Source organism: Colletotrichum acutatum (genome assembly GCF_030867785.1).
Source record: "Colletotrichum acutatum strain CBS 112980 chromosome Unknown BDZ83scaffold_25, whole genome shotgun sequence".
Classification (NCBI taxonomy): Eukaryota; Fungi; Ascomycota; class Sordariomycetes; order Glomerellales; family Glomerellaceae; genus Colletotrichum; species Colletotrichum acutatum.
Genome location: NW_026849019.1, coordinates 156,624 through 289,752, shown reverse-complemented (window position 1 = coordinate 289,752; position 133,129 = coordinate 156,624). Strand labels below are relative to the sequence as shown.

At 53.0% G+C, this 133,129-nt stretch overlaps 33 protein-coding genes across 33 annotated transcripts; 17 read left to right on the top strand and 16 right to left on the bottom strand.

The window, feature by feature from the left end:
• Window positions 1-725: 725 nt before the first annotated feature.
• On the bottom strand, window positions 726-1,992 carry BDZ83DRAFT_572748 (KH domain-containing protein; the record flags this gene model as incomplete). Its single annotated transcript, XM_060504543.1, has 3 exons — window positions 726-863; window positions 918-1,528; window positions 1,584-1,992. 3 exons carry the CDS (start codon window positions 1,990-1,992, stop codon window positions 726-728), a joined length of 1,158 nt encoding a protein of 385 aa, XP_060367412.1.
• A 3,754-nt stretch (window positions 1,993-5,746) lies between these two features.
• BDZ83DRAFT_613330 (uncharacterized protein) lies at window positions 5,747-8,572 on the bottom strand. The gene has a single exon (XM_060507751.1). It carries the CDS (start codon window positions 8,146-8,148, stop codon window positions 5,932-5,934), a length of 2,217 nt encoding a protein of 738 aa, XP_060367411.1. The 5' UTR covers window positions 8,149-8,572; the 3' UTR covers window positions 5,747-5,931.
• A 151-nt stretch (window positions 8,573-8,723) lies between these two features.
• On the top strand, window positions 8,724-11,262 carry BDZ83DRAFT_613329 (DEAD/DEAH box helicase). Its single transcript, XM_060507750.1, has one exon. The coding sequence runs from the start codon at window positions 9,143-9,145 to the stop codon at window positions 10,988-10,990; it is 1,848 nt and encodes a 615-aa protein (XP_060367410.1). The 5' UTR covers window positions 8,724-9,142; the 3' UTR covers window positions 10,991-11,262.
• A 312-nt stretch (window positions 11,263-11,574) lies between these two features.
• BDZ83DRAFT_750135 (uncharacterized protein) lies at window positions 11,575-13,476 on the top strand (the record flags this gene model as incomplete). The annotated part of the gene is made up of 1 exon (XM_060513884.1): window positions 11,575-13,476. The coding sequence occupies one exon, from the start codon at window positions 11,575-11,577 to the stop codon at window positions 13,474-13,476; it is 1,902 nt and encodes a 633-aa protein (XP_060367409.1).
• Window positions 13,477-13,978: 502 nt separating this feature from the next.
• On the bottom strand, window positions 13,979-14,999 carry BDZ83DRAFT_750134 (TIP41-like family-domain-containing protein; the record flags this gene model as incomplete). Its single annotated transcript, XM_060513883.1, has 2 exons — window positions 13,979-14,101; window positions 14,226-14,999. 2 exons carry the CDS (start codon window positions 14,997-14,999, stop codon window positions 13,979-13,981), a joined length of 897 nt encoding a protein of 298 aa, XP_060367408.1.
• Window positions 15,000-16,966: 1,967 nt separating this feature from the next.
• Window positions 16,967-18,271, top strand: BDZ83DRAFT_649698 (uncharacterized protein; the record flags this gene model as incomplete). Its single annotated transcript, XM_060510304.1, has 1 exon — window positions 16,967-18,271. One exon carries the CDS (start codon window positions 16,967-16,969, stop codon window positions 18,269-18,271), a length of 1,305 nt encoding a protein of 434 aa, XP_060367407.1.
• Window positions 18,272-19,195: 924 nt separating this feature from the next.
• BDZ83DRAFT_649697 (kinase-like domain-containing protein) lies at window positions 19,196-20,499 on the top strand (the record flags this gene model as incomplete). Its single annotated transcript, XM_060510303.1, has 3 exons — window positions 19,196-19,291; window positions 19,351-20,322; window positions 20,383-20,499. 3 exons carry the CDS (start codon window positions 19,196-19,198, stop codon window positions 20,497-20,499), a joined length of 1,185 nt encoding a protein of 394 aa, XP_060367406.1.
• A 359-nt stretch (window positions 20,500-20,858) lies between these two features.
• Window positions 20,859-21,782, bottom strand: BDZ83DRAFT_750131 (peptidase M76 family protein; the record flags this gene model as incomplete). Its single annotated transcript, XM_060513882.1, has 2 exons — window positions 20,859-21,086; window positions 21,168-21,782. The coding sequence occupies 2 exons, from the start codon at window positions 21,780-21,782 to the stop codon at window positions 20,859-20,861; spliced, it is 843 nt and encodes a 280-aa protein (XP_060367405.1).
• Window positions 21,783-22,949: 1,167 nt separating this feature from the next.
• On the top strand, window positions 22,950-24,648 carry BDZ83DRAFT_717870 (glutamate 5-kinase; the record flags this gene model as incomplete). Its single annotated transcript, XM_060511996.1, has 5 exons — window positions 22,950-22,998; window positions 23,055-23,242; window positions 23,305-23,415; window positions 23,474-23,744; window positions 23,843-24,648. 5 exons carry the CDS (start codon window positions 22,950-22,952, stop codon window positions 24,646-24,648), a joined length of 1,425 nt encoding a protein of 474 aa, XP_060367404.1.
• A 243-nt stretch (window positions 24,649-24,891) lies between these two features.
• BDZ83DRAFT_572825 (CTLH/CRA C-terminal to lish motif domain-containing protein) lies at window positions 24,892-26,257 on the bottom strand (the record flags this gene model as incomplete). Its single annotated transcript, XM_060504555.1, has 3 exons — window positions 24,892-25,542; window positions 25,601-26,140; window positions 26,207-26,257. The coding sequence occupies 3 exons, from the start codon at window positions 26,255-26,257 to the stop codon at window positions 24,892-24,894; spliced, it is 1,242 nt and encodes a 413-aa protein (XP_060367403.1).
• A 2,439-nt stretch (window positions 26,258-28,696) lies between these two features.
• On the top strand, window positions 28,697-29,721 carry BDZ83DRAFT_572682 (helix-loop-helix DNA-binding domain-containing protein; the record flags this gene model as incomplete). Its single annotated transcript, XM_060504538.1, has 2 exons — window positions 28,697-29,336; window positions 29,390-29,721. 2 exons carry the CDS (start codon window positions 28,697-28,699, stop codon window positions 29,719-29,721), a joined length of 972 nt encoding a protein of 323 aa, XP_060367402.1.
• Window positions 29,722-35,600: 5,879 nt separating this feature from the next.
• BDZ83DRAFT_572785 (uncharacterized protein) lies at window positions 35,601-37,604 on the bottom strand (the record flags this gene model as incomplete). The annotated part of the gene is made up of 5 exons (XM_060504549.1): window positions 35,601-36,346; window positions 36,391-36,627; window positions 36,688-37,170; window positions 37,227-37,425; window positions 37,479-37,604. The coding sequence occupies 5 exons, from the start codon at window positions 37,602-37,604 to the stop codon at window positions 35,601-35,603; spliced, it is 1,791 nt and encodes a 596-aa protein (XP_060367401.1).
• Window positions 37,605-41,953: 4,349 nt separating this feature from the next.
• On the bottom strand, window positions 41,954-43,623 carry BDZ83DRAFT_649691 (uncharacterized protein; the record flags this gene model as incomplete). The annotated part of the gene is made up of 3 exons (XM_060510302.1): window positions 41,954-42,299; window positions 42,849-42,943; window positions 43,492-43,623. 3 exons carry the CDS (start codon window positions 43,621-43,623, stop codon window positions 41,954-41,956), a joined length of 573 nt encoding a protein of 190 aa, XP_060367400.1.
• A 10,172-nt stretch (window positions 43,624-53,795) lies between these two features.
• Window positions 53,796-59,526, bottom strand: BDZ83DRAFT_613291 (P-loop containing nucleoside triphosphate hydrolase protein). The gene is made up of 7 exons (XM_060507749.1): window positions 59,449-59,526; window positions 58,870-59,349; window positions 58,003-58,809; window positions 57,333-57,948; window positions 54,769-57,276; window positions 54,560-54,628; window positions 53,796-54,228 (listed from the first exon to the last, which is right to left on the bottom strand). The coding sequence occupies exons 2-7, from the start codon at window positions 59,179-59,181 to the stop codon at window positions 53,894-53,896; spliced, it is 4,647 nt and encodes a 1,548-aa protein (XP_060367399.1). The 5' UTR covers window positions 59,182-59,349; window positions 59,449-59,526; the 3' UTR covers window positions 53,796-53,893.
• Window positions 59,527-61,781: 2,255 nt separating this feature from the next.
• Window positions 61,782-63,866, top strand: BDZ83DRAFT_750124 (uncharacterized protein; the record flags this gene model as incomplete). The annotated part of the gene is made up of 1 exon (XM_060513881.1): window positions 61,782-63,866. One exon carries the CDS (start codon window positions 61,782-61,784, stop codon window positions 63,864-63,866), a length of 2,085 nt encoding a protein of 694 aa, XP_060367398.1.
• A 2,174-nt stretch (window positions 63,867-66,040) lies between these two features.
• On the top strand, window positions 66,041-66,639 carry BDZ83DRAFT_649687 (uncharacterized protein; the record flags this gene model as incomplete). The annotated part of the gene is made up of 4 exons (XM_060510301.1): window positions 66,041-66,121; window positions 66,156-66,216; window positions 66,290-66,465; window positions 66,523-66,639. 4 exons carry the CDS (start codon window positions 66,041-66,043, stop codon window positions 66,637-66,639), a joined length of 435 nt encoding a protein of 144 aa, XP_060367397.1.
• A 937-nt stretch (window positions 66,640-67,576) lies between these two features.
• Window positions 67,577-68,623, top strand: BDZ83DRAFT_717865 (uncharacterized protein; the record flags this gene model as incomplete). The annotated part of the gene is made up of 1 exon (XM_060511995.1): window positions 67,577-68,623. The coding sequence occupies one exon, from the start codon at window positions 67,577-67,579 to the stop codon at window positions 68,621-68,623; it is 1,047 nt and encodes a 348-aa protein (XP_060367396.1).
• Window positions 68,624-69,046: 423 nt separating this feature from the next.
• BDZ83DRAFT_212449 (uncharacterized protein) lies at window positions 69,047-70,039 on the top strand. Its single transcript, XM_060501720.1, has 2 exons — window positions 69,047-69,427; window positions 69,492-70,039. The coding sequence occupies exons 1-2, from the start codon at window positions 69,213-69,215 to the stop codon at window positions 69,907-69,909; spliced, it is 633 nt and encodes a 210-aa protein (XP_060367395.1). The 5' UTR covers window positions 69,047-69,212; the 3' UTR covers window positions 69,910-70,039.
• A 5,770-nt stretch (window positions 70,040-75,809) lies between these two features.
• BDZ83DRAFT_212353 (stress-activated map kinase-interacting protein) lies at window positions 75,810-78,860 on the bottom strand. The gene is made up of 2 exons (XM_060501719.1): window positions 78,635-78,860; window positions 75,810-78,578 (listed from the first exon to the last, which is right to left on the bottom strand). Exons 1-2 carry the CDS (start codon window positions 78,655-78,657, stop codon window positions 75,947-75,949), a joined length of 2,655 nt encoding a protein of 884 aa, XP_060367394.1. The 5' UTR covers window positions 78,658-78,860; the 3' UTR covers window positions 75,810-75,946.
• Window positions 78,861-79,062: 202 nt separating this feature from the next.
• Window positions 79,063-80,259, top strand: BDZ83DRAFT_572791 (mitotic checkpoint regulator, MAD2B-interacting-domain-containing protein; the record flags this gene model as incomplete). Its single annotated transcript, XM_060504551.1, has 1 exon — window positions 79,063-80,259. One exon carries the CDS (start codon window positions 79,063-79,065, stop codon window positions 80,257-80,259), a length of 1,197 nt encoding a protein of 398 aa, XP_060367393.1.
• A 303-nt stretch (window positions 80,260-80,562) lies between these two features.
• Window positions 80,563-82,089, bottom strand: BDZ83DRAFT_572698 (uncharacterized protein; the record flags this gene model as incomplete). The annotated part of the gene is made up of 2 exons (XM_060504540.1): window positions 80,563-81,358; window positions 81,428-82,089. The coding sequence occupies 2 exons, from the start codon at window positions 82,087-82,089 to the stop codon at window positions 80,563-80,565; spliced, it is 1,458 nt and encodes a 485-aa protein (XP_060367392.1).
• Window positions 82,090-83,675: 1,586 nt separating this feature from the next.
• Window positions 83,676-85,314, bottom strand: BDZ83DRAFT_649682 (uncharacterized protein; the record flags this gene model as incomplete). The annotated part of the gene is made up of 5 exons (XM_060510300.1): window positions 83,676-83,777; window positions 84,587-84,725; window positions 84,774-84,909; window positions 84,947-85,025; window positions 85,312-85,314. 5 exons carry the CDS (start codon window positions 85,312-85,314, stop codon window positions 83,676-83,678), a joined length of 459 nt encoding a protein of 152 aa, XP_060367391.1.
• A 3,078-nt stretch (window positions 85,315-88,392) lies between these two features.
• BDZ83DRAFT_572666 (ubiquitin carboxyl-terminal hydrolase) lies at window positions 88,393-96,605 on the bottom strand (the record flags this gene model as incomplete). The annotated part of the gene is made up of 10 exons (XM_060504535.1): window positions 88,393-88,490; window positions 88,567-88,623; window positions 88,675-91,404; window positions 91,456-91,664; window positions 91,723-91,832; window positions 91,884-92,455; window positions 92,504-92,861; window positions 92,914-95,611; window positions 95,669-95,834; window positions 95,897-96,605. The coding sequence occupies 10 exons, from the start codon at window positions 96,603-96,605 to the stop codon at window positions 88,393-88,395; spliced, it is 7,707 nt and encodes a 2,568-aa protein (XP_060367390.1).
• A 3,404-nt stretch (window positions 96,606-100,009) lies between these two features.
• On the top strand, window positions 100,010-100,869 carry BDZ83DRAFT_572625 (uncharacterized protein; the record flags this gene model as incomplete). Its single annotated transcript, XM_060504532.1, has 3 exons — window positions 100,010-100,074; window positions 100,130-100,180; window positions 100,251-100,869. 3 exons carry the CDS (start codon window positions 100,010-100,012, stop codon window positions 100,867-100,869), a joined length of 735 nt encoding a protein of 244 aa, XP_060367389.1.
• A 1,547-nt stretch (window positions 100,870-102,416) lies between these two features.
• On the top strand, window positions 102,417-104,402 carry BDZ83DRAFT_212182 (uncharacterized protein). The gene has a single exon (XM_060501718.1). It carries the CDS (start codon window positions 102,591-102,593, stop codon window positions 104,016-104,018), a length of 1,428 nt encoding a protein of 475 aa, XP_060367388.1. The 5' UTR covers window positions 102,417-102,590; the 3' UTR covers window positions 104,019-104,402.
• On the bottom strand, window positions 104,403-107,057 carry BDZ83DRAFT_212176 (nucleolar complex-associated protein). The gene has a single exon (XM_060501717.1). It carries the CDS (start codon window positions 106,886-106,888, stop codon window positions 104,786-104,788), a length of 2,103 nt encoding a protein of 700 aa, XP_060367387.1. The 5' UTR covers window positions 106,889-107,057; the 3' UTR covers window positions 104,403-104,785.
• Window positions 107,058-107,339: 282 nt separating this feature from the next.
• BDZ83DRAFT_572679 (60S ribosome subunit biogenesis protein NIP7) lies at window positions 107,340-108,097 on the top strand (the record flags this gene model as incomplete). Its single annotated transcript, XM_060504537.1, has 3 exons — window positions 107,340-107,565; window positions 107,661-107,749; window positions 107,843-108,097. 3 exons carry the CDS (start codon window positions 107,340-107,342, stop codon window positions 108,095-108,097), a joined length of 570 nt encoding a protein of 189 aa, XP_060367386.1.
• A 367-nt stretch (window positions 108,098-108,464) lies between these two features.
• On the top strand, window positions 108,465-108,993 carry BDZ83DRAFT_212137 (uncharacterized protein). Its single transcript, XM_060501715.1, has one exon. It carries the CDS (start codon window positions 108,507-108,509, stop codon window positions 108,873-108,875), a length of 369 nt encoding a protein of 122 aa, XP_060367385.1. The 5' UTR covers window positions 108,465-108,506; the 3' UTR covers window positions 108,876-108,993.
• Window positions 108,994-109,082: 89 nt separating this feature from the next.
• Window positions 109,083-112,011, bottom strand: BDZ83DRAFT_717857 (glycosyl transferase family group 2-domain-containing protein; the record flags this gene model as incomplete). Its single annotated transcript, XM_060511994.1, has 5 exons — window positions 109,083-109,441; window positions 109,502-110,145; window positions 110,201-110,943; window positions 110,997-111,542; window positions 111,595-112,011. 5 exons carry the CDS (start codon window positions 112,009-112,011, stop codon window positions 109,083-109,085), a joined length of 2,709 nt encoding a protein of 902 aa, XP_060367384.1.
• Window positions 112,012-113,210: 1,199 nt separating this feature from the next.
• On the top strand, window positions 113,211-114,190 carry BDZ83DRAFT_613248 (uncharacterized protein). Its single transcript, XM_060507748.1, has 2 exons — window positions 113,211-113,476; window positions 113,524-114,190. Exon 2 carries the CDS (start codon window positions 113,576-113,578, stop codon window positions 113,753-113,755), a length of 180 nt encoding a protein of 59 aa, XP_060367383.1. The 5' UTR covers window positions 113,211-113,476; window positions 113,524-113,575; the 3' UTR covers window positions 113,756-114,190.
• Window positions 114,191-117,441: 3,251 nt separating this feature from the next.
• Window positions 117,442-119,190, bottom strand: BDZ83DRAFT_572778 (Pro-kumamolisin; the record flags this gene model as incomplete). Its single annotated transcript, XM_060504547.1, has 1 exon — window positions 117,442-119,190. One exon carries the CDS (start codon window positions 119,188-119,190, stop codon window positions 117,442-117,444), a length of 1,749 nt encoding a protein of 582 aa, XP_060367382.1.
• Window positions 119,191-121,119: 1,929 nt separating this feature from the next.
• On the bottom strand, window positions 121,120-121,856 carry BDZ83DRAFT_613243 (uncharacterized protein). The gene is made up of 2 exons (XM_060507747.1): window positions 121,550-121,856; window positions 121,120-121,431 (listed from the first exon to the last, which is right to left on the bottom strand). The coding sequence occupies exons 1-2, from the start codon at window positions 121,728-121,730 to the stop codon at window positions 121,196-121,198; spliced, it is 417 nt and encodes a 138-aa protein (XP_060367381.1). The 5' UTR covers window positions 121,731-121,856; the 3' UTR covers window positions 121,120-121,195.
• Window positions 121,857-130,179: 8,323 nt separating this feature from the next.
• BDZ83DRAFT_572803 (uncharacterized protein) lies at window positions 130,180-133,125 on the top strand (the record flags this gene model as incomplete). Its single annotated transcript, XM_060504553.1, has 2 exons — window positions 130,180-132,013; window positions 132,062-133,125. The coding sequence occupies 2 exons, from the start codon at window positions 130,180-130,182 to the stop codon at window positions 133,123-133,125; spliced, it is 2,898 nt and encodes a 965-aa protein (XP_060367380.1).
• Between the last annotated feature and the right edge of the window lie 4 nt (window positions 133,126-133,129).

The window sequence follows — 133,129 nt, the reverse complement described above, 5'->3', positions numbered from 1 at the left end:
TGTTCACGACAAGTTTTCAAGACACATCAATGGCAACGAGACTAGAGTTGATGAGCGGCCTTGCTCAAACATGTAAATTCGCCTAGCTATGGGTCGGATGTACTATCTAGAATCCTCCTGGCATCGGAAGTCAATATCAAGAGAGTAAAGAGTTCCATAGCCCAAAAAGCGGCTGAAAAACACAGGCCGCTGGGGGAATCTTCGGTCCAGTGAGAAATCGTGGCGGGTTGGGGATGGGTAAACAGGGTCGGGTGTAGAGTTGCTGGCCGATTTTCATTACTAATGTTTTTTGAAGCAAGCAACTCTGCTTCGAAGAGGTATCCGCATGAGGTAATCATAAGTCGTGCCGTATGTTCGGTTTGGAAAGGCTGAATACAATCCCTGTCCGTAGACCTAGGGACCTCTGATGCCTGCCCAAACGTAGACCGGAGGACCATCCTCCCAAAAAGCAACTCAAAGCGTTCAAGAAGACGGAAAGTGAAAGTTATTGTGGTCCCACCCCGGCGACCATACTTGTGCGCGTGTCTGGGGATCCTTGGCCCAGATATTCGAAAGTCGAAGCAAAACAAAGCAATTGGAAAAAGCGTTTTGTCGCGTCCCAGAGATGATGTGCTGAAGTAAGACACTTCTCATCTCAGATATTGAGCCTTGCGGCCATTGTCTGCAAGTACCAGCTCCTGAGGCCGGATGACGAACTGAAAGGGGACGATTCTTAAAACGCTTTTTTACTCGGGAGAGTTGGCCGTCTGGCGGCGCATCTTCTCCGCCTCAAGGTTCTCGTAGAGCAGGAAAAGGGCAGACTCGTTAGCCTTGGCGGTACCCATGATGGTAAACATGCGTTCGCCACTCTCATCGTGGGGAGCCTATACAAATTAGTTATCTTGAGCATGGACTTGTATGGTAAAGCGGTGTCATACCTTTGCGATAGAGATGCGGGCACCGGAGGTTTTGCGAATCTCTGAGATCTTGCTTCCAGCACGGCCAATGATGCAACCGACCATGTCAGCAGGGATGCTGATGTTCTGAGTCTGGAGCTCCTCGCCATTCTCGTCGTGGGTGGGAGGGCCTCGGGAAGCAGCATCAGAGTCGGAACGACGGCCGTAAGGACGACCACCACTGCCACCACTACCGCCGTTGTTGGTAGTGGTGCTAAAGTCGGCACCGTTTCCAGTGCGCATGACGCGGGGGGCAGAGTACTCGGAGGCGCGACCGCCGCCGGAAGAGTAGCTGTTCGAAGTGCCACTGATGGTGGAGGTTGTGCCCGGCTGGGTGCGAACGACAGGATTGTAAAGAACGGTGCCGGTGCCTCTCTGCCAATCGTCGACAAGACACTTGCAGATCTCCCAAATGGCACCCTTGATGCCCTCGGGTGTGCCTTGGACCTCAACGATGCGCTCAGTTGACTGGGGCAACATCTCCTTCTGGGCGACCATGCGAACGCCCGATACATCCTGGATGTGCTTAATCTTGAGACCTTGGCGGCCGATGATGGTACCCATCTGGTTATGGGAAATCAAGAGCTTGATGGCTGAGATTACAATGTCAGTGATGTCTTCTTTGCGCGCCAGATTAGGTAGACTTACGATGAGTGCCAGTGTTGGAGACAACACCTCCCATGCCCATGGCGGGAGCGCCCTCGAGAAGAGCGCGCGCGACAATCGCATAGGCCTCAGAAATGGCCTGGCAGCCACCGGTGATGGTGAGAACACGATCGTGAACGCCCTGGACGACCTTGCTGACACCAGCCTTGACGCCAGTCTCGTCGCGAAGCTCGGCGACATTCTTGCCAGCCTTTCCAATGATGACACCGGCCTCCTTGGAGGAAACGATGGCTCTCAGAGTGAGCTGAGAGCCGGCGTACTCCTCGTCGGTGCGGGGCGCGGGCTCTCCGTCAGGGCCAAGACGGGTCTCTCCGTCGTCGAGCTTCAACTGGTCGAGGGAGCCGACGAGGTCGTTGCCGTTGGCAGCAATGTTATCCTGAGTAGCGGACATTTTGAGCAATTCGAAAAGTGCTTGGGGCAATTGATTCGAAAAGGGATTCTAAACAAAAAAGCGCAATTAGTACAATAATCCAACAAATTGCCCAAAAATTGGTGAAAAGAAAGTGGTGTAGTTGGAAGAAAGAGTGAAAGGCAAGGGAGAGTAAGAGTCCAGATTTTGTAGAAGTTGTGGTTTTCCCGATAGTCCAGGGCAAGCGCATCGACTTCCCCACCCGAGGACGCGTGAAGGTGAACAGCAAAATCGACACTACCTCCAGGCCGTGGCCGTGGCACGTAACTGTGGTAGTAGGAATTTTTTGTACCATATAGAGCGTGACTATTTTCAGGGTCACCTGTGCCTGACCCTGACCCGTCCTGAAATCGTGGACGGATTGATGCCAGGAGCTCTTGCACATACAAAGTGGGGGTAATGATGGCGCGGGGTGGTAGTTTTGTGTGGTGCAACTTACTGTGGTATTTTCCTGAACTTTTAATCAGGAAGGTACTGGCTGCAAGTGATGGCGCTGACGTAGAAGCGTGAAACTTGTAGAAATTCAGCTGTCAAGCAATTAAGCAGGACGTTAGCGAATTGAAACCGTAGAGCGGAAGCCTCGGTCTGTAGAGGTTGGTAGGTTGGAGTGCGTTGGTGCAGCTCGTTCGCGGTGACGGATGTGTAGTTGCGTAGTGGGTGGCGGGGAGGATGAGGTGGTGGATCGGGAAAGTTGAGAGATGGAGGGGTAGAGGAGTAGACGGGCGAGAGGTAGAGGCGCTCGGGTGTGGGCGAGAGGTTGAGAGTGGGAGTGGAAGAGTTGAGTAGGCGGTCGTGAGAGGAATGTTTTGGAAGAGTTGGTGAGGTGAAGAGGTGGAAGAGGTGAAGAGTTGGGGGCCGGGAGAGAAGTGAGGTTGGTCGTGGAGAAGTGAGGTGAAGGAAAAGAAGAGTGGGAGTGGAAAATGGGAGGAGAAAAAGTCGGTAGGTAAATGTGAGTGTGTGAGAGCGATGGGAGGGAAAGTGCGCCTCAGTATTTTTTTCAAACTCCTTCTTTTCTGGATGGGCTGGGAAAAGCAAAGGTAGAAGGTACTTACGATAATGTGAGTTGGAGGAGCAAGACAGGTGTACCCGGTCTGGCTATTAAAGGTCTCTGGAGGTGGTGGTTGTGTAAGGTACCTAAGCTGTGGTCGGGTGTCATGGAAGTTGTGGTGCAGGAGGTACCTTATGGATACTTGAGTGGAAGTAGGTAGGTAGGTAGGTAGGTAGGTAGGTAGGTAGGTAGGTGGTCGAGAATGGGTCATGTAAGGTAAGAAGGTAAGGTAGGTGTGCTGGGGAAAGAATTGGGGGAGCTCGTCGCTGGAAGATGGAAGGGACTGATCTGTGAGGGGCTTGAGTGGGCAGGAAGACCAGGTAGGTACGACAGTGAACAGAGGAAAGCGCATCCAGACCTCAACGCTGGCTACCCAAGACCCCACCCTGCAGCGATTGATCACGTGTACCTCATCGGCGGAAGTTGGCCGTAGCAATACATGTCGTAACGCTAGGGCCATCGTCACAGCAAGTATCCTGCCCCTCCTGCACATGCTTCCCGAGTGGTATCTGGTCTGTACATCTTGAGGTATGGAAGGTAAGGTAGGTAGGTACTTCACCTTGGACGGGACCCCTCCACGCCACATGAAGCTTACCTACCTTAGTACTTGGGCTCCTTCCTTTCGAGGGGCACTCACTCACTCAACCTTCAAGTTTCCGTCCGGGCGGGCTTCAAGAAGCTGGAATCACCCACCCCCCACCTCATTGCCATTTCCCGTCTTCCCTGTTACTCACGGATGCGACCTTGGACATGCGGCAAGATCAGGTGTGAGGTAACGACGGAAGATGGAGGAGACGAGACACCAAGCAACTGCCTTGCATCCAAGCTCTGTCCCCTCCAAAACCCCTCGACTGTCTCAATCTTTCGCCTATCGGCCACCATCACAGGCACGCCATACACCCAAGGACTGCCTCAATGGGCCTATCCATCTATGTCTTCCTCTGTCTCTCTCACACCACTTACACCTCATCAATGGTGGGGTGCAAACTTTGGCTCGGGGTCCTCGTTCAGGCGGCCTCTTGAAGTACATGTGAGTAGTACCCTTACATACTATTGTAGCTCTCCTTCGGACTGATCCCCGTCAGGGCACACACAACAGGGAAGAAGCATTCCTGACCGTCTCGAATTGTCTTCCATTCCAGGGTTGAATCTTTCAACGTAATGCGCATTGCTAGCCTACCTGGGATCTGGTGCCAGTAGTGCCTGACCCGGCCGCGTCGGACCTTTCGCTGGCGAGCTTTCAGATCGAACAAGTGTCCAATCCAACTTGGCATATGTTGCTCAACTTGCGACACGCGACATGCGACCAGACGGCTCTTGTGGCCATCACTCGTCTCGCTCGGATCGCAATCGCAGTCTGCACCTTAGTGACAGATAAGTTCCTCAGAGCTGTCGCAGGCTCGAGCCGCTGCGCATCAAGCGTCCCAAGCTCCAGGAGCTGACCAATTCCCCAAAAACCTCCTCGGCTCCTCCAGCATGGAACCTGAACGCCCCGATCAACAAGGGAACTTTGCTGCTCCACCCGTCAACACGTTGCGGCGCTGCAGTGTGCGTCAACGGTGATCCAGCGCGGGTACAGATGACTTTGATTGCTTGGCTCCCCGCCATCTTTTCCTTATTTACACGCCGAGCGAGCGGCCGGCTAGTGCGGGCGATACTTTAGCGAAACGGTACCGACAGATCCAACCTCCCACTCGTCCCGGTCTCAAAACGCCGTCCGTCTGTCAAAATGGCATGTCAGAAATCCCATTGGAGTTTGCGCCTGCGCCGCATTGACTCAGCCCATACAAAGTACATGACACCCAGCATTCGTATATCTGTCAAGTTTCTCGGCTTTCCTGCGACAGAACAGAGCTCTCTATCTGGTGTAACTCGAAGCCACACACTTTGCTACCCGGACTGCACGGGAAAAAGCAATCAAGCCCTGTTATTCGTTCAATGCCAGCCTCCCCGCTAACCGGTCACCATACGATGCCGTTGCCGATATTCGACTAGTGTCCGGCCATCCGTCGCTGCTGAGACCCTAGCTCTCAGAGCCGCGATGCCAATGGACAGTCTCTGAAGACTTTGCACCTTCAGCACTCCGGATTGGCCGACCGAGGCAGCTCAACAGCGGGGTAGATCGTACTGTCGACAAATCCAACAGCAGCCCTCTCATGCCATTCACTAAACATTACTGCATTGTACCTCTTCCTTGCTCCTTGATAAGCTACAGCTCAACTCGAGCTACCTTGCCTAGGTAGAAGCAGTATGCACGGTCGGCTCACCGACGTAGCCGCTACAGAAAACTCGGTCAGGATCCTATCCCGCAACTTCTCGCCTGGCCGTCCTCTAAGAATTAGTCCACTGCCGCAAAGATAGGTCGAGTCGATTTCGCGCCATTTCAGTTCGGGGTGTCGCTATGCCCGAAGGCCTCTGCAGTAAAGCTTCTCCTGTAGAGATGTTGAATTGCACGCGACCACAAACGACCACAAAAGCGACCGTGATACCTTGATATCAGAAAAACCTAGCAAGCGCCAGGGCGTCTACTACACTGATAGAAACGCGGAGGCCCGAGGGCGAAAGACTATGACCGGTCACGGTAGAATCAAGCAGGCCAGTATTGCTATGCTTCATCGCGTCAAACGCAGTAGGCACTTCTCAATGCGTCTGTGATAATGTTCAGCTATGCATCCACAATCAGAAAGAATCACGTTTCGCCAGTGGAGGCGACTACATCTAGATGCACTTGATATTTGGGAAAATACCTAGCCGCCCAATCCATGTAAATGAAGCACTCGAGGTATCAAGTATGTGCAGTGCAATTATATACAAGATGCGAGGTAAACCCCATCATCCGCCATTACGACAACCTCTCCCCTCTCTGTCTCCCTTCACCTCTGCCGCAGTTGCTTCTCGTGCTCAACCCAAAAGTTCTTGCAGGCCCTGTGACCCCAATGCTCAACCCACCACTCCCCAAAGCTGTCCTCGACCTCATGGTCCACCTTGCTCACCCGCTCGTCGCGCTTCAGGCCGCAGATGACGCACGGCTTGGGCGCAGTAGGGACCACCTTGGCCGTCGAGACGGGGATCGTCTCGTTGAGCTCGGGCACGCGGAGCTGGTCTCGCGGGTTCTTGGCGCCGGCGGTGGAGTTGGCCGCCGCCACGGCGGACCGGAGCCTGCCGACGTGCTCCCTCCACACGCCCACCACGTCCGCCGCCTCGCGGTCCTCGCGCGCCGATTGAGCTTTGTCCACGCCCGCGAGCTTCATGCCCTTTGCGCCGGCCGCGGAGATGGCCATGCCCTGGGACAAGAACTTGTCACGGTGCCAGCGGAGTTTGCGGCCCGCGATGACGCGGGCGGCGACGGTGGCGAGGAGGAGGTAGCCGCGGAGGAAGACTACCGTGCTCGGGTCTTCGAGGATGCGTTTCCGGATAGGCGCCGCTAGCTGGGATGTGGGCTTGAAGAGTGACGAGTTTGCGAGATCGAGTAGCTGCGGGAAGATGGAGAGGATGACGGAGGGAGGTGGAATGTTGATGGGCGGCGGGGCGTCGTCAGGTATATCTGAGGGTGCTGCTGGTGATGCTTCTTTCTTGGATTTAGGAGTTGCTTTCTTGGCGGTGCTGCTGGTGCTGGAGTTGGGAGCGGGAGCTGGAGTGGACGACTTGACGCCGTCGACAGCGTCCCAATCCCAGCTCTCCGGGGGCCTAGAAGAATCAATTGCAGAAGGCTCGTCATCGGGGAAGTCTTCAAAGTCTGGCCACTCATCCTCCTCCTGCGTCTTTTGAAGATTGGTGGTGGCAGAAGGCTTCTTAGCGGCGGGCGGCTTCGTGGGCGAGGTCTGTCCGAAAGCTGGCCAGGCAGTGACGGGCGTAGGCGACGCAGGCTTCTCGTTCTTCTTTTCCTCCTTTTTGAAGTCACCATAAGTGGGCGTGGTGAGACCGAGTCCGGGAAAGGGATTACGTTCCTGGAAGGAGGGCGACTTGGGGGCCTGGGGGTACGGCGATGTGGGCGCGTTGAGATTCAAGGAAGAGAGCTGAGGCCTCTTTTGTGGAGGCTGCGGAACCGGAGTAAAGTCGTCGTCGAGAGAAAGGAGGTCCATGGAAGGCGGTTGCTGCTGTGGGGGCTGCGACGGTGGCTGCCTTTGGGTTGGTGGCCTTGAATCCAGGGTCGGGCTCATGTCTGCGCCGGGGAAGGGAGTCTGAACAGTCTCAAAGTCTCCAAATCCATCATCGTCATCGTCATCGTTGTCTCCCTGAAGCTCAAACTCTTCCGCATCAAAAAGAATGTTGGGATCCGACTGTTTGGCTGGCTTCGGACTCGGCTTCTTCTGAGTCACGTATATATGACTAGAGAATCCAGGGCTTGGCTGCGGCTTCGCGGAGGGCGTCTGGGATGAAAACCCTGGGCTAACTGCCGGTTTGGTGCTCGCAGTCTGCCACGATAATCCGGGACTAGGTTGTCGGTTTGTCTGCTGCCATGAAGATCCTGAACCGGCCCCGGCTTGCTGGTTCGGCGACGGGAGGCCGGGACTGGGTATAGGCGACAGGCCCGAGCCATAGGGCATGTCGACGACGTTGACGAGGTTGTTGGTCATGAGATCGAACGTCGAGGCGCGCGCGATTCGGTTCCTAGGCGGCGGTGATGACCTCGCCTTGTTCGTCTGCGGGGGCATCACGAACGAGCGCTGAGTGGGTGTAGGTTCCGCAACCTCAAAGTCACCCCATCCCTCATCGTCCTCGGCGCTCTGCAGATTCTGCTTGGGCTGCTGATTTGAGGTCGACGAGGAGGTAAAGCCTGACGAAAAAGCGCCGAACTCACCCCATCCTCCGCTGCTGCTACTGCCGCCGCCGGCAGCACCACTTGGTTGCTGCGGCTCAAAGCTAGGCCATGGCACGGTTTGCTGAGCCGGGGTGGTCGCCGCCGCAAGCTTGCTGCTGACGTTGTTGCTGTTGCTGGTAAAGGAGGCAAAGTCAAAAAGGTCCGTCGACGATGCCGTTACTTGCTGCGGGCGTTGCGGCTGTACTTGGCCTTGTTGGCCCCCCGATTGGTTTTGTTGTGACGGAGGGCTCTGGTAAAAGCTGTCGAGGTCCAAGAGATCGGCACTCATTGCGTCGGCTTCGTCACCTCTGGATACACATGCTTTCTGACCCAAGTTGATGATGGGATCGTGTCTGTCCTCACAGGACTTGAGATCCGAGGATGAGAAGGAGGGGAAGAGATGCTGATGTTGAACGAGTAAGGATGAAGGAGACAAAGGAGGTTTATCCGTACGCGTAGATTGGGACGGGATAGGTGACCTCTTAGGACCAGGTTAATCAAATAGGGGATCGCCCGCTCGGTAAGAGGCACCGGTCAATGGGGCTGAGAGGCCAAGGGAGGTTCCACGGGGCCGGGATCGACTGGGCGGATGATTTGAGCTGAACTTCTGAAGTGCGGGATTGGGGGGAACATCAGAAGGCGACAGGGCCTAAAAGGCTCGGGTACTTCCTTGCAGAGCGCCACAGCCACAGCTACTACCTTACTACCAGATCCTTGGCCAAGACTTGACCAAGACATGCACGGCGAGTCCGTTCTTTGGGCCAGCCAGCCCTACAGCACGGAATGCTCTTGTTACAGAGTATGGAGAATACCTAGCTTCTCCTCTCATATAAACTTATAAGCCGTCATAAGATAGTGTCCGTAAGTGATTTGGTTGACATGGAATCGATCTCTATTCTTCAGACTTCGTTATTGGCCATAGTGCACACTAGGTGCCAAATCTTCTTATGATGGTTCTTCGACAAGAAAAACATGTGCTGATATCTATGCAACAGCTAATTCAAACATGATATTTGATTGTAATTAGCAGTTGGTTCAAATAACGAAAAGATCGATGTGAAAGCTCAAGATCAGCAGGCGACACTCTTATGACGGTCCCCCTGGCATTCGGGTGGCGCTGTCAAAGGTCGGCACGGAGCTTAGACCACGCCGATTACGTGGGGGTCTGGCGCAGAAAACTCCAACTGAGCTCCTAAAATTTCGAGGCCAGGGGTTGAGAGTGTCTGTCGGTCCTTCATCAACAAGCTTCCTACCCAGTGTCGACTCCTTTGCGATCGCCCACCATGTCTTCGCGAACGCTGGCATCGCTATGCCCCAAGTGTCATTTGACATTGCGACCGCAGTCCTTCCCTCGCTTGACGACGTCGCCATGGTATACACAAAGCGCCGGCTTCCGCTCAGCCACCAAGGGGAAGCCATCACGGATGGTCCTTTCAGACGATGTTGCACGACCCCGAAACCGAGATGCCAGACCGCCGCGACGACAAGTGGAAGGACCGTTTGGTGGTATGAACCAGACCTTTGCGAGAGTACCCGAAAAGCGCACGACACGCCCCACCAACGCGAGGGACTCGAGGGACTCGAGGGACGGGAGAGGCTCTTCAAACAGGTACAACAGAGGCGATTCCCAGACCTCTTCCGACCCGAGAAAGGCTTTGAAAATGCAACGGTCCCTGGCGGGAGTCTCGTACGGAAAGAGAAACGTTCTGAAAGACAAGATGCAAGAGTACGAATCATTCGACCAATTCAACCTCCTACCCATAATGAAGGACGGTATCAAGGACGACCTGCTGCGAGGAATGGTGGAAATCAAGCCGACGCCCATCCAGAGACTTGCTATCCCAGCCATGCTGGGTCAGGCTAGCGCTTTCAAAGTCCGCGGCGAAAAGAGGCAAGACTTTCTCCTCGCAGCCGAGACCGGTTCTGGCAAAACGTTGGCGTACATGCTGCCGGCCGTCAACGCCATGAAGATTGCCGAGGAAGCCAACCCTGAGATCCAGTCCTTCATGAAGCGCTTCCAGGAGGAGAAGGAAAGAGAACAGAAAGCCAACAAGGGGCCCAAGTCCAAGAAGATGTCTGCATTCGACGAGCCTCACCCGACCATGGCTAGACCTCGCATCATCGTTCTGGTCCCTTCTGCAGAGCTTGTGGAACAGGTTGGAAAGGTAGCCAAAACGCTGTCGCACGCTGTCAAGTTCAAGGCAGAGGTTCTATCCGCCAACCTCAAGGCCCTGACGATCCAGCGCAATCTGTACTCGCCGCGCGGTGTCGACATGGTTGTCACGACGCCTCACCTGCTAGCCTCGATTGCCGAGTCCGATCCCAATGTCCTCTCCCAAGTCACCCATCTCATTGTCGACGAGGCGGACTCGCTTTTTGACCGAAGCTTTGCCCCCGTAACCACGACCATCATCGATAGGGCGATGCCGTCCTTGAAGCAGTTTATCCTCTGCTCAGCAACAATTCCCAAAAGACTGGACAACTACCTTGCGAACAACTTCCCCAACATGACGAGAATCACGACGCCAAACCTTCATGCTATCCCCAGAAGAGTTCAACTCGGTGTCATTGATGTTGTCAAGGACCCTTACCGCAACAACAAGAACCTGGCCTGCGCTGATGCCATCTACACTATTGGCCGAGAAGCTTCCAAGCACGAGGGCCCGATCCAAGGTGAAATCGACGTCCGCCGAATCATGGTGTTTGTCAACGAACGTGAGAAGACAACCGAGGTTGCTGAATATCTTCAATCCAAGGGCATCGACGCTATTGCGTTGAACCGGGACGCAGCCGAGAGCCGCCAGTCCGAAATGCTGAAAGCCTTCACTTCCTCAGAACCCCTGCGCGCTGTGTCATCGCCAGAGGCCCCTGTACCAGGCAAACGATCGCTTCCCAACACCAAAGTCATTGTTGCCACCGACTTGGCGTCTAGAGGTATTGACACCTTGGCTGTCCGCCACGTGATTCTTTACGACGTCCCGCACACCACCATCGACTTCATCCATCGCCTGGGAAGAGCTGGTCGCATGGGACGACGTGGAAGAGGCATTGTGCTCGTTGGCAAGGACGACAAGAAGGACGTCGTTGCCGAGGTTAAGGAAAGCATGTTCATGGGCCAGGCACTTATCTAGTGACCACTCAGGACACGGACAAACATTACCATTGTACAACAATCATGTAAAACACCATGTATACCACTAAAAAAACAGATAGAGTCGAGGTAAAGGGATGGGATGATGCACAGATACCTGAGATACATTCGGCTCAGCAGACATGGCGAAGAGCGAGGTCTCAGCTCCCTAATGAAACATTTTCTACCAACCAATAGACCAGGCCATTACTAGCAACACGTCCCTTCGATAAACTTCAGATAACGTCATGCATAATGAACTGTGAGTCTGTGACAGCTTGTTGACAGTTTCTTCAAGTCAAATTGTGGCTAGTGGTGTGGCGCTAGCTCTCTGCTTTCAATTTGGGAGTGGGTCGCGAGCTTGGCCCTGCAGGGTTGGAGTTCGCGACGCGTCCTGCCTGCAGGCGTTTCCCTCCCACACCACATCAAAATATCACAGACCCTCGCCCGTCTTATCACTATAGGTCGTAGCCTGACGCCCCGGTCCAGATATTCGTGAGACAATTCTTCACGACAACTTTACACAGTATTGATTAGCTGTCACGCAAGGCTTTCTTGAGCTTCCTTCGACATCGACCGCCCACCATGCCACGACCTAAACGAGCGCGTCGCGCACCAACCCAGCCAGTCGCAGCCGTGCCCGCCGCGCCTGAAGCAAGATCGAGCCCCGCGCCCGCGTCAGGCAGCGATATCTACAGCCACAGCGATCGCGAACATTCTGTCATTAGGAAGGAGCTTGCAGAGGAAGACACATCTCTTTTCAAGGAAGGTCCGTCTACGCGTCTAAGCAGGAGTTCCAGCTTGCGCCAGAGGCAGGTGCCAGACAAGGCGGGTCATGCATGGGACGACAACGTGAGCAAGCTGGAGGACGCAGCCGAGACGGCGGCTTCCAAGGCAAAGACATCCAGCGAACAGCAAAAGTCGGATTCGTCGGTCGAAGTGGGACGGAAGACGCGTGCGACGCCAGTTCAACAGCGCAGGGATACGACGGGGTTGGATTTGGACGACGAGATGTTTACGGGACTTGACACGACGCTCGGCGACGACGACGACGATGCCGCTGCACCTCCAAGTGCGCCGCGATCCGAAGCCTCAAATTTTAGTGTGAGCCACTTTAGACGGAGGGGTCGCGCGCCGAGTATTAGTATCAACAAGGACGATGCGCCCATTAGACCAAGCAGTCGCGGAATAGGTGGAACGCCTAGTATCAGCTCGACCTTCAACATCGGTCTGTTTAAACGCCGTCAACGCGAACCGAGTATTCTGGGGACGGCGCAGAAGGAGCGCGCACAGCGGCCGATTGAGGTGTCATCCGGATCTGAGTCCGATGATGAGGAAGGTGAAGACTTTGAACCCGAGGCCGAGTCGACACCTCTTCAGAATCGCCGCAGAACACAGCCTCCTCCCGCAACCGAGCTCGAATCAGAGTCGCAGCAGGTTCTAGCGCCGGATTCTCAGCCCGCCGCGAAAGACGCTGAGCCGACAAGCGCCAGCTCACGCAAGCGAAAGAGCATAGAAAGCCACGAAGATACTGAGCGTCCGGGAAAAGCGTCACGCACTGAACCCGAGCCCGCGCCTGAATTAGATGATGATGACAGTGATTCGGCGCTCTCTGAGCTGCCTTCTCCTGTTCTGACTCCCACGAGGCCGTCTGCTTTCCCGCGGCCAGTCACTCCGAATCAAGAAGACATCATGGCACCTCCTGAGAGCAGTGACTCGGAAGATAACAATGAGGCGTGGCCCGACATTCGTACACTTGCCAAACAGCGTCGTCGCCAAGCGCCAGCCACACCAACGCGAGATGGCAACATCTCCGATGCTTCCTCGCCACCTTCTCTCACCCACTCGCCCAACTTCCCAGCGACAAAGAACAAGTCCAAGCAGAAGAAGCAGGCCAAGGCGCCCAAGGTCACGACGGCGGATTTGACGGGCATGCTGCCGCGCAGACGCTCCAAGAAGAATCGGGACCCTTATAGCGTGGGTGGCTCAGAGGATGAGGGGGGACGCAACTCCGACGCCTCCCAGGATGACGACGAGCTTTCATACGCGGATACAAGGACTCGCTCACGGCGGGCGAAGACGACACCTCTCAAACGTAGCACGGCTAATAGGCCACCATCCCGTGGTGGTCGAGCCACTGCGGCGGCCGGCAAGGCGAAACCAGCCGCACCTAGCACTCGTGCGTCAACGCGCACTTACAGCCGCAGGCTCTCGGACAAGGAGAACGAGGGCGAGGGTGAGGTTGGGGGCGAAGCAGAGGCAGAAGGGGCAGAGGCAGAGACTGGAGCGGAACCTGAAGCGGGATTCGAGGGTGACAGCTTTGCCCCCATTCGAGACGACATTCTCGAAAGCCAAGAAAGCAGCGATCCCGCGCGTAGTGCCGACGAGCTGAAGAAGGCAACGCGCAAGTTTAGGGAAGTTGACCGCTGGCAGCTCGAGTTTGAAGAAATGACAGAGGGATCATCGCCCAATCGAGATGCGCGGTAGGAAGAGAGAGGAGGGGCAAAATTGTGTTCAATATACCTTACTTTGACGGATTGCTGGGTTGGTGGAACAAAATGGAAGGCACGGTGTTTCTGAGGGACAGGGTGGGAGTTTTTTGCGCATGTTTATGTTGATGAAGCCTGCAAGGTCTTGTTCCGATTGGGTTGGGAGGTTCTCCTCCGTGGTTTAGCTGATATTGAGCTCTAGCGTATACGCTGCGTTGTTATACATACCTTGTTGACAGTATGTCGTCGATGCGATTCATTATTTACGACTCCCCAAGACGGACTGCAGCCAAGTGACAGAAACAGAGCTTAATCCACTTGTTTTTCACAAGAAGTGGTCATTTGATCTTCTCGAGGCAAATGTGATATAACTACAATGCCGTAAAACTTTTTCCTGGTTCGTCCGAAACGCCTTTCCTTGACCCAATAACGCCGGCCAGCCCCCTCGCAAGGAGGGATATTCCTATGAAGCAATACGCGAGGGATTGAGAATTCTGTCTTTACTTCTTGAGGAATACGCTCTGTACCGTCTGCTCCACAGTTGGCAACAGGTTGTAGAGTAGGTTTGGATCACGCAGCGCGATGACAATGTCGTCTGGCAACCTACCCTCCATGAATAGCGACTTTGCGGGGTTGTTCGTTAGCATTGCAGGTTCCAACTCGAGAAGGTTGCATGGCCTCGTCTCTCGCATAATAGAGAGAGAAAAGGGAAAAAGGGAGCAACACGGAAAGCAAAAAGAGACTCACCCGCTTGACGCTGTCAAAGCTATCCTCCTTGGCCGTGTACTCCCGAATGACCTCGTCCGTCTCAAAGTCGACGTACACCCTCGTGTCCCGGATCCGTACGAGTACATTGTCGAGGCGCATGAAGAGCCTGCACAGCAGCAGCATGCGCTTCTCGTGCACGCGGACTTTGACGCTGACAATCGAGATGCCGTTGTCGTCGAGCTCGCTCTCGAAGAGCACCACGTCGTCGAAGAAGAGGATCGGGTCGCGGCGCTTGAGGAGCTCGAGGGGGATCATCCTCGTCGTCGTCTCCTCAAGTTTGTTCTTGTTTCCCTGCGCATCTTCCTGTTGCACACCCGCACCCGCACCCGTCGCACTGCCTGCTGAAGGCTCCTCCAGTGTCCCCCGGTACTCGGTCGAGTAGGACCAGTCATACGGCTTCACGACCTCCTTGATGCCCGCGCTCGTCTTCTCGCGCGAGGAAGACCAGTCGCGCGCGTAGGCGACCTGCAACATCTTCTTGTCCGTCTTGTCGACGGCGTCGAGCGCGTCGTAGGCGTTGAAGGCGATGGACCAGCCCGTCGGCACGTGGGACACGGAGACGAGGTTGTCGCCAAAGATCATTTCAGGGACGGGGATGCCGAGGGAGGCCGTCATGTCGTCGATGGGGCCGGCTTTGGAGATGGGGAGCTTGCGGGAGGCGACGCGGAAGTTACGCTGGGTATGGGTTGTCGTTGCGGCGGCGAGGGCGGAGGGGGTTGGGAAGGGTTCGTTTGGGTTGGTTATGTGGTTCATCTTGGGCGACCTTCTTCTTTTCTGTCCTGCTTATTGATTTGTGAGCTTGGGAGGAACTTGAGAAGTGCGCGCGCAGGCGGGCGTTGATGGTAAGAATGAAGGACAAGTTTCGCGGAGGGTTGAGGATTGGAGGTGGTGCAGCTCGGATCGGAGGTAAAGTTGCTGGCGTGCAGTTGGAGCTCTCGTTCAGTTGGGGGAGGAGAGAGGTGGTGATGGTGGGGTTGGCGGGGAACACGAAAGAGTCTCGGGGCCCGGATCCCTGCTTGTCTCGGTGAGGGGAGGGGCCGGACGTCACTTTGCGTTACTCACCGACTTACACCGAAACTGATCGAGTATAAATCGACTTGATCAAAAATACAAAAGAGTTCACCCCCCCGGTGCCGATTGGGGGCTATATCTCTTGGTGCTCATGCTGGGATTCGAACTCGGGTACTCGCTAAGCCTGTCGTCGAGTAGGCTGCTTGGTGTAGAAATTGATTGTTGGCCATTAACCGTTCCACCACCACGCCACAGTTTGACCTGACCCTCGACCTAGAGGGCGCCTGCTGTGCTGGTGACAGGAATGGACTTGAGGGGGCATATGAGGCCTTCGCATGATCGGATGAGATCTGGGTACGTATCTCCACTATCTATAGATGCGAGCAATCCTGGGGCTTTTGGCCAAGCTACACCACCTTAACCGTGAACCTTCCCTTGAGTCAACACCCAGTGGGATACACAAAACCTAGAGTTATTGTCCTTTGTAATTTCAATGGAGGTATGATGTATTCGTTAGAAGTTCAAGGCGGACCCTGAGAAAGGAGGCCTCTTTTTACCGATATCGCTCGTTAGCTCCAAATACAACAACAATAAATATGAACTTCAGAATGTTCTACTGACCAATTGACCACCAAGGCTTCTTTACGCCGTCATTCCGTCGAGAAATATAAGAAATTGTTTCTATGGTTTCTCCACTTCGAGGCTCTTCAACCTCAAACATTCGTTTTCAACCTTTAAAATCCTGGCGGGTGAATAATAAGAGACCAATGAGGGAAGGACGGACAATGTAGCAGTATGCGTTGCTGCGTGAATACCTCGTTACTAAATCCGGCATTCTAATGTACCATCCTAGAAATTAGTGATGAACCACCCTCAGGAAATGCTAGGCCATTCACCATTGCTGGTGTAGTAGCCTCAAGCTAAAACTGTACCCAGCATGGCGCAAGTTTTCATCCCTATCTGCCGCAAACTTAACGATCATGGTGGCTTTCCTAAGTCATTTAGCGCAGCTGAAATGTACCTTATGCATGAATGTGCGGAAAGAATTGGCATCGGCTGGCAGTACTGCTTACCTTTATTAAGACAACTAATGATCAGAAATCCTATTTACGCTTGGCTTTCAACTTCAATTCTAGGAAATTATATATTCTAAAAGTTAGACACTGGAACGCAATGATGATAATGAACTCTATTGACTTGGCTCAGTAATCGGGGACGAGTGATAGCAAGCCACACAGCAACCAGGTCTTGCAGACATGATAGGCATCAGACCCCCTCAGGGGATTATAGGGTCTGACTGCCAAGCGATGAGCGCCGCCGACAATGAACCCTACTGCTTCTCTGATGGAGATAGACTTGTATGTTGCAAATTGATCCATCGCCGAAAGGACCAACAGGTCATTGGGTTGGCTCTACTAAGCCACCGGAAAAAGGTACCTGATAAATCCCAGTTAACGAACTATAGCTGTAACTCATGGGTATGGGTTCCTCCGATAGATCAATAGAGTGGTATATCAAGCGTCAAGATGCCTTTCCTAGCCACCAACATATTCGTTCATCTTTCATCTTTCTCGTATTCACGACCGATACTACATAAGGTAGACCACAGCAACTTTCTCGACAACCAAAAAGTTGAGGAATTTCACGATACTACACAAAGAAGACCACAGCAGCTTTACCGAGAACCGATCAGTTGAGGACTCTCAAATATGGCCCACTCTCAACAGCGACATTGGGGTCGACCTCTAGCTGGTCGACCTCAAGCTCCTCGACCGCGGTTCAACAGCCTCAGCCTATGTCGCAGCGCTGCTCCAACCACGAAGGCTGCCACGGCAAAGTCACCCGACAACCGTCTCTCTCCGTTGGACACGTTCCGAGCAATGATCGCGGAGTTAGGACCCAGCGCCAGCGTCAATATGCACGCCCTGTGCGACAGATGTGGACGAGTCCTCAAAGTTCTAGTACCAAAAGAATGGCTTGGAAGACTAGAAAGAAACGAATATCAATATCATCTTCCTTCAAGCCTTCAACCCCGATCCTTGGAAGCGTATCTAGGGGATATTCATCTCCGTATCTCTCCACAGGTTTGCCCTGGTAACGGCAATGGCAGCTGCCTCACCATGCGCACTCGCGAGGGTATAAAGACCTGGGAAGAACCCAAGGCGTTGCCGGAAACATCACCTGAAGTGGACCGGGCATGGCTTCAACTTGGCCTTCCGCCAGCTGTGGGATACCTGGCGGCTCCAGACTGGCAAGAAAAACTCCAATCCGCAGTGGCCGATGCTGACAGAAATGATCCTCCGGAGTCCAGGATAAGCAAATCCTGGCTCATCTACCTCCACTGGCGATGTGCCTGGCTTTTCTTCTCTCGGCGCAAAGGGGGCCTTAGGCACGAGAACGCAAAACTTGAGAGAATGTGGGGTCAAGTCGATGTGGACATACTGCTCTTGGGATTCGGCATGCTCGAAAAGGCAGATCTTGAGGCCCTATATTGTACAAGTCATTCAACTCTTGCGGGCTTGATATCTTGCAAGTGGCTATACGGGTCAGCCCTACTCAACATGTTCTTTGGGATTAGACGCGATATCGGGAAAGAACAGTTCAACCAGCTCAAGAGAGCCGTTCAGCGAGCTGATACGGCCATGGGGAAATACCTCTTGGCCTGCATCAACAAGAACGCTGTGGGGTGGCGCGTCCGACGGCAGGCTGCTTTCACTGCGTATCGGCACGTGGAGGAGCACTTGCACCATTACGCTAGTCCTTCGCAGCTGAGAGAATTCTCCAAATTGCGGCAGTCGCCACCTCCGCCCTCTGCCGAGTTGTTGGAGGAATTTTTGGCTGAGAAGGGGGGGCAAGAGCGGACTATGTATATTGGAGCTTCGGGACCTATTGAGCCCGGCAAGGGCGACAACAGATCTGATTGGATTCGCAATCGGGCCCAGCTGGTCACGTCGGTCCCCAACCGATGGCCCAGGTCGACAATTGCTGGAGTTGACAGGCTTCGTGCTTGTTAGATGTGCCCCTGAGAGCTTGGAGATGCAATACTCAGACTGAATGAGCCACAGCTGGTATGTCTTGAGCCGAAGCGGGACGTATATATATATGGAGAATCGTTGGAAGGAGAGATCGTTTCGAAGGACCACTTCATAGGTATAGAGGTGGTCTAGAGTACACGAGGTGGGGATCGCCTAGAAGTAAAGGTTCAAATACTGGTATTGGATTATAGCCAGTTGTAATTGACCTGTGTTAATTGCTCGCATTCTATTCTTTGCGGTTCAGTTGCTTTCCTTTGATATTCAGACGTCGCCCACACGTAGTCGATTGAATTCCTATGCCCAGAGGTGGTATAATCCAGTGACGTTCACTTTTAAAGCCTTGTTCAAGAAGTGCTGCCCTAGCGGTCTGAATCTTGAATAGCTATCATGGGGGAAGGAAGCTGATTTCACAGACTCCGTGCGTAAGGTAGGTTGTGTCGTCGTCGCATCTGCTCATCGCCGGCCTCCCAAAAAACAACACGGCTCAATCTAGTCGGCCGGGAGCCACGTGCACGGTGTCAAACATGAATGAAAGAAGCGAGTCAATCGAGAAGACACGGTCTAGCCAACATAGATCTTGGAACTTGTAACCATGTCAGACCAAGCTGACAGCGGCTAGCAAAGTTGAAGCGGTCGGTCGCCCAGGAAGTGGGAAGTGGGGGAGATCTGAAAGAGCGGGGCGGGTCGCTGCCCTGGTGCCGGCGCCGTTGTTCCCCTGGCAACCATCCTCACCCCCGTTGTTTAGCTTCCCACACCTAGTTCGTCCATCGTTACCCGAGAACCTTTCTTAATAACCTGACAACCAACTCTAGGTTCCTTGATTCAAAAACCCTCCAGTGCACTCTTTCTAACCAACAGGGAACATTCGACTTGCTACATCTCCATCCACTATCACATAGCAAGATGGCGACTCGGACATTGGAATCGCGCTTTGAGCGCATGTCGGTAAACGACGAAAACGAGCCTGTCGACGGCGGCAAGCTCTACTCCAAGACTCAGGTTGGTCTCGTCGGCATGTATGTACTTGCCGTGTGATATGGCTGACGATTGTCCCATAGACTTTGGTGAAGACATCACAGCTCTCCCAGAGCTCGAGTAGACCGAACCTAATCAAGGTCGCCCTCCAATCGCAGAGCACCAACGCTGTCGCCTCGGTAACGCTGCCATCACAAAACGCACAACGACAGGCCAAGAATCCGGCATCACCCGCCAGAAAACCCCTGCCGTCCAGCTCCTCAAGAACGTCCGACGAGGTTGTCGAGATCGAGCGCAAGTCCGGCGTCTCCATCGTCATCGAGCCCTCAATGCCCAAGGTCTTCCACCTCGGCATGTTTGAGATTGGCCGGCCCCTGGGCAAGGGCAAATTCGGCCGCGTGTACCTCGCGAGGGAGCGCACGAGCGGCTTCATCTGCGCTCTCAAGGTCCTGCACAAGAACGAACTCCAACAGGGCCGCGTCGAGAAGCAGGTCCGCCGCGAGATCGAGATCCAGAGTAACCTGCGACACCCCAACATCCTCCAGCTCTACGGACACTTCCACGACAGCAAGCGCGTCTTCCTGATCCTCGAGTTCGCTGGCAAGGGCGAGCTGTACAAGCACCTGCGTAAGGAGAGCAGGTTCCCCGAGTGGAAGTCGGCGCAGTACATTGCCCAGATGGCCTCGGCGCTGCGCTACCTGCACCGCAAGCACGTCATCCACCGTGACATCAAGCCCGAGAACATTCTCATGGGCATCCACGGCGAGATCAAGATTTCCGATTTCGGCTGGAGCGTCCACGCCCCCAACAACCGTCGCAACACCATGTGCGGTACCCTGGACTACCTGCCCCCGGAAATGATCAAGCCCGGTAGCTCGGACAACTACTACAACGAGAAGGTTGATCTCTGGAGTTTGGGCGTCTTGACGTACGAGTTCCTGGTTGGCGAGGCACCTTTTGAGGATACGCCCGTGATGACGCAGCGGAGGATAGCTCGGGCTGACATGACGGTTCCGTCCTTTGTCAGTCCCGAGGCCAAGGACTTGATCAAGAAGGTGAGGCGGCATTTATTCAAATTCAAGATTCACAGAAATGGATGCTAACATGATCTCTAGTTGCTTGTTCTCGACCCCGAGAAGAGAATACCCCTGGAGCAGGTCCAAACCCACCCGTGGATCGTCAAGCACTGTGTGAAGGGCGAGAGAGCCGCCAACCGTGAGAAGAGCTCCTAATTAATGACCCTTATGATTCATGCATACATACCATCAAGGCATAACGGCCCTTGTAGGATTACCGGCGTTTTCTTCTTCTTTGCGGTATTCAGGCGGGCTCTGATCTACAGCTTGGGGTTTTTCGGAGTGAGGAAGGTGTTTCCAATTGCATGTACGGGAGTTGGTGTTCTTAATGTCCGTCGTTTTCAGAGTATCAGAGTATCAAGAAACCCAAAGAAGCATAGTCATCATCCAAACATTTTGCTATATTCGCCGATGTTGGTTCCGTGAGAGTAGGAAGGAATAGTACATCAGTAAAGGGGGGTATTGTTTACACACGCTCGTTTTGTGAACGAGCCCAATTCTGTCGTCATCGTCCATCACCTGTAGACCTCGTCAAAAGGCCGCGTATCGCTGAAGCAGGACTCCCAGACCTGGTTCACCACCTTGGTCGCCTGCACATCATCCTTGCACCTAGGTCGGTTGAGGACGGACTGTATCGCTCGCTTCCGCACGCAGTCCTGGAACTGCTGAGACAGACTCCAGTTGCCTCTTGTAAAGGCTTCTCTTGTCCACCTGCACTCGCCACTGAGCATAGATGCTCGAATCTGCCGTCACGTCAGTCTAGTTTCTCCCTTTCTCTCCGGTTGTGCTCAGGATCAGCCGGCGCAGGACGCAGGAAACCTTACCTCTGTACACGCCGCATGCTTCAAATCCAGATCACCCATCCAGTCCACCTTCCACCGCAGGTGATCCCACGCGTGCACCATCTCGTGCGAGAGCGTGTCCTCCAGGTGCTTCCGGTCCCTGACCTCGTTGGCGCAGATCATGATGCCGTGGGCGGGGCTGAAGCCGCCCGACTGGCGGTGGACCTCGCCGTCCTCGGTCAGGCGCGCGGGGCATCGGCGGCACTGGATGTTGGACGCGTCGAGGGTGCCGTTGAGGCCGGCGATCTTCTCGTTGAGGAAGCGCACGGTCGGGGAGAAGGCGAGGAGCCAGTCGCGGTGCTCCTCGCAGCGCTTGCAGTCGCGCTCCTCGTTGGCGCGGTACCGGGCCTCGCGGTAGTGGAAGGCGCCCTCGGCTGTCATGCGGCCCGTGAGGATGTTGAAGTAGTTCATCCACCACTTTGTCTGCGGATCGAAACCGGTGCGGGCGGGGTCGTTGGTAAGCTCGCGCGGTGGTTGTTTCTGCTGTTGTTGCGCGGGTGGTGGTGATGATGATGATGATGCTGCTTGAGAAAGGGTCGCTGTGGAGGGGCCTGAGGGGGCCAGTGCCGCCGCTTGTTTGTCGTCGAGGATCGTCATTTTGGGCGTCGTGTGGTTGAGGTTTCAATTGTGCTTCGAGATTTGTCGCTGATTATGGGCGTTTACAACATGAGGATTGGGTGGTGGTTGGTCAAGGATGAAGGTCGTTGCTGGAAGATGGGGAATTTTTGGCCGTTATCGATAAGCCCTTCGATGTGATGGTGGTACTTGGCCAGAGGTACCACTTCATAGCGCAAAGACAATTGTTGCACTCCGTCGTCCCATGATTCCTTGCGAATCAAGAGAACGCAACATTCCTCCTATGCCATCTCAAAGCTTGTATCTTCTTTGAAGATCTCCACACAATGATCTCGCAAATGACTTCGAGTCAACCAATTGTTACCTGATCCTTTTGAACCATAAGTTCGATGTCCTAGCATCTTGCCGGTTGTCGTCACTGGCAGACCGCAGATCTACCGAGGGCGCGCCCTGTCCACTCAGCATGCAACGCAACGTGGAAATGACATGACGGGCGATTCAGCTCTATCTCTTAATCAAGACATAATGGGAACACCACGGGTGGTTTTTGGTTGGCAGGGATAATGGCAACAATGGGCCGGGCCATCAAGACCAACGGTGAAGATGCCCGGTGCACTACGGCATCCACCCCGGATTTTAGGGTCAGTATATCGCCCAATCACAGGTGCCTTTTACAGCCCAACTTCCGGGCGTTCTCCCGCCTTTCCTCTACACCGGACGATCCCGATGTCGGGCCAGTTTTTTTTTTACACTTCCACGCCGGCCCAGTCATAGGTTCAGTGAAAGGGGAAAAAAGATACACACGACCGGCAAGTCAAAAGACAACGAAAGGGCGCGGGAAATCGACCAGGGGCCTTGCACACATCACCACATCACAACCAGGCGGATCCTTTTTTTCGTCCCACAATTAACCAACTCGAAGCAACGGTCCTGGGCTCTGACTCTGGCAATGGCGGGAGCGGGTGGTCCTACGTGTAAGAAAGGGATCCAGTTATTTTTTCTCCCCTCCTACGTAATGCGCCTGGTGCCATTTGTTTGGACATCTCCTTGCGTTGATCGTAGCCGTCCCGTTCTTAACACTACCTTATTTAGACTTATTAGTTGATGTCTTCATCTCTCATCTTGGGGAACGGGCCGGATGAACATAGCGAGATTTGTGACTGACTTGAGATACTACCATCTGCAGACATGAAGCACCGTGAGGGCCGGAAACCTCTGACGGTGGTGCTGAAGCTCGGTGAGTCTTTCAAAAGTGCTGTACCCTTGATTGATCCATGCTAACTCATCCCGCAGGCACTAGCTCTATCGTGGACGAGAAGACACATCAGCCCTTGCTCTCCATCCTGAGTCTCATTGTTGAGACGGCTGTGAAGTTGAGAAAAGATGGTCATAGGGTGGTCATTGTCTCATCTGGCGCCATCGGCGTCGGTCTTCTTCGGATGGAAATGGACCGACGACCAAAGCACTTGTCAACACTACAGGTATAATCCCAGACCTACGGCCCCCGATCTCTGGCGTTGCTCAAGCTGAACAATCCTCGCAGGCGTTAGCGGCCATCGGCCAATGTAGACTCATCAGCCTATGGGACGATCTGTTCGGCCACTTCAGACAGCCCGTTGCACAGATTCTGCTCACCAGGAACGACATTGCAGATGTAGGCCTAGCCTAGAAACAGACAACTACCTAGGCAAACCACTGACATGCAACTGCAGCGGACACGGTATCTTAATGCCCAAAACACATTCAACGAGCTGCTCGATATGGGAGTCATCCCTATCGTCAACGAGAACGACACGCTAGCCGTCTCGGAAATCAAGTTTGGCGATAACGACACCCTGTCCGCCATTGCCGCGGGTATGGTCCATGCAGACATGCTGTTCCTCATGACGGACGTGGACTGCCTCTACGACAAGAACCCCAGAGCGCACCCCGACGCCCAGGCAATCGAGGTGGTTGAGGACATTTCAAGTATCCAAGCAGATGGTAAGCAAGCAGACATCCATCCCCCCCCCTCTCCATGTGGTGGAAAAGGGGGTGCCTCAGTCTCACCTAAGCTAACCCGACTTCTTCCCCAACTCCAGTCTCAACAGCAGGCTCCGCCCTCGGCACCGGTGGCATGATGACCAAGATCGTCGCCGCAAGGCTAGCAACCCAAGCAGGCGTGACAACCGTCATCACCCGCTCCTCGAACCCGGGCAACATCGTCAAGATCGTCCGCTACGTCCAAAGCCAGCAAAAGTACACCTCCTCTTCTTCCTCCCCGCACCTGGGCGCCGCCCCAGACGGCGAGGACCCCGATACACACCACGACGGCCACGACCACACCGAAGATCCGCTCGCGCAGTCGACGGCCTCCCTCCACATTGACCAAGCCGTCGAGAAACCCCCGCTGCACACCCGCTTCCTCCCCTCCGCGGACCCCATCCGCGACCGCCACTTCTGGCTCATCCACGGCCTGAAACCCCACGGCACGCTCTATATCGACGCGGGGGCCCACAGCGCCCTCCTCCGCAAAGCAGGCCTCCTTCCCGCTGGCGTCCTCGACGTCGAGGGCAACTTCGCGCAGCAGGAGGCCGTCCGCCTCGTCGTCGTGGACCGCCTACACGCGCCCAGCACCACCGGGAAGTTGTGGGGCGGCACGCCCGTCGAAGTCGGCCGCGCGCTCGTCAACTACGCCGCACCGGAGATCATGCGCATCAAGGGGCATCAGAGCTCCGATATTGGCGGTCTGCTGGGGTACGCTGACAGCGAGTACGTGGCGGAGAGGCAGCACATTCGCATCTTTGATCGGGAGAGTCGGCCGGTGACGCCGAGCATCGAAAAGGTCAAGGAGCAAGTCGTCGAAGAGGTAATTTCAGGTATCACAGGGTATGAGCAGAAGACATAGACAAAATAGTGTTCTTAGTAGACGCTCCGTTATGATCTACTTTTTTCTGTACAAGAGTTCGTGTTACCAGTGGCCGCGTATCCTTACCCTACGCAACGCCCCCAAAACTCCATAACCGTAAAACCCGCTCCAAGAATGATAACGCTTGCAATCTTTGATGGTGTATGGGACATCCCCACTAAGTAACGAACCTTTGCAAATCGCACACGTCTGATGAATCTTCGCATGCATCGATGCCGAGGCCTATGTGATGAACACTTTCTTAAGCTTGTCCATGGGGTAGACCTCGCCGGTGCGCAGATCCTTGACCTGATCTGATGGCAAACCAGACTTCTTCGCGTAATCCTCGAGGCGCTCTTTGCCATACGCCCGACTATTCGGCAGCAGCAGTAGGTCGTGCTCGACGTAGCTCTTGGTGTGGTGTGCGTAGGGGACGTTGCGGGCAAGGTCATTGAGCTCTGTTGAGCATATTGGGCAAACGGATTGCGTGCCTGCTGTGGCTGAAGCGTTCGTTGCCGTATTGGCGTCGGCAGCCACGTGCGATGAGTTTAGGGAGTGGCAGGCTGGAGTCTTGAGGGCCGAAAGCCCCGATGAGAGCGCAATGTGGAGGAGAGGATATGAAGGCAGAGCCAATAGACTGTTGTGGGTGCGGGTGAAGAGGTCGGCGAGGGTGTTCCACCGCTCTGGGCTGTAGAGGTCTGAGTACACGGCATTGGCAGCAGTTGGTGGAGAGGCTAGTAGACCAAAAGCCTTGCTAAGTTCGTCTGGATATGTCGCCTTGAAAGAAACGAGGTATTTCTTCGCGTGAGCGATGGCCTCCAGGAGCTTTGGCTGGGATTGGGTGCGGACAAGCTCGATATACTGCTGGAAGCGGAGCATGAATTCGAGATTACTCTGTTTGCACAAGGTCAGTCAACGTGCCTTGAGAGGTTGGTAATGCAGCAAGACGCACATCCATCTTCCGGAGCTCCTTCTTGTTATCCTGGCACCAAGCCAGTGCCTCAACCACACCTCCTCCCCTGAGTGATTCTTGAATTCGACTCATCTGAACGAAGGTCTCGACGTCGACCAAATCATCCATATTCCGCTCAGTTGTGAGCGCCTGCGCACTTTCGTTGTAACCATGGCGAAGCAGGTAGTCTACGAGCAAGCGGTCGAGACGGGCGCGGCTCCAAGCCTCATATTTGACGTCGTCGACGGAGTGCATGCCGTAGAGATCGCCAAGATGGGAGATGCGGGCACCGGTCTGACGGGTCAGACGAGCTTCTTCCTCGGCGTGAGCTGTGAGCTTGCGCTTAACGCCGCGCATGCGGGCGATCATGCTATCCAGGTTGCGGAGGACATCGTCGGGGGATGAGTTGCCCTTAACCGAGGCCGTGGCGGTCTCCTTCAGTAGGGTCTTGATGGCTGAAGAGTCCTTCTCGACGGTGAAGTGGGCGGAACGGAAGTTCTTTCGGAGGAGCTCGTACGGGAGTCGGAGGAGGGGTTGATCCTGTCGGTTGGAATGGAGGTTAGTGCGGGAACTGAACAGCTAGCTTCCTGTGACGCAGCGACGTACGAGGAGGAGATGGTCCTGATGCTTGATTGTGGCGTGCTCATGGTCGCCCATCTTGGCGACTTTCACGGACGAGGCAATGGACTGCCAGACCTTATTTGACGTCGTATTTCGCAGAAGAGAACTCGTATGCTGTTGTCGTCGTTATGGCTCGAAAAAGAACCCGAAGGGCGTCGGGTTCATTGGGGGCTTGTAGTTGGGAGGTCGGAGCACAGGTGCGCTGGTACGGCCGCTAGCAGCAATTGACGTTATGTCGCCGAACGTGGCGGGGCCAGCATCTTTCCGCAACGGAGCTGGTCTTTGGGGAAGCTACCTCACGATACTTAATGAGATGCCTAACCTTCCAAACTGCTTCAGATTTTCTCAGATGGCTTAGAGATTCTATTCATATGACAACAGTTAAGTTCTTAACTCCTATTCATCCGTTCTGCTGCTAAGATGCCAACCTCTTGAAGACCGACATTCCTATCCCAATGCCCATTGGATGCTTGTAGCACTCACTCTCCACTCATCAGTGACAGACCCGACATGAACGATTGTTCAGCACAGACCACCCATGTGGCTCATGTCTGCTTATGTAAAGACTCGGTCGACTTAAGTGTAAGCTCGGTCCAGCCACAACCCCGCTCTCCAAGGCCCAATCCCCAGCTCAGCTGTCACTTGCTACGACCAGCATTCGTAAGCAGATACGATGTGAGAGCTTGAGCAGAGGTAACACTGAAACGAGACAGACGGTGGCTAGCAACGGTCGAGACTATTTCGAAGCCGGTGTATCTGCTGTGCTTCTCTTCGAAGTGGAATGTCTCACAGTCCATCAGTCAAGTGATTCGTGTTGGCAGCCCACGGGAGCATCAGGTGATTGATGAGGCTCGGCATTTCGCGACGTAGACTCGTAGAGTACCTCACCCAAGTGGCAAGCGCACAGTAGATGGGTGTTCGGACTGGGTAGCTGAGGCTAAGGCAGGAGGATAAGCCCACATCTTCAGACCGGTCGAAGCTACCCCTGCAACACTCTACCTTACTCGCAGTAGCCTACCGGTCCATCGCTAACAAGGAGACAACGTGTCGAGCCGGCCAACAGTAAGAAAGTCGATAACGAGCAACAAAGGTCAACCGCATTTCCCAGGCTGGAGCGCTGTGCGGCAGGTGCCCCTCTTCGCAATGCGGATTGGCTCGGGGCAATCGGGGAAGAAGGCACCCACTTGGAAGCAACTGCCAGTGGGTGTGGATTCCCAGCCTTTGATTGGCTTTCGTCCCTTCTTGCCTCAGGAGTCAGGCGCATAACCTCCCTCTCGCTCAAGCGTATTTATCTCCAGCCTCACCCACTTTGCACGTGTTCACCCTTCTCCTTTGCCGCGTGACCAGAGCTTCCCGCCGTCGCTCCCCCCAAACCGACACGCCCAACTCAACCGGCCCCCTTCAGGTCAATACCTCCTCGGAAAATAATAAGATAAACGCAAGCCTTCGCCCAGGCTACGGCAATCCTCAAGAATCGCGATTTTGGAAAAAAAATAAAAAATTCGACGCGTTTCACTGCTCTTCCTTCAACTTTCAACCTCGACTGTTACTAACCAACTACACGGGCTCCATCCGACGAGGCCCCCCCAGCAGCCGCTGGCGCGCGATATCACGAGTTTGATCACGCCGACAACACGTGAACTCCAGCAAAACCCGTGATCTGGCTCACCGCCCAGACCACGCCGCAAAGCACATGATCTAGAGGTATGCGAGCTGTCCCATTTTTCTGACGATCTTCCCGTCTGCCCTATCGTCTCTCATCGCTATCACACTGCACTGCAACGGAAGCACGCTTCCGCATAAAGATTGCCTTTCCTCATTTGCGCTATTTTCGGAGATGCTGTCTTGTTCAAGCGCATCTCGCGATCTGTTGCCAAGCCACAATCAAGCGATTGTGATGGATGGCAATTCATCATCCGACGGCGAACATATCCTCTCATTTTCCAGGACGATTCTTTTTCCAGCAGACACGGCCTGTCAATCCATACAACCAAGTGTCGTCTCCTTGGATGAGCGTGGCGTATGCCGATTAAAACATATCCTACACCACGACAATCTCAGCGCTCATGCTGAGCCGTCAGCTGCGGTCTCGTCAATGCAAAGCTTCTCCTGCTACAAACCCTCCACGGCATCGAAGAGCAAGCGTTCCAGTATTTGCTCATGAGCAGCGGTCACTGTTTGAAGACACCACTCGGCTTCGATCAAATTCACATGCATCAGGGCTTACGGAGCGTTTGATACTCACTCATCTGCCTTGACGCGACCGTTCGCGCCTTGCTACTTCATGCTCTCAACACATGCAATTCCAAGATTCTTGATGCTAACCAAGCTTTCCTAGTCCCCGCTTCATTCAATTGAATCTAGCTTGAGTTGACGAATAGATCGTGTCTACTTTCCGCGGCTCCGCCTGTTCATTCTATTTCATTCTCACATCTGAATCCACGGTCTCCCCCAAAACTTCCAACCACAGCAACAATGGCCGACGTCATGAGCGAGCATCCTGACTTGTCAGAGTTGGCCCGCTCCCCTTCTCCTGGCCAGAAACGAAAGCGCGACGACGACTTGTCCGATTCGATGAGTCCCAGCCGAAAGCGTTCCAGTGCTGAAGGACTTTCAGATGTGGACACTGCAGCTTTCATTGAGAATGCTGTCGAGGCAGCCCATGCCGCTGCCCAGAATGGTGTCTCCGCCGCGGACTTCAGCGCCCTGCAACAAGCTGCCGCCGCTGAGCATTCCGAGGCAGCCGATCCTGCCAATGCTTCCAGCACCGCTGCTGCCGCCCTCGGATCCATGTATCCCACCCTTCATGTTCCTCCTACCACTGAGGAGCAGTTTGCTGCACAGTCGAGCAACGATCCCACCCACGGTCAAGACCATGGCTTCGGTCATGCTGACCTGAGCCCGCCGGACGGTCTCCCAGGTCTTCCTCCTGTACCTCAGCCTACGAATGGCCTCCAGTCTGTGCAACCTCAGCAATCACACCAACCCCACCAGCATCAGCAACCTCCCCCACCTCAGCACCGTTATTCGTCTGGATCAGCCGGCACTCCCGCTAAGAAACCGGACGTCGGCTCAGAGGAATGGCATAAGATGCGCAAGGATAACCACAAAGAGGGTAAGCAATGCAAAAGAAGATCAAGATGTAGTTGTTGACTAATCTAAACATAGTCGAGCGTCGTCGCCGTGAAACGATCAACGAAGGCATCAATGAGTTGGCCAAGATTGTGCCCAATTGCGAGAAGAACAAAGGCTCCATCCTTCAGCGTGCCGTCACATTCATCAATCAACTCAAGGAGAATGAGACACAAAACATCGAGAAATGGACTCTTGAGAAGCTGCTTACGGAGCAAGCTATAGCAGAGCTCAGTGCCTCCAATGATAAGCTGAAGCAAGAGTGCGAACGTCTCTACAAGGAACTAGAGACTTGGAAACGAGTTGCTCAGAATGCGGGTCTTTCATACCCCCAGGCGAACAAGGAGGAACCGACGAGTACGACCTAGAAGGTCTCAACTGAAGGCCAAACCCCTTACACTGCGGCCAACGTGGAGGCGGCGTTATCTCCTCAGCAGGCTTACACCGATCAGGTGAACCTTCAGCATGAGACTCAGCAGGACCAACACGGTGCCCTTCTGTACGGACCCTCGGCCCTCTTCGTCGATGAGGTCAGCGATGAACATGAACCTCCTCAACATCAGCATGACACTCCTCAGTATCATGCGCCCATCCCCTCAATCGATTGTGCTATCCATCAGCTTGACATCCCTCAGCACCAAGCCTCCGGCTCTTTCGACCCCCTTCGCCAGCCACGTCCGATCGCCCCTCGGGTAATCTCTCCTCATACGACTTCTCCTAGCGCGATTACTCCTCCGGTTCCCCCCGGAAGATTCCATTCGCCTCAATCTTCTGGGTCCGCTCCGTCGATCCCACGGGGCGTCTGTCAGATCGAGAACCCGGACTCCGACCCTTCTTTTTACTTTTCACCTTATACCCCCAGCCAGCAGTAAGCTGCTTTTTGTTGTTTCCTCAGATTATAAGCCACGGTAGCCGCGGTAGATAGGCTATATCATAATCAACCTTGCTCTCTAACTGTCATGTTTTCTCATACGTATATGGTTCGACCACAGCGTTGAACAAGACCTTGCGTTGGGTTTGTAGGATTTGGGTGTTTATAACAGAGGCGTTACATGGATCACCGAGCTTTTCAGCTTTAGGGCATTAATAAGACACCGGCTCTTTCCATGTGCAAGAATCCAAGTACCGTGTCGTCTGTTCGTCTGCAGCGTTTCATATCTTGCTTAAACGATGAGAAAAGTGCGTTGAAGAATCGCTGTAGACCAACGTCCAGTACCCTTTACGATTTCTAATTATTTGGAAGAACCTTACCGGTGCCTAAGGTTTGCATAAGAAATCTTCCAAACTCTTCAGGTCTGGCTGAGTGGTAAGAAACGGCGGGAGATGGCCCACTCGCTTGGCTTCCAAGGTGCGCTTGGAATATAGAAGCAGTCCATGAGTTGACTGTGTCTCAGTTGCATCACCGGGGTATGTACTCTCTTTCCTCTAAGCCTCAGGGCCCGGGTCAGAGAAGACTCGACGCGAGGCTGCAAGAAACTAGGCTCTACTCCCCAGCCATCCGTAGATGACTTTGCGACGCCGGGGACGATTCAGTCTCGTACAAAACTGACGAAGGAAAGAGCTTACTCTATCCGTACCAGGCTAAGGTTCGTCACCAAACATTCCCTTGACGTATAGCTGAGCCCGGTAGTGAGTTGAGGTTGAAACCGGACCTTACTAACAAGACAGACGCTACTCACATCCAAGGCTGATACATACATTCGTAGTGTTTTACGCTTAGCCGCAGAAACGCAGGAGAAAGTTGTACTCTAACCTCGATATTGGCTTTCGGAACCCTTTCGGTTCGATTTGGACATTTTCTCTAGATGACGCAACGCAGTAACCAAATTCCTATCCCTACCCTTTGCGCACAAAAGCAGCCACATATGGCCAAGACTAGCTGTCCTTCTTGAAGAAAAACCCTTTCCCGTCTCACCATTGCTATGATTAGAAGATGGCCAGCCTGCGTTTATATCATCTCGTTCTGACTAGGCGCTTTCCAATTTCCAAATATCACCGGTTGCGCGTAGGCGAAGCCTCAAACGGCACAGTGTTATCTGTTCTCCTCCGGCCGTAAGAAGAACACATGCAATCGGCCATCAAATGCCACGTCCTGCATAAGAAATTGCCCATTTTCTTATATGCAGTCAAGACCTTTTTTGTGGTCTCCTCCCATGTCCCGATGTCCGACTCGTAGCTGGGGAACCCGGGGCCCTCGTACTCACCCGACAAGACAACGGAACCAGTCCCAGGGCTCCGCGGTACTCGGGGAGGAGCGGGGAGGAAGAAAGGGGGAAGAGCAAAAAGTTCCCGCGGATTGGGGGCGTGCATCATGCACGATGCAACAGCACGTCCTTCCCGGCCGTAGCGGGGAGTGGGAGGAGGGAATAGCGCCCGCTGCCGTCCGGCTGCCGGATCGAGGTCCGGACCTGGGTTCAGGGGCTTTTGTGTCTCTAGGTTGGCAAGATCCTGCCAGTGTCACAACTTCCCACGCGGTATGCTGTGAGAACGCAGTTTGCCCCCGGGAGAGGGAAGACGCGGGAGAAAGGAGATGGGTGGGGGCAAAGCGAACACGACCGCTTCGGGGATATACCTCTTCGCCTCAGAGATAGTGACTGCCATGGCAGCGAAAGTGTTGACGGAGTCTGGCATGGGAAATTGGCTTCCAACTTACTGAAACTGAGGCGCGTATGATGAACGAGCTCCCGGGCCCCTTGTCTATTGTGCAGAATGACCTCGCCATGTTTCTTGGTTTACCTTGACATATCGCTCCGACTGGGCAGTCAACGTGAAGGCCGTGCCGACAGAGAGAGAAAAACTGCCCATAACACTCATGATTTCAAAGCGATTTGTGCCGAGACATTCCCCGGTGAAGATGTCTTCATGAGATGAAAATAGAAAACCTGAACAGGACTTTTTGGAGTAACCCTCGCCTTGGGCCCAGAACCTAGAATCGGTTTCGTTGGTCACCAGTGCTCGCTTTTGCTATGTATGTTCATGGATACCATCTATTCCGGCGCGCCATACTTTCGCGGATGCGCAATGAAACTCAAAATCAGTCGACGAGGTGTTTCTATTTGTAAACAAACTGCTTTCCATCCATAGCCCGCTGTCATTCCGCATGTCAAACGCCGACGTTTAATGAAAGGCCTACGAGCACATTCGCAGTGTTTGCATGGGTGTATCTGTGGGGTGAATGATCGCGAGTACGGATACCCATGCCTCAACTCAACCCTCCTCCAGGAACACACTTGGTTCTAGCTTCCTCAGCCCTGTTATCGTCCCTACCATATTCTCAGACCTCAGACTAAGTAGGTGTGTGTGCGTGCGTGTGTGTGTGCCATTGTGGAGAGATGGAGGAAGTGAACAGGCGAAGGACGGAGGGGGGGCGTGTAAGCACATTCTTCTTGGCCACGAGGTATCTGTACGAAGTACGGATGGAACTATAGAAAAAAAAAAAGGGTTCCGAAATGATTTACTCTGCAGCGGGAAGTCAAAATCCTCGGGCCGGGCCAGTAGCTTCCCATCCTACTACTCTCCTTCTCAAATCAAAACCAGCAGAAACCCCCGGAGCGGGATGGTGGGATGAAGAAAAAAGAAAAGAAAACGGACAGAAAGCATAATAATACAGGTCATCTGTCAGGATTCACAGGGGGTGAGAGAAATCAAACAGAATCGAACGATATGGGATGGAGGGGCGTGTGGTGATGATTGAAAAATAAGGTTGAAGTAGTGAGCAAGAGAACATAGCAAATAAGAGCGAGGATCAAAAACCGGCCAACAAACATTGACCCTTGGAAGAAAGCTCTCGAGGTGTGGTACGCAAAGGCCGGTGACTGGCCGCCCGGGGACTCCACTTCTTGACCGGTCAGCGGGGCACCGGTGACCGGGGTGCCACTTTTTTTTTCATTATCTCGCAAAACCTCACAGCACGCCGTTAACTTTGCGCCGGCCCTTTCAAAGGCTCAAACTCACTCCCCCCCCCCCCCCCTTCTCTTCTCTTCTCTTTTCCTACCACACCCAAAAGAAGCTCCAAATCACATTTGACATGTCAAAAATTGGATCCAAATTACCAGGATCTGAGGAAAAGTAGTGTATGTAGCGCTACGATGTTCCCTGTCTAGTGAATAATTTGTCAAATTGTCAAGTTGGCCCTCACCTTAGCGCCCGTTGTCTGTCAGATTTACTCCGTAGCTGTAGAAAAAAAAAACTGCAAGCCCGTTGTCAATCCTCCTCCCTTCCGACCCCCCGGCCCTACTATTCCTCCTTCATTTCCTTCATTCCAACCCGTCCCGTCCCGTCCGGGACACCCCACCGTTTGACACTCCCTCCGTCACAGTGACAGCTCCTTCTCACCCCCCCTGCCACCACGCCAATACCTACACTAGACTGGACCCCTGAAAACAACATCTCTCTCCCACACACACACAGTGTGGAGGACATCTGTAATATCCTCTATCTCAAGAGGTGTGATAAAATCGACATACGACGAGGCTAACCACGACATGCCACGATGTGGAAAGCTGCCGATTGGGGACCTTACTTGACTGGTGGTGGGTGGTGATGACAGATTGACAGCTCAAAACCAACAAATTTCCCCTGCATTCATAGTTCTCGCTTGACAGGGTAGGTACCTACCCAAGCTCTGTGATTTTCGCTCTGCCTCGCAATTTAGGGTTCTGACGGCGTACGAAGTGCGGATGCTTCATCTCCTGAGAAGTGAGAAAACATTCCAGGCAGATCACACTAAGAAATCACGCACTAAACCCCCTTGGATTGGTTCCACGGACCAGAACAGAGCCTCATTGACGTTGGAAGTTCCATGAGGCTGACACAGCCAAGACGACCCCAGCCGGCGCTAAGAGAGAACAAAGGGAACGGAAAGACGTTTATGGATAGACTGACGTTCAGCTACCTACCTACCTAATCTCAACGACATCTTGTACTCATCACTCATGCGTCGGGAGTGGGAAGGCGGGGGGGACCTCTTGAGCAAACTGCCGTTCCATTACTGACTATCTATAGTTGGACCACAATGTCCAAGACGGAAAGCCAAAAAAGGTCATCAAACTCTCGAGGTCGTTCAGACAACTCTTGCTCGTCTTCCTCTGCCCTATCAGACCTCCAACCAAAACAAAACACGAAAAACACAAACTCCCGTCATCACATCATGTCAAAATCTTACTTTCTCCCTCTGTTCAAGCCATTGATAGCATTTTCTTTTCTGACACCCTTTTCTCCGTCCCCCGCCCCCCGTTGCAGCCGTTTCCACGGTTTTCAATAAAACTCCCATCTCTTCTTCCAAGCGCCTCGTCTGGCATGAGATTCGAAAAATAAAATAAAATAAAAGCAAAAGAACAAACGGCCTAAGCCAGCAAAATCACATGAGTAGAGCGAGAAGAGAAGTAACAAAAGAAAACTAGTCGTCCTTCTTGTCGCAGAGGTATCTTCTCCTCCGAGTGAACCAATCCGTATATGCTGATGCTCGGGGTTGATACGAAGCTGAAGTAGAAGAAAAAAGCATTGGCAGATTTTTGGACAAAAGGAAACGTGTCTTTCTCTCATGACAGCGTGAATGCCGTGACACGAGTATCGGATAGCCAACGGGAAGATTGTGTAAAAAAAAACCCAGCCTCGACCTCGTTGCAAATCAGAAACAAAAACTCCAGCAAATCGACACGCTTCATCGCTCTATTAGACGCGACCTCGACCCGTCGTCATCGTCATCGTCGTCGAAATGACAAATGCTCCCGCCGCCCCACCTTGCTTCAGATTCTGTTGATGTGATCTGAAGACTGCTGTCGCCGGCTGCTGCGCTCCGATATGCTTCCGTTGTCAAGTGATTGCTTTTTGACCCGCAGATGATGTTACGAAAATAGAATTGCCGCTCCCTAGGAAAGTGAATACAAATGGCCGTGCCGATTAAAATCCTGGAAAGCACCATTCACGCCGTCGTTTGGTTTCTTGTTCTGATGTTCCGATGTATCCAGCCCTGTGGCATTAAGGTTGTGGTTGCTGTGTTGGTCGCGCCTAATGATTTCCTGATTTGCTTTGGAAAGTCCGGTGATCGTCAAGTCAAGAGAACACGACAAAGCCTGCCCCAAAAAGCCCGTCGGCCACCCAAAGATCGTATAGGCCGTTAATGTGTTGCCGCAATGGGCACCAGCCCTGAGCTGTGCTGTTACTTCCAGCCCCTTTTGACATGCGGAAGACTTAGTGATGCCTCGCGCTGGCCAAACCATCTGTCCAAGGTCCACTTCGTCTCGAATCAATGCATTTGTCCCCTTGCGAGTGCTTCCGCTTTCCCGCCCGACCCAGGTAATCCGCGTGTGTCGGTAGGTAGGTAATTTGGGAATCCCTGAGAGTTCTGCACCGGCGTTTGACTGGCGCTTACAGGCCGGAAAACTTGATCAAAGCCGCTCCGTGAAATGTTGTCGTACGGTGTAGGAATATACTGATTTTGGTTGAGTGGCACACTAGGGTTCGCAAAGTGTCCTTGTCCGGTTCCGGGTTGCTGTGGCGTGAACGAGTAGACGGAAGCGCCACCAGGTGCTGCTGAGCTCCCTTGCCATGGCTGTGTATACATTCCGGCATTGTTGGTAGTGGAGTACTCCGTAGGTGAAGTGTACATGGACGCGCGACGGTGCGGATCGTGTGTCGTCGGTACCAGGTCTTGAAGTGGCATGCCGGGCGGATGGATGTTGTTGGTTTCTACAAAATGGTGCTCGGGTTGAATGTTTGAGGAAAGCATCTGCGTCGAGTATTGCTGCTGGCCGCGCATCGGCATATCGTTCATGTAAGGGCCTCCGTGCAACGGCCCTGTCGGGCTATGATCGCTGGTCGAGTTGTGCAAGAGGTCGTGCGGTGCTCCTGTCTTCGATGGCGAAACGCTAGACGTAATTGAGGGATGTTCGTCCTCTTCCTTGACAAAGCCGTTGTCTTCGTTATCCGAGGGATAGTTCTCTGAGAATTTATCCTCCGACATGACAAAAACCTGAGCATCCCCATCTGAGACTTATTAGCAGCAGGTCTGTCAATGTGACAAAGTGTGCGCTTACCAACTTCACCGTTCTTGTACCTCTCCTCCATCTTGGCAACCTTGAAAATCTCATCTAGATACGGCTTCTTCTTGGCATTTGTCTTGTTCTCCTTGTCCGCAAAGAAAGCTGACATTGCTTCCGTCGTAGCTTCTTCGAGCTTTAGAATACTTAAGTTCATTTTGCGGATGGCAGGGTGCTGTTTCTCAGGTGGTTCTACGATCATTCGAAGTATGTGACACAGAAGATGGACTCGCTCTTGATTCTAACAGTTAGTAGGTATATCTAGAAAAGGCATTTGCCCAAAGGAGATCTTACCTCGCTTATAGAGATGATCAGGCTCCTTGTGTCTGACCTTTTCTTCTTTCGTAGGTCCCCACGGCTTGGGCCACCAGTCTGGGGCCTTTTCGTCTTGGCCAGTGTAGGGATGATTCGTCTGCTTCTTGGGCTCAACCACTTTGACCCAAGCCTTGGCGATGAGCTTGCAGGCTGTTTGCTGGCAGTTTTTGAATCGTTGCTCGTAGAGATTCCACAGGTCCTTCTCGTCACCAACTTTCAAGGTCTTCTTGGAGCTAGATGCAACCACAATCGCAACGTCGTCATCGTCGTTTGTAGGTCTCCGGTAGCCGCCGCCCATGCCTGCTCTGTGCCTCTTGCGCGTCTTGTAGCTTCCATCCTCGTCATAGAAATCGCCGCCAAGTCGGCGACGATCGTGTCGATTGCCATAGCTGCCGCCAAATGCTTGTTGATAGCCATCACCGTCGAGGCTGAATTCGGAATCATCATGAACAGGGGCGGCAACTGCGTTGTGGGGTTTAGTATCAATCTAGTACGGTACAGTTTGGATAAGAACCCACCAGGACGCACACCACTCCCATGGCTGACATTATTCACATGACGAACAAAATTCTTCAAGTTGAAGAACTTGCTGTAAGCATTAGGCTGTCTTTCTGGCGTGTTCATAAACATCTGAGTAGAACCATCGTCCAACACAGCTACCATGAAGAATCTCTTGGCTGGAATGTTGCAGTGGTCACGGAGGGCCTTCTCGATATCCTACTGACAGTAAGTTATCTACGCCAGACGTCAATAGCGTCGCGACTACTCACCATCGGAGGTCTGCGAGCGTCACGAGCTTCGTGGTATCTACCATCCTCGGGGGGTGGGTGGTCAATTGGAAACCTTTCTGGGGGCCATTGCCGAGGGTAAGGCTCCCGATTGTAGTCGCGGACCATGGCCACGGCACAGTTAGCCCAGAGAGCAAGCCGACAGGAAGAAAAAGTGCGTCCGCTTGTTAAGCCAGGAGAACCGAGTCGTCGTATGGGCGAGATTTAAGAGGCTATCGTAAGCGATTTTGGCGTGTGACTCTGCCGACCAAATGGAGAAGGTGATGGGGCGAATACGATGTGTAACTACGCAATGGTTAGACAACATTGAGGTGCTGATATCTGCATTCGAATATCCTACAAGATGCGGTAGAGGGTGGAACTTCTGAGATAATTGTCGTGGAACAGAAGTATGTGTGTGAGAAGGGACCATAAAAGTCAGACCTCTATGTGACCCCGGCGTGGTCAAGCCTAGCACAAGGCAAGACTGTGTTGTTTTGGGGGGGATTCAAGCCTGATGCCCACGGGATGGTGTTGGGGCTTGGCTGTGATATGTCGAGATGACTGCGCGAGGGTAGATGCAGTAGAGAATCAGACTCGTCCCGACGTTTGTTTAGCGGGTAGCTCAGTAGATATTCCAGAGTCCGGCCGAAGAACACCAGCAAGATTAGAGTCCAGCTGACCAACAGAATAGGAGCGGGATCCTGCGTCGGATCGTAAGTGTTGACTAGACAAATAGCTTCCAAGCGCGGATCTTGGTGCAGAGAGATTGCTAGATGCAGTTTCGTGGCTGAAGAGACGAAATTGACGTTCCAAGTGAAAGATACGACAAAGCAAGAGGTTTGTGATCCGTCAGGGGCGTTACGGGGTTTTGGGAGAAAAAGGTCGGCGGAGAGAGCGGGACCGGGTGGTTCAAACGAATCTACCAGTTCGCGAGACTGGGCGTCAGGGCGGACCTCAAAGTCCTCTTTGTTTTCAAGACGGCTTGAGACATCGGGGGGGGGGGGGAGCCTCTCCACTGGTTCGCGGTTTTGTCTTAGAGCGCAACTCTCCACGCAATGTCTCGGGGAGGGAAGGGTGATGTGTAGTATAGACTGTAGACCAAGAAAGAGCTGAGGAGTCGGAAGGGGGAGAGAGTAAAGCGGCCAACAAGAACGCGTTTGCGATGCTTCCAAGGTCGACACGAGGAAAGCGGATACGGCTGTCCTCGGAAGAGAATCAGAGGAGAAGGGAAGAGCCAATGACCACGAACTGGAGCAGTGGAGGGTGAGGGCCCTAGATGAGTTCAAGGCTCGCGGGCTGAGGTGGATCTTGGAGGAAGGATGAACCTGCAAGGCGGAGGCGAGTCGAGCTTGTCGACGGGTCCCGTACCTCTCGTAATGATCTGAGTTAGGGCTTTTTAGTGTATCTCGATTGTTGCCGTGGTATGTGACAGCCAGCTGAGGAGTGCGGGCGAGAAGCAGTGTCCCGCAAGCGAGGGGGGTTTGAGCAGAGAGGCCGCGCAGACGACTTGAGGTCGAGGGGCAGCGAGACCGGCATCCGCAGTTGTGGAATCATGAACGAGCAGAAAAGTAGGAAGTCAGACCAGGAGGTACCCTGGTCTAGTCAACGTGAGCTTCTACCCTCCTTCAGCTCTTGGCTGGACTGCAAGTTGAGAGAACCGGGGACTAGTGAGCCGCAGTAATATGGAATGGACGTGTCCGTCTGAGTGCCATATGAAAAGGCAAAGAAAAACGGATGGGCACACACACGCCTGAAGCAGAACAGCAAGTCTTTCCGGCGCGGGACTGACGACAGTGGAGTAAAGAAGGGGGGCGGGATAGAATAAAAAGGCTTTCTCAGGTAAGCCTTTAGGTGTGGACGTGGTGGAATGTGGTCAGGGTATCCGTACGGATACTTGTGAAGCTGTGCATGGGGAGTGAGTATGTAGGACTAGGTTGACCCTCCACTCTCTTCCCTCCCTGGTCCAAAATCCTGATAAGGTGTGGCAGGTGCCAGCCAGGAGGGAGAGTGTGCTCAAGAGTCAAGAGTTCCCCGTACGGATACACCACCATCCCATCCAATGCCGCAGCTTGACATCCCAACAGGTGTTCTGCAGGAGACCACAGTTCACACCCACCCCTCCCGAGGCAACCCCCCAAGCTCATCCATGGTGTTTGCACTACTGTGAGCAGACCAAGTCGAGCATGTACTGTACCAGACATGGCCGGTACGCATCTTCGTGCATACATGGCCTGTACCAGACCAAACACAGCCAGATGTGGTCGAACGGAGACCCTAGTCGTAGTCCTCCCGGCCAGAAACCCACCATGTGCTGTCACTGAGTGCGAGGGTTGCGGAGGGCGATCCTCGTAGCCCTGCTCATCCTCCCCAGGCACCCCCGCTGCCAACCGTCTGCAGACCTAGCAATACTGCTGCAATGGCCCGCAAGTTGAGGGCTCTGATCGGCCAGAGCCCGGAGTGTCTGGATTTGCAGATGTCTCTTCATTTCTCTGGTTTCCACTCACCTCAAATAAGTCGACGAGGTTGGCCGCTCAAGGTCTGAACTTGCGGCAGACGAAGAAAGATTGGCCACGGGAACCACAAAGCGATGAACAGATTCCATCCTGTGGCAACGGTTAGCAATTCGAACGCCTGTCTGGTGCGAGATTCGCGAGAGCGCCGGTGTTAGAATCGCCGAAGCATTGACCGTTCTATTCATCCTCAGTTGAGCTAGGTAGCCGGCTATTGCGAGAGGTAAGGACAGATAAAAATCATAATTTGTGTGAGTGCATGAAGGTGTGGGAGACAGCCCATGTCGAAGAGCAGGGGTCGAAGTGAGACAGCGGTGGGCCGGGCTGAACGGCGCATCGGTCGGCAAAAGCCTTGCCAGTTATACCGGTCTCCGTTGATTACATGGCATTGGCTGCATCTTTGAATAGCCATTGCATCATTCGAGCCCGCGCTGTTCGTCTCAGGGCTTTCTTTTCCTCTCGTGATGTTGTCGCACGCTGAATAAGCCTTGTAAGACTCCCTTGGACACCTGAATTACTTTTGAAAAGCTTCATAAAGTACTTAAATCATCAGGTTATTGATGGCACGGAGTCTGCAGGATACCCAGGTGGGGAATAATGAATGTCCACTCTGGCTTTTCGGTATGTAAAACTAGGACAGGTATCGAACACTGGGTTGTCGGATGAAGCAGAGGGCGGAAACCAATCGGTACAAGTTGTGGTGGACTCAAGACTAGAGATGCTACACGCGTACGGATATATCAATGACTGTACTGCCACATCGACTGTTCCGAGTAATGAAGGCTTTCGACTATCGTATGGCTGGCGTGCTGTCTAACTCTAGCGAGACGACAAAAGCAACTAGAGTGATAGTGGCCTTAGGGAAGCTTCATTCTGGAGATCTGTGAGTAAGGAGGGCTGTGCCATCCAAGGTCGCCGCTTGGTTACGGATCGAGTTGCCTACGTGACAATGACTGCCCAGCCCATACAACATAGATTTTGACCAAGCGCTCTCTTAGCTCAAAGCTCTCGTCAAAGGTCAATGGCACGAAGTCGGCCATACCCTACCGGTAGCAATCCTCATCGTTTTGGCATCCCAAGCTCATGTAGGAACGGAACTGACCCCCAAATAGCCATGTTGAGGGCGCCGCTAGGCTCGCCATGCCAGCGCGAGCGCGTTTTTGTGTGGCTATCAAAGTGTTATGGTGTTCGTAGCATCCATTTCTAGCGCTTAGGTTCGCCCTTGCTTCTAGACGGGGTCGAGCGGGGACCTTGGAAGGCAGAGGCTGGGTGGTGTATGACTCCGTTGCGTTGACTTGGAGCTTGACGAAAATTTTGACAGTTCAGGGCCACCTGCGGGAAGCGGTACGGCGCGGAAGTTAGTACGTTGGCATGGCAAGCAAACAAATTTTGATGGGGATTCGGTGCCCCATCGGAACATGCGGGGAATGGCTCTCATTCGTCGTTGACCGCGGTAGAATGGCAAGGTGCATGTCCATTCAGATGGTTTGTTTGCTCTTGCTAGGAGAAGGCCTCGGGCGGCAGGGAGAATGGAAGAGGGCCGAGCATGGCTGGTTGCTGGATTGCCAGCAAGAAGGCCGCTCCGCTGGCCGTGCTCAATGGGACGTCGTCAGACGGGTGGTTAGGGCATGCTGTAAGGTCGGGGCCGCAAGATGGGATGAAGCCTGCATAGAGAGCGGATCAGAACCAAGCATGGCGCGGTCGGGGATGGGTTCCGAACGGGGAGTGACCTGTTTGGCGTCCTGCCCTGGCGTCCTGTCGCATGCCAGAGGCGTCTGATCCTTGACTGGAGGTGTTTGTACGTCCGCTTGTGAGATTGTCAGCTCCGTCCGGTAGGTATTCAGGCATGCGGAAATACTGTACGGATGGTCATGATGGCCAAGAATAACGACTTGGCGTTACAATACATTTGCGACCGTACGCAGCGAACGGGGCGAAGAACTGCGATGCTATGGCCGTAGCTCGTCAAGCGCGGCTGGAAAGATGTCGACGCCAGCGAGACAACAGACAAGGACGGTTATCATTCAACGGCTCCATTCCAGGGTCCAAGACGTAGTCATCGATATGTGCTGGAGGCGGCACAGGAATGCAGTAAACGTTGAAGCCGAGAAACACATGTTTGCTCCCTCTACGAAGAGATACAGGGAAAGTGGTTGGTAGATGGGTGATTAGCAGCGGGCCTGGACCAGGCTTCGAGAGTGCGCGGAGCAGTGCGTAGTGCGTGGGACAAAGGAACGTGGGCACCGGAATGTCAGGGTGCGATGTTCCCGCACAGTACCCGTAGGCGATGGCAGGCTGAGCCGACCATGGACTGTAGGTACGGAGTACGGAGCAGACTATATTCGTAGGCCGTAGTTTGGAGCCAGAGGCGTCGGTGGGCAAGCTTCGGTTGATGTTAGAATGGGCGGGTGGCCGAAGGGGAGGGACGGCCTGGAGGAGCCAGAGTGTGAGTCGAGAAAAGAAAAGTGCTGGAGGCCGATCATGAAGTTCGGGTAAAATGGCGGGGATGAGGATTGGACCGAATTAGACTGTACTGGATTGGACTACACTAGATGGATTGCATTGCATTGCATTGGGGGAGAAAAAGCGGCGACGGAATGGTGATTGACTGACCGTCCGCCAGCCTTTGAAGTTTGGTCGTCGCGTTTTCTGGGGACAGGACAAACGGGAACGTCCAGTCAGCCCGGAAACTTAGGTTCCATGGTTAACCGGGAGGTACGTACCGTAGGAGCACGTTCCGGGTGGGGACAGGGTGCGGCCGCTCATCTTCTCCACTTGTTGAAAAAGGACAGGCGCGTCGCACGGAGCGTCGGAGCCAAATACAAAGACCCAAAGTATCTCGCAATGCACCACCACTCACCTATGGACAAGTCCACCACTACTGCCCGCTCTTGCACCGTCGTACTGTACCAAGCCGCGAGGTAGGGTAGCGTCCGTACGAACCTTGTCGCCTTGCTGGGATAAGCTATCCGCACCTCCCTCCTTCTCTCTCTCTCCTCTCTCTCCTCTCTCTCTCTCACTCTCTCTCACACACACACACACACTCACGTATTTATCGCGATTCCCTTCCGCCAGCGGGAGATATACTGAGCGTTGTGTCAGGCCCAGGGAACAGTCTGGCATGCCGCACGCCGTACGCCCCCAAGCCGAACCAGGATTAGAACTGCAAATCAAGACCAAGACCAACAGCTTCCCATATCCAAGATAATTCCTCTCGGTAGGATTATCATTCTGGGATTCGGACGGAAGTGGGGGACTCGCACGGCAGACAAACGACGTTAAGTCCGGATTTGTTGCCTACTTGCACCGTTTATCTGAGGCGTCGGGGATAACTTCGGGTGTTAGTACTGTGTCTCGACCAATCAGCAGGTTCGGACCATACATGCTGCATGTACGTACAGATAGGTACAGATTCGTGCAATCGACAATGCAGTGTGTTTAAGCTTCTCCCCCTGAGATCAGCGACGTTCCTCCCTTGAATGATGTTTGGGCGAGCCATTTACCTTGGTGATAGGCTCGAGTATCCGTACTCGCTTCCTGAAAGGTTCGAGGAACTTTTGCCAACGCCAACCATAAGCATGAAGCGTGGTACCTGCTTGGCGCGGGTGCAGACTTGGACCCTTTGGTTTCCTCATTCTTTTCGTCCATTCCTGAAAGCCTGCCCCGTACTATGTAAACTATGCACCTATGATCAGCTAGTTCTTGCTTGCTGCATTGGTGAAAACACTGGTCAATTAATGTTCCCTCCCACCGGCCTGTGGAAGTTTTCGGTCGGGGTCCACGGCATCGGTACGGGCTTGAAGTAGACTATATGCTAGGAACGGCCCGATCGTCACGCCGGTAGCACCGGCCATCGACCGTCTCTAACCTACTGTTACGGCGAGGTTTATCTTTTATACTCTAGGTCCGTCCCATGTCGACTGCGCCTTTTGACAACCTCGGCGGTCTCGGACGGATTCGTCGGACAAGAAACAAGAGTTGGTAAAGGAAAAAGAGAAAAAAACTCTGTCCTAGTTTACTCTGGCCCCGTTTTGGGGGTCATGGGGGGAACACATGGTCTGATATTTTGTCATGCCTGTTGCCGAGGGTTCGGCTCACTCACTGCCTGCATCAACGACCACGTTGAAAAGGTCCAGTCTTGCGTGACCTTCTCAGCCTCACACAGCATAGCAAATGGGTCAAAGTATGTTAGCTAGCAGGTTAGGTACCTCATGACCAACTGATGGAAGAAAACTTTGCGAACATAACATCTGTTTTTGTTTTACTTGCTGATCTTGCTCGCCTGCCAACAGTTGTGGCATGCTTGCTAGAAATGGATACGCGAGACTGAATATGGTTGGCGTATTACTAGAAGCTGGTTTTATGACCAAGTCTGGTGCTCTACTTAGTACACAACTTTGTCGACTAGGAATACGTTGGAAGGGCCCACGATGTTTCTAGGGTCCAATTTTCGGCCCAAAATTCAGACTCCCGCCCCGGCCAGGTCCTTGCAGTCCAGGCTAAGGTACGGAGTAAGTAGTGTAGGTAGGTAGGCAGGTCATGTCTCTTTTTTTCTCGGACGGTACTCCGTGGACCCTAATAAGCATGACCGACCCTGAGGTAGAAATGGAGAGGAAAGAGATGCTCCATGCCGCCTTTGATGTCCTGATTCTCTTTACCCGGATTTACTTGCCCTGAATGTCAGAAACCTTGCCTTACTAAGGTAGCTGGTTCCAGTTCAGAGGCAGAGCCGACCCAGAACTGGAAGGCACCAAGATGCACTTGTCTTTTTTCGCTTCCTAAAGGCCGCGAACTCGGTTAGACTACTGCAGGGAGGAAGGTGCTCTGCGATCAGCGTGCGTACGTGCCTTCTCTTCCATGTTCCTCGCCCTTTCCAGATTCCGACTATCACCAACGACAGTTGCCCCCTCTTTTGCTCTACAAGTTCCAAACCCAAGACGTGAACAAGACAGCGTCTTATTGGTCGTCGAGGTCTCACCTTCCTCTCCAGACAGGCCCGCCTCTTGCCAACTTCATGATCCCGCCAGTGCCACCAATGTTTCCTACCTACATCATCACGTCGCGCTCATCCTCGTCTGTCTGGCCCGCGCTACTCCTTTCTTACCCCGTCGAGATTCATCACGGGGTTCATGACGAACTTCTCTGCAACACCATCCTCTCAATCCCTCGTATGCCGCATGTCTTACGCCCTAGCGCCTCGCCCATCTACGCGTCTCCTTGAGTACCTATGAGCTCCAGCACAGCAAAGCTGGGGCGCCCTGTCCGTAACCGCCCGTCTTATTCGCCTGAAGCTACATACACTTCCGACCCAGGCACTGCGGATGCATTGAGAACCTACCGTCGCTCTTCAAGAGGGAAGTGATGATGCCGTCCATTCTTGGATATATGTGCATCTAGTCGAGTCTAGTTACACAACAGGCTGTCCACGCTCCTGTGCAGAACCAACTCCTTCCTGGAAATGGCGCTGGAAAAGCATTGCTTACGGACTTGAGGTGGTCAGCTGAGGGCCGATCCAACCACTTGAGGCGCCCACATTGGTCCATCAATGGTTCGTTCTGCTCGAACACTGCAGCAGTACTCACACCCATCGTCCGCCGACTCACCTGGAACCTACCGCCCTACATTGGAGGGCTCGCTCGGCCTACTTTGTCACATATTGCACCGGCTCGTCTCGAGCGATAGTGTAAAAGCAAGATATCGTCACATCCTATCGATCCAAAACTGCCGGCCTGGACAAACCCACGACTCCACCACGCTAGAGAAGGTCTTGCAGTGCTGCAGCTGCTGCAGCCATGCATGCTCATGCTCCGAGACCACCACCTTTCTTGCGGCCACCGTCCAGATGCTCGTACACCTGCCAGCCAACCATTAATCCCATGGCCACCATGGCCAAAGGCATGTCTGAGGCAATGTGGTTAGTGGGAAAAATCGACGTCTCGGCGTAAAACACGGAACTCCCGCCGCTACAGCCCATCATCACAAGAAAAAGCAATAAAAACAGCGACCACCTGCTGTCTTGCTTGCTTTTCCCTCTGAGACGGCACTTACTCCGCCGAAGAGCGCGCAATGATCGGGTCGTTTGTTTTTCCCGATTCAATGACCTCTGCATTCTGAACCAAGCAGCCGCTTGGGGCCGGTCGTAGGCTGCATGAGTTCGACGCTAGTTCAATTTTTTGGTAAAGACTAGTTGTGCTGCTGACGCCCCGATTTCTGGATGACAACCCCCCATTACAAACAAGCGGCGATGCGTTGATCAAGACCCGCACCACTTGGATGTGTCTCAATCGTATCCGGTTTCGGTATCCTCCAGGAGATGAGACACACCCAACATGATATTGCCCAGACGCCGCAAGTGCCCGTTCCAGTCGACGGGAAACGTTGGTTATTACTACGTCGATTGTTGCTAACGCCCAGTCACCGCTAGAGGCCATGCAGGATTCCCGGGTATTTACCAGCAGTTCGCAATGGCAAGATAGTGTGAGTGAGCGCCTCGTGGAGCAGGTATGCACGTTTCGACCTCTCTGGTCACCTTCCGCTGTTCCGTATGCACAAAGCGGCCGGCGTGAAGAAAAAAGACTATACCACTCCCTTGGGACGGTCGATAGGTCGGTGTTGGCCTGTCTGCCAGCTAGGTCTAGCAGGGAGTACCACACCAAGAGGGGTTACATCAACTATTTGCTAGCTTCATCCTCGGCTTCCCACCATGCGCCCCAGATGGAGTTTCTTGGCATCCTTCACCCGACCTGCCTTCTTAATGCTTCGCGACAAACTAAATACCCTCGGAATTGTCGCGACAACATTCGGTGAAAATCGTTGCAGACATATGGCTGAGTATAAGTCGGTCTGCCAGAGAACTCCAGGCACATCCTGACTCGACACTTCTCAGGTTGGAAATTCGGCGGCGACCGCAGCGGCCCCACGGACGAGGCGGACCTCGGAGACGAGAACGACGATGCTTTGGAGCCAGGCCCAAGCATACTTACCAAGTACACCGTAGATTACACAAGGAACATCGAAGCGGGGTTGTTCCGCCCGCCTCGGCCAACTGAATCTCTAACAGACTGTCTGTCAGGATATCATCGCTCCAAATTCCAACAGCATCCCCAATCTTGACGTCCCTATGAAGCTAGGCATGGGGTCTCGGACTTGGATCGAAGCTGTGATTCGTAAAATCTTTGACAATTCCCCTGGCTTCCGTGCCGTGATTCGTTCTCATTACAGGGATCACTGGCGTCCAATTCCGTCACCACAACCACCACGACCAACGGTCACATCACCAAGCCACGCACTCATCCAGCTGCTGTGCGGATCAGGGGATGGCCCTGGAGAGTCCCCGGAGAGCCGTTGGTATTTGCACTTTTCACACTCGAAGTCCCCGGCTGGCCTCTCCACTTATAACCGTACCTTACCTGCCATTACGGATACAGCCCGGTTCTGACAGCTCAGTTCACCTCACAATTGGAGCCATCCCCACCCCCATTCCCTCTTTTTCGTCACCTTACTCAGGACCTCGCGGACGACTTGATGAATGGGCATGGCGGTTGCATCCGATACGTCAATTGATTCTTGCCTGCCGGTGCTCAGATGTCTACGTTTCCTCCGCAACTCCCCAGCAAAGGGTTGCGGCGGCAAGGCGTTGCTTTAATTCCAAAGTTTAGCTCAATGTCCGTGTTGCCGGGTTCGTTGCCGGACGCTTTGCTTGATCCGGGAGCTGTGCACCAGCAAATTCTACGTCAACCTCACTTTCCCAGACTGACTTGACGCTTCTGTATTAGCTCTTGTTTTTTGTCGTTTTCTACGTTCAACTCTATTTCGACATCGACGATACCGTCAGCCTTCTCAATTGCCAGTCAGGTCGGGACTCAGGTTTACGGGCGCAGCAACACTTTCAGGCATGTGATTGACAGGTGTTTGCTTGCTGCGCCGTCATTTGCTACGCCGCAACCGTTGGTTTTATCTCCTGGTCATTTACTCGTTTACCAACAAAGTGGTAACGAAGACCGCAAGCCAACTGAGTTCCCCTCCATTGATGTGTACATAAGACGACCCCCCAGAACCGACCAGGTAGCCTGTCAATAGCTCACAGACCAGGAGAAAGGGGACAAGAGCCAAGATCATCCCCGAATCCCGGGCCCATCTTTGTTCTAATCTACTTTTGTCGTCACTCTCCGTGCCAGGCTGTCTCGGAGCCTGGAGGAAAGATCATTCAGGAGCTTATGGACTGGGGGGCTACGAGAGCGTACCAAGCTTGCTTCACGAGTTCTCGGCCTGGTTTGATGCGACCTCCGGTGTCGACGGAGTTCGTTGCCTTTCAAAGCCGCATCAGCCATGGCGTCGGAATTGACGCGTCTAACGGCAATGAGGTGTTCGTGGTAGGGGAAATGGTCGTATTAGGCCTTATCAAGCGTGTTCATTCCGATGAAATCTCCCTTGAGCACGTTGAGAACAGTCATAGGCTATAGTTTCTTAGATATTACGACGCTCGCAAGGGCTCTGCATCGTCGCACAAACTCCGACCAAATTGAGGCGAACTGAGCCAGTCATCGTCACGGTTCTGGCCGCATTACGACCGCGCTTTCTAGGGCAAGATGACATGAAATTGGCCAGCATAGAAGGAAGATGCCTTCACGAAGTCCTTAGGAATAAACCGAAGTCTTGTGGTATGGCTTAGATCACCTTGATGATAAAGACTCTTCATCTCAGGGTGAGCAACTACTGTGTCAGAAGCCCGCAACAAGCAAATGCTATCTAATTTTCTCTTTCTTTGCAGTGGCACCGCTTTTGTCTTCCGATTTCTGTTCTACACGACTACTACGTCGTCAAGGTCGATATGGTGCAGCCGTTGCAACATTAAGATATTCCATTAACCAGTCACTCAAGAAACCATGGCTGAGACTAATTTACTTACAAGGAAGCTTGGCCTATTGTCCTCCTACTCCTCCTCTCTCTCTCTCCCTCTCTCTATCACCCCAGCGACTTGTAAACAGCGGTCGAATCCAACCCGCATACTCGTCTGGCGTTACACAGCACCGGCGGTGACACAACAGCTTAAGCAGCTACCATACTTTCCTCTTCGTAGGTAGGTGCTCACCCCTTGCCCCTTCACTCGATTGTAGGAAGGCAAAAAACGCAACAGTAGCACAGTTCCGGCCGTTGGGTGCTCGATTACGGAAGTACACACCCACACCACTACGCCTAGGTGGTATTGGGAGGTGAAGAAGAGGCTCACCACCGAACCAGGCCCCTACGTTTAGGCTCTCCTGCGAAAGAGGTCGGTGATTCGTCGTTTTTCCACCTGGCTTGACCTCCTACCTCCCACACCGTTTACCCACCCCAGCTCTTAAACGGCGTATTAAGATCCGGCGCTCGAGGGAAGAGAAGTGTTGCCTGAGCGCTGGCGTTCAGGTTTGTTTTCCATTGGATCGCTGCTTTGAATCATGAAACGTATCTTTGTGTTTAGTCGTATCATGGCACGGGTCTCTTCTCTCCCGTGCTTTGCGACTTTTTGCTATGTTTCGAGGTGTCGAGAATGTGTATGCAGCGATCTGAGTATGTCACCCACGAGCCCTTTTGCTGCGCTCTTGCTGTGACTTATTCCATCCATGTGCGGTGGTGAGAATGCAACAAATAGGCAGAGTATTTTTCCAATAAGGGAACAGACACCATTTCCGTGGAAGATGCAAGCCAAGCTGATGGATGATAACCAAAAATGGGGTGGGCAGGTTTGCTGATCTCCTTGGACACAGCCTAATCAAGCAGAGTGCGTAATCTATATTGGGTCAGGCTGTAATAATCAAGCATCTATGGCGAAATAGCGGGAACGGGGGATGGATGGGATGTGGCTGACATTTTGACCTAATATGGACGGAAATGCTGTGCATAAACACACCAGTCCTCTATGAGGCCCGCTTGGCATTGTATTCTTTTCCTTTGCGCTCGCTTTCGGTGAAGAATGTCTCTTCCCGATGCAATCAATTCACATGAACGCCAGAACTTGTCTTCTGCAGATTGATGATTGTTTGCTGGTTCTCTGTTAGTGATCCGGGTCAGCCTACTGCTGCTGGTCGCTGAGAGGAGGGCGCACGCGCGCGCGCGTGGGTATCTGAGATGAAGCCCCAGGTCTAGGGGCGAGAAATGGAAACACGAATCGCGGCGGCCACCCGAGAATCAAGTCATGACGGGTACATTGAGAAGTTGATCCAGTCTAAGACATATGGAGTTGAGAGGGTGTGTACATTGACGGTGCCTGCTCTCGTGAAAGTGCAGACACTTGATACCCTGATACTCCTCCTCGACTCCTAGCCGCGCGTGAGATCATCGCATGCGTTTCTCTTGCCAACCCACTGAAGAGTATGAAGAAAATCCCTTTCAATCCATGCGTATCTATGTCGCAATGGCTACATGTTTATCATACGAGGCCACGGAATTCGCCTGTTTTGTATGTTAAGTAGTAGTAGAGAAGTTCGATTCCATGTGCCACTTCACCGGGCCGGACTCCGGTGCGCCAATTCTAAGGACCTGTGTTGTTCGAGGAGGGGCTCTCCAAAAGATAGATTGCAGTACTATTCTTCAATTGTGAGGAGAGAAACAAATGCCACCAGCTGGCGATGTTTTGCCGTAGCAGCTTATTTATTCTCTTGTGCTCGAAGGATATTCACTCTTTATTGGAAGAAGGATTGTACTCTGATGCCATAATCATCAGACAAAATACTCGCTCTGCTTCTATCCCGATTATATGCCCTGGTCAAGTCCTCTCGTTCCTCGGCTCGACTCTCCATCTTGTTTATTCTCACGGCTATCGTCGAAACACCATCTCCCTCTAAAAATCCCGTAGACAGGTCTCTTCCACACGACGACCCGGGGCAGCTACGGCTGTGAACCAACCCTTGGTATTGGGCAGTACAGTTCATTCCAGAGGCTCTCCTTTCTACTAAGCTAACTTTCCAACGTAGGTCTGAAGCAAGCAGATTGTCCGAGGCTGTTTACAGGTCACATCCTCTTTCCGATTCTCCTGTATGCGGTCCTCTCACTCCAGGAGAGCAGGAAACTAACAGAATACCCGCCTTGAATCCATCGTATCACCACGTTCGATGGGTCCGGTATCTTGAAGTAAGACAATGACCAAGGATTGTCTGGTTATCAATAATTCGACGAGGCTCCTCTCATACAGGGTCCCTTTCCTCCACCGACTTCATTCCGTCGATAGTACTCGTCCCATTCTTCGGCATGTCAATACCCACCGATGCTCTGCTCTCAAATACCCTTCGTGCTGGACTCAGGTGGCTCTATCGTCGGGGTATGGGACTGCATCGGGATCTGAACATGCAACGCAGCGAGCCGCTCGGCCGCAATCTATTAGAAGAGAAGAGGAGAGGGACAGCAATTTTTTCGGGCGCCGGCAGATGATGGCATGTCGTTTGTGTTCCGAGTCACGACGCGTGTGTCCCGTCGATGACGGGTAAATACCCCGGCGGTGTATAGAGGTAGGAGGAGCGGGTATGGCCTGTTTACGATTCGGACTCGGGGTTCTTTCTCGTCGAGAAGATGACAGGGAAAGGGGTTTCTTTGGGTCGGGTTTCTAGAGTGTTGATGATGGACTCTGGAGATATCGACTGAGCTCAGCAGTACTTCTCTTCTTCTAAAGAATTGAATTCATGAGACCGTCGATTCAAAGAAAGGGGGAAACGAACGAGGTCATGAAGGCTCCATTCCTTTTGTCCTATTGCCTTGTATACGAAGTTGTACTTTCGGACATGCCCCAATTTGCCGTCAACCTTTACCAAGAGGCCTGTATGGTGGCTAGACGAACTACTCAGGGACAGATCTTCAAAAATAAATAATATATGCAAACTTTTGAGTGAGGAAACATCATATTAGCCTTACAAGCTGTCTGAAGAGCCTAGACATAGGAGAGAAGTACTGGGTCAAGACGAGGTGAAGGAATCATCCCAGTACAACACAAATATCCACGGTCCTGTCAAGATGTGTGCGACAGTCTACTCAGTATATGAAATGAAGCTGTCTAAATTTGAGGTCATTAGAGGCACAAATCAGAGCCCAACGGTGGTGGAAGAGGCGGGGAGGATGTGATGAGGTTTGTAAAACATCTAAACAAAAAAGACCCGATTCTGTGATGCTCATATATCACTATCTTTGCTAGGATTGCTGACGCCTTAATTCTAATAAACTTACCTCACTTATTCAAGAATAGAGCCGATGAGACAATCCCTTATGTTACGGCATTCATCATCGAAATGGCCGTGTTGGCGGGAATCGACAAGGATAATCGCAGCTTTCGTTCCCTCGAGAGATGAATTACAACATCGCCAAACCAACATATCTGGGTCAGCCAGTACAACTTTGGGTTAGATATTCGGTGTCTCCTCTATGAGATTTAACTCAGACGACAGGTGTTAATCGTTCTACAGTCGTGGTCACTCCTACTTGTATGCGGCTTGTCGCTCCGTCGTGACAAAAAAGGCTTTTGAAGAACCATCTTGCCCGAAGCGTTCAACACAGCCTCTCATCACATTAATGAAAGCAGCTCACCGTTAAATTTCTAGCCAGAGACGCAGGCATACCTATGATCAGATGAATACCTCACTCATTACTCCGTGAGCCTCATGGGGTGGTTAGCTTGCCGGCGCAGAAGTAGAGTAGCCTGCTCTTCTTGCCTGATCCTCACATACGTCGCCTGGAGCGAAGACACCCATGATGACGCAGGCGCAATACCAGTGATGCCAATGATACGGGATGGCGATTGGCATATTTTCGCACCTAAAGCATGCTCGAAGAAACGGGAATTGACGAAAAGTCAAGACAGCTAGCACTCTCTTCTAGAAGGTGCTCGTCTCATCCGGCAACCACCTCCCACGACGCCATCACAAGACCAAGAGGAGATAGAATAAAGCAGGCCAAACACAGATCAATTCAAAATCATTGACCAGCGTTTTGCCACATCTGATCATCGCGATCCATCCTACGAGTACCTAGATGTCTTCACCGAAGAGCGACAAGCCCATCCAATGCCGTTACGTTCCGCAACCTCCACCTTAACACCCCTCATCAACCCATCCATCTACCCATCCTCAATCGTTCCACAACACTGTTGCCTCTCGCCCTCCCCTTCCCCAGATCCATTCGGCTTCCCTTCGCCGACCGCCGTCACCACCAACCAGGCAGCTCACCCAATCATCGCCCAAGCCCTTTCTTGAGACCGTTGAGCCATCAATTGCCGCGTCTGCCCATCTCACGTTACACAAAAAGAAAGAGACAAAAAACATCCCGCCTTCCCCTCTCCCTCTCCAATTGTTATCTCCGCCAAGGAAATTCGTCGATGGAGGCGCGCGACCAGGGGGGGTGAGAAAAAGAGGGTGGGCAACTCCAACACCCGACAACCTGCCTCTCGGGTTGCGACGAAGAAGTGAGGCAAAGAGATGTCCTTGGTGCGGCGGTCTGCCGAGTGAGTGAGTGAGTGATTGATTGAGGGAGACAGCAGGCAGGGTAACGCGACCGGGAAGGGAACAAGACACGCAACGGTCTACTATCGGTGTCGGACAATAGCGACCTCGTCCAATGCAACCGCTGCAAGTGTCACATTGTACTATCGCGGTATAGTTCAAGTAGATGCAAGGTCTTTTCGAGTAAATCTACAGATGCCGATAATGCATTCCAATCCACGCTACCGCCCGCTCTCACTCCTCGCCCCGGGCTTTGCCCTATACATTTTAGTTCAAAGAGGGAAAACAACTCGGTGTAGTTACACAATAGACTACACGGTCTTTTTCTCTTGCCTCCTCCTCCGCCGCCGCCGCCGCCGCCGCCGCCGCCGTCACCATTTTTCCATTCGCCGAAATTCTCTTACATTGTCACACAAGCTGCTGTCCCCCGTCTTCGTTCTCTCTTCTACGAAGACTCCGAGGTGTCGAGACCGGCCTGCTTCACCAATCCGTAAAAGACGCCCTGCTTCTTGATGAGTGCCTGCGGTGTGTCAAACTCCACCACCTCGCCCTTGTCTAGTACGACAACGCGGTCGCTGTCGAGGATGGTGTTGATGCGGTGAGCGACGGTGATGATGGTACGGTTGGCAAACATTGGCGAACGCAGAGTAGTCTGCAGCATGGCGTCTGTCTCGACGTCGACAGCCGCGGTTGCCTCGTCCAGCACGAGGATGTTGGAAGGCGTCAGCATTGCGCGGGCGAGCGACACGAGCTGCCGCTGACCCTGTGAGAGGTTGGAACCTAAGCACGAATGAGTCAGCATCACCATTCAAGTATGCGGCTTATCAATAGTCAAAGTCGGCAAAGCAACGAGAAACATGGTAGGCAGAGTGAGAGGGGCCAGCACGAGACTTTGACTGCATGCGTGGGAGATCATGCAGGGGACTCTTAACAAAGCGATGTATGCATGTGAAAGATGACGGTGCTGCTGGATGCTTTGAGTCCGACGTAGCAACGCGACATACGCCAAAGTCCCGTTGTACACAAGTGCAAAAAGCCGCGAGAATTGATGTTGGATGGCCCGAGACTAGAGCCGACAGAAAGCGAAAGTGAACTATAAGCTGTGACTTACCTCCTTCGTTGACCTTTGCGTCTAGGCCGCCTTCCATGCTCGTTACGTGGTCCTTGAGTCGGGCGTGTTCTGTGATAGCGCAGCGCATTAGCTTCACTCTATGAAGGTGGAGGGTCAGGAGCACCCTCTCCTGAAGGCGTGGGCCGGGGATAGGTGGCAAAAGGGTCGGTGAGAGGGGAGTTGGGTGCCCGTCCACTTGTATTACTTACCCAGTACGCTCCATAGCTCAGTGTCATCATGCACGTTGGCGGGATCCAAGTTATCCCGGATGGTGCCCTCGAACAGCGCCGCATCCTGTGGAATAATGGCCAGTCTTCTACGCAGGTCTAGCAATCCGATGGAAGATGTGTTGATCTGGTCAATGCTGATGTGGCCAGCAGTCGGCTCGATGATGCGGAAAAGAGCAAGGGTCAACGAAGACTTGCCAGCTCCGGTCCGCCCAACTACACCGATCTTTTCGTGAGTCTTGATGTCCAAGTTAATGTTCTTCAGCACGTTGTCCAGGCCCTCGCGGTACCGGGTACTGTAGTTCTTGAACTCAAGAGAGCCCTTGGCCGGCCAGGCGACGGGTGGGCGATTGCTCTTGATGATTTCGGGGGCTTCGCTTGGCAGGCGCGCGTATTCAAGAACACGCTCAACTGACACAATGTTCGTCTCAACCTCAACGGTCTGGCGCACGATCCAGTTGAGCGAAGTTGTGATCTGCAGAGCATAAGACATGGCCAGACCGACAAGACCAGGGCTCAATGGGACGTGGTTCGCGACTGTGACAACGGCAAATCCGGCAGCCGCAAGAATAACGACACCACCAATGAACTCGAGACGGACCGCAAGCCAACGATTCGCGCTGATAGATGGAAAGTAGGCTTTGAGGTTGGCATCGACACGCCACTCGTTCTCCAGCTCAAACCTCTGCTGCTGGCGGTACGCTCGGATCGTCGAAATTCCTCCGAGTGATTCCTGGAAGTGGGCGTATACGGGACTTCGGGTAACGCTGTCAAGTCTCTTGAGTTCACGAGAAGTGCGCAAGTAGTACCGCTGGATCCAGTAGTAGATCAGAGTAATTGGGATGATGAGCGCGGCGAACGGAGGAGTCGTGATGGAAATGACAGCCAAAGTGAAGCCTGACCGAGCAGCATTGACGAAGAGCATGTTGAAGGTCCTGGCGAGAACCTCATCGACTCTGTAAATGTCACTGGAGAATCTGTTGAGAATGCGACCAGTGGGAGTAGTGTCGAAGAAGGACATAGGTGATCTGAAAATGGCGTTGGCCATCCGTTCATGCAGCTTCCTCGACGCCTCAATCGAGCAGAAAATCCACAGAATGAGAGTCTGGATGACAGTCAAAAGGGAAGAGCCGATGCCGAAGGCGAAGTAAATCCCGATGTAGTAGCCCACGTGGTCGTTGGTGTGTGATTTTGCGTTTTGCTCTGACCACGTCTTGAGCCATACGGAGCCACCAATGTTGGCTGTTTGAGAAGCCAGCAGGGCACCCATGTAGATGGCGACAGCAATAATGTTGCTGTTCTTGGCATATTCAATGTAGACGTTCCATTTGACCTTTCCTTGCTCAATATGCTCCTTGGTCTGCTTCGACTTGCTGCCAGCGACTTCCTCATCAGTGAGCTTGCCCCGAGGTCCCCGGAAGCTGGCGGTACTAGCGCGGCGCAGCGTTGCCATGCTCGAAGATCGCTTCTTGTTCTTCACTGAAACGCCGGTCTTGATAGGTTCCATCTCAGGAAGCTGCTCCTGGGCCTCTTCCAGCTCGGCCTTTTCTTGGCTGCTGCCCTCGGCTTCGATAATGGTGGACGTTTCGCTACTGGAGCCGCTCGAGTTGGCCGAAGAAGAAGGGCCTGAATCTTGACCGGCAGTCTTGATGAGATCGTTAACCATACCCTTCATTGCCACGAGTTGCTTGTACGTTCCGCGCTCGGTAATCTCGCCATCCCTGATCATTGTGATGTAGCTGGCCTCCGCGAGCACGGCAATGGCGTTTGTGGCGAGGATTCTGGTCTTGGTGTTCAAAAGACCTCTGGGACCGAGGACATTCTCGATGATATGTCTTCCAACATGGGAGTCTACGGCTGACAGGACATCATCTAGAAGGTAGATGTCCGCTCTGGCGTAGACGGCGCGAGCCAAGGCCACACGCGCCTTTTGTCCACCACTCAGGGATATGCCTCTTTCACCTACAACCGTTTCGTCGCCATCGGGAAGCTGGGCAAAGTCGTCAACGAGAGCGCATGCCTTGATCGTCTTTTCATAGAAATCCGGGTCGTATCTGTAGCCAAAAATGATGTTCTCCTTCACAGTCGCGTTGAGAATCCAAGCTCCCTGTGCGACATAGGCCGTGGTTCCGTGGACTTCAACTTGGCCTCTGATTTTCCAAAGATCGCCCAGGATGCTCTGCAAGAATGACGACTTGCCAGCGCCAACTCTGCCGACAACGCAAGAGAGTTCTCCCTTGTAGGCGGTGAAGTCAATATCCTTGAGTGCCTCCTTGTCTTCATGACGGTTCCAGGAGAAGGTTCCATTCCGGACGATGACTGTCTCCTCTCCCATCTCTTCCGGCGCGGGCTTGATCGTAATCGCATCAGGCTGGATCTCTTCAGCAGTAAGGAATGAGGTCAAACGACCGACAGCAACACTAGCTTCCACGATAGAGGTAATGACCATGGGCAGAACCGCCAAGGGGAATGTGAGCAGGTTGAACAGAGCTAAGCCACAAGAGTCAGCGCTTAGCACTTAAGAGTAGGTCAACCGTATAACTTACCGAGCGCAGGGAAGACAATTTCAGTGGTCAGCGGCTTATCCTGCGTCATGACAAACACGGCAAAGGTGGAACAAGACACAAAAAATGGAGCGGTACTCCAAGTGAAGTTGGCGAAAGCTTGGGTTGCTCCAATCTTGCGAAGATTCTTGAGCTCGAGATCATTGCGAACGAAGTTCAGCTTGTTCATGAACGCAGCACCCCAAGCGTAAAGCTTGATGCTCTTCATGTTGTTAATGATCTCGTTGATCAGACGACTTCTCTTGTCCTTGTTCTTCATTTGCTCCTTTTGCAAGTTTCTCATGATTCTGGCAATGAAACCATGCGCAGGCATCATGATAATCATGACACCGATACCAGCAAGCATTGACCAGCCAACAAGTTGGTACAATGACACCATGCAGATAATGATCTGGAAGGGAGCAGACCAGACCTGCTGAGCAAATTGGGTCAGATCTTGTAGACGCTGGGCATCGACGGCCATGTAGTTCACGATATCGCCGGTCGACTTGGATGCGCGTCCCTCATTGGACAATCTCATGGACTTCTTGTAGATGGCCGATGCCAGACCACCCTTGATCCGCATACCGGTGACGAAAGCTAGCTGGAAATATTGATGCTGGCGCGTGTTAGTGGAGCTGCATCTTGCTAGCTTTTACAATGTGGAACTCACGATCATGGAGGTTTGCAAAACAGCGCACGCAAACATTGCCAAGGCGATGGAAGCACCCTTGATCGGAGGCTGCTCCTTCTCATCATTCTCAGTGTCGTAGGAAGCTATAAATGCAATAAGATACTTCAGAAGTTGTGGCTGAAGATACTGTGTGACATCGTTAACAGCCTTGAAGAGCGCAGCTATGGCGTATGGACCACCGTAGGCACGGAACATGGCCAGCCACAGAGACGGGTTCTTGTGGTGCTTGAGTTCGTACTCCCAAGCTTTGTTGAAAGCGTCACCAGTGTTCTTGGTCTGGTCTTTTTGAGCGAGCCCCCAAAGATCATCTTCAGTCAAGTATTGCTTGTATCCGTAGCGCATCAGAGGAGTCATCCAGGAGAATGTCAACTGGGAGAATACGGTGGCATATTCAATGGGACATTCCTCCTCATCGATCAGAGCCTCGTATGCACTGACCTTCCTTGGCCATAACCACTCGACCAGGAATTCGGCTACAGAGAGGCCGAAGCCAACGGTGTAAGTGATGAAGTAGGCCGGGCTAGTCTCGTAGAGCTGCTGAGAGATCAAGGATCGGAGCTTGACTGAGTATGCAATCAAGAGAAAGAGCCAGTAGAAGAGGACGACGCCATTGGGGTTACGCAGGCGCGCATGCTCAAGCCATTGAATGGCAAAGATGACGCCCAGAGATAGGATTGTCGCAGCCGTCGTCCAAAATCGGAAGTCGCCAAACCAAACATCGGGGTAACTGACGATTTGCAAAGCGAGTTGTACTGTCACGTCGGCAATAATCAATCCGAGGAGTGTCTGAAAGGGGCGGCTGGTTAGCTGTGGTTTAGATAAGAGAGCATTTGATAGAGCACTTGCCTGCTTGACCCAAAAATGCCAGTCTTTAGGGGCATCGGAAGGTTTCCTGCGCTGGATGAGCCATACAATGGCCAGAGATCCAAAGACGAGACCAAATGCTGCCACGGAGGCAATCCAGACGTCGATGAAGCAGGGCGTAAAGTCATATCGGATAGGGCTCAGCGGACCCCAACCCTCTTCGTTACCGCATAGCGGCTGCTTGATCTCTGCAGTCGCAGAGAGATAGTTGCTACCGAGCTGTCCCAGGCGATGGAATCCAGTGAACGAGCCTGTGTGCAGAATGCGCTGCGGCGAGTAATCGGAGTAGTCCATGGCGATTGCTCTTCTGCGGTTTCCCCCAACCCGCCTGTTTAACGCATGCTAGACGGAAGTACTATTCGGAAGGGAAGTTGTCGGTCGGTCGGTCGTTCGTGGGGCCTCTCGTAGTAGGGGTGAACTTGACTGATCGGAACAGTCGAGCAGTGCAATTAGACGTATACACTGGAAGAGATATCAGGAAATCGTCAAGGGGCGACGTTGGCGTCGTGGGAAAAGTTTTGAGGGCAGACGACCGAGTCGGAGTAAACGCATGCGACGTACCGTGAAGTGGACGGAGTAGGTGCCCTGTGGTGGAGAGCCAGTTCGGTGCCCGTTGCTCTTGTGGTTCCAGAGTGCGAGTGACGCTGCTGCCCTCCCACTTCCGCTGCATGGTTTGTCAGCTTTGTGGACGCTGGGCACTGGGCACTGGGGAAAGAAGCACCTGGCACCTCCCCGTCGCAGTCAGACTCAGTGGTGACTGGTCCATGTCTCACACATTCGGGTTCGGAGAGCCAACCCGCAGCTTACCCAACCACAGGGCTCACCGCAGTTTAGCTCACGGAAAGGTGGGGAGCTATGACGACCTGCATTGCAGCCTTGTCCCGCATTCGGCTTTTTCGCGATACATTTCCGGTACCTCCGATGCATGCACAACTCAGTACTCGCAGAGCTACCACTCGCTACTGTCGTGGGGTAGGGGACATGTTCCCTGTAAACGAGGATCGCGCGTGTCAGCGTCTTGCATCTCAGTCTTTTCAGATAAGACGCTCGGATAATTCAGTCCGGCATCAGGTGCCGCGTATTGCCGTATTTTGCGTGCACCGCTTACCGCATTTTGCCTCCTCACCTAGGTTCCTTCGTCAGCAAAGGAAGCGATAACGGAGGGACGATGGGTACATCACACAGGTACCTACCTATCCTACGGACCACATTGAAAAATCGATGAGATGTACGACCTGAAGCACAGACGCCTTTTACCATAGTTCACCGTACCGTAGCTCCGGTAGTCTTCCTTACATAAGCAAGTACTGCCAAGCTACCTTAAGGTGTCACAACTCACAAGCCTTGTTTCCCCGGATGGCCAAGATAGAAACACATTGCGGGACGTTGCATGCAACATTGCTTTTCTTATTTCCCCGATCTGTGACATTCAGAGTTCGGTGAAATCCTTGACTCTGTAGATAGCACCTTCGCGTTTATCGCGATGCGATCGTCGGGAGTTTCAACTGCCTTTGTTTCCCGCGACTCATGTTCAACCATGAAACATTGAGACCGACATGGTTATCATGGCCTCTGGCTGCTCAACAGGTGCTCCCATCTGCCTAGCCCGTCAGAGAGCCACATTCCGACGCCACCAAATGCTCCTTCTCCAGGCAGCTAATCTGTCTCCTGTCGTGAAGTCTCCCCAGTCTCGTTATGGTGACTTTAGAGTCACAAGGTCAACGTAAATTGAATTGCAGCCTTGGAAACGGCGAACCCAAGAAGTAAAATACCATCTAGATGGTCTCAGCTTCGATTTTGATCCAGTCAAAGACTGGTTCCAAAGCGGCAATGGAATCTAGACCCCGATGCGGATCAAACATGTCTTACCCGTTTCGCGGCGTTTTCGCGGGGTATTTCTTCACCATCCGCAACCAGGAGTGTCAGGCTCTTACTCAATCTTGAGAAAGAGAGTTATCTCCGTACTACGACTGGCCACACCTTACTGTCCGCTACCGCAATGTATAGGGCATTACCTATCCCGTCGAGCCCCTGAAGAAGCTTTTGAGGTTCCGCGGCTCTCCAGAGCACTTCACTGCTGAGTCAACTTTACAACTATCGGCGCTGTGACCGATGCTCGTCGACATTAAATCTGATATTACTGGTAGTCGTGGGACGGGTTCACTGCCCTGACTGTCACGACTGATTACCCCTAGAGTGGTGGGACTCATGGTTCTGAAAGCGCGCAAAGTAGAAAACGGGTCTACGATCTAGCAAATGTCCAAACATCGCCCTCAGAAATAGCCCCACATGACAGCCATAGACTTGAAGATGGAGTGTGTCTGGCTCCTACCAAGGACGAAGTCCGAACAAGTGTCTTGAGCCAAGATCTCGTCGCCCGAGCCGCGCCTCACAGGTACACATTCATTATCGTGAAGAACATTGGCCTGTGCGCCTTGACAACAAGATTTGAACAAGGCTCGACTGACCGAGAATAATGCTACAAATGACTGCTTTAGACGATATTGAAAGCTCATCGCTTACAATGACTTTGTTTGATTCTCACATCTTTCTTTCGCGGCCTTGGTTTTCCTCGTCTTGGTGTTCTTTGAACACATCTCGGAAACCCATCTGCAAGAGAGAACCAACTCATCGAGAATCTATGGATGATGCCCATTTAAAGTTACTTGTTCTCCTGTTTACCAATCGTTCATTATTCCTCGAGCAGGTACTACCGTCAATATTTGGCGTCAACGAAGAAATTTCAGGGTTTCTCCTGTTCGCCTTTCAACAACCCGACTTACATTTGACTATGACCAAGAACCCAAGGACCTAAGAACCCAAGGACCCAAGAACCCGACAACCATCTTCATCAACTTCAACGAGTACGACAAATATCTCAAGCAACAACGAAAATGGATTTCCTCTCGCAAGAAGAATTACTGAAATACCGTACGCTCACCCAAATTCTGTCATTGACAAATGACTTGCCCATCGTGTCTCCGTCCAATCTAGGCCTCATCAGGGGCAGAAGGGGGACCTTGTCTTCCGACGCCTTCCCTTACTTGTTCGCCTTCGCTCAACTCGTCACATACAAGAACCAGGTCGCGACTACTATTTTCAATCTTGGAGACCGTACGAAGCCCCCTCGCGTTGTCGTCGTGGGCAACGCTTCCGCATCGGCAGCGGCTTCCCAAACTGCATCCAGGGATACTCGCCAGAGCCAACTGGTGTGTAAAAAGACACAACTTACGGGAACATCGTTTCCGGCCGGTACAAAGGCAGCGGCACAGTATTACGTTGACATGATCGACAAGACGACTGAAGATGGAAAGCTGCAGTCGAGGATAACGTTTGCCGTACATGAGAACAACCTCGTCGGCATGCTGAGGCAAACTCGCATAGCCCAGACTGACGATGAACTGGATATCGCTGGCGAGAACCTGATGGACTACCTTGCTATCATAAGCTGTGAAAAGACCCATAATCGATTGTTTCAGAGCGGCCCAGTCCATTGTGTAAAGGGAACAGAGACTCTAGAAGCCACAACGGAGGCTGCTAAGCACACTTTGACTAGGACATTCTACGATATTCTCACCATGGATGTCTCCAATTGTGAATGGGCCTATACGAGCCGTTCTCTTCCTCCGGTGGTACCTCTCACATGGCATCAAAACCAGGTTTATAGATGTGTTGTAAAGTTCCTCCAGCTACATCGCCAAGATCAAGTGCTGGACCATTATCCAAGACCAGATGCATCATGGTATAATGCTACCGGAAGAGTAGTCTTCCATCACATCATCACGCGCCTTCTCGAGGGATTAGCTAGAGCAGTCGAAAAATTACTGATGCAAAAGTGGGAGTGCCACCGCAGAAAGACCGACATCCTTCTGGGCATTGGGTCCAGAGAGCCCGACGTCTCTAGTCTCCAGCGAGCCGCTGAACAGTTATCAGATTGGGCACATCATCTGTCCGAGCTTCGCTTGGGGTTCAGCAAGATACTGCCTCATCATTTCAAGTGGCTGAAACGTGAACTTCGTCGGAACAACTCCGACCTATTGAAGCAGAAGAATGCACCTTCAGACGCCGAATTTAGCTCCTCGAACGACACCGTCGAAGACTTCTCGGGGATCTTGGTGGCCGAGGAAAGACTCGACACCGGAAATCCAGAATACTCCCCAGACTTCGCCAAATTGTCTGAACTTTCACACGATGATTGGGCAAATGGTGCCATCAATTACCTGCGTTTTATTCTCCGGGATATTTCTACACACGTCGAACTTGATAGACTGGAGATCTGCGAGGAGCCAAACTGGAGGGAGTACTTCTCGAACATCGTGAAGAAGGGCGAATTCCATCTGATAGAAGTCAATACAGAGCACAACGATCACAAGATGATGTCCATCAGGAAAGTCTTGGAGGAGGAATTGGGGTCTGGGGGTGAAGAGGACCCAGAACACCCCGATCCCCTGGGAGAGATCTTACACTGGATCAACTCGGAAAACAACGGCACAAACCTCATGATCGGCGAGTACGATTTTGACAGTACCTACTTCAGTGGCGGATACCGCTGCGAAAGCACGATGCTCTGCTTGCAGCTCCTCGCCAGAGAAAGAGACAACCTCAGTCCAGCGTCGATCAACAGCGGCATGGTCCTCCCAGAGAAAGAAGTCACAGATCTCTTCCAGGACGACATCGTCATCATGCCTTCGAGCAGGCTATGTTGCCCTTCCTGTATGCACCTGGTCCAATACTTCTACTACCACCACCGTCGCCGTACTCAGGCCATCTGGGGAAGCGATGTCCACAAAGACTGGGTCCCTTGTTCACTGCCGCCGTGGATCCCCAGGAAAGCAGGAGAATGGATGTTGGCTCAAGCCAGCAATTCGCTGAAGCAGCGGCTGGAAGGTATCATTGACGCCATGGAGGTTTCTAGACCAGATGATGCCGCTACAGCTTTGCAGGAATTGCACCCTACCCCCGAACTTGATATGGATTAGTTGACGAGGTAGAACACGGCCCCTTTCGATTGCGCCTGGAAAGATACCAGCAAGGGAGGGGAAAGTGAGGTTGAATGTGTAGGAAGAGAGCGCGATGGCAGGCACCAGCTAGTCTTTAGGATGATACCAGGGGTTATTGTCACGGCAGGATATGATTGCATTGCCAACCTCCATAGACTCGAATGTCGTCAATGAACAATAAACACTCTCAAGATCCCTCCATCTAAAGACATCGACTTTACCTATATACTAAATGCCATTGCAGACTTTAAACGCAGTAAGCTGATACCCCTTACCCCTATAGATAGATGAAGTACTTGGAGTGACTATGTGAACCTATCAATCGTTCCTAGACATGTAGTCACCGCTGGAGTATATTGGATCTTCCAGAGAATTGCATGTTTCTCGATACTTTTGGGCGGCCTGAGAATGATCCGAAGACTGTGAAAGACGGCCGTCCATGAAAGTAGCAAACGGTAAATGGCGATATTTTGCCGACTTCGCCGGTATTGCCTGTAGGATGTCGCAAATGCGATCTGCCAGTTCATGCATGATGGCTTCAAAACTGGCCGTTATCATACTTGACTCTGCCTCATAGATAGCCATTACCATGGAGTATCTCTAGGCATCCCGCAAAAGGTCTCCGTGGTCGCGAACACCGCGTGACGTCTTGAGCAGCTGTTCTGTTGCAGCAACGTATAATTCAGGATGCCTCGATTCGCACTCGAAGCCCTCCTTCGCGATTATCGTGAATACTTGAAATACTTCCTTTGGACATCCCACAAGGTCAAACAGGTTATCTTCCATATAATCTCGATTCATCTCGTACCAGATCAAGAAAGGCTGTCATTTATCTGGTTGCCGAGTACAGAAGGCATGAAACAAAGATCCATAAAATGGATGCGGGCATCAGTCATTCTCATAATTAACTCGCCACATAAGTCGTCTGGTGTGAAGAAGAATCGAACGCACCTTACATGGACTTATTTGATTCATAGACCAACTCTACTCTGGAATGACCTAGTGAACTTAAGTTCAAGATATGGGTGAGAATCAAGACCAATCATTTACCTCGGAACGCGGCTGTTCTACGATGCTGCTTACAACAGAACCTGTGATCAATACGCAAACTTCGACACCACCAAAGAAACCACGCGCCGCACAGAAGCGCGCAGAATATTACGCCGCTATTGCCATCGAGGGGTGCATCGACTGAACTGCTCCTCTACCCAAAGACACGAAAGTTTTTCTTCGTTTCTCTAGACTTTTGACCGCGAAAGTGCTTGCTTGTATGGAAATTGAAGATGTCTAAGTCTTGCTTGAGCAGATCGCGACTCGAAAGCTGAGCGCAGTCCAAGTCCTCAAGGCATTCGCGAAGTGGGCAGTCATAGCCCAGCAGCTAGTGAAATGCTGCACGGAGCTCATATTCGAAGAGGTTCTCGAGCGAGCTAGGGCTCTAGATGAACATCTGGAGCGGACAGGCTCCGTGATTGGGGATTTGCATGGCCTTCCGGGATCCCTCGAGGACATGTTCGATATTAAAGGGTTTGACTCCACTATTGGTAAGCCGCCGGGTGCAGGATGCCTGTGTGATACTGATACCGCAAAGGCTGGGTTGGGCTTATCAAGAAGCTGGTGAAAGAAAGCAGCGTCTTGACAGACGTTCAAATAGCTCAAGGCACCGTACGTTTTGTCAAGACGAATGTTGCACAGGCTCTAATGGTAAAAACCTCCACCAATGCCTACTTGCAAGACCGTAGTCTGACATAGACCGTTGGCTTTCGGACTCCTCCAATCATGTTTTCAAACAATTTTTAAACTCACTCAACCACGCGCTGATTTCTGGCGGCAGCTCAGGTGGTGAAGCGGTACTCATAGTTTGTCACGGTAGCTTGGTCGGGGTTGGAACAGACACCGGCGGCTCAGTCCGTATCCCGGCAGCTCTGCCGGGACTGTACGGGCTGGAAACCAATTGTTGGGCGACGACCATTCGACGAGTCGAGGCAAGTTGCTTCCTCCTAACGTTTGGTGGCTTTGTTGTCTTGAAGCATCATTAATTCACAAGAGTGGTGCGGCAGCAAATGGGAATTAATCGCACCGCCAGTAGCTAGTCCTCTAGCCTCCAGCTTCTCGGCAATAGAAACCTTAATGGATGGCATCTTGTCTTGTGAACCATGGCAAACAGATGCGACGTTGCTTCCCATCCCGTGGCGCAAGAAGCTCGCGGCCAAGCCCGACAGGCCTCTCAAGATTGGGTATTACATAAATGACACGCTTGTCCGTATACAGCCGCCTATTGAAAGGGCGGGATGGGCTGTTATTGATTGCCTCACGGCTGCAGGACATACTTGTAGGTGCTATCCATTGCTTGGTCTAAAGTCTTGGCTCCAGCTGTGCGTGTGTGCTAATACATACGCATCCAGTGATCGAATGGGATCCCACCTCGCATGCTGAAGCTTATAAGGATTGGGTAGCCGCCACATTCGCCGATGACGGTGACTTCCACAGGAAACTGAGTGAGGCCAGCGGAGAGCCGCTAGTCAAAGGGCTTCTTGTTGGAACCGAAAAGGATATACTTTCAGTTGCAGAGTCTCGCGATGTAAGTGAACTCAAGCACGGATGGCACGCGCCACCTCGAATAAACGAGATTGTACAGCTGGCTGCCAAAAAACTTAGGTACGAGAAAGACTACTTCAAGCGCTGGAACGAGGCAGGCATTGACGCCCTTATCACCACGGTGGCACCCTGGTTTGGGATTAGACCCAGAGTGTAGGCCAGGTCGAAGCCTCACGTTCGATACACTTCGCACTGGAATTGGCTTGATTATGTGACTTTGACGATCCCCGTCATGTGAGCTGAAAGCAATGGTGCCTCGAGCCAGCAGTGGACAAACCATGTCCCATGGAACGAGAGCGATGAGATAAACTATCAGCTGTATGAGCATTCTTACGGCCTTGACTCTCAAAGGGCTGTATATACTAATGAAAACCTAGATGATTCTGAGCTAATTCACGGCATGCCAGTCGGTGTGCAGATTATTGGAGGAAAGTAGGGCGAGGAAAAGTGTGTCTCGGTTGCCAAAGTCGTGAAGGATGCTCTGGAGGTCGAAACCTTGAAAAGCATAAAGCACAATATCGTAGTTTGAAAGTCAGAAATGTTTTGTGATTAGTATCGCTTGAATCGAAGAAAATACTTGAGTCGAGACAACATCAGTGTAAATTTAGGTGAATGACGCTATTCAACCCTTTAAAGCGGACATCGTGAATCGAATGTTGGTGTTTTCCTCCATGAATACCTTCGTGTCTGGACAGAACGTCTGCCAGGGGTCATCAGAGTAGGTACCTTGCTTATCTGTATCTGTACAATTTAGCTCGATAAGATACCTAGACGACGTTGCAGTCTGCTGAGCCTCAAGATACGAAGAGAAAAGTACCTGCCTTCCTTGTCCGGGGGAAGCGGGTTATCGCGTGGGTTTAAGCTTATCTCGCAGTGGCAGGAATGATCCAGGCACGCGGGATGCCAAGACCCGCAAACAGGAAAACCACCACCACCGCACGAGATAAGATAAGCCAAAATCCAACGACGTCAATCCAGGACGACCCCTCCAACAACTTTCCTTCCTCCGAACCCTGTTCAACTACACACCGGCGTCAAGTATCTTTTTCGACAGATTATCTGGCCGCTGCGTGCGGGCGGGGAAAACACACGCGATGACCATGTCGCCGGCATCGCCGCGACGGCGACATATCCTTTCGTCTGTCAATCCCGGCGAGGGTCACGAGAACACACCAGAGCCTACCAAGCGCAAGCCGTCGCCCGGTCCAACAGATGCAGAAGCGCAGGCGCAAGCAGAACCAGGCGATGGCGAAAACCTGCGACCTAGATCATCCCGCATCCGATTAAAATCCAAACATTCAAAGTCGAGCCGATCACATCGTCACCGCGACCGAGACCGAGGCCACGATCCAGACACCGTCGACAATGAAGATTCCCGCTCAGAGCATCGCCACAGCCGCCGCCACCACCACAGCAGCCGCCGACAACGCAGACGATCACGATCCCCGACGCCACCGAACCCTTACGAACCCCAGGCCCTCGACCCAGATGCAGCATTCCGCGAGTCCCTCTTCGACGCGATGGCAGACGACGAGGGCGCGGCGTACTGGCAGGGCGTCTATGGACAACCGATACACGTCTACTCCAACGAGCGGCCGGGCCCAGAGGGCGAGCTAGAGCGAATGACGGACGAAGAATACTCCCAGCACGTCAGACAGAAGATGTGGGAGAAGACACACCAGGGCTTACTAGAAGAGAGGGCCCGCCGGGAAGAAGCACGGAAACGCAAAAAGGAAGAGGACACGGTGAACAGGAAGCTCCAAGAGGATATGGAGCGGAGCTTGCGACGCGGAGAGGAGCGGCGCAAGAAGAGAGCCTGGGCCCAGCTGTGGGCAGACTACACACGAGGCTGGACAGAATGGGCCAACAACGTGGACAAGATCCCCTGGCCTGTAGAAAGCAGCCGACGGAGAGACATTAACGAGAAGGAAGTCCGGCGGTTTATTGTCAACGGGCTCGGGCTGGAGGATATCGGCGAGAAGGAGTTCGCTGCGAAGCTGCGCGATGAGCGCGTGCGGTGGCATCCTGACAAGATGCAGCAGAAGCTTGGCGGACAGGTGGACGACGAGGCCATGAAGGACATTACGGCAATTTTCCAAATCATCGATAAGTTATGGGCAGATACCCGGTCGAAGGCGTAGTTGGAGCATACAGTGTATGCGGACCAAAGCCTTCGACCATCAGATCATTAACACGGCGCAATAGCATAAATAATTTCACAGGTACGAGGTGTTTTGTTTTGACTGTCTCGGGAAAGACTAGCTAGGTGCGATCGCGATCGAAAGCAACCAATCCTATGTTCCACTTTGCTTTTCACACGGTGAAACATTGGGTGAGGCAGCGTGGCGGGAACTGAAATGCACCATTGCTTGCCTTGCCTTGCCAGGGCCTGCCCCATCTGTAGGGTGGCTGGCTGCGGCGTTTGCACTAGTGGTTATGCATGGTTCGGATACGAAGTAAGGTGCAGGACAAGTGTGGCCTGCTACAACATTGTGCTGTTGGAGCAAAGCGCCATTTTATCTTAGTACCAAAAAATCCGAATGTCGATCTCATTCCCCTCGGCTGCACTACTCCTGCTACACTGTTCGCTGTATGGATCGAAGAGAGAATCGGATCAACGCGTTGTGTCACAACGTGTGAACCTCTTCGGCACATCCATCAAATCAGCCGATCAGACGGTAATGGCAGCGACGCAGTCACGGATGAGCCATTTGGTTGAATATACAATTGATGTTGATTGATGTACAATTCGTACTGGTATTACATCTTAATATCTCTGATAATCCCCAAAAAAAAGCCCAAACAATGCTGTGTAGTAGTATCCTTTACCACGCACCGGAAATTTCAATCGTTTCCGCTAAGCCATTTCGTTCCATAGATCCCATAATCATAGTTTTAGGTTCCCGATTTACAGGTTGGCAACGAGAGCAGCACCACCGAAGAGAGCACCGAGAGCAACGGCAGCAGTCTGGGCGGGGGCAGCGCCGGGAGCAGAGGTGCTCTGGGCAGAGGCGACGCTGGAGGCGGCGGAGGCGGCCTTGCTGGAGACAGAGGCAATCTTGGAAGAGATGGAGGCGGAGCCGGCGGCGTCGGTGGCGGAGGTAAGTTGCTGGCTCAAAGAGCTGGCCTCAGCACCGGCGGAGGAAGTGATGGAGGCGATAGCCGAGGAGGCGGCACCGGCGGCGGAGGAAGCACCGCTCAGGATGGAGGAGGCCTCGGAGGCGATGGCGCTGGAAGCAGAGCCGATGAGGGAGCTGACCTGAGAGGCGCCGGGGACGGCAGGGGTGGTGGAGGAGGCATCCTGGGCCTGTTGGGAGTTTTGTCAGTATGTTGTAGGAGAGAGTATATCAGGAGGTTCGGTTCAACTTACAGCGACCAGGGAGACCAGGGCGAAAACGGTGGCGGCGGAGAAACGCATTTTGGCTGATTTAAGATTGTTGGTTTTGGTGTTTAAAGGTTGAAGTTATTGAATTAATTATTGGTAGTCGAGGACTGAGTATTTGTATGAGATTGGGTTGATTGGATAGAGTGGAGGGAAGGGAGACGACAGGAGGATGGGCTGATGGACAGAGGTCTTATATATCTCTTGATGAGACCATCCAGAGAGAGTGAGAGAGCCAAGCCGAGCCGCCTGTCCCCATTCATTCTCTCACTCACCTCTCTTCCTCTCCTTACCTCACGCCCCCAATGGACCGTTCGTCATTCACATATTCATCTCACACCCCCCTCACGCCGAGAGAGGCCAGGCACCACCACAAGAATCCTCCACCAAACGCCGGGCACGCAACCAAGAATACTTGGCGCATTGGTGTGTTGTGGGAGGCAAGGGGAGGTACACCGGGTGCGATGATGGGATTCCTTTCCCCGTTTTCGCCTCCTTTTGTTTGGGCGAGAGGGCCAGCAGGCGGAACCAGGGGGTGGAGGCCAGTCCAAGGAGGCTAGGGAAGTACTTGGTTAGGTTGTTGCTAGTCTAGCGGACCGCGGGTGGCACCCCGAGACTTGCTGCTACGTACCCCGGCCATGGTCGAAGCTGGGGGAGGGGAGACCCATGTTCGGATATCCCAGACCTCCCAGAATGCGTGAGTGCCAGACTCCCAGTCGCGAAGGAGGTGTGCTCTATTCGTGGTTTGTGTCTGCCATTGTGGGCTGTGGCTCTGTAGAACCAAAGGACGAACGACAAAGATCCACTTCCTCACGTCATCCCCGCGGTAACATGCAGTTTCCCAACTGCCTCCTCGGTACTCTTTCGCACTCTATGCAATAGACTCTGGCAACTAGATCCAATCGATGGTGACTAGCTGGAGCAGCTATGCGAACGAGGCCAGGCTATGGCTGAGCTGACTGAGTTGGCACGGCTGGCCGGTGGGCATACGGTCAGGCGTGACAGGCTGCATGGTCGGCATTGGCAAAGCGGAAAGCTCTCCCTACCTGGGCCTTCTGGCAAGCCTGCATGTCTGAGACTGGGGATACCGGGGATCATGATCCCATCTTGGGAAAGATCAGGAATTCCAAGGTAGCCTGTTGTCTGCTGTGCTGAATCTGTGCCACCTCCTCTGTGTCTCCTAGTCACTGTTCTTTGAGGGAAGCTCCTTACGGCGATGATTTCACCGTGGACAGGAGAAACTAGCACCGTGAGCACTAGCACCGTGAGCACCCAGCAGGACAAAACGCTGGACTGCCACGCTTGACGCAGCTGGGCGTGCTAGGCTGTAGGTATGTTCCAGAGCATAGAAAACCGCGCAGGAACCGTCGAAGAATCCGATGCCGAGAGAGAGGCGACATTTCCAATTGGGATGGGTAATGATGTCGTCCGCCCCCAACGAAAAAACAGGCGCCATATTAGGCCGGATCTTTTAGCCAAACGGACTTGAATCTAGCCCACGTTCGAGACGTGTGGATATGTGGCTAGGCTCGAGCGGCAGCCGTAAGGTCGACGGTTACGAGGACGATGGCCGAGGAGGCGGAGGAGGACGACGACGGTGGCGTTCTGCGTGGCTAACGGTTTGGCTCTATGAAAGCATCAAGGGGTTAGCCTGGCACAACTGGTAGCTTACAGCTGTTAGGCAGCTGAAGTCCGTCAACGGCTATGCTATGCCTCCTCGGTTCCCAAAGATAGCAGCAGTGATTATGCTCGCAAGCCACGCGGGACGTACACAGCCAACAGCGTGGAGCAGCAGGATGAGGCATTGACGGGAGGATGACAATGCTATCCCGCCATATCCACAACGTCAGCCCTCGGTTCGATGCGATGCTTGGATACCCAATTGCATGTGTACATCAATACCGGAGAAACAAGTCCGCTTTTCTTGCTCACCGTCCGCTTTTCCGTTTTGTTTTCAGCCGGGAGAAGCGAGTCAATTGGCAAAATGTATTGTGGGTTCGGATGAGGCGGTGGTGGACGGGGGAAAACGAGGTTCCCCATGGCCCATGCTGTCCAAGCAAACAAATACAAAAGCGAATAGCAACATGTCATCAACAATAACAAAAAACCGGGGGGTTCCTTTTGGAGCAGTTACGGAGTACCTACTGGGGCAGACAGGCAGTGGCAGACACCAACCGGAAAGAAAGAAACATGGACATGGGTAATAAAGGTAGGTACCTTCCCGCGGATGCAATGACACCATGGGCCAAGGACTTGGGGCGCTGCGAAGGCGGCGAGGAGGAGATCGACAGGAGGTGGAGAAGAGATTGGAGGGATATGATTCGCCAAAGCTCGCTATTCCCGCGTCTAGAGGCCCTCCATCAGGCCCATACTCCGTACTGGAGAAACCGCCAGCCATTACAAAGTCCCGTCGACATCGGATACGGGTACGTACCTGCACCTCACTGCGTTACTAATGGATACCTCTCTCCAACGTGGACCAATTCAGGGAGTCACGAGACGTAAGGGAAGGGGAAATGGGCAAGGGCAAAAAGGAAGAGACGGTGACATGGGTGAGAGTCGTCCAGACAATCATACTGTTTGCCCAATGCTCTCAGTCTATTGCCTGAGGTGCCGTTCCACAGTTCCACAGTTTCACGGCAGAAGACCAGGCTTTGCTTCGATGGAAGCCTAGGAGGACGAGGAGGAGGAAGCACCATGGAACACACCAGAGACCCAGAGGATGATGCTTGTGTACACAGTATGAGCGAGAGAACGGAGCTTCGCAGCCGATTGACTGTCGGGTCCCCCGGATCGACATTTTCTTTTCGTTGGGTCTCTGTTGAGGCTGCCAGCTGGCGCAGCTGAGAAAGAGCTGAGCCAAGTACTGAACACTGCCCGCCTGTCAATCAACCAGTAAGTATGAGGTGTGTCCCATTTTTCACTCCAAGTCGGCAACAAGCCTCTGCCAGCCTGCCAGCTCAAACTCAAAACTCAAAAACAGAGGCTTCTCGTTGCGTTTCTTGACAGGCGTGGGCAAAAAGACGAGCAAACTTTCTTTCTGCGCGTGGAATCTGATCTGCCAAGGATTCTTACGCTTACCCGGAAGCTTGATGCACTGACGTGGGCAGGCACAGGTAAGGCAAGGTCAATGCAAGACGCTAGGCATCATGCTTCTTCTCACGGGCCCTTTCGAGAAATCCTCAAACAGCGCTGATCTCACATTTCTCTGCCGATTGAACCCTTCATTTCCAATTCTAATATTGCCATCTGAGAGTTTGGATTTCTCTAGCCTGTCACGTCCTGTATGGAGATGAAGTCAGAACACCACTACCTCCGGGGCCTAGAGCGAAAAGAGGACAGTGTCGCGAGCCGAACTTCGCTGTATGCGTACATGGTATGAGCCGTCATCCGCGGAAGGGTGTGGGCCTCTGTTTGATTTATTGCTATGACGTATGAATGTTCCCTCCCCCTGCCATTTGGAGGTTCCACCGACAGACCCATCATCAGCATCACATTCGGAGCCCGGAAGAATTATGCAAGATGAGACGGAGTAGAAAGATGGCAATCTCCCGTTCCTCCGATTCAGGACTGTTCACGCCGGTTCGCAACGACCTAGGAAGCTTGGTTATGAACGTATAGGCTTCGCTTGGTCTGGTGGACCATGGAGAAGACGGGGGGTTTGCGGGGAGCTCCTTGTTTGGGGTTCCGGCCGTTGGAAATTGGGAGCTCGCTACCTAGCCTCTACCGTAGCCTCTACCATAGCCTCTAGACTCTAGGCTCTAGACTCATAGAGGTCGTTGGGAGGGGCTATTATGAGTCTCGACCATTTACTGAGTGGATGAATTCGAGAAGCGTGAGAGAGGCGTGGTGGTCTCGAACGGTCGAATCTTCCCGTCGTGCCGTCTTCCCAGTCTCCAAGTTCCATGGTAGAGCCCTCGTCTTTTCCAAGTTTGGCCCTTCCCGAATCTCGACGGTGTCAAACCCTTGGCGACAGCCCGCGCCAATGCAGTCCCATGCGTAAGGGTGAGAAAATCAAATCTGAAATCCATATCAGAAGGTCGAGCAATTGCAGACGGGAGAACGAACTCTTGCGTCTGTCTTGCTGCGGCCTCATGCACACGCATCCGGTCTCGACAATTACAGCGCACAGACTGGTGAAGTCCCGTGAGCCACGAGGAGATTGGAAAGGAAGCGCATGGGAAATGAGTACCTGTTTGCAGACTCGTTAGCATGGGAGGGGGGCGTGTTCCCGAATCCAAAGCAGCAACAGCAGATTCCTAAACCCGAACTTCCATGGCTCAGAAAGGAAGAGGAAGGAGGATCAAATTGCGTCACAGGATGCCAACGTCCAAGGATGGAGGTCACTACCTACCGTTCGTTTCAAAACCACACTTCTTTTTTGGCGACGGCGCCGTCACCTCTTTCATTTGAAAGTTCGGATTAAGGTGAGGTCAATGCAGAAGGTTTTTTTCCCCCCTTCCTACTTCTCTTCTTGACCACGGCAATCAGGCTAGAAAGTCAACCTGAGAATCGGACGATGCACTCCGTGTCTTTCGTAGTGTTTTGGAGGTAGCACAAGCCCTGCGAGTTTCCAAATGTCGTGAATGTCCGCCACCTACCAACTGTGCTACCTGCCGTAGGTTTCGGGGACCAAAAGATGAACATGAATAATCCTCAAAATAGAAGAAGAAGTCTTGCTTGTGGGAATGTGAACCGACTTACAATCGTGTGGCACCACTGGTCAACGCGAACGATATTGTACGACACTACCTCACGCACCCCCTTGGAACATGTGAGACCCCGTCAAGAATGAAGACGGCTCAGAGCTCGAAGCCTCGAACGTACATTCTCAGCACTACCTACCTATACCTATGCATCTCTCCCTGCCTGCCTGTGCCTGCTTGCCCGCCGCCTCGCCAATGTCGCACCGTCTTTGCATGTGCAAGACTAGGCAAAAACTTTCGCACAGGATATCAATGAGGCTTCGCCATAGGTATCAATGGGACCGTTCCGCTGAACAAGAGTACGGGACATATCTGTACATCATAGAAAAAAACTTTGGGTCTTCTTCTCTCAGAGTTCTCTACGTCTTTCGGGTGATTGCACCCATGGATTAGGAAATAAAATGGAGCTCTGTCCGACCGTTCACTTCCCCCAAGTGGCGTAACGCAATTACACCAGGCATAACAATAAGCATATGTTGTACGCGCCTCGCCTGGGAGACTACCGCGAATTAGGATTCGGAGACTGCTGTGTCAGCCCGACATAAACGGTGTACTCCGTAGGATAGGCAGGCAGAAGATGCAGATAAGCGTGACGAGGTAGTCAGCCTTGACGCGGCCGCCTCTCTGTCGTTTCAAGTTCTCTTGAAAATACGTTTTTTTGATTGCTTAGTCTAAGGTACTTAAAGTCATAAGAGAGGCACAGAGGATAGGGCCAGAGAAGGGGAATCCTGCAGCAAGGTAGGTAGGTACCTGAGGAGGAAAAGGTGTCAGCTCATGTACCGACAATCCCCTTCCCCTTCCCCTTCACCCAATTCACTGACCTCTGATTGCCTCATCTCGCTCATCCATCGTGCCATCATCCTCTCTCCCTGGCATTGTGTCCAGACCTGAGGTGTCCCAGACTTTCCCTTCATAACCGAAATGTGCCTAGCCTTGCCGAGCCCGACCAAAGCAGGGAGCGCGACCGCGGCGCCAAGCATCCCGGCCCGCGGCTCCAATCGTATTGATCTGCATGACGCAGAAGCCAGGATGCGAACCTTAATTGGACATGTACCCCACACCCAGAAAGAGACCATCCCCAATTCCTCCATTCCTTTCCACATTTTCTACCCCAAGGGGCCCAATCCTGTTTGTCTCTCTGGCTCCTCTGGCCGTGGTACATATTACATAATTCTCGTTTCCCGGATGTGAGGAAGGCGAAGAGTCGGGCAGCAAGTTCCCCCTGCTAAAATACCGTCGGTACCTTAAGCAGCGCGAGGGTGGCCACCCACCCCCAATGGCGGTGACGCGTAATCACCGTGTCCGGCATACGGCACCAAGGGCGGATTCATCCCGACCAACCAATGCCCGTTCTAGTCAGCAATTGGAGCGGATCTTCACTCAGCCCATCCCAATGTTCGAGGCCGCTTCTTCCGCAACGTCACTGGACAGTTGGTGTGTGTGGCGGTGTATACGTGGCGTAGTGTTGTGGCATAGTGTTGTGGCGGAGGACAGGACAGCTCAGACGTGATGCAGCCCGTATTCATCAGATCATGCAAAGACGGATCGAGGTGCTCAGCCCATAACCTGTGCAACTCCCTTCTTAAGTTCGTTGACGATCTCATGCGCTTCTTCCACCGACTTGGCTTCAAAGTCATAGCGCTTGCTCTCGGTGTCCCGGTAGATGAACAGCTATAGAAGTCTCTAGTCAGCTTATGAAGTCGTGCGGCGACCGCCCAGCAATATGCGTGCCAACTCACCTTGAACTGGTTCGGGTGCTTGCTAGACACCTTGCATCCAATTACTTGAGAAATGTGTGCCGTGGTCGTTTTGGAATCTCTTGTTGTCGGTTTGATGTGCACGTACTCTCCATCGATTTCAAATCGCTTTTCGGATTGTGTTATCATCCGGACGGTGCGCAAACGCCATACGACCCAAGCCTTGTGATATGCACTGGTAAGCTCTGCCTGCTTGATGGCCTCTTGAGCCAGCGGGTGACTTCCCATGATATGCGGCTTCTTGGACTTGCGGCCAGGTTGATCCCCCACAAATGGGAGAAGCTTTGGCGAAGCACTTCCAGGGGATCCAGTCATGGCGAGTGGGCCATCTGTCGCGAAACGGCGTCGATGCAGCTCCAGATCCGACAAGCTGCCGATTGCCGCGACCTTGGTGTCAAGCAAGATGACGGGACCTCCGCCAGGCATCTTGAGGACATGATTGGCCTTGTCCAGCTGTCTCTTGCGGCAGACCATGTCCAGCACCTCAGCCATGTAGGTCTCCGTCGTAGTGTCTAGCGTAACCAGCTGGCCGGGAGCCACATCGGTCGAGTGGAGGTGTACGCGCAGAAGCTTCTGCTGACCCCGGCTCGTGTTGGGCGCTGCGGCTGGCGCCTGAGGTGCGTCGGCGAACATACTATGCTGTTGACGATATGTAGTATTCGTGACGGGGTTCGGGCGGGGCTCTGTGGCGACGGGAAGGAACGAGTTGAGATTTGGCTGCGGGGTGTTGCGTGGAGTCAAGTCCTCGTCGACTTCCTCAGCCGGCTCTTCTTCCTCTTGTGGAGTGATACTCTGGTTTTCGGCGTACTCGGATTGACTCGCTTGGACCAATCCAAAGTTATCATAAGTCTTGGAGTTGGCTCGCATTCTTCCGGCAGCTCGGTTGTTTGCTGTGGTGAAAGACGTCAAGGCCTTGTTGCGCTCAAAGGGCGGGAAGTCATCATCGACCTCTCCGTCCTCTTCCACCATCCTCAGTGTGAACCAGTTTATATTGGCTTTATCGGCAGGTATAGGTGGCTGCCGTTTCTCCTCATTGTATCTCCAGAGTGCAAGGCCAATGAGATCCGCCACAGTGACAGGCCGATCACCACCCTCGCCATGATGCACCATGCGTCTGATGGGAACTTCAAACGGTTTGGTAGGGCTTTCGGAGAAGGCTGCGTAGATGCGGACGGCAATCGGATTGTTCTCGCCCTGGCCAGAAAGTGCCGCAAATCCCTCGAAAGGCACCTTTGGCTTTGTCTTTCTAGCCCTGAGAGCCGCAGAAAGCAGACTCTTGGGCTGAATCATGCTCATGGGCCGAATTGTACTCATGGGACGAGGCGGTGGTAAAGCCTGCAGAATTCGAGGTGGCGCTTGCGACTTTCGAATAGTAGAGGTTCTCGTGAACTCTCGGGGAGGCGTTCCGACGACTTGCTTGTGCGGAGGAGGCTCTGGGTTCTCAACGGCATCCAGAATAGAGGCTGAGTCGATACTTTCGATGTAGGCGCCAGACATGTCTGATCCGTCGGAATCATCCTCTTCCTCCTCTGGTAGCAGCTGCGTGCCAGCGCGCTTGATTCCAAGACTGGGTTCCTCCAGAATCTTAGCCTGAAGCTTGACTGACTTGGCCGCAGCTCTGGCAGCTTCTCGCTGCTTGTGGAAACCGGACGCGTCAAACTCATTCTCTGATGATACCTCGCTACTGGTCACTGTATCCCTTCTTGCTCTTTCCTTGACGACTTCCAACGCAGATTGCGAGCCCCGACGTGCGCCGGGAGCTGCGCGAGGAGACATGGCTGGGGATTGCTTGATTTGCGATGACTGAATCGGACTGGAGCCGGCCCTCGATCGGACGGGCATCTTGGCGAACTTGATCTGCTGCGCCGCTCGCTGGCCGGCATCGTCGTCATCACTCTCATCGCTCAGATCGCTACTATCGTCATCTTCCAAGTTTTCCCGCCGTCTTCTTCTCCTTGTAGCAAGACCGGGACCAAGCGTATCGGTGCCTCCCCCGGTCAACATTCCAGCTTCGTCGGGCTCATCTTCAAGGGTCACTCCAGCCTGTCGTGGAGCTTGGAAATATTCGGAGGCAATCGCGGTTGGAATCGGAGGGGAGTAACATCGTTTGACAAGATCGGGGTTTGCTTGCCATGCGACGGCCTTGAAAGCTGAGGAGTTCATGAACCCCTCATTAAGGGTGATCAATCGCTCTCCTACTCCATCGGCGATCTCAGTGAGATAGCCGCAGCGTAGCTGATACGCGACTAGCCTGTTCAAGTAACAATCAGCCAAGCCTTTTGGCTGTAGAATGGAATGTCCACTGACTCTTCGTTCTGAATGACCGACATAATGGGCAGCTACCGGTCAACGGGGAATGAAAGGAAATGGTCAGTAACGGATCATCCCAAGGGCTGTCAGATCGAAAGAAGCCACGCCCGCGATCGATAAAAGAACATAATTGCGAGCTCAGCTCACAGAATGGCAAAGGAAGTCGGGTGGGAAATGTGAGGAGAAGGAAGCAAGTGGCCGCCGAGGGGTAGCCGTGAGATGCGGTCGTACCTCCCTCAGCCTTGTGAAACAGCAGTGTTGAAGATGTGGCTCGTGCACGACAATGACGCACGGTCCTGGACTAGGTGACCAGCCTTGCAGTGATGCACTTTGCACCTTGTTGACCTGCAGCACTTCACATTTGCGATCGACACATTTTCCGGCTCTAATCCATACCCACCGAAACAACCTGAAATTCAACGAAGATGGGCTTGGTCGACTACTCAGAATCATCAGGATCAGAGGACGAGGCACCTGTCAAGCCAATAGTCTCTAAGCCGACGTCCACTGCCACAGGCAAGAAGCCATTCCAGAAAGTCGTCGACCGTTCGAACCCAGGCAAGATCGTCGTTAGTCTGCCATCAACACAACCAGAAGCCTCGAAGAGCTCCCTCCCGAACGACGAACCTCCAGCGAAGCGCGCGCGTACGGGAAACGGTGGTGGTCGATTCAGCGGCTTCAACTCTTTCCTCCCAGCTCCCAAGAACGCTGCTGCAAAGGCCGCTGCTTCGGCGCAAAGCAGCGGCAGCGGCAGCGGCAGCAGCTCGTCGCGGCCAGCGTTCCAACTGAAGACAGGAGCTGAACCTGGATTTAGCAGAGAAAGAGGAGGATCAGACGCGGATGGCTTGCCAGGCTCCGGAGCCGGCGGGCTCAGTCTGCCCCCGCCCAAAAGCCAGGCGCAACCATCGATACCAGAGGGGATGAAGCCTGCGGACGAGGTTAAGCTGGTGGGAAAGCCAATGATGTTCAAGCCTCTTTCCGTGGCTAGGAAGCCCAAGAAGAAGACGGTGAACTCTATTCCACCAGGAGCTACGACATCAAAGCCCGCACCGACTGCGACTCTACAGCCGGAGGCGGCACCCGCGCCAGCACCGGCACCAGCGCCGAAGAAGGTCTCCCTGTTCTCCATTGAGACTGAAGAGACATCGACAGATACCACAACGGCAGTAGCCAGCGGCGCATACGAGCCTCTCTTCGAAACAGAACAGCCGGTCGCAGCAGACAACGGCTACGCAGACTACGCAGCACAGGCACACTTCACGGCCCCGACGACGGCGCCCAACACGTCCGACTCCCTCGATACCATCGCCAACGACCTCAACCTCTCAGCGGCAGCCAGGCGCGAGCTATTCGGCCGCCAAAAGGGCGGCAACGTCGGCGCCGCGCCACAGACAGCGTCGAGGGTCATCAACTTCAACACGGACCAGGAGTACAGACACAACGAGGAGATCCGCGCGGCAGGCCAGCAGCAGATTCACAACCCCGTGCGGGCCATTGCGCCGGGCAAGCACAGCCTGCAACAGCTCGTCAACCAGGTGCAGAACCAGCGCGAGGCTCTCGAGGACAGCTTCGCCAAGGGGAAGAGCAACAGGAAGGAGGCGTCGAGTCGCTACGGATGGTAGAGAGTGCCACGCGCACAAGTATGATACCCGAAATGATGAGAGATCTTTATGATGAGAAAGAGTTTGTGTTGTCTGAATTTTAGGGGCTATTGCCCTTTTGGCCATTTTAATGCAGGTAATGTACATGATGTCTGGCATCGCCCAGACCTGATATCCCCATAAGAAGAAACATGTACTCGTGAAGGTCGTAACACTTGAAGAGAAACAAAAACTATCTTACACACACAGAGGAATGCACCAAACCGCTCCTACATCCTTTTCACGTAATTCAAAATCCAGCAAGAAAATGAAGAAAATCGCCGCTCAGCAAGTCATGACAGGGGCAGTGCGACCGCCGCCCACACCAGCAGGTCCCATGAGGAACCCCCATTCGCCGCGGGTGATGGGCGAGATATCATCATAGCCGTTGGGCGTCATCGGGCCCGATTGGCTGCGGCGGTCCTCGTGCAACACCTCGGCGATGGAGACGGGGCTCCAGATGGACACGGGCGGCTGACGCTCCGGCCGGGCCGTGAGGTCCTCGTCCTCCTCTGCGACCTCCATCGGCGCAGCCACCATGTTCCGGACGTCAAAATTTGTCTGCAGCTTCAGGACGGGGCCCTTTGGCGGCGAAGGCGGCTTGGCGATGCGGATGAAGTCGTCCGTTGCGGCCACGGTGCCAGCCAGCGTCTCGTCGACCTCGCGCTCGAGTTCCCTCACCGTCCTCGCCACCTGCGTCGCAGCGCCGACGCCTTCGATGGCGCCTACCCTGTCCGGGCCGCCGTAGGCTCTGCGGTACATCTTGTCGACGTCCGCGAGCGCGACGTCGGTGACGCTGAGCCAGTCGTAGGAACGAAGGATGTCGGCCTTGGCGACCTTGTTGCCGGCGCGGGAGAGGACGAGACGGCGGAGCTCGTCGACGGCGTCTTCGAGGCGGAGGGGGGCGTTTGTGCGGGAGTAGCTTGAGAGGGCGGCCTTAAATGTGTAGAGGCGGTCGAGGGAGACGAGGGTGAGGCCCTCTGAGGCGAAGAGGACTTCGTTTTGGACGATGGAGCGGCGGATGAGGCTGCTCGTTAAACCGCAGGCGGAGCCGTCTACTACCGGTGGGAGCCATTCTGTTCTGAAGAGAAAAGATGTGTTAGTGGATGCTTGGCAGGAAGGGGATTGTCGTTAGAGTAAAGGAGCGTACCCAATGCGGAACTTCCTCTCTGCCCGATCAATGGTCTGGCGCAGAGTCCTCTCTTGCTTGTCTGTAAGCAGGTCGGCGTGGATGAGACGGATGCCAAAGGGGTTGGGTGACATGGGGCCGCTGGCGTCGGTGATGGTGGAAGAGGCCGTCGAGGGCGTCATGGGCGGCGGCGAGAGGGGGATGCCGGGCGGCAGGGGCCACCTCAGTCTCGGGCCATTGGTGTCCATGAGGAAGGATGGCGTGAAGACGAAGCTCTCGGGGGCGTTGCTGCCGGCCGATGAGACGGAGGAGACGGAAGAGACGCTTGAGCCAGTGTTTGTGCGGACGAGCTTCTTGAAGGAGGAGACGGGCGATTTCGTGGAGAAGTTGAAGCGGGAGGACGAAGACGAGACGGAGGAGGTGCTGGATGCCGAGCCCGGGACGGGTGACATTGTCGGCGAGGAGAGGACCGAGGAGCAGGCCGAAGAGGAGGCCGAAGAAGGGAGGAGGGTGGGGAGCTGGTATTCCCGGCGGGCGACGACGAGGGTGACGTGGAGGGCCTTTCTAGCGAGGCGCTTGGAGGCGTACTCGAGAGCCTCGTTGAGATGGGGCGGCAAGTGCTGGACATCGAGAATGGAGGTGCCGGCCTCCAGAGGCGACGAGATGCGACTCTTGAGATCCATTGCGTTGTTATGGGGGTTTGTTATAAATTTTCTTTCCGTCGTCGATGTGGAACAATGTTGTAGTAAATAGCCGAAATATGTGACGCCAGGTCGATGAAAGTTACAAGATTTAAAAGGAACTATTCGAAGAGAGTGTGATAAGGAGACACTGAGCGCCAGGCTTAGATTTGCGCGAATGTTGAGGAAACACAAACACCAAAATACTACTGTTGAACAACTTTGTACATCTTGGAGGAGAGGGGGAGGATGGATGATGTTATATCAATCAACAAAACCGGCGTGTTGGCAACCTGCAGGTATCACCCCCCCCCCCCCCCAAAAAGGGTTAAAAGGGTTTACCAAAAAAAATCTGAAACAAGACGCAGAAGAGCACACTCGTATGCAGGAGGAGCCCCTTGTCAGCCCGTCTCGTTGTTGCTGCGATGCAACTCAAAACAGCCTTATGGAAGAATGAGGTGGGCGTGTGGCCGCCGCCTCCTCCTCCTCCTTTGGTCTAAGTAATCCATAGTCCCGAAGGGGAAAGCAGCTATCTGCCGATGTACTTTGTACACGAGGTGTGGATAAGATACCTCGGACGTTGACCCCACCGACACTTACGAATAGGTACCCTGGACATGGGTCGTCTCTTTTCCTTCCCCCCCGCAGATGCCGGCTGGTGAGGTGCCTAGGAACCTTGGAAATGCACACCACAACGGTCACCACACGAGGTACCCATCGCACAGAGATGCAGTGAGAAAGGGACATGGAACGCATACAATACTACTGTACGGCGGTGACGATGATGGGAGACATGGAAGACATGGAAGAGGTAGATCGAAAAAGTGGGATAAAAAAAGGTTTGGCGTGGCGTGGCGTGGCGTATGTGACAAGGGAAACTCTACCGTCGACTACGTAAGGTGCGTGGGCTACTCATTCAGCGCCAAAGAAAGATGAAACCCGTCTCTTCTAGATGACATTGTTGGACGACGTGGGGCTCCGCGTGCGCATCGTGGCTCCGGCTTTTTTGGTCATGGTCATGGTAAAGCCCCAGGGGGGTAACCTACGGAGAAAAGCAGGGGTTCCCAAAGGGGAGGGCGGACGGCGGCGAAGAGAGTACGCAGGAAAAGGGGAGCTATGGATAGGTGGGCGAGGATTTGTTTCATGATCTTCCTCGTTTTCTCGTCTTTAGTTTACATGCCATGCACGCAGCACCACCTTTCCATCATGCCCTTCCCGTCCCCTCCACACAGGTACCCTACCTAGAACCTGGACTTGGAGTGACATCCACGCGAAGGCGACAACGAGCTTTCTGCCAAGGAATGTGGGAGACACTCACACGAGTGAGGGATGGTAACTGTGAAAGAGAAGCAGCAAGAAGAGGGGTGGGGAAAGCCTGGAAACAGCAGCCGAGAGGGCCCCCGCCTGTCATCTATCTCAGCCCGTCATCAAACGTGCCGCCAGCCATACCACGCGTTCTCGACCCTTGACCCAGCACCATAACCCGAGCTATACTAATTATTGTGAGGGCCGGCCGTTCAAGTTGAGAGAGAGACGTCGGCCGTTGTCCCCGATAGGTGAGGTGAGCTAAGCTCGAAGTACCTGATGACCTACGCATACGACTCCATGCCGTCCGGTAAAGCCTGCTTTGCTCTTACTTTGCCTGAACAATAAGACTGGGCGAGATAGTGTCTAGTTTCCTCAGTCATGTTCTAAATCAAGAGTCAAGAAGGCAAATGAGTGAGGGACGGAGTTCCCTCAAAAGAAGCTACTGCACTTCCATCACACGACATACCCGCGTCCCCGTACCTAAAAATGAAGAGGAGAAATAAGAATTCCAGAAATAAATCAGATTAGAGAGTTGAAAGAGCGAATTAACAATTCCGAATGCTGCCTTATTCTCCGGACCCAAGATACGGCCCAGATCAGATACAACGCTGCGAGCGCATGCGTTTTCCCCCTGGACAACAGTCATTTGAACTACGGGAGTTATCCTGCAAAGGAAAGAGAGAGAGAAAAAAAAAAGGCCGTCTGTCCGCCCTGCTTGTTGAGCTTCTGCTATGAGATTCATGATTTCATTCCATTTCGTCCAATCGTAGAATTTCTCCCAGCTGCATCACTGCTCTAGCCTCACCATGTCCCGTCCCTCTGGGCGGCTAGCTGCTATTTTCAGCAATCTGTCACTGGCCGCCTGCACGCAACAGACCAATCATGTGTCGTTCTAACGAAGCGCGGGGATCGACTTTTGGATCGACGTGGGTGGGCGCTGTGTGCCGGTGCAGGGGTGTACGTGCATGATGATTGTGGGGGGTTCTTCCTGTGTGCTGCTCTGCTCCTATCCCATGATTTTCCCATCCCATCTCAAGGATCCCATGGTGCCAGGTGGATCTCCTGCTTGAACCTTGCGCGGGCCCGCCGTTCTCGCCAGCGTCGCAAAAATAGATTACTGCGTGGCGTGGCATGGCGTGGCACCGCATGGCATTCTCTTTCTTTCTCTCTCCCCTGCGTCGCCTTCACTTACCTCACCCAACGCTCCGGTGAGGCCAGCCTGCTGGGTAGACACTCGAATAGGGGTGGAATTGACCGTTTCCAATGTGGGAGCCGGCTCGATGGCGAACTCGTGGGAGGCGTGGCCGCCAATAACGGCGAACTTCTTTGTTCTTTGTGGAACGCAGGAACAAAGAATGGAGGGAGGGGGGGGGCATTACCGACGTTCGTCACGGTAAACACGTAAACGAGGATCGTCAACGTCGAAAGAACATGCAACAAAGAACCACTTGAGTAAAGCGGGTTCCCTTTCTTTCGCCCAAACAATGGCACCACAATCTTCAAACTCTGGCGTAACTGCTCACCGCAAAGTATTCGTACAACCATCGCTTACTTTCTCTATCTCTCTCTTGACTTTTTCTGTAGTCCGAACGCTTCGGGATAATTGGGGGCTTGGCCAAAAGAGGGAACCGCTAGTGTGGCGGGCGGGAAGTAAATTAATTTCTTCGCCGTTATGGCTATGCCAAGATACCTTCAATGGGCGTGGGGAATGTGTTAAGCTTCACTCAATTTACTTGAAGGTTGGCCGTGACAGGACTTCAACTTGCGGTAGTGGTTGTAGGGCCACGGGAAAATAAGAGCAATCCAATTCAATCTACCCCAGGAGAACAAACCTTTTCGCGGTGACAACGTCTCGTCTCGAGATGCCGCTCGAGATAAATTGCCCTCCCCGCTCCCTTCGTTCACTCCACCTTTTACCATGTTGTCGGGCTGTGACGAAAGAAGCTTGGCAGTCGATCAATCTCATGGTCACTCATCGAGATTTGCGATGATGAAAAAAAGAAGAGACGAGTTGCATACAGATAGAGTGTTCTGTAGCCTGTTAGGAAAATAAGACAGTGGAAGAGTCATTGACGAGGGCAACTGGAAACGGGGCCAAGGAGCTTGGCGTATTGGGCTCTTCTTGTCCGTTACCGTTGGAAGCAATTCTTGTCGAGGATACATTCAATGTATGCGCACTGGACCTACCAGGTGAGGTAGGCGAGGACCAAATGAGAAACACCACCAAAATAAGACCAAGAGGCAAGAAACGGACACTATAGAATTGTAAAATCTCCGACTCGATAACAGACAGAAAAAACACAAGAAAGCCAAAGAAAGTTTCCCTCGAATCCGTCGCAAAAGCCACAACTCCTCGTCTTGGCTCTTTTTTCGAACATCTTGTGACATTGTCATCTCAACTACACACCATCATCCTATACCGTACCGCGATCGAGATCATGTGAAGACTAAGCACAAGCATCGTCATCTCTTTCTCTTTCGCCGCGGTTTGTATCTTTCTTGGCTCAAACAGCTTGCCAAGATCTTGTCAGTCAGACAACTCACACATACATAGAATCGAGAAAACGAACCTCCAACCACCTGAGCTTGCCTTAAACTTCCCTCCCATCACCACCACCACCACCCACCGGCAGCTTTCCCCGCGCCTGCGCCTCGCCTTCATCTGAAGTTCTTCGTAATCAACCACAACCAGCTTGTCTATCCTACTCAGCATACCTTACCTAAACTGTTCACCTCCTCCCAATGGTGTGGTACACCAAAACTCTGAAGCACGTCACTTAACACCTTCCCCCTCCCATCCCCTCTCCTTCAGTTCATGCACAACAGCACGGAGGTAAGGTAGTATAACCCGAGTGAGCCGAGCCTCATCCCATCATTCCGCCATTTTGATAGCAACCACACGAAACCGTCAAACAACCCGCCAAAACCTGCTTTTTCTTTCTCCTATCCCGACTACTAGCTTCGCGAGTTCCACGGTAACCCCCCTCCTTATCAGCTGTCGCCTGCGTCATCTTCCATCCATCCCTCTTCTCAGCCCCCCTCCTCCATACGAACATCACCAACTTTGTTTCGCCCAGCCAAACACCCGCCAAGGGAAGTTTTTCCTCTACCCCGCGATAAAAACCGTCGATTTCACAACTCACTAGCACTGCCATCGTCACATTTTCAGAACCCCCCCCCCTTTCCATTCATACGAAAAGCACCAGACGGATATCACGAGATGACATCACATCCATCTGCCATCCTACACCAAAACTCCCACAACATGCCGACGGTTCCGCCAAGCACCGCACCCCGAATACACACCCGTTCTTCCGTCCCGGGACTTTACAAACTCGCCGGTCCCCGATATGCACCGATACCGAACAAGCTTCAAGGTCTAGACTAGCCCATTCAACCCCCGTCCCTAAAAAACCTCGCTTTCTCATACACCGTAAAAGTCACTTGTCATCCCTTTGACAAGAATATCGGATGGACGCCTCCTCTCCATCTCCTCGCTAAACTAAGAATCCTCGTAAACCACATCATTCGCAGCCCAGCAACACCTAGGTATTCCTCCCCCATCCAAGAAAATCTCCTCATCGTACCTTACATCGCCAAGATCCCGGCACTTACCTCCCTCTCGGCATAAAATCGCAACCTTCAACATCCACATCTTTGAAAGTCCTCTTTTGCTCCGCTGGCCCGAACTGCCGCTTCCCCCTCCATCGGTGCTTCGCTTCTCACTCATCCCCCGGGGGGGGGGGGGGCGCTGACCTGCGACCTGTGACCTGCGCGGCCCTCAGCCGAACGATAAACGAGAAACAACCGCCTCGCGTCCCATGTACCTACTCCATGTCATCATCAAAATCTAAATCCGGCCCTTCAGCCGCACGTCACTAAATCACTGCCGCGGTATTGTCTAGTCTTCCCGACCTTTGGTCTAAACAACCCATAGCCAATCGCCAACCTTTGCCCGGCAATCCCCATAAACGCCGGCCTCTCGCTGTATTCCCATGCTGCGTAGACAACTCCTCCTCTATTATCAAAGGGGAGCCAGAGAATCCCCATCCCCAGACCCTGGTTTGTTCTCCTTCTTTTCCAGTCCATCTCTGTCTCCAAGGGTAATTCGTAGATCGCTCCACGTGCCCACCCGACAACCATGCTGAGCGACCCCCTGTCACTCACCAATGGAATTCAACCTAGACTTCCACTTTCTGCAAGTTGACTAACCCCCCGGTCTTGGAACTCCTCACTTTACCCCCCTTCCATGGTCCGGCGGCTACGAGGAAGCCACATTATACCAACGTGACCCAATAATCCTCCCGTCACCGTCACTTTAAGCTCCTTTAAGCCGCTTGCAAAGAACTAATATTGGAACAATCCCGTAGCATCATCACTTGATTGACCGCTCACCATCACATTGCCCGACTCCATATCCACTCACCAGCAAAAAGCCGCCGAGTGCTACTTCATCCTCTATCATCTAACCTCACCAGTCAGTGCGCAGCTCTCGGCTTTTGTTATTGACTTTACTTTTCTTCGACTAGGCAAGTGTGCCAAAAATAATTCCTAGACTTGATATCTCTCTATGAGACCCGCTGCGAGGGTCTTGCTGATAATGCTGATCTCGGCATCAAGACCCATCTCTGGCTCTATCACGCACTTCCTCGCAATCTCCTAGTCATCCGTCCAATAAAAAAAAGACACAGTTTACAGCAATTCGTCAAAGGCCATGTATGAACCGGTCCATGATACCCTGTCCCTTCGGCCGTTACTGCCCATCTCCTGGACGTGGAAAACTTTTACCCTTCCCTGGGCCCTCAAACGCCTACACGCCATGTAAATGCAAGAAGCTTCCGCCGCCCATGTATAGCGCTCTCTGCTAGTAATTTCAGAACCTGTCCCTCGTCTCCTAGACGCCTTTCGCGGTTGGTCTGTTTCCTACCACGTCGCACCAGATATGTTCGCAAGTGATGTCGCAGTCGTTCAATTCGTCAGGGTTGCCGGCGGTTGCCGTCACTGGAGATCTGCCTCTGGAAGGTCGCCAGCCGCCTGCATACTGATGTCTGCAATGCTTTCCAGCTGCTCAGAGGACCCGCACGAATTCTCCCAGTCTTGACGGCCATTCAGTCAGCCGTCACGGTTCCGAGCCGAGGGTGTCTGAATCACTGTAGAGTCCTGGAGACATACCGGAGCCCTCATCCTCCAATTCTTCAACCGTCATGCGGCGCAATGGCTCAAGGACAGCTAGCATGGGGTGTTAGCAGGAACCCCATCATCAAACACCTGATTACTTACAGTGGTAGAGGTTTTGGTATTCTGCAAAGCTAATAAGGCGATCATTTTCAAGCCCCAGGTCGACCCCAAAGAAGGGTTCACATTTGGCAATAATGGCCTGCAGGTGTTCGGTGGAATGCTTCGCCACCTGAGCACGTCGCTTGACAAAGGACTCTTGAAGGTATACCAGGCAGCTCATGGCAAGCTTCCGTGCCGTCGCGTTCATAATGACCGCCAAACTGTCGTCTTCGTCATCATTTAAGTCATGGTTTTCGAACCACATATAGAGGAGAGTTTCCGTGCCCTGTCGCACATCTGCGTCGTAGTAGCCCAACAGAGGAGGTGCCCACATAGGGATAAACTCGAAGTATTGAGGATACCGTATGACCCGAATCTCCTCTCTTTCGTTCTGCAGGTGCACAAAGGCAAGTCGGAAAAAATCCAGAAAGGCCTGCCCATCCGTATTTTGCAGTGCCCTGCACTGAAAAGCAATGGTGCGGAAGAGGGTCTGGATATTGGCAGTGTTCCTGCTCTCGTGGGAGTATATCGCAGCTGCCCTGATGTAGGGCGCGTTAGAGTACTGTACTGCGCCGCCAGTAATCGTATTTCTGAGAAGCGTGAAGACTCTGTTATCCATGTCGTGGCTCAGATTGATGATCCTTTTGATAATCGATGTTGTGTAAGTAGGCTCTTGGTCGATATCGATCAGCTTTTTGACAAAAGTACTGCCTGCGTCCTGTTTCCACTCGTGGGTCAAGACGTTGATCTCTTCTGGAGTCCATGACATTTTCGGCGCTTGATGTTCCATGTAGATGTCAAGTCGCATCTCGGCACTTTCCACGATTGTGTGAACGTCAAGGACATCCTCTAGAGCATCCATGAAGTGATCGATTAGCTGGATGATCATTTCGTACGATGTTGAGCGCGTATTGCTGATACGACGAATGACATTCGTAAGCATTCGAGCGTAGTTGCTGGGAAGGTCCATGTTGGCATCAGCAAAGACAATGCGTAGCACCCTGTAGAACCAATTTTCCGCCATGAGCACAGCAGTTTCCAAGGTGCCCAATTGCGCAAAGGCCAGAATAGTTTGGAAAACTTCAGGCCATGACCTGATATTAGCGTGAAAATTGTTCCATAGCGCCTCGAGCAGCTGAACGCACTGCATTATGACAGGGTCTTCTACCAGCTCGTCCTGTGATAGTCCCCACATTTCTGGCCTAGAAATCTTGATCTGCCGCAAGGCTGTGAGGAAGAGGCTGCCAATCGAGTATCTGATAGCAGGGTCCGGGTTTCTCTGCAAAAGTTGCCGGAATGCTTCGTGCCTCTCCTGGAAGTAATCGAAGAAGTCCGCTGCACAATTAGCGCAATTGACAATGGCATGCTCAATCTCGTCTCGATATTCTTCAAAGTCGGGGAGGTCTTTGGTTCGTGATGCAACTTGGTCAAGGTGGCCAAGGAACATGAACATCGCATGCTGCTCAACGACGTGTGTGTCAGAACATTTCCCACCGTTTCGCATCATGGCATGTTGAAACATCCGAAGAACGAATTTCGAGTGGTTTGGATCGTAAAGACAGTGTCTTCGTAAGAGCAACGTGTTCTCCCCGTTGATATGGTCGATGACTTCGAGCGGGACCTCCACCTTCAATGGGGTCGGGATAGATTGGGGCTGCAACTTCTCTTGCTCGGCTTTCAATACGGAAGATCGTTGGTAGAAGAGCATGTATGCACTGTACGTCTTGTCGTAAGCTATGCCGGTTTCCAGGGACCCATCCGTGCCACCGAAAGTCGACTCTTCCATCTTGACTGGGTCCCAAGGCGTCACAAGGTCGTCATTGAACTCGAACCAAGCCTCCGAGGAGGCCGCAGTTGGTCTTTCCCGGATGTATGAGTAGTAATGACCGGATTCTGCCGTACCAGCGTGAACGAGAACACCGACTAACTCGAACATGTCCTCTTCGCCAGGCTCCGAAGGAGAGTCAAGGTGCCCAACGGTGTATGGCCGCATGTCGATTTTGGTAGGGAACGAAAAGTAATCGTTGATCTTGCTTCTCATAAGAGTTCGCAGGTTAAAATCGAACCGTTTGAGATGGAAAATCAGATTATCCGGAATGTCCTTCAAACAAGCCCTCTTTACTGCGTCCACATGTCGGTCGCAGCTCGAGCATTTATACTTGTTGTCTCCTTCCATAATCTCCCCGTCGACGTAGGCCTGAAGACTATCTTGGAGGGTGCTTTTGCCCTTGATGTCGCACTGGATCGCCGAGAATGGCTCTAGTCGGTCAGAAACGTGTTCGCACTCCTTGGAGGCGACTTGCTGTACGAGCTGACCGCCGTAAAAGGATCTTAGTGTTTTTCTGTCCTCTGCCGTTGAAAGCTGTCCTTCCCAGCGATCAAAAAGCAGGTTGTAGAATTCATCAACATCCATTTGGTTGTGGATGTCGATGACTGTCTCTTCATATGTCTTGATAGACCCGACAAGGAGGCTGGGATCAATGAATTTTCGAGAGCTCTCCTGCATGAAAGCGAAGAGTTTGCGCGTCTCTCTGAGCAGACCGTGGGTGTTGGATTGGGCTGGGATGCGGGCGTTCATCATGAATCGACGGAAGCCTGTATTCATGAAGAGCTGTGTGAAGAGCGAGTTCAGATAGCAAGTGTTGGACAGGTTCCGGAGACCGGCGTAGCCACAAGGAGCCCTCACGGCAGACATCCTGTCGAATGAAGGTTGCAATTCGTAGAGATATGGATCTGTTTTGCATAAGCCGCGCCCCTCAGGAGTGAAGGAATGGATGAACAAACCGTTATCAAACTCATCGAACGGAACCAGGGATTCAAGGGCTTCAAGCAGAGCGAGGAACTCGAAGTCTCGATCACGCACTAGGTCGAAGACGATCTCGGCAAGAATCCCTCTAGTATTCGTCGACAGGAGAAAATTTCGGATCGAACTCAGGCTGTGCTGCCCTGGTTGTGGAAACAAGTGTCTCCAGAACAGCTTTCGGCCAAGGTCTCTGCGCTGATAGTTAATATCGATGCGGAGTATTGCACGGTACCTTTTTGTTCACTTACGCTGGAAGGCTACTTTCCAAATACACATCCGATCCCTCGTCAAGGCAACTTTGGATCAGTTTCACTAAACCGTTGGCCACGGCATCTTCGGTCCCGGCTTGCCCGAGTCGCTTGACATGGTCAGCACTTGACTTCAAACGGCCATTAGCAGCGCTGCTTACCTCGGTAGAGTCGTGCTCAAGCAGGAGCCTGCCACAATCGCTGGCCAAAACAGGAATGTCCACAACGGCCGCTTCATCGAATGCCATCTCACGTAACAGGGCAAGCGACAAGTCAAACACCTGCTGGCATTGTCTGGGAGACTCTGCTGCTCTGAGTATTAGTCGGTGCAACATTGGCCACAGGAATGCGCAGAACGAGTTGGTATTCGTGTTGGACCTGTTTGATGTGTCAGAGCTTGGAAGATGCTCTCCAGTATGCAATACGTACTCGTAGGGCATGATTACTCTTTCTTCCAATAGCTTGGCGACGTTCGCACGAATTGCATCTGAAGGTTCATCGAGGAGCAAGATTCCCATCAACTCTTCAAGATCAGGCAATGCCTTCAGAGACATCCAGAAGGTAGAGTCGACGGCTGCGCTTCGAAGAATGGCCGAAAACGTCGATGCGATGAGGGGAACTAAGCCGTTGTGGCTAGGAGCAGACACCGCTGACCGAAGAATTTCGACGAGGCGGTCTGCAGGCGCCATAGCCACCGGCTTAGGCCGTACGACGAGCTCTTCGATGTCAGGGTCTATTGTGACGTTAGATAGTCCAAGTCTAAAAGGCCTCCGCAACTCACCTCTGAAAGTCAGTCCGTAGACATTCATCAAGTTGTAAGTCAGACGATTCTGGAGAGCTCCAGAGGCACAGTCACCAAGTATTTCACGATCAGAAATTGCCGCCACAACCAGCGCTCTCACCCTGACAAGCGCGTCTAGATACGCATCAATATCTGCGTCAACGGCATCGGTAAGTGTCACCGTAGCCTCGTTCAGTCGACGGACAGCAGCTCCTATGTACTCCGTCATGGCGTATAGGGCATAGAGCGACTTGAATGGCTGGCCCGACGGGAAAACTTGTCGATATGAGGTATCTGGCGAATCAAAGGTAGCCAACATATGTGTATCGGCAGGCAACCCGGTGAGGAACGTGTGCATCTGTGACCGAATTAGCTCATTGAAAGGAGGCCTGGACAATTCAAATGCATACCTCTGTGGCAATGGCCTCTTTCATACTCAAATAGTCCCAAAGCTGCTCAAAGTGGCCCAGGATTTCTATTTCCAAGAGGGATGCACCTGGCTTGATTCTAGACGCCATGGCTGTACCGTTCTCCTCCCGTTTGACCAGGATGAGACCATCGTGGATCTTCAAGTCTTCGAGAGACTGACAAACGGTATTTTCGTTGGGTGCAAACGGGTGGCCGCGGTAGTAAATACGGTAGTTTTCGAAGCCAGTTGCTTGCCTGATACTCGCTAAAAGGGAGGCAGCTGTGTTCTGTCGTCCGACTTCGAGAGGAATGATATCTGTCTGCTTGGTCCCATCAAAGGACTGGACTTTGAGCTCAGCTGACTCTCCTTCCGCTATGCTCGGTGAGCCAGGTGTTAAGGCACGCAGGTCGGGGGCAGAGAAGTGGTCCTTGGCTTGGTGAGCTTTCATGAAGTGCCGCAGGACCGCGAGAGATCGGCTGAAAGTTCGCTCTTGTTCCAGAGTCTGCTCCTCGGTTGATATGATGGCCATAGACTTATCGTCGCTAGGCTTGCTGCCGTCGAAAGCCTCCAACCGCTTTGCAGCGTCTAGCATCTGCTCGAGGCATCGATTTACGAGACCTAGATGAACCTGGCAAGCTCTGTGATGAGGGTATGCCATGATAGACTTACTATCAACATAAATGTCACCTACGAGCGTCTGAATCGCAGCATCCACAAAGAGCAGGTCCTTGGCAACCATTACTCCATCTTCAGCGTCAAGAATCATGCGCCAAAGCTGTTCGACTCCGCTCTGTGCGAGACTCTCGACGTCGTCTAGTATGATATCGTTGATGTCATTGACACGGGGAAGAACGGCGTTTCTGACGAATTCCAATGCTCCTCCGCAGAGACAATCGCGGGGAAGATTCGGCAGGTAGTCGCTGAAGCAGACTGATAAGAAAGGGTTGCCAAATGCCGTTTTGGGGAGAGAGTTCAGAATCTTCCAGCCGTCATCCCGATCGTCTTGACCCGCTGCACCGTGCCCCACGAGCATACCCCAAAGGCGTGGTCCCAGGTCTGATGTGACTGTTGACGGCTCGTAAGCCAGGATGTTGGCAATGAGATCTCTTCGAGAATGGTTAACCGCTCCGCCGAGGGTCCTTCTGATGCCATTCTGCTTCCCTTGCTCAATCGCATGCTCAAGCTCATCAATAAGCAATGACGTCAAGTTATGGTCTGTCGTCAAGGTTCGTAGCTCGGACGCCACAGCAGGCCGCAATGCCATTGAGAGACATGACAGAGTGCCCAATGTCGTCGGTGTCTTTGCAGCGATATCTTTGATGCAGTCGAGATAGATTTCTTTCCGCACTTCGGGTTCAATGCCGTCTCTTACTAGTTCTCTGAACTTGGTCATCGCAAAGTGATGAACGTCTGGGTAAGCAACGACCGAGTCCGAAACATATATCGAGGATTCTCGCAAAAGTCGGATGCAGATGCTCAACGGCAGCACGCTCTGCGACTCACCCGCAATTTGGGTCTTGTGCTGGAGAGACTTCAGGCTCTGGTCGCAAAGTCCCCGTAAAGATGTGGTGAAATTCTCGACGGGCAAGGTTTGCATCTTTTCGCACAAATAATGTAGCTCCTCCTTGGAGAATAAGTTTGTGATTCCCGTTGTCATGCGAATCAATGCTTCTGAAACTCGTGGATCTTGAGCAGTGGTGATGGTCTGCCATAGCAGATCGGTTTGCCCGCTACGATATAGGCGAGTAACGACCAGGAACCCGACGATATTACCGCTCTCGACTGTGATTTCGGGATGGCATGTCGGTCCCAAGATGTAGTCGACTAACTTGGTTCGAAGAAGGTACTCGGCCACGTAGTTCAAAAACTGCTTGCACTCCTCATCTTCATTGTCGCTGTACCTCTTCCAGCAAGTAACCAGATCGTGGCACATGTTCGATGCTGCCAGGACACGCAACTGCATCTGACTCGATGTGATGAGCTTTCCGTATATCCCAAGTCGCCATTCCAGCGAAATGGCCTCTGGGATGAACCTGGGGGGCAACTCAGGGTGTTTTTGCTGGTACGCTTTCAGACGCTCTGTGGCCAGCCTGTGTTCCCCATTAAGGCAGATTTTGAAAACTTCCGAGAGCGAATGGATGAGATTTGTTGTCGTGTCGTTTGAGAGCTGAGTAACCTTGTTTTCGATCGTTGCGGAAAACGCGTTGGAAGCTAGGTTGTACAGCAGATGACCGTCCGCCACTCTGACTTTCGCCATCTCTAGGCTTTGGGGGGAGGCTTCTCGGTGGATACCCTGAACAACCTTTTGAAGGATGTGTGCAGCGACGCTGCATATCGGCGCGAGCACGTCCATTAAATGTTGATATCTCGGCGCATTGCTCAGGTGCATCTGAGCTAGCTTGATCAATCCTTTGATACCGCCAATTCCCGCCTGGAAAGTATTCAGCATGTCGGTGCTGAGCAGCTCTTCGTCAGGTGTTTGACCATTCTGGGCCCGGCTATGTTCTCTCTTAGCGAATGACGTCAAGGGCTGTAAAAAGCGAAATAGAAGAAATTCTGGTTGACGCCGTTCGTCGCCTGGAGACATCTGAAAAGCCTGAGCTGTGATGAAATCGAATTCGACAAAATGGGCGGTCATCCTGGCATAGGCGTGAAAAAATTGGCCAATCGTTTGCCGGGTTTCCAATGGAATCGGATGTCTGCAGAAGATGCGTGAGTAAATGATCATTAAATTAGGATAAAACCATAGTACTGACTTTCTCGTTGCCAGCGCCCAGGCGATCTCGGGAAACATGTGCCAAAAGGTGTGATAAGCTACCTGGGACTCGTAGGCGACCCTGCCACCAACAAGGCCAACGTATTTAACGTATGAGACCATCCAGGCACACAGAGACTCTAGCACAGCTTCTTCCGGGGGTGCTTCTGTACTCAGTTAGAACGGCACAAGCTTTCTTAAGCTTGAGCTTAAGCTGCATAAGACTTACGGGAACTTAGGTACTGAACTAGCTTCGTGACAGTATCAGGAAGTGACTCATGGGCCTCGTGGTATGGGAAATCGGGGGTCGGGTCGAAGGATGCAGCATCCTCGCGAATGACGCTGACATCGTCGTCGTACGGAGCATCCTGGTCGTCGTCGGTTATTGCAACGACCTCGACCTCGGGGCTCTGTGGGCTTGACGACGAAGAAGGCGGGGTATCGGTGATCTCGATAGGAGCTTGCGCCATGTCGACCTCGTCCAAGTCTTCAACGCTCTTCTTCACACCTTGTGAAGGTTCAGTCGCCTGGTCTGGTATAGTCCGGGGTGTCGGCGAGACAGGAGAGGAGGAGAGAGGGTCGGGTTGGGTGGCATTGCGTAGGTTGATCGTGACCCGGCTGGAGGAAGGTTCTGTCGGAGGCTCTCGAGCTGTCGACTGCCGTTCTGGTGTTTGCGGGGTAGAGGAATGTGTGTCTATCTTCATGGCGGAGTCTTGTGTGGCAGCTTCGTCAGGGTGGTTTGCAGCTGGTGAGCTTGAGGTATCGGTGCTCAGTTTGGTGCTGTCGACGGAGAGGCTCCGGGAGCCACCAGACATGGACGTTCGGCGTCGTTTCCTAGAAGAATCGTCGCCGTCGATGAAGGGGTTTGGCCTCGTTGAGCTAGGCTCTGAAGAGACCGCACGATCTGGTGCTTCCGAGGATCCTGTTGGTAGGTCCATCTGGTTGATGCAATGAAGTATTGCAGCGCGGGTCCTGGAGCTCCAGAGACGTCACTCGGGCGCGAGAGACGACTCGGTAGCAGCTGGTCAAAATTAGCATGTGGGTTCTTTTGTCGGCTGGTAGTGATGATTGGAACCGCGATGGAGGTATGTTGGTGCAGTGATGATAGGGGATTTTTTTTTTCTCTTGGAGAAGTGGATAAAAGATGGGTGATCAGGCTGCAGCAGCTTGATCCCTCAAAGCAAAGGCGAGAGAAGGAAAGGTGAAAAAGTCGGGGAGGTCGGCGCTAAGATGTCAAGGTGAGGGTGACAGTGACGATAGCAACGTGCAGGCTGAGGTCTAACGCAGCAGGAACGTCAAATGGAAAGCACACGGCGGCGTGTCGAAGGTGGGCTTTTTGGGGGAGGGAGCAGGGGTTGCACGTCGGTCCTTTCGGGTGCTTAAGAGAGACGCGGTGCAGACGTGGAGGACGTGAATCCACCAGAGCTAAGAGCTTTGGAGGGGGAGGGGGGACTCGTCTGTTTTGGAGACGAGCGGATTGGGGGGAAGAGAGATGAGGTAATGAGGAAGAAGGCAGAAACCTAGGTACCTGCTTTGGTGCATGATTTGTATGAGCAGGACAATTACGGCATGTACCTTACCTTTTGGTGGTGGTACTGGTCGTTGTCCGGTCGGAGTGTTGGTAGTGTGCAGCTCCCGTCTGTGAGAAATGGAAGCTTTGAGCTTCCGGTATAAGGTATCTTGGCTCGCTTTATGAGATAAGGTAAGGTACCTAGTACGATTTGTAGATACGATAGCTTGACTAAATACCCCGAGGAGCTGGGCTAAAAGTAGGTATCAGGGCGATGCGTGGGTAAAAGATGTCCAGGTGAAAAGAGCTGGGTTGAGTCTGAAGAGAGGTGTTAGATGAACATTGAATGTCTGCCTCTACAGAAATTTTCTCGTTACGTGATAGAAAAAAAAGGCATACCTCTCTGGGTCTCTCTTGCTCACCTACTTAGACAGCGCCCGCCGGTCAGAGTGGTTGAGGATGAGGTGCTGGCAGAAGCTTTTGGACGATAAGGTCCTCGAGATGATAGGTGCGGGGTGGGGTGCTGGTGCAATGCGAGGTCTTTGGTGCCCGTGTGGCTCAAGCTTGAGGAGAATACCTACCTCACGGTACCTTACGAATAGGTAGTCAGGGTACCAAGTACCTGAGGCAGCAGAGATGAAAGTGGAGACGGCCAGAGATGACGGGACCTTCCAGACGTACATAGGTACGTAGGTACCCTTCCCTTGCAAATGGCACATCAAGCTCTCGCGACACATAAAGCCGCAGCGACATGAAGCAGCTTTTTTCTCTCTCTTTTCCTTTATTAACTATCACCTCGCCTTGAAGTAAAGCACTGAAGTTATCCAAGGCATCCCAGACTTCGCTTTGGAGAATAATTACAATCTGACGTATTGGCGCCAGACGAGCGGCAGGCTCTCCTTAGGCACTCCGTAATGGAACGATACTACAATTGGTCCACTGTTTGTGGCTGACAGGCGATGAAGGAGCAAATTGCCTTTCTTCTTACAGATTGTTGTCTGTACCTGCCTAACTTAAGTTACACAAATAGACAGGAAAATAATAAGATGCTATCTAGAAGCAAGTAGCGGTCAATTATATGAGAAACTTCTTTTCTTGTCCCTTCCTAGGGAGAGAACTTGGTCTTTCATTCACGAAATGCACCCAGGTCAAAGAAGGAACGGCCATGCTCCCGAGCAACGCGAGACAAAAAAGATGAAGCATTGTCATTGATCAATGCATCCAGGTACAGGGCCCGGTGGGTAGCCCAAGAACGTTGACAGTGGGGCAGCTTGCCAAGGAACATTCCAACGCTCATACGTGACTTGAAGGTGAGTGTGCTCGTATCTCCAAGTTTGGCCTGAGCCCTGGAAATGCGACAATGGCATTTTGGCCGAGGGCGTGCCGTCAAATATCATAATCACTTTTCAGCACCCACTGACTAGAGTTAGTCAATTCATATTATTTGACATGTCATGATACGCCGATGGAAGCTCGAACAGCATCGTCTTCAGTGCCGAAGTCCATCGAATAGCACGAGATAGAAGTTTCTGAACCTCGACAGAGAGTGCTCCATGCTTCTTTGGGCGAGAGGTGACCTTGGATGGGCAGCTTGGTTCACCGGCTGCTCCTAGCAGGCAGCGACCCAAAGCTGGGCTCCTCCATGCTCCGATTAAGTCCCATCCATACGAGTATCTGTACGGAACCAGCCGGATTTCCAGCTTGTCATCACTTCGGCCACCGTAGGTATGACGAGGGTAAATTACCTAAGCAGAGAACCCTCAGACCCGGCCCGAAGCCCATGCCAGATTTGAGTCGTCTCGTATGCTGTCTCTTGAAGTCCGCCTCGTATTGGAACCGACCGGATGACACATGGAAAGCTTCCTTCACTCTGGTCACAACTCAACGTCGCATTCGGCCTCTCAGCGACCCTTGCGCGACCCGGCTCTTCCACCCGCAGCTGTCCGTCCGTGCCCCCTCGAGGGGCTTGGAGCTCATGCGGGGCCGGTATTCTTAGCGGCCCATGTCCATGCAAACTCGCCTCAACGACCCCAACGTCGACATTCAGCCGACGGCCCGCATCGACATCATCGGGATCAGGTACCTTAGAGACCTCAAGAGGATGTCCAAAGGCCCGAGTCAAGGACCAGCCTCTGTCACTATCCACATTACTTTCCAGCCGTCCGCCAAGCTGCTGATCCGACTCATCGTCACCCTCCAACTTCCAAAGTTGAAGCTTTCGATGCCCGTTCATCTGTTTCCTTCCCCTCTGATGATCCATCATGTGGCGCTAGTGCCACCTCGCTTATCTGTCTATCGGCCGCTAAGGCCAATTAGTCCCCTTGCTGTTCCCGACTGACGAGTTTTATTTTTGTCTTTATTTCTTTTCTTCGGGCAACGACTCACAGCTGTTGGTATTGATCCTTCAAGCCGTGCATCTTGGTCAACAACTAATGGTCTAGCACCCTTTGCTATCGTTACTCCGATATTAAAAGCCAAAAGCCAAGCTCATCTCGGTTATTTGCTGTTTCCTGTCAGCATCGACCAGGCTTTACGGGCCAATACACATCCACGATTTGACCTTCTCGAGTACCAGCCACCCAACTCCATCTTTCAAGTCTTAGTTTGTCGGCCCCTGAGCTACCTTCAGTGGACCATCAAGTCCAACATCTCTCAGTTGCAACCGAGATTCTCGGGGCTACCATTACGCTCTACTCATCTGCCCCGTTCGGCTAATTCACCTGGAAACTCACCCTTTGGAGTACGGTACTAAGTTCGCTTTTGGCTCGAGTCCTTGACTTATATTTCAAACGACCAATCGTGACGTCTGGTCACTTTGAGCAATACACCATAATGGCAAACCAAGTGCGTAAAAAGTTGGTGCATTCAGTTGACACACCATTTTCAGCAGTACAATGGTAGGATAGCTTTTGACGGGTTTATTAAGGTACCCAAATTACTTACACACTATAGGCCTGAGGTCACCTTTGAAGATCAAGATACCATTCTGGAATTGCTTTGCAGGTACGTCTCCAACTTTCATATTCGGGCTACTAGCACGTATCTATATTAGAAATGAGCTGACCAGACACAGTCTGTTGACACCACTAGGCCAACACCGCCAAAGGCACGTTAAGCCTTCGGAAGGCAAACGGGCCGCCAAAAGGAAGAGAAAGGAAGAGGGAGCTACTGGCAAGGAACCCAAGAAGAGCGAACGCCCACCACTGCCAGAAATCGCCTCCTTCGTCGATGTTGGTCTGGCAAGCATCACCCGCAACCTCGAAAGACTCGCATCGACGCAGCAAGGCTCAGGACCAGACACCGATGGATCCAGCACAACGGCAGCTACCCCGGCTCCGTACGCCCTTATTTTCGTCGCCCGCTCCGGCCAGTCATCGGCCTTCAACTGTCAATTGCCCCAGATGGTAGCTGTTGCCTCCAACACTTCTGCAACAGCGCCTGCAACAAGACTGGTTGGATACTCTAAGCCATGTGCCGAGAAACTCAGCGCTGCTGTCGGTATCCCGAGGGTCTCGTCGATTGCAATCCGGGTCGGCGCCCCGATGTCGAAGGCGCTGATCGACTACGTTCAGAAGCACGTCTCGCCTATCCACGTCACTTGGTTGGACGAGGCAAAAGATGCTGTCTACCGTTCCACGCAGTTGAAGGTGGAAGAAAAGATGATTCCGGCCAAGAAGAGCGGCAAAGCGTGAGATGATCGGAGACGCAAAATTTCTACTCGACTTGGGAGCGTTCTTACAGAGAAAAAAAGATGGAGATGAGATACCCACACATCGCCCAGTACTGCAAGTCAACCTACCAACGTGAATCCCGATATTTTGCTAGGTTTTGCCATACAGAATTGGCTTTTACTTGAAGGAGTGCATATGCCAAATAGTCTAATCAATAGGGGGACCGATTGTCAATTCATCTGCTTCTCCCAATCTACTCATGATACCGAAGAGGAACGACAACGCCTACAAATGTAGGCTAAGATTGTCTTGTACAGGTGATTTGGCATTATGTTGGCTTCCTGCTTGATATCTTAAGTAGATGCATTCTTTTTCCTACTTAACATGACCATCAGCTGACGAGTGCCAGGTAAGGCGGATACACAATGAAGAGCTCCGTGATTTTTCTCTTTTTGTTACTTCTGCTGCAGCTATGATCTAGCCCTTCACGCCCAGCATAGCAGCCCGTCAAGCCTTCCCACATGAATCGGTGGCCCTTTGACACAAGAATAGCAGCATCATTCTACCCTTCAACTTCATCTGGTGATAGTCCTCACGCCGTCCCAACAAAAACATTCCTTCAGTCCCATATACTCGTCCCAGCAACTGTTCCAAAGACCCATTTCGTCTCAATATCTGTTGCCGTCTCATTTTCCTCTATGCCTCAAGCCGGGTGACTTCAATTTGTTTACTCTGAACTTTTTCTCCAGAGCAGCCCACCTGTGCTTGCCCTCGATTTTCTCCCAAACTCCTACCTTCCTCGAAGACTACCTGTTCCAGCAACCTTACCTTCCCATTTTTCCAGGTTGGCAAGGCAAGCTATCCTTCCTCACTTGACCACCAGGTAAGGCTCCTTCTCTGCATCTCATAGACAGTCTAGTGTCCTTGCACTCGACTGAATCTTTTCGGCGCTCTCTCCCAGCTTTACCTACCTAAATTCTTATCCAAACACATCGGATTTCCCCTCCTTGGGCGCCGTCTCTGGCCAAAATCTACATTGACGCCGCATTGAGCAGGACACCCACAGACAAGTTTTCTCTTTACAGCAACCGAGAAAGGCGATCTGCCGAAGCAAGGTCAGTACTAAGTATCCCCTTCCTTGCTCCTTATCAAGGCTTATCTACTGGGATTGGGGGTATTTCTCTCCGAAGGCCCCTTCCCTAAGATAACGAGCTTGATTTTTATGGCGTCTATGCCTTTCCGTCGATCTATGCCTTCCACACTATTACGGCACTCTGTACTGAAATCTTCGACCTCAACACTTTCTACATCTTCTGCATTGCCTTTGCTGAATGCTTCTACACCAATGACCAACAAATTTCCAGGCTATGGCCAGGTTCAAGGAGGGCTTTGATACTAACCAAATCACTAGGTATCTATTGGAGAAGGTTCCGAAACATCAGCCTCACGGGTCTACAGAGGGCGTGCTACCAAGATGTTTGGCAACATGGACCCCAAGAAACAGGCTGAACAGATGGCAGCAGCAAGAGCTCTTGCCGCAGAGTTCAGTAAAGCCAAGGGAGGCAGTAGTCGGGGCAGGAACAGCGGACGAGGACGCATGAACGATGGCGGCAGTGGCAGCAGGCCTGGCGGCATCGGAAGAGCAGCCGCCCCTACTCGATACGATGCTCCTCCGGCTCAGATGAGTGAGTTGACTCCTTGGGAGTACATTGTTCAATTTGCTAATCCTCGGAGACCGTCCTATGCCCGCTTCTTCGCGTGCTGTTTTCACGCAGCCGGAAGTCAATCGAGCCAGAGTCCAGCCTTCCGCCGTCACTCGCGTCAATCCCGCTCTCGCGGATTGGCTGGCAAACACAAAGTCTCCTCAGCCTGGCCTCGCAACGCCTGCGACACCTGCGATGCCGGCGATGCCGGCGATGCCCGCGAATATGGTTCCTGCTCGCTCTGATGTTCCAAAAGCAATCAACCAGGACCTCGCCAACTGGCTTACGCCCAAGCCTAGCCCGGTTGCCGCTCCTCCCAAGGAGACTCCGAACAGCCGTGCCTCGTCAAGCGTACCTGTCGCCAAGATTGATAGCCCCGAGACATCGAAAGCCGCCGTATCCGGAAACACTGAAGCCGTCTCTCAATCTAGCGCTCCTCCGCTTTCTCTGGAAGAGGAGGCTGTCGTCCCTCCAGAGACGACCGTCCGTTCGAAGCCCAGTGGCTTAGGAAGGAGCTTGCGGATCGCTCACGAGGCGAAAGTCATCAGGGAGCAGAACAATATGAGCGGAGTGGGAACTACTGCCAGTTCCAACTTGAATGCCAAAGCTTTCGCTCTTTTTGCCGAAGACATTGAGTTGGTGCCACAGCCGCAGTCTAACCAGAATGGACAGGCTCCTAGCCTTCATGAAACCGTTGACAACAAGCAATATGCTGAAGCCTCTTTCTCCACGAAGACTGAGACCTCTGCTGTTAAGCCAGAGCTCAAGTTCGGTTCCGTCGAATGGGCTCTGGCGCAGCTCGAAAGTGGTCGGGAACTTCCTGGCCACCATGAGTTCCACGCTCGGATGGCTCAAGAAGTCGGAAACAAGTCTGGCGCTGTGCCCGTCACTGATGCTCACTCCGGAATTATCAACAACACTGAGTCCTTCATTGAGCAACAGGAGACGACCGACAAAAAGAAAGCAGCGGAGCCTCGGATGCAGGAACCCTACTGCAACTGCCCTAAGAGAAGCCACCCAATTATTGGCTTGGCGGCTTCATGCTACAACACGGATTCTGACGGCGATCATGACCTCACTCGCATGAAAGGTGCGTCAGATGCAGTGAAGAACAAGTTCGCAGTCAACGTTATCCTCCACGAGCACTCGAACCCCGACTGCCCCAAACTGCTTCAGGCTGCTGCCCAATACCCTCTGCACTTCGGCGCTAGCCCTGCCGCTGTTGATGACCCCGACGATCATCTACAGGTCATTCAATGGAAGGATCCGAACGGCTTATCCGGTCCCTCGAAGAGCGTGCCCGTTCGGAAGATTAATTCATCTGGCCATCAGAACAACTCGACCGGCGCTTCGAACAACTTGGCTGTCGCCTTCAACAACTCGTCCGGTCCTCCTTTGGCTGGTGCTCCAATCCCACAGCCGTCTGCCCATCGCCGCAGAGGCATCAACGACTCGATGTGGGCCTGAATCGTTCTTGAGATGCATTTCCCACCGTTGCCGACTCTGGACTATTTCATCGATGCCCTGTTGTGATAGGGCAGCAATTGCGAATTCTTTGAGGGGCACTACTCTGATATGAAATGGACGCGATAAGGATAGGCAAACTTCCGCAGCCGTGTCCTCAGATTGTTGAAGTTACGACAACGTCTCTGATCTCTCAGCGCTCTTCAATGATGCCTTGTAGCGGCAAGACCTTGAGCTGCTACAGAGAAGGGGCAAGGAGGAAGCCCCTAAGCATCAGCGTCGGAAGATCGTGAGAATTCAACGAGGCAGAGACTTTTGATGATGAAGATGATGATGGAAGGTTGGCTTTGATATTGGCTTTGGGGGTTTCTCGACTTGGGGAAGCGGAACGACATAACTCGTACAGAAGCCGCCTTGTGCTTCTGAGGGTATTACATAGTCCGCTGCCCAGGTCACTTTGCTCAGGAATGATACCTCACAGGCAGTCTAGGTAAATAGTCAATCCACAGTTTCTCAAAATACCATGAATGCCAGGACTCGATTCAACATGAGACATATAGACACTACTAAGGTAGGTATCATGATCGAACCTGAAGATGGCTCCTGTGATCATGGGCGGTGTATGTAATATGTACGTGGTCTCTAAATGCCAAAGCCCGCAACACCCATAAAAAGGCAACCCCTTTTTATCACTTTTCCCCATGTTTCCCAACTCCTTTTTACATTACCTTCGACTGATGCCTCAAACCAACTACACCTCATGCTCATGCTCATGCGCTATTAATCTCCTTTTCTAATAACTTGACACCTTCCCTAACTTTGGGCGAAAAGTGCCTCCGCAGCAGCTCGCCCTCCCACACCGTCGTCGCAAACGGGTTGCTGCCCTCGACGCTGTCGCTGAGGGCGTTGTAGTTGCCGTCGCCCTTGCGCTCCTCGGTGCACCATAGCGCGGCAATCTTCTTTCCGTGGGTGTGTCCGACGTCCTGCATGAGCGCGAGCGCCGCCTGCGCGGATTTGTCGGGCATGTGCAGCGCCGCGGACATAATTTGCTTGCTAAAGGCCGCAAGGCGCAGGGGCGGGACGGAGCGGATTTGGTATGCGGGAAGGAGGACGGCCGTGAGGCAGCGCAGGAGGAGGACGGTGGTGGTCTGCAGGTTGACGCGGTTGTCGCGGGTGGCGGCGGCCTGGGCGGGGCGGATGTGGAGGGACTTGGATGTGAGTTCGAGGTCCGGGTTGAGGGAGAGGGAGGGGAGGGAGGTGAAGAGGTGGGTTACGAAGTGGGAGAGATCGAGGTGCAGTGCGGAACGGGAGTTGTGCGCGTCTTGGCCTGCGAGGAGGGCGAAGGCTGTGACTGTGCAGAGGAGGGCTTCACGGCTCGTGTTGCGAGATGCGCCGCCGAGGTCGTCGTCATCGTCTTGTTCGTCTTGGTTCTCTTCGTCGTCGTCGTCTTCACGGTTGTTGCCCTCTGCGTCCTCTTGGGCGTGGCGAATGAGGTCCTTCAGGGCCTCCAGAAGATCGCCAAAGAAGTCCTGGTTGATGAGGTGGGCGTACTTGGCCAGGCCCTCGAGCACGGCGCCCATGAGCCACGGCACACGCATCTTGAGGATGCGGAAGTAGGACGCGAAGACGAGCTTTAGAGTCTCAGACTGCATGCGCTCGCGCTCCTCGTGGCTGACGAGGGCGTCGGCCTGCTCCATGTCCTTCTGGATGGCCCTCTGCTCCTTGAGCATCTTGCGCTCCTTCTTGGTGCGGAACTCCTTTTTGAAGTTCTTGCGCGACTGCGGCGGCGGGGCGCCCGGGTCGCGCTCCCGGTCGACGCGGTCCTGCGAGGCCTTGCCGGCGAACTCGTCGAGCAGGCGCAAGTGGAGGAAGAGGTTGAGAACGCTCTCGTCGACTCCAAAGTTGCGGGCCTTCATCATCTTGGCGAGCAGGGAGACGGCCTCCATGGAGGGGCGGCCCTCCTCGTCGTCGACAAAGAGCGTCTCGAGCGCGCGGCGGCACTTGTGGAAGTCGGCGTCGATCTTGCGCTTGGAGAGCTTGCTGACGAGGATCTTGAGGAGGTCGTTGCGGAAGTTGAAGTGCGGGACGGCGTTGACGAGCGTGCAGGCGCACGAGATGGCGACGCTCGAGATACTCTGCCCCGTTTTCCTCGTGGTCGGTATATCAGCCTTTGCCCACTTCGCAAGCTCCTTGACGTAGCCCTGGTACCCGGAGACGAGGGCCTGCTCAAAGGCGCGCAGCTTCCGGACCTCCTTGGAGAGTTTCTCGACGGGGGCGTCCTCGGCGACGGGCCGGATGCGGTAACCCGGGATGACGTCCTTGTAGACGGCGAGCTGGGTGGCCAGCGCGAGCTTCTGGATGGCCTGGATGCGTGACTGACCAATCTTTGCAATGGCCTTGAAGGCCGAGACGTTCTCCTCCGGATCCTCGTTCAGCGCCATGGCGATCTTGGCGAGCTCCTCTTTGGCCTGGTGGATCTGAACGGGCTCGGGCAGGTCCGACTCCTCCTCTTCTTTCCTACGATCCTGGCGCAGCCGTTCGTTGGCCGCCTCGGCGGTGGCCTCCTCGTCCTCGCGGCCCTCGAGCCACTCGCCGTCACTCCCGACCGAGTCGGCATCGTCGTTGTTCTCATCGCCCTGCAGGGACCGGTACTGCTCAAGGCGACCGTCGGCCGTCTTGATGGGCAGACGGGTGCTTTCCTTTTTGTCCTTCTTTCCCTTTCGCGGGCGGCTCTCGTAGTCCTGCTCTAGGTTCCAGCCGGCTGCGCTCTTGAAGAAGGACTTTTGGATCTTCTTGGACGATTTGCCGGTGTGGTCGTTTTCGTCTTCGGGCGGCGGCGTAAGCCTGCGGCGTTTTGAAGCTCTAGAGGACATTGTGGGATAACAGATTTGTCTGCAATATCAATCGAAAGGGATAGAATACTTCGGAGAGGATTCGGGCGGTGGTGTCTGGCGCTTCGTTGGTTTTCGAAATGCTCTCGTCAACGCTGGAAGAGAAATTTCTCGACGTACGGTGGGATTGATTTGGGGACCCTGCAACCGCCAACAGCGTAAAGAGGGACCATCGAGAACTTTTTAGTGGAGGTTTTGGCCATTGAGCCAATGGAAACCCCGGGACGCCCCCAGACCGCCCGAAATTTTTTGGGTTTCTGCCGCTACTCCAACCTTTTTCGCATCGCGATGCACCTGCATCCCACCTTTCGGCAACGGCACCTCTACTGCGAAAGATCCTGTCCAACAAAGCTCGCCGATTCCCGACACGATCACGCCGATACCGAACCGAGCACATTCGATCCAAAACCATACTACCACCAGAAAGCCCAAGATGCGTCCCCTCACAGAAAAAGAGACCGAGACCCTCTTCAACAAGCTGGCCAGCTACATGGGCAGCTCGCTGAAGAACCTCATAGCCCCGCTCGACAACGGCCCCGAGCCCGATCGCTACGTCTTCCGCATGATCAAGGACCGTGTCTACTATGTGCGCCTCTCCGTCGCCAATCTGGCGACCAGCATCGCCCGCGATAAGCTTCTCAGCATCGGTATCTGCCTCGGTATGTTCCTGCGCGCAAAGCCAAACCAAGCCAAACCTCCAGTCAACTCTCTGCGTACACATGGACTAATCACCCCACGTTTATGCGCAATATAGGAAAGTTCACAAAGACTGGCAAGTTCCGCTTGCACGTCACCGCTCTCCCCGTCCTCAGCGAGCACGCAAGATACAAGATTTGGGTCAAGGTATGTTAGATAGAACATCCCCATTCATTCGAGTCCGAGTTTGGGTCCACATGGATAATAGAACAGACATGCTGACGAGGTGAAATGTTTCAGCCCAACGGAGAAATGCCCTTCCTGTACGGCGGAAACATCGTAAAGGCCCACGTCGGCCGCTGGTCCGACGACTGCCCCGAGCACCAGGGCGTCATCGTCTACGCCATGGACGACAAGCCCCTCGGCTTCGGCGTCACCGCTCGCTCCACGGCCGAGGCGCGCCGTCTCGATCCCACCGGTGTCGTCTGCTTCAGGCAATCCGACGCCGGCGAGTACCTGCGTGACGAAGATACCCTCTTTGCGACGAACAGTTAGATGAGTCGGGTCGGTCTTGTTATGAGAGGTTAAAGAGGAGGGGTGTGGGGGACCGTTGGACGGGTAATGGCTGTGGTGGTTGTGCTGCTCTCCAATACCCCCTAGGTTTTCATGTTTGGCACATTTGGAATGGCGTTTTGGGTTCACCAAAAAAAGAAGAGCTTGAAGAACGGCGGGGCATTTTCTACACGGCGTTTTACTGTGATTGTTAGCCATGGACAATCTTGATCATTTTACCTTGGGGGAAAGAATGCGCAGTTAGCTGTTTGTTAGCTTATGGCTTTCCAGGATTTGGGTCTGCGAAGACCTGCTAGCTAGCAAATATTGCGAAATTTTATCGACTGCCTAATCATCTTTCTTTGCATGAGGTCTAGAGACACCAATCGTTGTCATATGCGATGGCTTGATAATGATGATGAGATCCTCACGATCAGTTGCATCTGCTGGTCTCTTATTAATTTACTTGCCCTGTACCATGCGGCTCATTGATGTCGAGTTCGAGAATAGAAATCTTGAACTGCGAGTGTGTTCAATTCGGTGCAGGCTTGAACAGTCGAATCTGCTGGTTAATATTGCTTTAGAGTCGGCTCGCCGGTGCTATCTATGCTTTTGCAAAGATCATGGATCAAGTAGCCGCATGCCAGGTCAACGGTTCAGGAGTGGAGTGGGATTGGAGGGCACCGTCACATTTCTATTTCTCAATGGGAACGCTTTTAGTTATCTGCTTTTATTGGACATCTTAGATATGCCTGGTATATATAAAGATAGAAAACATTAAATCATGCTGTATCCACAACGATGCTCGTCATCATCAAGACCAGATGGAAAGAAAAAGTGAGTTAGAGACTCATTCAAAAACGCTGCCAACAGTCTATACCTCCGTAGAGGACCTCTTCTGCCAAATTAAACTCCGTCTATAGATCCCATTTCTATACGTAAAGCAATTGGTATGTTCATTAAATGATCGTGTAAAGTAAGTGCCGGTTTAGAAGGTGAACTTCATCAAAGCGGGGTTAAGGAGCACCGGGAGGCAGAAGTGCGAAGTGATGGAGATAGCCACGGGGAAGATTGTCGCAAAGTAGCGAATCTGCCACTGGACGGGGAAGACGTAGTATCCGCAGACGATGAGAGCGATCCCAAGGGCTGTGAAGATAAACGTGCCCGCGAAGCTTTTGATGATCTTGGGGATCTCCTCCATGAAGTTGCAGTTCTCGACTTCCTTGGAAGTGGCGCCCCACTGGATGTCGATCTCGAAGAAATGGCAGAGCAAAGCCTTGGAGACGTGGAGCGAAATACCGCCGAGGAAGATGGTGAATACGGGCATCCACTTGAAGTTATCCCAGACTATATTGATATAATGATTAGCTGTCTGATGTCGCTGCAGAAAATGAAAGGGAAACTTACGGGCTCCAAGAAGGGACTTCTGGCCCAGTCTGTACCTGAGCACAGCCAGGGCAACATTGCCGGCAAGAGGGAAAACAACGATGATGGAGAAGAAGATAGCGAACGAATCGAGGTAGTACTTGTCGTAGTAGCCAAAGAACCATCCAGTCAGGAAGTAGTTCATCAGGGTAAGAATCCAAGATGCTCCGATAGCGTAGTAGGTGCCGATGTAGGACAGAATCGTGACTTTTCTGTAGAAGGCAATGTTGGAGAAGATAAACCGTCTGAAGAGGGGCGTGAAGGGGCCGCGAGTAAGCCAGAAACGGAAGGGGTGGAACAGCAGCTCGTTACACCCGTAGGCGTACTTCTCCCAGCGGGCCAACTCGTCGTAGACAGTGAGAGAGACACCCTCCTTGAAGCCATCGCCGGTGTAGGCACCATAACGGATTGAGTAACCGGAAGTCTGAAGACGCAAGGCCATATCGAAATCCTCGGAGACGTGAGACTCGGACCAGAACTTCTCGTAGCCATCCTCCATGTAGGAAGCGGCATCTTGGAGAGCAGACCAGCGGAGGATGGCGTTGTGACCGACAAAGGGCGAGATATCACCGTTGGCGACGGCAAATGTGATCATGGTGTAAATCATCTGTGTGAACCAGGTGACACTGCGAGAGAAAATTAGCTGGTGTGCGTGTGGAGTGATGGCTTGGATCAACTTACGCCTTCTCGAAGAATGAGTCAGAAACCTGCATAACACCGGAGGTGTACTGAATGATGGCAACCTCGGGAGAAGCCTCCATCTCGCTGACAGCATCCAAGAAGCAGTCGCGGGGAACACGGGTGTCAGAGTCGATAAGAAGGATATAGTCACCCATGCGGATGTTGCCCTCAGCCCATGTTCGGCCCTCGGACTCCTCGAGAACCTCAGCAAGGGCTTGCTCGTAAGCCTGATCCTCACTATCCTGGCTCCATCTGCTTCCGCGGTTGATCTGCTTGAGCTTCTCCTCGACCCTGTTGCTAGTCATCAGGGCGTAGTTCATGTTGGAGGCCTTCTTGAATCTGCCTCTGCGGATGAAAGGCTGAACGCTGGGGTCTGTAGGCTTGGGGTTGTGGGCGGGGCGAGCAACCCATCCCATGTTGTGCTCTTCGTAGAACTCCCTACGAGCCGAAGCTTCGTCCTCGCTGATGAGCTGCATACCGTCGTCGTTGACAAAGATGCTGGCTGAGCCACCCTGCATCTCGTAGGTGGAGATGGCAGTCTTGAGAGAGAGAACCGTGGGCTTGATGACAGCGTTCAAGCCCTCCTTGTAGACAGGCATCTGGATGGTGACGTGGGGAAGTTCGCCACGGTGAGGGCCAAGGCGGCGCGGTGCCTTACCAGAGTAGTTCTTGGAGTTCGCGTGAACCGATGAGATGGGACCGAGAATCTGGAAAATGTTTCCGGAAATGGACAAGAAGAAGAACTTGCGGTCCGTTAGTGTATGACAATCAGGCAATTCAGCTTCGCAATACTCACAAGACTGATGAAAAGCGTAAGCGGGGTAACGGCCAGGAGTGCCCAACGCGTGTAGCTGCCGTCGATGGTGGACTCCAGGGCCAGGTTACGGTAACCGAGACCCAAGCATGCCACAGACAAGCAAAGCGCCGCCGAAACCATGATGGAACTGGTGAGCCGGACTGGTCTAACCTCAGCCCTGAGAGCCTCCTCAAGCGCGGCTGGTGAGAGTTCCTCAATGTTGACACCGGGCTGCTTCTCATTCTTCTCGTCACCATCTTCCTCGTCACCTCCCTCGTTACGCCAGATGTAGGAGATGATCATGTGCTCTAGGCTCTCCGCGCGAGCATGCAGTCTGTTGGCATCGTCATCCCAAACGGTGAGGACCGGGGGGTCGAGAATGAATGCTGCAAAGTGATGCTTCTGACATCTAGGTAGATCGGTCATCCTCTGGAGGACTTGAAGCTGCAAGCCTCCAGCAAGAGGAATCGAGTTCAAGGGTTCACCGCTGCTCAGGAGTCCGTGAATGATGGACTGGATGACAGGTGTGTTGACGGTCATGGCACACTAAGCAGGTGGTTAGAATTGACTATTATACCGAGTGCCTATGAGTACTTACGCTGACGTTCAGCTGGGTGACCATGTCGAAGAAACCATTGGGTACAGTGGAAAGCTGAGGAGGAGCGCAGACATAATCGTTTCGACCCTTCTTGAGAACAACACCCTCGCCCAAATTCCATGCCGAAGCATACATCTTCCTGAGCTGGTCCTGGTAGATGCTGTGTACAGTGACATCTGCCCTGAGATCGATGATACTGCTAGCATGCTTGTCCCTCATACCGGCAGTGAGCGCCAAGCTCACTGTCGACTGTCGAGCGGATGTTCTGGCGCTGTGTGTCCGGTAAGGAGCCGGTCTCTCGGCCGCCTGCGGCTTCGGCTGCGGTGCAATCGGTTGCAAAGTATTCGGCTTCGACGTCTCGGGCGCGGGTTGACCCGACGCCTGGTCGGGTGTGAAGTAGGTCTTGAAAGCCTTCATCTTGTGGAGACTGTGAAACGAATGAACCACAAACTGATCAAACCACTTCCCGCCTTGAGGTGAAGAGAGAACAGGATGGTTGGGTGTGAGCGAATGGAATGAGTGTTGGTCAGGGTAACCAGTAGTTCAGGGGGGGACGGGAAATCGGTTCAAGATATGTGAGACGGGACCATAGTAGAGACTCTGCAAGCGCGGAGGGCATCCATCCTGGGGACAAAGGTCTAGTCAAGCCGCATACACGGGGCCACCGGGAGCTGAGAGCAATATTGTCTGGTCTAGCTGAGTACGCCAAAAGCGATATGGGCGGCCATGAGCGCCTCCAATGCGGCAATGAAAGGCGTTAGTCAAGGATCGTATTGAGGAGGGGGGGACAAACAACGGATGGCCTCGCCAGCACTCGCCGGTCGACCACGCAAGTAAACCTGGGTTCCACAAGCCTTAGTCGTCCGTTCAAGACGGACTCCTAGCTGAGATGGGACTGGTGACAAGCAGCATGCTTCCTGACTCTGGTGCTTGAAAAGCTGGCGCCACCCGTGCGTTGGGTGGAAAGCCGGTAGTCAGGTACAAAGAAGCAGAGAAGCTTTCCCCCATCGTGAGGGGGTAGCGTGGATGGAGACGACAAAGGAGAGTCGAGGCCTTATCGCACGAGCGATGCCTCCCCAAGCGTTGCATGGCCAAGCCGTTAGACTGAGAAACAGCCATAAACACCCCTGCGAAGGCAAAGGTATGCTAGCTCATCGGCGTTGCCTTGGTCGAGTACCATCATGATGATGATGATGATGCCGATCTGGAATAGGCGAGTTGATTACGGGCCACTGGGCCAGCGGGACGATACGGGAAGATCGCGGAAGAGTTCTTCTCATCGAACCGGAAAAACTGCCTGCGAACTGACACTGGCAACGACAGTGTTGGTCAGGGCACTCGCCCACGCCGGAGACACAATAGTCGAAGCCGGCCAGAGAAAATCCCAGCGATGTTGATGATCAACAACATGCTAGCAAAACAAAAGGTTAGAGACAGAGGAACGGCGGATGATGGGGCAGTCTAGCTCAGGAACGACCAGAGCTGTCCTGACTTAGCGTGGTCTAAATCGGCCATCTCCTGAGGCTCTAGATTGTGCTTTCAAGGAAGTCGTGTAAGCAAAGAAGCGCAAGACGGCTAGCTGATATCAACAGCCGAGAGAGGAAAAGGCATTTTTCCCGTCCTTTCCTGACCAAGCTTAGCCTTGCCGCAAAGCAAGCCTCTGAGGGGTCTTTGACCATTGAAAACCTCCGCTCGTTTACCTGGCCTGCGCCAGCCAAGGTGGTTGTGGGCGCTAAAATTGGTATACCGCAAGCTGCAGGACAACTGGTTTTGGGCGTCTAGCCACTTTCGTCCCAGAACCCTGGTCACGGCAAGCTGGCAGGGCCTTCCGAGGTCTTGGTAACCTTATTCGTCCACCACTTGGGCGAGCAACACTGGGATTGTGAGGGCATCTCACTTTAGGAGAGACATAACGCTGACCGGGCCGAGTGTCTCTCTAGGCTTGCCGTTGTCTCTGCGTCGTGGGTGGGGGGACGCTCGTATGATAACAGCGATCTTCAGACCGAGTCCTCACAGAAGGTTTGTGTGCTCTGGCTCTAGAACGAAATATCGGTCTTTTCGAGGAAGTAGAAGGGTGTTTGGTTGCCTACATCTAAGATTGGTGGGCATTCAAAGTTCTCCGCTTGGCACTAGCCACGGTGAAGGTCGTGAGCGGTGGTAAAAAATCACGTATTGGGGGCCGACCTGAAGCACACCTCTGGCGGTGTGGAGGTGGATTCTTGCCTCGTTAACCCCAATAGAGTTGGCTTCCCGTTGTTGCTTGCTTTTTGGGAGCAATACGGTGTTTTCCACGAAGGCATGCAACAATGTTTCAGGAATGGTGTGCTCTCAGTCACTGTCTCGTCCGAGAGCCATGCATGACGGTAACTTGCAGAATGACTGGAGAGGATTCGGGCGTAAGACGGGAAACCATCGTCATCCCAAGTAGTGGCGAGGTTCGGGCGAAATTGTCAATATGGGATGATTGAGACGAGATGGCTAGAGATTAGGTGGGCGAGAGTGGCTTGCTGAACCTGTGACATTGGCTGGTCCTGCCGATTTCCAGGGGTGGTATGGCGTACGAACAGTGTTTGTGTGTACTCCGCAGACCAGGCCCATCCCATGTACGTCGTAGATAGATGTGTTGGTCGTACAGTGGTGGCTGAAGGAAGCCGGCAGAGGCAGACGACGGAATCTGAGTGAAAGAGGGTGGAGGAGGGACGGGAAAGCTAGGCACGTTGGCACGTTGGGAGGCAAGCTGGCACGCCGCACGCCGCCCAAGGTGATGATGGCGATACATGCAGATTGCAATGCAGCGGAAGCGCAGTCACGGATGGCTGCAGATCCTAGATGTCGTTTCTGAATTTGGTTAGTTGCCCGGGAGGTTGTGTCTTGAGGTGGTGTCTTGTCTTGGTTGCTTCGGCGGCACCCTTCCACCGGCACCTTCCCTCCCGCATGTGCCTTGCAGAAACGAGCATGTCATTATACGTATAGGTCGTTGTGCTGTTTAGCTGCGCACTCATCACGGTAAAGAAGTCACATCTCATTGGATGACGTGATCCAGAACCTATGCACTTTGAGTGGCATATTCGCATACCCGCAATGCCCTATCGGACTCTTCGGGAAGCGGCCGGCGTGCAAGCTGTGTTACTGGTCCTGTTCGCCTCGGGTCACAACAATCAAACATCCAACTTTCTCGCCCGCAACACCCACTGCAACGCTGCAGATACCATGTGGCTGCATACGACTATCTTGCTTTTCTAGGCACCAGGCTCGACTATGATACGTCCAAATCTCGACTTTCAGCTACGTTTGTGCTGCAATGCTGCACAATGGAGAATATTGGTCTGAAGTTCCCAACGTCTGGTCGCGCCGATTTCCATTCATCCCGACCGTGGCGCTTTTTCGGTCTTTCCCATGACCTCAGCTACTTCAAATCCACTTGGGTATCATCGCCTCATCTTTCGACTTGGGTCTATGCAGTCGTTTCGCAATTCCGGCCAGATTCTGCGCTAGAGGCCTGAGCAGTCCGAACAGGTTGAACAATGGGTGCGGCGAATCCCAACAAAGACGCGACCGACTTTGACAAGAAAGGCTCAACGACGCTGAATTTGCTGAAAGGAAACAAGAAACGCAAGTGTCGGCCTCCTGCCCCGAATCAGTCAAGTCTCTGGACTCTCTTTTGGATCGACACTGCCCAGGACGCGGTCCTGTTGCCGGCGTCCGCTATGGGCTGCTTAAACGATGGACGACAAGACTCTCAGCCCAGCGGTTGTACGACTCATCTCTGTCCCAACTCGCGAGCAAAACTTATTCAATACATGCTATGCAGCTTTCTGCGCACTATCTCTATCCAATTGATGATGGAGGTGGCAATCGCCATTCTCTTCGCGTAACGAGCCCTAATACCGGTCATCCTTATGCACCAAGTTCAGCTTTCGGCGTGTCTGAACTCTGCACTGCCTATCTAGCCAACCCCCTGAGCCTGCGCAGATCCCGTCTTCGACTATTGCCATCCCGCATACAATTTTCCCGGTTCACGATATCTCCACCCCAGAACCGTCCAATCGAATCCTTGCAACGCCCCGTCTCGCCAACCTCACGAACTCATAGTTTCGGCCAGAGCTGAGTTGTCGTCCAGTTATTCAGGACATCGTGAAAGATTGCAAGGGTTGTAGCCCTGAACTCTACAGAGCAGCCTCCGTCCTTTCAGACCTTAGCTGGTCCCACGTCGGACTGCGTCGAAAGGTCGAGACCAGGCTCGCGGCATCTAGCAGCGCTGTGACCAGCATCGAGGACGCCGGCAGAAACTTCGAAAAGTGGCAGGCCCTTATTCACTAGTTTCTCTTTCTTTTTTGCGCCCAGGGCTGCTGGACCATTGGTCTTCCTAGGAAAGCCCACCTTGGCATACGCAAAATAATTATACTGAAATGTGTTCATCTCGGGAGAGATGCCATCAGCCTTGCGACAGACAGGCAAGTAGGGCGCGCGATTGAAAGGAAGAAATCTCTTGTTGGCTGCTGCAGGTAGAGACGAGTTCATCACATTGATGATGCGGCCTCTCAGATGAGACGGGTTCGTCCTGCTCTTCGCAGCAGCCTGGTCCCGCTTTCTGTGACCGTCTGGTCTGGATTCTCGATATCACATCCATCGACTTTGTCAAATGATAAGACTCTGGTCACTTTGACAGCTTCTTTCCCGCCTCGACCTGCAAGTGCCGGTCAGGAATCTATTTTTGGTTATTATCAAAACCTCTCGAATCAGCAAGAGACATGGCGAAAACGACGAAGAGCAATCTTGCATCTGGACAAAGTGTCGACTCTCGAGTTGGGACTTTGACAGCTGGCTGAATCATCCGTTGTAACGACGCGGGGGCATCGGATCAACAAAGCGCTCACGTCTTGAACAGTACGGTTCGCTACATTTTGCGAGAGAAAACACGGCGACATCTCCATATCCGGAAAGGCCAGCTGAGAAGACAGCCGTACTGAAAGAATTTTGCACTTCAAGGTTTTCACGGAGGCTCCTTAGGAGAATCGAATTTACCCCTGAAAAGCCTCTATTATGGCGCCAAGACTTCAGCTGTCAGCCATCCGCGAGACTGGCGCGGGGCTCGGACCTTGGACCTTGCCACGCGCCGAGAGCACGCTATCGAAATCCGAAGACGACCTATGGTCAAATTCGGGAAATCGAATCTGTCAGGCAAGCCACACGACGAGAATAGCCGGGCTCATTAGATGCGTGTGAAGCCTTTCCCACGGTCCCGGGATCGCATCGCAGGACCCTTGAAACTAGGTTGCTTTCGGGGGAAGTCGAGCAAGAAAGTCTTGTTTCACTCTGTCTTGTCTCTTGTCTCTTATCCCCAGCTTCCCAGCCCTACCTTGAGCAAACGCTTCCTTTTCGTCGGATTCTGACGAATCAGATTTCTTAGTCGTCAACGTCTGATCTCGCGTTTTGCCTACCTATCTATTCTTGGTCTCGTCTGCGATGGTCAAGTGACTATCAGCAAAAAACACCCCAATGGTTAGGCAAAGTTGCCTAGGTACGGTTCGGACAAGACTAAGATTAGTCGAGATGCTCTCGCAGGATGCCACGCGAGCAAGACCACGAGCACTTTGCCAGTGTCCCTAGCATGTGGTGATTCTCTCGTGGCTGATTCCTTCTCTTTGGCGTCAGCTTGGCAAAGCACAACTGAAGCTACTACTGGACACCGTAGTTCTATCACAGAGCCTGACGTGTCAAAAGATATTTCTATCAGGAGCATGAGATGGTAACAGTAATTCAAGTGTATTTACGATTAGGCTAGCCAGCCTCTGAACTGAACTCTCAAATGCCAATCTTTCCGGGGCGAGAGAGGGTAAAGCGATTCTATTTAGTAAGAGCAATCTTCTTCATTTCCTCAAAGTTGGGGAGGCCCAGTCCCGTCACGGGATCCCAGCCCTGAGTGCCGTTCCATGTCGCAAAGGGAATCACACCGGAGCCCTGCAACGGCTTGCCCGACTGCAAATCCGTGCCGCCGCAACCCTGGGCGACGCCGGTCGTGACGTCGGTAAGGCCCTTGAAGCCTCTCTTGTACAGCCACGGATTCATGAAGCCCATAGTCGGCTGCCCGGCGCGGATTCTAGCGTCATTGAGGAGTCCGACGAGGCCGGCCATCAACGGGGCAGAAGCTGATGTGCCACCGGTTCCAATAAGCTTGTTGGCGTTGACAATGGCGAACGGGGGGCTGGCGGAGTGGGCTGCGATATCAGGGAACCCGCGGCCGGTGAAGTTGGCAAAGGGCTGGTAGTACGCCTTCACGTCAGCGGGGATGCCGGTCTGGAGGTACTGGGCCACCATCGTCTCCTGGTACCACGCCTGCTTGAAGTAGTTGCTGAAGCCGCTGCCAGACGCCACCCACGTGGTCTCGGGCCCGAATGCTTGGGTCCCGCCGACGGCGGTGATGTACGGGCACGTCGCGGGGAACTGCGGCGTGAATTGCGGTTGGTTGCTGCCGTCGTTGGCGCGGCACGGCGCGCCGACGCCCGTGTCGCCGCTGGACTCGAGGACGCTGACGCCGCGCAGGCCCATCATGCCGATGAGGTTGCACACGCGCGTGGCGTACTCTATGGGGACGGTCTGCTCGTCGTCACCGTACGAGACGGAGAGCACCTGCGGGATCTTCTCGTTCTCCTGCGTCATCATGAACTGGTAAAAGTCTAGGAACGGCTCGTTCTGGTTGTCCGCCTGCGTCGGCGTGCGAAGGTTGGGAACCAGAGGCGGCTTGCCGCCTGTGAGGTACTGCGTGATCGGGAGGGTCTTGACGGCGGCAGCCATGACCTGGGCATCGAGGTTGGCCTCGCCGATGGCGCCCTTGGGGTCTTGGTGATCTTGTCCGCCGTTGACGAGGATGCTGGTGAACTTTTGGGGCGGCAGTTGAAACCTGCCCAGGAAGGCCGTGAGGTCGTCCTGGCGGGCGGACTGGTTGAGGAAGCTGGCGAAGCCGACGCGGCTGCCTGCCGCCGGGTCGGCCTGGTAGGCGCCGTAGTTGTAAGCCAGCTCGAAGCATGCCGGTGTGAAGACCTTGGAGCAGTTGGCGGTCGCGCCGGGCCCGGTGCCCTGTCTGCGAGAGAGCGGCGCGGGCATTTGCGGTAGCTGAGCATTTGTGAAGGCCGGGTCGGACTTCATGTTGCCAAAGTACGTCGTGGGCGTCACCAACTCAATGTGCTCCGTCATCGCGTTCGGGAGGGAATACTCGGTCGTCCGCAGCTTCATGGTGCCCTGAACGTCATAGTACGCAAAGGTGGCGCCGAGCATCTTGTTAGCCGTGCCGACGTTGGTCGCAAAGTTGACGAAGCGGCCGTTATCCGTGTACGAGACGTCTGTGACGTTCTCGTTGGCGAGCCAGGTCTGAATAGCCTTGACCGAGGCTTCGGCCGGCTTGAACATATCGTTGACCTGAGCCGCCGTCAGGTACTTGCCGTAGTTGGGGCTGTCCGGGTCGGAGACATCCCTGAGCATGGGCTCCAGCTTGTCGATATTTTGCAGCTTGATGCCGATCTGAAGGTTTATCTGCTGGTCGTCGGCAGCCATGTTCGTCATCTGCACGCCGTTGGCGAGCGCGGCTGCCCTGGACATGAGGCGGGCTTCGATGCCAGTGAAGGCGGCCGCTAGGGCCAGAAGGGCTTTGAGAGGAGCCATTCTGGTTGGCCTTCCTTGTTTCTTTTGCTGTGAGGGGCACAAAGATGGGTTGGTGATATTATCGGGCGCCGTTCGTTCGTGTCTCGCAGAGGTCCGAACGTGAGAGAGCGCAGCGGGGGAAGAAAAAGGAGCCAGATAGCCCAGCTATGGAGGGAAGAGAAGTCAGAAGCACATGTGGATTACGGGAGCAGCTTGTATAACGGTCTGAGAAAACGCAAGAAGAGCCGATTGGGACGAAACCGATCACGAGTCAACAGAACGGGATTCAGGTCCTACCATACGGAAGTGCCCGTCTCGCCAGGGAACACGTCTCGGCCGGGCTTCGAAAGGTTCCCCCTTACCGCCGAGGATTGAATCTCCCCTGGAAGAACTTAATGCTTCAACTGGGACAGGTGCGACAGTTGTGACAGAACTTGTCGTAGGATCTTCGCGGCGGAGGCCTTCTTCGTCCCAACATTTTTGTTCGCGTTTTGATCCGACTTAAGGTTACAGGTTTCCAAAACAATTGCAAATCTGCACGTTTCAACACACGAACCCTACCCCTTATCCGTCCAGTGCCGTCTTCGCAACTTGCCGGCGGGAAGACCAACAACTAGTCATGGTCCACGAAGGAGTGTAGTGCAGGAACGATTAACCTTCTTTCGACGAACAATACACAGATTCCCACTCGGTCGTCAAATGCTATCTCATCCGTGATTTGCCATCCTCAAGCCCCATGATCTACGCGCTCCTGAGTCTCAGCTTGTAATTGGTTAACAACGTCGGTATAGACAATAGAGCAGCATCTAATGCCAGCCCAAGGTCTCTTGGAATATGATTTGTCAATCATCCGCCCTGTATCATAATCGGTGCTTCTTTCGCTTTACTCTCCACTGTTCTGGCCCCTGGGAAGAAGGCAGCTTTCCCTGCAGTTTGCGAGGATGGAGGACGGACCGATCGCCAGTGTGATGTCCAAAACAAGCCAAGAGAGAACAAGACATGAGGTTGCATCTCTTGGCGATTTCAAAAAGCTTGATGCTCGTTACCGACTACCGAGAAACATCCCCGCAAATCGTCGGTGATAAGCAATGGTGTCGCTCTCTAGTTCGTCGATCATGTTTATGCCAGACGCGCGTGTAGTCTCGTTCGAGAACACACCGACTAACTATGGCTCCGCCCGCACATATCAAACCCCAATGTCTATTAATTTCAATAAACCCTTCTTTGTTCTAGCGAGCTTAATTGCGTTTACTTCGGCGCTTGTTTGGGAACATGATGAGCTACAAAGCTCAAGGGTGGCCTTGCGCTAAATGCAACTCACGAGTCCGAGTTATCCTCCTTTGACGCCAACCCTTTTCCCTTGTTCCTCGACACTTTTCATCAACGAGTGACAGGCAAAGTAATGAATGATGTGAATTGATCTTGGTCTTTGGACATTCACAATCATCAGGGGTCAGCGCGATCTCGATGGATTCTTTTGTTTGGGCTCTTGTTTTCTCATTCCTCTGCGCTGAACTACACATTATCCCACAAACATTCCGGTCAGGGTTCGAAAAAACCATCTCAACTTCCACAACATGAGGCGGTTCTAAAACACGACCAAAAGTTCTTCCGACCGAGCGCCTTACCACGAGCCAGTACGACTCTCTAAAAGAGGCACAGGGGACTGACACAACACCATCAGTACCAACCCTCTGTCCCGCTATGACAACCCGTCTGTGCGCCTCGAGATCGTTGCCGTCGCGATGAATTCAAAGTGATTCACAGGAGGCACGTACGGAGCCACTGGTGGAAGAGGATGGGCATCCGGGATGACAATATTCACCAGAGCCTTTCTCCCGTCATACGGTGGCTTGAAGTATCTGCACAATGTCGAAATTTTCAACTCGTTAGCCAAACGAACGGGGAACAAATCTATGAATTGACTTGCGAGTACGAAGGCAAGGTTCGCCCGGGTACAAACTCACCGCGTGTCCCTGTAAAAGTGGTTGATATAGAGTTCAAAGTTCGAGGCGGAACGAAACTTTGCCACCCTGAACTGGAAGGCGTCTGAACCGGCGCTCCAGCAGAGGACGCCGTTACTGGGGTAGTTGTTATCCGGGCCCTGGTTTGGGGTGACGCCGTCCCATTGCCAGGCCGCGCCGCAATGTGCTCCGCTGACTTCCACGACGTCTTCCGTGTTGAAATCGTAAACATCGACTAGGTAAGGTAGGCGGCCGCCCCGGAAGTTAGTCTTGAAGGATTGCGTGGAACTGGCCCAGGCCACGCATTGCGCGGGTACGGTTTTGATGATCAACCGGGTTTGATTAGTACTCACATTTGAGAGTGCAAGTGTATCGCTGGTCTCCGTCCTGTTTACGGCAGACGGATTCGAGGTTGCTGAGTGTGAAGTCTTTCCACGGATACCGGAACTTGGCAGCTTCTTGCGTCTCTAGCACTGGCAACGCTGACGCGAGAGAATGTAAAGACAACAACGGAGAAAATGTGAGGAACCTCATGATGAGCGTTCAAAGAGATCTCGAGTATAGGTAACCTAAGTTGCTGAAGGATGTCTCGGGAGCTTTGCAATATCTGAACTTGAATGTACGCCACTCAGCCTTCGGAACCAGGCATAGGATCGATGTGAGTCCTTGCAAGAGCTTTATAGAATCTTGTGAAGACAGCCTGTGACGACCTCGTTGGACTTCACGGTGGTGGCATATCATACGCCCAGACCGCCCTTGACCGGGTTGCCATCAAAGACGGATCATGATGCAAGCAACCGACGGTATGCCCACGCGGCCCGGTGCGAGAATCCGCGGTTGTGCGTGGTCATACACCATGGCGATTGTTGATTATACGAGATATCAACGTGGTCAGATAGAGCTGGCGGTATGGCTAGGGAATGACGAATGCGGAAGGCACAAGATTGATGGGATGTGCCTGAACACGTCTGGATTGCTGTTCATCTTGGGACGCAGTCATACAGTTACTCAAGGCAAGATAGCTCTAGCAAGTAATAAGAGCTACCGACGGTTGACAGAAGTTACGTAGTCCACAAGAAGCCACTCGTGACAGCCCCTGCGGTCAAAAACCAACCATGGCTTACCACAATGTCCAATCACTGATGCGGTCAGAGTAAGGCGGCTCAAGGAACAGGAAGAGGAACCCTGACCTTAAACACACATGAGGGCTACAAGAATCTCAATGACCACATAGTACCGCGCAGGAAGTCGATGGCTCTATCACTTGTCATGGCTGACGGCCGTGTCCGCTCGGCCCGCGGAAATATAGGCCTCCCATTTCGCAAAATTCTTCCAATTCGTGTACCAGACCGAGCCGGTTCTAATCGTACATCTTCCGTAGAATATCATGCGTCTTCGGTCAAGGGATACCGACGTATCAAATCACAAATATGCAACGGCAGATCACAGATGACTTTCCTCGTGCTACCGGATACAGCAAATTGCCTCTCTATATTTACTGTGCAACTTCGTTTAGACAGCGGAAGAGATGCCGCAGACAGTTGTTTGCATGATACACGCTCTTTCCCTCGTCCCACCTCTGATAGTCCACGGAACATCGGCACTCCAACAAGAAGCATATCCAGTCTCCTGGAAATGAAAGCTAGTAGCGTGATCAAATGCAGCCATCCAGCTGACGATGCTGCGCCCTTGAGCCGGAAAGAGCGAGCTATGGAGCCGAATTTGGCATTTCATACCTTTCCAGGCAAATCGAGTAACGCCTGCTGCAGAGCAGTGAGCTGAAGACTTGCTGCCCTCGTGGCCAACGTATCTTTGATGTGATATTGCTTATGGGCTTCCAACGATGTTATCATGGGTCGCTTGATGGTTCCCCTTCGGGTAAGGGAAGCAGCGATCGAGCGGTGAGATTCTTGTTCAGACATCCAGTAAATATACGAGGCTGGTTCTGGTAATTCTTGTGGTGTGTCCGTTGTAGATCTCCGAGGTGAAGCCGCTGGAAGGCAGCACAGCTTTCGTTGACCTGGCATCTGACTGGTTGTCCACGGTTCGTAGTCGAAAGACAGGGCATCACGTTTAACAGCACATGCCACTCTGATATCCAAGGCTAAGCATAACAGTCTAGCAGCACTCACACCGCTCTTCACACAACTATGTTGACTAAACGATTCTCAATACGACGAAGTGATCACAGCGTTTTGTGCAGAGCACTCGTGTCACTAGTTCATGTAGCTGCTCAGGGAAACAGCGTGGGTAACTCAGCTTCGTGTTGCCGGCCCACGATATGACCAGGATTGATTTTGAAAAACCCAACGGAACCTGTTGCCACGAGGACTGAAGGTTGGACGGTGGAATGTAGGCACTGAATAGTCTCTTTAACGGCTCCATTCGTGACAGGCAAACGACAGACGACGTTACTAGTGTTGAGTGTCTCGAAGCAGCAGCTTGGCAAAGGTAAAACAGACTCTTCGCACAATAAGGCGCGCATTTCGTTTTGGGGTTTGCCGATCTCTACGTGACTTGGGGATCTATTTTGACACATGAGATGAGTCGAAGGCAGCATTTTCAATACACGTATATCCTTCTCGATCCAATCGAAGACTTCATTATGGTACGGCGCCCAATAGACGGCTCAACGATGATGGGTCATAAATGGCAGTAGAAACGCCACCTCGAGACTGCGAATCCCGGCCCTCTAAACTCCAACTGCGGTCTAGTACGCTGAATATCACCTGCCCTTGATTTCGAAATCGTTGTATCTCACTTGAGGTGCCACTAGAATTAACGGCGGTATATGAGTTCTTGAATCGACAAGTTTGCGCGAGACCTCTGCTGAACCCTATTGGGAGCAAATTCGCGAATAGTTCGAAATTAACGGCATCACTAAGTGGCAAAAGATATGAGCACAGCCAGTAACCAACCGTGTCGTTCTGAACAAGCAGATCAGCATAGTCTCATTAAAACACTGCAGGTCACCTGAAAATAGACTGGCAAAGCTGTCATTGAATACCTGTGCAGTGGAACGTCCTCCAAGAAGGAAAAGAGAAGGAGCTCAATGGAATAAATACCAAGACATGTCCTGAGATGAAATAACGACGCCTAAGCGTATCTTGAGTGCGATAGAGTATTTAGATAGAGTATTTAAATTCTCGCCGTTGTCCTTTCAAAGTTACTAGTCCTGCTGGTATAAATCCGGGATGAGAACGACCACGAGCCGCGAGAGTGTGTGTGATGGCGAAATTGTGAAGCTAGGAAGCAAGCTGGGTCAACTAGAAAGGCCTCAGTGATTTATGGTCATGTTAAGACTCTTAGTGTCTTCTTCCCCAACCCGGTCATTGCCTCCTGATAGGTACTTCACCAGTCGATCACATCACTGAGCCTAGTGAGTTAATCGTCAGTCGGATATACCTCCTTAAATCAGCTTTCTCTGCCGATTCTGCTGTGAAAGTCTGCCTAGGATCAAATGAAAAACAATTTTGACTCAGAAATTGCCTCTTATAGCCTGGGCTTGCTTCAAATTGGTTCAGACAACCCAGGAGAGCAGTCAAATCTGGATCATACTGGCCTTGTTCATTACGTTCAGCTCCACAACGTGACTTGAATCTCGGTATGCTCTTTCAGACCGTTACTATATGTAGCTCATAGTCATGCTGTAAAGTCAGCGTCATAATTGCAGTAAACCAGGACTAACGTTTTTTCTCCTCTTCTTCAGACTCGCCCCAAGACTGGCACTTCCCTACAGGCACACTCAGAATGATTAAACGGAAAGCGACGGTCTTCCCAGATCACCACCAGTTCCCACTACCTCCAAATCATCCTCATCACCAAGCTCTGCCTAGTCATAAGGATTATCAACAACCTTGACCTTTGTAGCCGTTCCACTACAATGCCAGAAGATACAGTACGGAAGAATGATTACCTGAAACGACCCAAAGCAAACCGGATCCAAGGCTGTCATGCCATGGCCCGCATCGTCCACGTCTTAACACACAATCACACGTCCTTGACAGGGCCGAGTCTCGAGTCACGGATGGCAGGCCACGCTGCCTTAGAGTATCTGCCGGGGCCGCTGAGTAAACCGCGGGCCGCGGACCACGGGGACCCAGACGGAACGGGACCGCAGGAGTCCCAAGGAGGACCCTCTCGGTCCCAAGTACCACAGTGATGTCCTGCGCTCTAGATAATAAAAAAACACATCCAAGCAACCGTTAGAGCTGAGTTGAAGCCATCCCGGCCTGTCACCGAATTATTTCCTGATTTTTGGAAGTACGGACTTAACCATGACATCCTGGAGCGCCTTGCCTTGAGGGATCGCGAGAAGTAGCCATCGACCATTTCAAAAATCCCTTAGACCAACCATGGTTGGTTTGCAAACAAACGAGGCTTATCACCAAAGTGTCGTGTTCTCTTGGCAAAACTTGATTTTAGAACATGCCTTCCTGCAGAAAACCAATACTTCGGCCGAGATCCCGGATCTATTGGACTCAGCCATGATGATGATTACTTGCATACCTTCACATCAGCCTTGCATGATGCATACGACGAACACATCAAGGGCACCTTCGACACTCCAAACAATGCCCGCTGAAACATAATCACTTGTCGACGAAGGGGTCTATGGATCCGACTGCTTTGCTTGTCACGACTCACGCAGAGCGAAAGCTTTACACCGAGAAACATCCGGCATGGAGACCACCGCGTCTCAATTCCATCCAAAGGTACTCCCTCCCAACTTGAAAGCCAGCATTTCCTGGAGCTTGTACCCGTACAAATGCATGCTGGTAATCATGAATGTAGTAGGTATGGCTTGATCTGGTGATTCCTCAGGGATCATCGGCATGAAAGGTCAGATGGCATTGTGGTGTCGTGTCATTGTGGATGGCGGCGAGATCTGCGGTCCCCAGCACTCGGTGTTGGACATGGAGTGGTGAACCTAGTGGACCATGGAGCCACCTCCTCCTGCTTGGCCCCCCTTTCGTTTGTCTGAGGAGGTGAGGTGAGCTGGAAAGAGTCCGAGCCATCCCTGATTCGGATAAGTCCAGTTGCGGAGAGAGAGATAGAGAGACAGAGAGAGAGATTCGCCTCCCACCGCCAATGGCAGTCCACTCTCTGGAGACTGCGAGTCCAGAATGGCACGAATGGACAAGTCAGATTCGCCCTCTCCAGGGTTGGGGGGGGCCCCTTTCCATCCTTTCTCAGTACGACGGGGGCTATTAATAGACCTTAACCACGCCAAACAAACTTTTTTGCAGAGGAGCTTGAAGTAAAAGGGTCTCCCCCTCTCCCCCCTCCACACCCCATTTTTTGTGTTAGACCCCTACCGTTGGATCGCTTGGCCGGCCGTCGACATGCTTCTCCCAGCCGTACCTATGCGAGCCTCTGATCAACTGCCCAGGTTTGAATGGCAGAAAGTCAAGCTCAAAGGGCGCTGCAGTCGGTGGAACGGGTGAAGAAGGCTACGTGAAGATATGATGTATTTTGCGTATTACGTGGCGGCATCGTCAAGTCATTGTTCGATTCCCATTTCAAAATATGAAGTTCGGAGACACGAGTCTGGGCAGTTGCTCCAGGGCTACAAAGTAGCTTTGTGGACTCTATCTCATCTACAGCAGGATGTCATTTCTCACGATTTAATTCAAATGACGCACCATGACTCACCCCCCGGTAGCTTCACTGCAAAGGCACACGTGTATGTCATTTGCCATGAGCTGTACGACGTGTACGGTATTGGTACTTCATTCAACATGAAAAACCTTACTGAGCTTACTGTTGGCCCTGTTTTCTCTGTCCCCAGCAGGTTGATTGGTAGCTTCGTCTTACTCTGGAGACGACTCCACCTAAGCTCTCTAGCTAGGCTCGAGGTCTATCGATTTGCCAGAGCTCATTTGCTCGGTTGTAAAGATAGCATCTAGCTATGAGGTTAGTCCTGTTAGTTGCAGCAAAGAAGTAGGATATCATGGCTACCTCATTTCCTTTTTATACCCTGAAAATAGCTTTGCGTGTCCAGAGAAAACATCCCATCGCCGATGATGCATAAAATGGACCGGAGACAAGACCGGAGACTAGAACAGCTGATAAGCATCTTGAGACAATCGAAGAACTGGAGCATAGTTTCTTGCCAACACGGCTTAAGGAATGCCGAGCCGGACGTATCGTTATAGGTGCGATGGTATGTTCATGCTGCAGATATCTGTATGCTTGTTGATATGTTAATGACACCACATCTGCGAATATGGAGCTAAAGCCTCATATCGGAGCGAGACAAAGCATCGTGAGGTGGGGGAGGAGACACGGGCAAACCTTCGCCGAGAACAAGGTGAGAGAGCTCCCCACTGCTCATTTGCAGTTAAAGTGATAGAGGGGAACACACGAATAGATACCACCTTGGCACGCCGCACCTGGAAAGTTATGCCCACGAACAAGGTTCCGTTAGGGCTGAGCTGTCCGAGCTGCGCCTGTTCGGCGGGGATAAGGTAGGTGGTACTCACGTTGATTATTACATGGCCTCTGGGAAGAGCATTTCCATATGCCCATCTCAAGCTCTGTTGTTTGCTGTGAAATGTCGTCATTTCCCAGATTCCCAAAAAGTTGTGTGCCCAAGCATGTTGAATCTGTCCCAAATACCAAGATATCGACGAGGGTTCGCATTACCTCCTGATTTGTTTTGAGATGAAAAACGGCCGCAGGAGATGTGCGCTTTTCTGCATGCTTGCAGGGTAGACGTGAGTGAGTGCTCAGTGCTGTCGGGAACGTCGATTCCCACTGCTTGGGTGCAAAGCCTGGGACTTGGCAACCCTTTCTGCCCCTTTCCCTCTGCACTGCACCGTTCAGTTTGGGCAACAAACGGATTATGGGTGGTCCGCTTTCCCCGTCTACGCATGCTGTTCGGGGCTGGGTGTCAGCCGCAGCGCCGCAGCGTTGTTGCGCGGTCGGTGATTTTTGACAACGGGGATGCAGGCCAAGGGCCGGCTAGTCTGGGCCGGGTTTGGCCTGCTCGGTGCAGGGTGGCAGCAGCTCTCCCGCACTACCGAGTGGCCAAGAAGGTGTCCGAAGGCGAACGAGTATCTTGCTGAACAATGAAGGGTCGTTGTTGCTGATGGAGGATGAATGAGCTCGTGGTTGTAATTCGGACGAAGGCTTGTGCAATCTTGACGCCTAACAATCTTTGAGCTTATTACGTCTAGTCTTGAGCTGAATCTGGCAAAAATCTGATGCTGAGAATGACCAAGCCCGTGCCATCATCCTAATAACCATCAGATACATCGGTGGTGCTGACAGATGGCAAGCATTTGCTAGCCTTGAACTTGGTTTGCTTGCCGCGAGCTCCGGACAGAAACACTGCATGTAAGTAAGCTCAGAACCGGAGCGAGGAAGACGTGGGATCTGGTGTCGTTTCCTTGGCTGTTTCTCTCAAGGCTTCCTTCGAGTAGTCAATTCTCCATCCGATAATTCGTTTCGCGAGGCACTATCTCGTGTCCGTAGCTCGTTCCCAGTGGGGAGATGAAGGTCAACCGGCGAAAAGGTAATTGATCAGCCCTATCCTGGCGTGGGATCCCACTACGACACCATTCACCTCCTCTCCTCAGTTCTGATTACGCCCCCTCTTCCACATTCCGCCCAATTTCCATCGGGTTGAATCGAATTTACCGTTGACATCCACAACTCACCATTGAGTAACCCGCAACTCTCGCCCGTTATTCATACGTTGTTCTACCGCTCATCGTTTGTCTTTGCCATCCAAGCGCTTGGCTTTCGAGGCTTTATCTTTGGGTAGCTGATGACAAGACCTCGAACGACGACCCCTGACGACGCGGATCGAAACCAGCCTGTGTTTCACCAAACGACCCCAGATCCCTCCCCCGCAGCAGCTGTAGCGTGTCGCTCATCGTCCCCCACGAGTATCGAGCCTTAACCGCTGTTCGTCTGAAGAGAGGTGACCCCAGCCAGTAATAGAGGCAGCCGGAGGAGAGACCCGACAGGAAGACTCGACGGAGACGACAGCGCGGCCATCCGACCCTCTTTCGCAGCTATTCGTCTCTGGCCTGCGATTGCTGGTCGAGAACGGGATAGCGTTGCACGCCAGGACTGGGCGGACATACAGACAGCCTCTGACAGCCTCTGACAGCCTCTACCAAAGCAGCCATCGGCAGCACCCTAGCATCAAGCCGTAAGCGAATCCAGCTCTCCAGCTCGCGAGGAGTATCCGTACGGCGACCTGGGTTGACTTGTGCACAGCCCCAAGGAAGCCCCTCCAAGAAACCCAGACCTAGACCCAGTCACCCAGCGCGGCATCCGCTTCTGCAGGTTGGGTAGCCAATCCGAACCAATCCATCTGTTCTTCTGCCTGTTGCTCTGGTGGTGGTGCTTCCTTTGGCGGGCACCTGCACACGTAGGTTAGATTGAACTTGGGTGAGAAGTGGACAGACAGGGTCTCGCAGACGCAGAACCGCAGGCGCAGGCGCAGGCGCGCAAAAAATAGGAACAGGGACCAGCAGGACGGGCTGATCAATCTCTCGTCTTGCCATCCTCTTGCTTCCCTTTCTTGCTTGCCGCTGGTTGCTAGCTGTCATTGCTTCTGCCACTGCATCTCGACCTTGCACATCGACGGACAGACAAGATTCGAGCCGACATTTGACTGAACCAAGCTGAGCTGAAGCGAAGCCTGTCCCGCTACGTTGCTGCGTACCCCCGGAAGCAAGCAAGCAAAGCTGCACGTTCGGTCCACCATCCGGTCTTGTGTATCTGTCTGTCTCTGCTTTCTCTCATTTTCAGTCTGTTCAGTCAATCAGTCAGTCAACCCACGGGCTGTGCCATTTGGCATACCTAGGACGATCGATCTGCTTGTTCCCTTTTTACCCGCAGTGTTCCAGTGGAGGGCAAGCGTCCCAAACAAGCAACAAGGGAACAAGAAAAAAGCCAATAAACAAAAAAAGAAGAAGCCAAGTTGGACTGCGGCGGCTGCGCACAACGACATCACAGTTTTATAATGCCGGCCTTCGGTCGCATTGGAAGGCACCACAACCGCTCGCAGCAAGCACTTGTTGATCCGGGCGGAGAGGTTGCTGCTGGATCTGGTTCAGGTTCAGGTTTAGGAGGTTCAGCGGCATCACATCCCACGCCTGGTCCTTCTGGTTCTGCGCCGCCTTCCGGCCCTGCTGGTGCCGCCGGTGCTCCTTCCTCCTCATCTCACTCTCACTCCTCCTCCCTCGTTCCTGCCTTGAGTGCAGGCTCTGGCACAACCACGGCCAACAACGCCGCCGGCGCTAATAGTCTCAATCAAATTACCCCCCATTCAGCCTCGTCGACCGCCTTCAGCTCCAGCGAATCCTTTGACATCCACCCAAACCAGCTGGCTGCTCATCAACAACATCAGCTCCAACAGCAACAGCAGCAGCAACTCCTTCAACAACAACACCAGCAGCAGCAAGGGCAGCAAGGGCCATCTCCACTGCAGCAGCCCCACGATTACCATCCTCCTGCCTCGACCTCGCGCAACTCCCTCCTATTGCAGCACCACAATCCACCCATAGCTGATTTGCGCCAGAGGAGTCAGCAGGATTACACCGACTCCGTCTCCCGCTCCCAGTCACAGCGCTACCCGCCCGGCGTGGCCCCCTACTCCAATAACGCCAAACCTGGTGCTGCATCTAGCTCCGTCGACAACCTCAGAACTTCCGTCAACAGCACCTCATCTGCTCCCGCCTCCGCTCAACCTCAAGCAACCTCACCTCTTCCGCAACAGCAAACCGTCCCCGTCCCCGAAAAGCGATCTGCACGAAAGCTGCTCAGGAACATTTTGGGCGGATCGGGCCGCGATCATCACAACACCCCGCCCCCCCAACCTACCCCGCCAAGTTCCTACGATAACACCGGTGGTCTTGCTCGCCGACCGTCCAAAAGAGTGAGCAACCCACCACCCGCAAGAATTACTTTGTCCCAGCAGCCGTCTCAGCAGTCCTTGGACCAACAATCTGTCGACTGGCCACTTACGGCTCCTCATCAACAACCCTCCCCATTGCAGGGCGTCGGCGAGATCGAGCATCACCAATTTGCACAAGACCCTAACAGAGACCCTCGTCTACAGAACCCCGATTCCAATCGCAACTCCATTCGCTACGTCCCGACCGACTTCGACAATACCCCCTACGAAGAAGCCGATTACGGAGATTGCCAGCCACAGCAGATCCCGACCGTACAGGAACAGCACCAACACGGTCAGCAGCCTGCTTACGACCCCTCACAGCAGCAGTACCAGCAACAATACTCCAACCAGCAGCCTGGTCAGTACCAAGCTGGACCACCAGCGATCTACACTAGTCACTTGGGTGCCGGTTCGCATCAAAACCCCGAGACTGTTTCCCAGTTGTCGCATGAATCACCCATCACCGATTCAGACGCTCTGTCGGCAAACGTACATTCCAACCAAACTTCCCCCGCAGTGAGGTACGCCGTACAGACCACAGATAGCCCGCTGCCTCCCACGCTTCCCCCTGCCCAGCAAGGAGGACCTCAAGCCCAGCAGCAACAGCCGCAGCAGCAGAATATGGCCCCTCCCTCTGGCGGCCCTCCCCCGAACAGACGATCCCAAGAGACAGAGAAGGCATTGCGCAGTCAGGTCGACGCATCTGCAGGGCCTCCCGGTTACAGACAAAGCCAGACCATGCCTCCAACCACTGGCAGTGCCAACGCTGCCTTCCGACCCGGCGGTGCTGCAGACTCGCGGCAGTTCGAAGGCGCCACCGGAGAGCAAGGCCGGAACAGCCCGCAGCCCTCCAACCCCGATCGCGATGGCACAGATCCCGACAAATTCAAGGAGCTTCGTAAGGAGGACATGACTGCTGTGTTGGAAGCGTACTAACAAGTCATAGTAACTAAGTATAAGAATGTTAAGCGGTTGTACTTTGACGGCAAGACCCAGATCGATAACCTCAACTCTCAAATTGAGGTGCTGCAAAATGCAGTCGCCAACCAGCGAATGTCACAGTCGCGAACTGCCCTCGACGACAGCGAATATATAACGAGATTCAGCCGTCTGAATGGTGCTATCAACAACCTCTCGTTCAATATTCGGAAAGACTGGCGTACAGTACCGCAGTGGTTAGACATGTTCGTCAGCATTGATGCTCTTAAGACCGGAAAACAGGAGATGACAGCCGTTGGTCGTGCCGTCATTACCAGGTGGATTGTAGAAGAGATCTTCAACAAGTGCTTCCACCCCGGCCTCAACTTCGAGCTCAGCCGGCAGCTGAAGGAGATTGAGCTCAACATCCGCCGTTTCTCGTACACGATGAGCAGCCAAGAAGAGTTCGATGCATTGACAAATAAGGTCGTGAGCTGGCGAATGGCTACCCTTGAGGGTCTGCAGAGAGTTCTCAACTCCCCGGAGAGTGCAGACAACAGGGCGGACTTTACCCGAATGTGTACATCGAACCTCACGGCGACACTTTTCCAGTACATGACAGACCCGCCGCCAGCTGGAGTGGACGGCAGCGCATCCATGATTGTTGAATTGGCCGTGGGCATCGCAGCCAACCTGCCGCTAGAGAGCAGAGATGTCGCAATCAATTATCCCCTACCTGGAGACCCAATCCAACTCAACATCATGGATGTTGAGAAGACGCCGCTCCCACCTTTGGAAATTCAGAAAGCGGAGGGCGAAGCAGAGGCCGACGAAGGCGATAAGGACAAGAGCGGCAAGAATCAACGCGCGGACAAGACCAAGAGCGGTATGTTCACAAATATACTCAGCGGTGGACCGCAGGCGGGCCGCAAGGGCAGCACTGCGTCGTCAATCGTTGGCACAAGTACTGATACCGCCCTTCCTTCAGCTCTTCCCCCTAAGGACAACAACACGGTGAGACTTGCGGGATTTCCAGTAGTGGAAGTTCGTGGTCGCCAGGTTCTTGTCAAGGCAACTGTTTGGGCACTTTGAGCGT

What these genes read in the sequence shown, in the direction of transcription:
- BDZ83DRAFT_613330 (XM_060507751.1), bottom strand. Translation starts at nt 8,148, where the DNA reads ATGAGTGCCGATCTCTTGGACCTCGACAGCTTTTACCAGAGCCCTCCG.
- BDZ83DRAFT_613329 (XM_060507750.1), top strand. Translation starts at nt 9,143, where the DNA reads ATGTCTTCGCGAACGCTGGCATCGCTATGCCCCAAGTGTCATTTGACA.
- BDZ83DRAFT_613291 (XM_060507749.1), bottom strand. Translation starts at nt 59,181, where the DNA reads ATGGACTACTCCGATTACTCGCCGCAGCGCATTCTGCACACAGGCTCG. An exon ending in GGCATTTTTGGGTCAAGCAG is followed by an intron (nt 58,810 to 58,869) that starts GCAAGTGCTCTA and finishes CGCCCCTTTCAG; the next exon opens with ACACTCCTCGGATTGATTAT. An exon ending in AATTGTCTTCCCTGCGCTCG is followed by an intron (nt 57,277 to 57,332) that starts GTAAGTTATACG and finishes CTTGTGGCTTAG; the next exon opens with CTCTGTTCAACCTGCTCACA.
- BDZ83DRAFT_212449 (XM_060501720.1), top strand. Translation starts at nt 69,213, where the DNA reads ATGTTGATTGATGTACAATTCGTACTGGTATTACATCTTAATATCTCT. An exon ending in GAGCAGCACCACCGAAGAGA is followed by an intron (nt 69,428 to 69,491) that starts GCACCGAGAGCA and finishes TGCTCTGGGCAG; the next exon opens with AGGCGACGCTGGAGGCGGCG.
- BDZ83DRAFT_212353 (XM_060501719.1), bottom strand. Translation starts at nt 78,657, where the DNA reads ATGTCGGTCATTCAGAACGAAGA. An exon ending in TCGGTCATTCAGAACGAAGA is followed by an intron (nt 78,579 to 78,634) that starts GTCAGTGGACAT and finishes TTACTTGAACAG; the next exon opens with GCTAGTCGCGTATCAGCTAC.
- BDZ83DRAFT_212182 (XM_060501718.1), top strand. Translation starts at nt 102,591, where the DNA reads ATGCCCGCTTCTTCGCGTGCTGTTTTCACGCAGCCGGAAGTCAATCGA.
- BDZ83DRAFT_212176 (XM_060501717.1), bottom strand. Translation starts at nt 106,888, where the DNA reads ATGTCCTCTAGAGCTTCAAAACGCCGCAGGCTTACGCCGCCGCCCGAA.
- BDZ83DRAFT_212137 (XM_060501715.1), top strand. Translation starts at nt 108,507, where the DNA reads ATGATGATGAGATCCTCACGATCAGTTGCATCTGCTGGTCTCTTATTA.
- BDZ83DRAFT_613248 (XM_060507748.1), top strand. Translation starts at nt 113,576, where the DNA reads ATGATAACAGCGATCTTCAGACCGAGTCCTCACAGAAGGTTTGTGTGC.
- BDZ83DRAFT_613243 (XM_060507747.1), bottom strand. Translation starts at nt 121,730, where the DNA reads ATGAGGTTCCTCACATTTTCTCCGTTGTTGTCTTTACATTCTCTCGCG. An exon ending in ATACACTTGCACTCTCAAAT is followed by an intron (nt 121,432 to 121,549) that starts GTGAGTACTAAT and finishes TACCTTACCTAG; the next exon opens with TCGATGTTTACGATTTCAAC.